The sequence below is a fragment of the Callithrix jacchus genome, chromosome 4, assembly GCF_049354715.1.
Source record: "Callithrix jacchus isolate 240 chromosome 4, calJac240_pri, whole genome shotgun sequence".
Classification (NCBI taxonomy): Eukaryota; Metazoa; Chordata; class Mammalia; order Primates; family Cebidae; genus Callithrix; species Callithrix jacchus.
Genome location: NC_133505.1, coordinates 129,515,405 through 129,659,583, shown reverse-complemented (window position 1 = coordinate 129,659,583; position 144,179 = coordinate 129,515,405). Strand labels below are relative to the sequence as shown.

At 36.6% G+C, this 144,179-nt stretch overlaps 1 protein-coding gene across 1 annotated transcript; it reads right to left on the bottom strand.

The window, feature by feature from the left end:
• Positions 1–50,883: 50,883 nt before the first annotated feature.
• CLVS2 (clavesin 2) lies at positions 50,884–129,288 on the bottom strand. The gene is made up of 6 exons (XM_002746923.6): positions 128,778–129,288; positions 127,378–128,319; positions 114,180–114,354; positions 71,583–71,693; positions 64,908–65,128; positions 50,884–57,301 (listed from the first exon to the last, which is right to left on the bottom strand). The coding sequence occupies exons 2-6, from the start codon at positions 127,764–127,766 to the stop codon at positions 57,214–57,216; spliced, it is 984 nt and encodes a 327-aa protein (XP_002746969.1). The 5' UTR covers positions 127,767–128,319; positions 128,778–129,288; the 3' UTR covers positions 50,884–57,213.
• Positions 129,289–144,179: the final 14,891 nt, after the last annotated feature.

Here is a 144,179-nt window from a genome sequence, read left to right as displayed (position 1 = left end):
ATAGAAATATAGAAGTACATTTATGATGTATAAAATTGGGAAGGGGACAAATGGCAAAAGGGAAGATAATTACCACTAAAGAAGGGAAGGGGAAGACAGAAACAGCAGAAAAGATGTAGGACAAATAACACAAAATTAAATAGTAATATAAGTCTAGATATATTTGTGATCACAATGAATATAAATGTACTAAACATATCCATGTAAAAACAGTTAATTTTCAAACAGTTGCACTCTGGGTTTTAAAAAGTAGATCACAAGTTGTGAAAAAGAGACATACCTAAATCATAAAACACTTGGAGTCTGAAAATAGAGGAATGGAAAAAAGATGTGCCAAGTAAATACTAGTCAAATAAATCTGAAGTGGCTGTGTTAATATGGATGATTTTACTATTATGTTACAATTAAAATTTACTTGAGTTTTTTAAAAAGCACTGTTAAGGATTAAAAGAGTACTTATATAATGTAAAAGGACTTCATATATGACAATTCTAAACTTCCATGCACCAATAAAATCACCTCAAAATATAGGATGTAAAATTAATAGGTGATGCAAAACTTATTATTAATAGAACTACAAGGAGAAACTGAGAATTTTCATAATGAAAAATTTTAACAGTTCTTTATTATGAGGGCAGGAGAGCAATATTTAGTAAAGGTTTAGAAAATTTGAGTAACAAAGCTAACAAATTTTGCTTAGTTGACATAAAAACATGGAAAGAAACTTTAAGAATGCTTAAACACTTTCAAACTCTGAACATGTGCTATATTTCAATACAAGAACATAGAATGCATGCATTACCTCAAGACTAGATTAATATTGAAGAATTGCTATTACACAAACCAGGTTCTCTGATCTTAACATAATTAAGTTAGAAACCTTATTTAATGAAGAACAAATAAGCTTTGTAACGGTGGAAATTTTAAAATGTATATTTTTGGTAACCAGTGCATCTGAGATGAGTGTAATAAAAATGAAAATATGTAGAATTGAATTTTGTATAAAATGCTGTATATCAAGACTTGTAGAAAACAAAACAAAATCAACCAAAAAAAAGTAGAACAATAAATATGGAGTCCGACTAGTCTCACATAAGATTGTGACAGCTGTGCCCAGAACAAGGCTAACTGACAGAGTAAACAAATGGGATTGTAATCCAACCATATTTTGCTAGCAAAGCCTTGTCGCCACTGTGTTTTCTTGAGGAGATACGTCTTTTTTAATTTTTGTCAATGGGTGGGTAGCCACTCTGATCAATAGTTATCAGATGGCAAGAAGGTAACTAGGAAAATCTGTAAGTCTAAAACTTGGATGTTAGTGATAAAAAAATAAAATTGCATACTGAGACATAGAAAACAAATGCATACGAATGAGCAAAGATGCCTATATTTGTGCCAGATAAATCCTAATTGATACAAATGAGGGCATGTCGATCTCGTATCTAAAGCTCATGTAAAACTGGGCAGCAGCAAAATCCAACTATGATTGGTTAATATTAATTGATATTAATATCAATATAAGATATTAATATCAATATCCTAATTGGGATATGGTACTATGGTTTTACAAGATGCTACCATTGAGGGAAACCAGGTAAAAGGATCTCTATATTATTTCCTACAAATGCATATTATTATTTTCTACAAATGCATCTCTACATTACTTCCTACAACGTATGTCAAGTTAAAAATGATTTCAAAATAGTTTACTTAACAGAATCAAATTAGAGAAAAATACTAAGTAAATTACAGAACAGGTGGTATTTAACTGCGGGAAATATCCCAAAGGTGACATATGACTACCTGTAAACTAGGATCTTGGGGTGGTCAGATCAAGGATGTGAGCTCTGGAAGCCTGCAAATTTGGGTTTGTCTGCCAAGCACTTGTTTTTTAGGTCTTGGTGTGTGCTTACCTTTCAACTAAAGGAAGCAGGAATGGGAGCAATCCCACCTAAGTAATGTCTGGGAGGAGGTTTTTCCTCAAATGAAAACGTGATATCAACAAAAGAGGAGTTAGTGATGTGAGTGAAGAAAAGCACCCAAGATCTTCTTTATGTAGAGAAACTCAGAATAAGGATTGCTCCCAAATCTAATAATAAAATAAAGAATACAGGGTGCCAATTTCTGCTTCATTCCGACATTGCATAAGTGGGGATGCTCCTACAATGTATCATTGTAGGCTTCAGTCATGTTTATAAAAGGGATTAAGAAGAAACCTTTGGGAAATGAGCAGCATTACATGGGGAGGGATTTGGACCAGGGGAGAATTATCCATATTTCAGCTTAGGGCTGGAGGATGAACTTGACATTTACATAAGCTCTAGAAGTCTGACTTATCGCTATTCATTTTGGTCACAGTAAATGGAGATGTTGATGTAGAAGCTCCACCTAGAAGGAAACATTCAATCAGGAAATTAACCTTTGCTTCATGTTCTAACACAGCAGATATGCTTATAACTGTGATTTCTGTTTTCCAAAGCTTAAATATAATGTGGAAATATTTTCAAAACATTGTCTAAAGCAGTTTTTAGTATGTGTGAACATATAAGAATAATCCCTATTATATTTATGCTGACACTTTAAAAATCTATTAATTTCAATGAGACTGCTTAATAAAACAAAACAAAAAATCCCCTTGAGCTATAAGATTTCAATTATTGAGTAGATTATATGTTTACTATGACTCTTGATGATTAGTACATATTATCAAGCAATATAATTGTGTTTAACAAAAAGTATTAACTCTATGGATCATTTCAATAGGTTTCTAATGTTACCTTCTGGTAGGATCATAATAAGATGTTTTAACTGGTTTTTTAATGTACACACTTCAGTTTATAATGCCAATCAAACACAGCAATTGCTCATTAATAGAAAATTAGCACCTTGAGAGAAATGTTGGTCACTAATTACAGAGTACAAAATTCATGAAATTGCCTCCCTCAGTAAAATTAACTAGAAATAATTGTGTTGAAGAGAAGAAAAAGAGACCACTGTTGTTGCTAAATATCACTTTATAAATTTATTCTCTTCTTAAGTTACTTTTATTTCCCAATAAGTGTAGCAGTTATTATAATCATTCTGCCGAATAAAAGAAAATTTGAGTTAAGAAAATGCACTTTAAATGATTTATTTTCATCATCTTATGGCTATGAGAGAAAAGCAGTCATATTACTGTGAAATTATCTTCTGTGTGATGGAAAATAGACTCCTTGAAAGAGCTAAAAGAAAACAAGTTATATACTCATTCATTTAAATAATGCAATGTAAACTACAGTGTGATTAAGAGCACTGGCTTCAGAGCTAGACAAACCTGGGTTAGAAATTTAGCTCCACTTTCGACTGTCTGTGTGACCTTGGGCAATTTACTTAAATTCTCTGGGCCTTATTTCTTCTTTTTAAAATAGGTGTTATATATGACCTATACATAGGATTATTGAATAGATTAAACAATATGTCAATAAAGCATTGAAATAGTGTGTCAAAAAGCCCAGTATTTAAAGACCCAGTATTTAGTTCACTGTGTTAAATAAAATAACGGAAACCAAATGGTGGTGAAGATTTGTTTTTATTAAATGCAGAAGTTCCAATTGCTTGGACACACAGCTTCCATCAGAAATTGATTGTTAGCTAAATAACCAATAAATAACATGGAAAAGCAACATATATTTTAAAGAAAATTTTAGTCTTCTAAAATTTTAAAGTATAAAAATGTCCAAACATTTTAAATGCCTTATATTGTAGTACAATGTTTGCTGAAATGTAGTATGATATAGTCTATAATTTCATAATATAACAATTCTTAGTTTATATATTTTATTTCACTAAAGGTACATATATACATACATATATATGTGTGATAAGCCACCCCTACACATACTTACACATATACAAACACACATACATGGCTAATAATTTTATAGAAATTCATAAGCCTTAATTCTTAGGATAAGACTATGTAAATAAATTGGATAAATTTAAAATTGAGGTAGAGAAAAATATTAAGTTATAGTACAGGCTGTATTTAATAAATTCAAAAAGAGTGTTGACTATTTCAAGCACCTTAATGTAGAAAAATATTATAGCAAGGTTTTCATAAAGAATAGGCAAAATTCTTTACCAAGGAAACATCTGTTTTGTACAAATCTCTATGAATGTAAGAGTCAAAGGGCTGAGGAAGATGGGCACTTACTCTATAAAGAAGAAAGACAGAACTACCCTTCATTTCTTCTATGTAAACCCAAGAGGGGTGCCTTCTTAGATGTATGCTGGTCTTCCCTCTAAAACTGTATTTTAAGACTGCAGAATTATAGTATGTCGATAAAAAATCATTTTTCAGAGCCAGCCCTAAGCAAAATTGTGAAATGGATTAAGTTGTCTTTGCCATTGTTCCCTTCTCTCCTAATAATTCTACTCTCCACCTGAGGCACATTTCTTTTCAATCCCAGTACCATATGCTCTCCTAACTGCCACTAATTCAGGAACCAAGATAAACCCCCTTATAATGCCAGCTGTTCAATGGTAACATGTTATTTCTCAGGAGTATTATAAAGATTCTTGCTGACCAAAAGAATCTTTAATTCCCAAAGAAAACAATTCCTAGGAGTGCAAATTAGTACCGTTATCCGTGCTTATGTAAGTATTTTGGGGCAGAGAAACTTTATTAACATTACCAAAACTCTACAATATAGATATCGTTTATTGATAAAACCTAGTGTAATACTATCATTTTCATATATTTAGCTTATTTTTCCACCCTGAACAGAAAAAAATGCACATACATACACACACAAATAAAAACATATATACATGTTTTTATGAAGGAAAACAGAATAAGAGGCCCACATCTAGAGTGGTCTAGCACATGCACCTTTATTTTAGGGTATCTCTTATGCTTGTTTTAGCATACCTTTTAGCTTTGTTTTAAGGTAACTCTCAAGTCTTAGAGTTGTTCCTAGGGCTGGTAGAGCTGCCATTTGCTCTACAAGCCCTAGAGACAACTCTGTACTGCTTCTGAAATAATGCAATGTAGGAAATTTTTTTTCCTGGGACGTTTCTGGCAGACTTAGAAAGTGAAAATTCCAAGGATGTTTTCTTTTCTTTTTTCTTGGGGGAATAAAGAGATAAATTTTGGATATAAAAATTATCAACTTTATTTCTAATTTACTTACATTTGCCATTAAAGCTTCTCTTCTGTGTCTTTCTTGTGCTTCCAATACCACACAATCTTATATTTCCTGAGGAGAATTTATTCTTTGGAGAAAACAGAAAAAATCCCTTTGATTTAGTGCCTCTACTTGGTTCTTTAGCTAATGCTCCTCTTTGCATTCACTGCTGCTTTCTTCAATGTAGGCTTCCACGGTTATTACAGTAAATTTCAAGTTATTATGAAAACCATCCTGTAAGTTGTTAAAATAATTTTTCAATCAAGAAATTAATGAGGTAGTAAAATAAAACTTGGGCTATCTGTATGATCATCTGAAAGGATACACCACAGGAGCAAGGGAAAACTGAAAATAGATCAACTCTTGCTTAGAAAGTCAAGAATTTAATCACTACTACTTAAGATTGTATTAATATAATTTTCAGAGGCTGAAGTTGGTGGATCACTTGAGGTCAAGAGTTCAAGAACAACCTGGCCAACATGGTGAAACCCTGTCTCTAATAATAATAAACAAATTAGCCAAGTGTGGTGGTGTGTGCCTGTAATCACATCTACTGGGTAGGCTGAGGCATGAGAGTCGCTTGAATCCGTGAGGCAGAGGTTGGAGTGAGCCGAGATCACCTAGGCTTACTACCTAGGTGACGGGTTGATAGGTGCAGCAAACCACCAAGGCACAAGTTTACCTATATAACAAACCTGCAAATCTGTACAAGTACCTCGGAACTTGAAATAAAATAAAATCATCCAAACTGGCAAAACAAAATTTAAGAAATAAATTACCCAGTCTCAGATATTTATTTATAGCAATGCAAGAAGAGCCTAATACACATTATTAATGTATTCAAATAACTAGATGATAAAATATAAAATTTTATCAGAAATCTGGAATCCATAAAGATGATGAAATTCTAAAACAAAAAATATAATAACATAAATTCAGAATTTAATTGGGCAAGAAGGTGCATAGGAGGCTTCTAACATGCCTCAACCACTTGGAAATAGCATAACAGTGCATAAGAATCAACTCGGTGAGCTTTAAGAAGGAAAACGGGAATCTGCCACAATGGCAAAGGACACACAAATCCTATAAAAGTAGGTGGGAAAATGGCTCTGGTGATAGCATCTGGTTGATAACAAATAATGAAGCCCCAGAACATAAGACGGGCAGAGATTCTCCCTTCTGTGACCCACCTTTCCCCCGGGGTTTTGTGCAGTGTAGGCCCTGGGAGAGCTCTTTGTTTCTTTCAAGCCCTGGAGCAAACTTGGAGAAAGTCTTGAAGACATTGAGCGGAAAGAATACCAGAAAAATCTGCAATCATTTTCCCAGACCTGGGCCTGACAGCAGGATACCATTTTTAATACAGGCTAATACAAATCAGTCATTCTTTGGCCACCTGACAGTATGGCCATGCAGGCATTTTAGTCTCACAACAGAGATTGGAACACTGGGGCTCTGAAGTAGGGTGGAGGTCTATACAGTCAGAATTCTGTGGCAAGTATGGAATGTGCCCCAGCAATAGGTGCTGAAACATGCCCTTCTCTGTTGCAGGTCTGGACCAGGAGGAAGGCTGCAGTAGCTATGATTTCTCCTGGGTGAAACAAGACTTGCAGCCAGGGCCAACCTGGCAACCTGGAACCCATCTGTGTGTATTATAGCTAGGTGCCTCAGCCCACTCTCCTGAGATTATGGTGCTGTGAGGCCCTCTCCACTACACCTTCAGGCATATCTTCAGGTATCTGGAACACCTACACACATAGATTGGCAGCCTGATTCACCCCATCTTTCCTGCGCAGAAATCTGTACACAGATGGGGCCCTCTGCTTCATGCCTAGGCACATCACTAGGCATCTGGAGCATCTGCTTGGTTGCATTAGAAGCCTGAGCCACCTCACCCTTCCTCTGCAGAGATTTTGATACAGTAAGAACCTCTACACTCCATATTCAGTCAGATCTCCAAGAATCTGGACCAACTCCCACTCTTCTGGAGTAGGAGTTTAGGTTCTCACCCATACCTATGCATAGAACGTTGGGCTGAGAAGATTTACCAGCTCCATGCTAGCCTAGGCTCACCACTAGGTTCTTTGTGGTTGCTCACTAGCCCTTCCCTGATGGCTGTTGCTTGTGCTTGTCATTAGGGAATCTATAGGCAGTCCCTCATAGTCCAACCCTGCCCATCTTGGTCCCCCACTGCAAAGCTGAGCAGGGAGCTCAGTCCACTGTGCATTCTTCAGATAAGCCCGTTGTGTGATGCAGCAGAGAACTTTATTCAATTAACCATGATTCAGAATGTACCCATCCACATTGGCCACAACCTGCTCTTAGGCATAAGTGTAATCTACTGGTCTATATATAGGTCAAATCACATAACCCAATATAAAATCTGCCAATAGAGTTCACAGGGCTACAGAAGCAAATGAAAAGATGCTACCCATCATTTTCTACTGTCACACACCCTAGGAAGCAGAGAAAAGAAGAAAAAAATCCTATCAACATGAAAATATGTCCAAATTTTAGAAGTGCCAGCATGTCCAGATGATAAAGAATCAGTGCAAGAATTCTGGCACCATGAAACATCTGAAATCTGTGATACCACAAAGGATAATGCTAAGTCTTCAACATTGATCTCTAATAAAATATAAAAATTTGGAAATAATAGATAGTAAATTCAAAGCATGAATTGCAAGGAAGCTCAATGAGATCTAAGACAAGGCTGAAAATTAACACGAAGAAATGTCAAAGTCAATTCAGAAAATGAAGGAAAAGATAAACATATTACAAAGAAATTAATTAGTTTCTGGAATTGAAAGACTCATTTAAGAAATTTCAAAATGTAATTGAAATTTTATCAATAGATTAGACCAAATAGAAGAAAGAATTTCTGAGCTTGAAGACCATTCTCTCAAACTAACCCAGTCAGACAAAAATAAAGAAAAAGGAATTAAGAAAAATAAACAAAGCCTTCAAGAAATATGGAATTATGTAAAGTGACCAAGCCAACAAATTATTGATATCCCTGAAAGGGAAGGAAAAAAACAAAACACCTGGAAAATACATTTGAGAAACTAATTCAAGACAATTTCCCTAATCTTGCTAAAGCGCCAGAAAAACAGATACAATAAATCCAGAGAACACATGTGAGATACCATGCAAAAAGAATTTCACCAAGGTATATAGTCACAGACTGTCCAAGAAAAATGCTTGAAATAAATCTTAAAGTCAACTAGAGAAAAAGACCAGATCACATACAAGGGGAACTCTATCAAGCTAACAACAAAATTCTCAGTAGAAATCTTATAATCCAGAAGAGATTGGGAGCCTGTTTTTCGCATTCTTAAAGAAAAGAAATTCCAACAAAGAATTTCATCTCCTGCCCAACTGAGCTTCATGACTGAAGGAGAAATAAAATCTCTTCCAGAGAAGCAATCATTAAGAGAATTCATTACCATCAGACCAGCATTACAAGAGATCCTTAAGGGATTTCTAAGCATGGAAATGAAAGAGCAATACCTGTCACTGCAAAAACTTAATTTTATAGCACACAGACCCCACAAAGCAACTATACAATAGAAACTCCAAAACAAGCAGCTAAAAATTTCATGATAGGATCAACACCTCACATATCAATATTAACGTTGAATGCGAGTTGTCTAAACATCCTACTTAAAAGTTACAGAGTGGCAAGTTGGATTAAAAAAAAACAACAATGGCCATACATCTGCTATCTTCAAAGACCTATCTCACAAGTAATGATAACCATAGGCACAAAGTGGAGTTGAAGAAAATTCTATCATGCAAACAGAAAACAAAACAAGAGAAGAGGTTTCTATTTTTATATCAGACAAAAGTGACTTTAAGCCCACAGCAAAAAAGAACCAAGAAAGACATTACTCAATGATAAAGCCATCAATTCAGCAGGAAGATTTAAATATATATATCCTAAATATATATGCACCCAACATTGCAGCACACAGATTCATAAAACAAGTTCTTCTAGATGTAAAAAAAAAAAACTTAGGCAATAATAATGAGGGACTTCAACACCCCACTGACAGCATTAAACATATCATCAAGGGAGAACTCTGACAAATTATTGCCTTAAATTCAACACTTGACCAATAGGGCCTAACAGATATCTACAGACTACTCCACCCAGTAACCACAGAATATACATTCTTCTCATCAGCATGCAGAACATACTCTAAGATCAATCACATCCTTGGAAGCAGGTCTCAATAAATTCAAAAAATTAAAATCATACCAACCATAATCTCAGACCACAGCATGATAAAAATAGAAATCTATAACAAGAAGATCTTTCAAAACCATACAATTACACAGAAATTAAACAATTGGCTTCTGAATGACTTTTTAGTAAGCAATGTAATTTAGGCTGAAATAAAAAAGATTCCTTGTAATTAATGAAAACAGAGACAACACATAACAAAATATCTGAGATGCAGTAAAAGCAGTGTTAAGAGGAAAGTTTATAGTGCTAAATGCCTACATCAATAATATAGAAAATCTCAAATAGATGATCTAACAACACACCTAGAAGAACAAGAAAAATGAGAACAAAATAACACCAAAGCTAGCAGAAGAAAATAAATAACTAAAATCAGAGACGAACTGGACAAAATTGAGACCTGGAAATCCACACAAAGGATCAATGAAGCCAAAAGGTGGTTATTTGAAATAATAAACAAGATCAATAGACCACTAGCTAGATTAACAAAAAAAAAAGAGAATACAATAAATGACAAAGGTGATATTATAATTGATCCTACAGAAATACAAACAATTATCAAAGACTATTACCAATACCTCTAGGCATACAAACTAAAAAATCTAGAAGAAATTGGTTAATTTTTGGAAATACACAATCTTTCAAGATTAAAAAAGGAAGAAATTGAAACCCAGAACAGTTCAGCATCATGTTCCAAAATTGAATCAGTAATAAAGAACTTACCAACCAACCTGGACCAGATGGATTCACAATCAAATTTTAACAGATGAACCAAGATGAGCTGGTAGTAATTCTACTTAAACTATTCCAAAAAAAAAAAAAAAAAAAAGGAAGAAAGAATCCAGCCATCAGAAGGAGGGATGACGCTATGAAACCAGCATCATCCTGATACCAGAACCTGGAAAAAACACAATAGAAAAAGAAAACTACAGGCCAATATCCTTGTCGAATATCTATGCAAAAATCCTTACACAACAAAAAGTTAATGTATCATGATCAAGAAGACTTTATTCTAGAATGCAAAGTTGATTCAACATATGCCAATAAATAAATACATTCATGACATAAACAGAATTAAAAACAGAAACCTTATGATCATCTTGATAGGTGCTGAGAGAGATTTTGTTAAAATTTATTATCTTTTCATGATCGAAACCCTCAATCAACTAAGCATCAAAGGAAGATACCTCAAAATAGTAAAAGCCATCTATGGAAAACCCACAGCCAACGTCATACTGAATGAGGAACTGCTGGAAGCATTCGCTTAAGAACAGGATGTTCATTCTCACTTCTATTCAACATAGTAGTGAAAGTCTTAGCAAGAGCAATCAGGCAAGAGAAAGAAATAAAAGGCATTTAAATAGAAAAAGAAGTGAAATTATCTCTCTTCACTGATGATATGATTATAAACCTTAAAGACTCTGCCAAAAGGCTCCTAGAACTGATGAACAACTTCAATAAAGTTTCATAATACAAAATATATGTAGAAAAATTAGTAGCATTTCTACACACCAATAGCGTTCAAGCTGAGAGCCAAGTCAAAATGCAATCTTATTTACAATAGCCCCCACACGCACACACACCTTCAGGACATGGCACTTTCGTCTCTCCTCAAATCCCCAGGAAACAGGGCACAGTTCGAGTTCGCTACCTTTGAGTCATGGAGACATCAACGTTATCTTGGGTATTAGGCCAAAAGAAATCCCCGACCACCTCTGAAACCACCAAGTTCCCCTAAGTACTTCCCATAGTGGGGTCTGCCTCTTCTCGACACCCCTCCAGTATATGCTGAAAAATTTTCTCTTGGGCTTCTAAGGCGAGTACAGAGTTCACCTTACTAAAGGTAGGCTCTGGACTCTCTGCAAAGTGGAATGGCCAAAACTGGCAACAGGATGGCCCCCAGCCAGGTCACTGGACTCCAAGACGTTTCAGGTGGTGTGGAAGGTCATTGCTGGGACACCCAGACACCCTGATCAATTTCCCTATACTGATCAATTGCCGGACCTAGTCCAGAATCCTCCCCCTTGGCTACGATCCTGTGCTGCTCACAACTCTTCATCCAAGGTCCTTCTGAGCCGGACTTCTCGTTTTCCCAAACCCCCAGCTCCTTCCACTCCTCCTGTACCGCCTCCTTCAGAAGAGGAAGACCTCCCTTCCCTCCGCCCTACATTCCTCCTGTCCCCCTGGAATCCCCTTCCATCTCCTTGTCCTTGTCTCCTGTGGTCTCTCGGCCACCGCCATCCCCTGAACTGCAGTCACCCATGGCCCCTTTGCCTTTAGCCTCTGGCTAAGGCCCCAGCCGGAGGAGGCTGTTCCACTGATCCCCCTAAGGGAGGCACCGCCCCTGCAGGGCAGCGAGCTCTCTGCTCCGTTTATGGTCTACATTCCCTTTTCTGCTTCTGACCTGTACAACTGCAAGGCTCAGAACCCACCATTTTCTGAAAAACCCTAGGTCCTGACTGCGCTGGTGGAGTCTGTGTTTCAGACTCACAGACCCACCTGTAATGATTGCCAGCCGCTTCTTCTGACCCTCTTTACTTCTGAAGAAAGACATCATATTTATAAAGACGCAAGAAGGGCTTTCCTTGCCTCAGCAGGTAGGTGGGAGGAGGAGGCCCGGGACCTCCCAGGGGAAGTTTTTCCTTGCACTCAACCTAATTCGGACCCAAACACCACAGGAGGAAAAAGAGCTTTAGGCGAGTTTCACCCGTATTTCCTAGCGAGTACCAAGGGAGCCGCTCGGAAGCCCATGAATCTGTTTAGGACAACTGAAGTCGTCCATGGACCCGATGAGTTATCTGGAGCATTTTTAGAGCGCCTCCAAGAGGCATATCGAATTTACACCCAGTTTGATCCAGCAGCTTCCAAAAATAGCCATGCTAATAATTTGGCATTTGTGTCCCAGGCAGCCCCTGATATTCAGAGAAAATTACAAAAGCTTGAGGGATTTGTTGGAATGACTATTTCTCAACTCCTAGAAGTATCTCAAAAGGTTTTTGACAGTCAAGACCATGAAAAACAAAAGCAGGCTGCTCTGGCAGCTCAACAGGCATCTGACAAGGCATCAAAGAAGCAGGCAAAAATCATAGTTGCCACAATCCGGGAAGCTAAAGTAGGTACTCCTACATGTAAAAGTTATACTGGGAGAAAGCCTGAGTCAAAACCTCAGGACCCCCCCAGAAGCAGGACTTGCGGGAAGTCAATAAGCAGACGATCACAGTCCATCCTACTGTCCCTAACCCGTACACACTTCTCAGCTTGCTCCCACCGCAACATACAGTATACACTGTTCTAGACTTAAAGGATGCCTTCTTTGCCATCCCTCTGTCTCCCAAAAGCCAGACAATTTTTGCTTTTGAATGCACTGATCCCAGTTCAGGTGACACCACCCAGCTCACATGAACTCTGTTGCCCCAGGGGTTCAAAACTTCCCCCACTCTGGTTGTTCCTTTCTATGTATAATGCTTCTTTCAGAAGTTCTTGTAAAGCAGGCCTGATGGTAATAAAATCTCTGAGTACTTGCTTGTTCATAAAAGATTTTATTTTTCCTTCAATTGTGAAGCTTAGTTTGGCAGGATATGAGATTCTAGGCCGAAAGTTCTGTTCTTTAAGTATGTTGAATATTGGCCCCCACTCTCTTCTGGCTTGTAGGGTTTCTGCTGAGAGATCTGCTGTAAGTCTAACAGGCTTCCCTTTATGGGTAACCTGGCCTTTCTCTCTGGCTGCCCTTAGTATTTTCTCCTTCGTTTCCATCCTGGTGAATCTAACGATTATGTGCCTTGGGGTTGCTCTTCTTGAGGAATATCTTTGTGGTGTTCTCTGTATTACCTGGGGTTGAATAGTGTCCTGCTTTGCTAGATTGGGAAAATTTTTCTGGATAATATCCTGAAAAGTATTTTCCAGCTTGGATTCATTCTCTCCATCACATTTAGGTACACCAATCAAACGTAGATTGGGTCTTTTCACATAGTCCCATATTTCTTGGAGACTTTGCTCATTCCTTTTCATCCTTTTTTCTCTATTCTTGTCTTGTTGTTTTATTTCATTAAGTTGGTCTTCGACCTCTGATATCCTTTCTTCTGCTTGATCCATTCTGCTATTTAAACTTGTGCATATTTCACTAAGTTCTCGTGTTGTATTTTTCAACTCCTTTAGTTCATTTATATTCCTCTCTATATTGTCTATTCTTTTCAGCATTTCGTCAAACCTTTTTTCAAAGTTCTTAGTTTCTTTGAGCCTTTCTAAAATGAGCCTTTCTAAAAATATACCAAAAAGTAAAGAGCATCAACATAAAGAAGAATTTACATCAATGAATGGATAAAATAGCCAGTTAACATCAAATGGCAGTAACCCTAAATTTAAATCGACTAAATCCCCCAATCAAAAGATACAGCCAAAACCTAATGGTATATCCAAAGATACACAAAGACTCAAAACAAAGGGTTGGAGAAAAATTTACCAACCAAATGGAGAGCAAAAATAAATAAATAAACAAAAAGCAGGAGTTGCAATTCTCACATTTGATAAAATAGATTTCAAAGCAACAAAGATACAGTGGTAAAAGGATCAATGCAACAATAAGAGATGTTAATACCCAGATACATAAGACCCATAACGAGATTTAGACTCAAAGAGACAGAAAATTAATAAGGATATCCAGGACTTCAACTCAGATCCAGAACAAGTAAACTCAATAAATATTTATAGAGTTCTCCATTTTAAATACACAAAATATTGATTGGCCATTATTAATACACATTTTTAGAATGAAGCAATATTCCTGTTCTCTCTCCCTCTTTTTCTTCCTCTTTCTTCCTCTCCTTCTCTCCTTTTAACTTTTCAACATCCTAGTTCCTCACCTCTACTCAATACATTCCTCTGAACACCTGATTCCTTGTGATTCTCCCATCCCACTGAAACCTCCAATCCATTAAAAAAAAAATCTATGAGCTCATAAATATATTAAAAAAAAAAACTTCCCCCACTCTTTTTAGAGAAGCTCCCCAACAGGATCTTATGCCCTTCTGGGCTAGCCACCCTAACTGTATTTTGCTTTAATATGTAAATAACTTACTTTTGACCACAGAGACGGCCAATAGCTGTCGACAGCGCACCCAAGACTTACTTCGATTTCTCCAGGAACTCGGGTACCAGCTCTCAGCCAAAAAGGCTCAGCTATGTTTCTCCAAGGTCTCCTACCTGGGGTATGAACTTAACAAAGGAGAAAGAGCCCTCACCAATGCCCAAAAGGAGACCAGCCTGAATATCCCCACTCCCACCACAAAGAAACAGTTACGTGAGCTCCTGGGGGCAGTGGGTTATTGCCGCCTTTGGATTCCCAGGTTTGCAGAAATAGCGAAGCCCCTATATGCGGCAACTGGTGGAAGCGGAGAGATGGTCTGAACAGAGACTGAGGAGCAGACCTTTCAAGATCTCAAAAAGGCTCTAACCAATGCTCCTGCTTTAGTTCTCCTCAACATATCTCTAAGCCATTCCATTCATTTGTTCATGAAAACTGGGGCATACCTAAGGGGGTACTCACCCTATCCAAACTCTGGGACTGTGGCGATGCCCAGTGGCCTGCCTGTCCAAAAGACTGAACCCTGTGGCTTCAGGTTGGCCTACTTGTTTGCAGGCCACTGTCAGCTAGTTCAAGAGGCTGACAAGCTAACTCTGGGCCAGAGCCAGAACCTGACTCTTACGGCCCCCTATGCTATGGAATCCCTGCTGCGGGGGGCTCCAGGAAAATGGATGTCCAGTGCTTGCATACTTCAGTATCAAAGCTTATTGCTAAATCAGCCTCCCCTAACCTTTTCTGCTACCAGCCTGGCCACAGGCCTTCATGTTTGCAGTGAACTGTTGGAGATCACAGAAACTGGTTGGCCTGACCTTCAGAACATGCCTTTGGAGAAAGCAGATGCCACTGTATTCACTGATGGTAGCAGCTTCATAAGCCAGGGGGTAAGAAAAGCCTGGGCGCTGTCACCACAGAGACAGACATCCTGTGGGCACAGGCTTTGCTGGCTGGAACATCTGCCCAAAAAGCTGAATTAATAGTCCTCACGCAAGCTCTCAGGTGGGGTAAGGACAAATGCATTAACATCTATACCGACAGTCGGTATGCCTTTGCCACTGTACATGTCCACAGAGCTATTTACCAAGAGCATGGGCTACTCACCTCAGCTGGAAAAACTATTACAAACAAAGAAGAAATCCTGGCCTTACTGGAAGCTGTGTGGCTTCCCCACCAGGTGGCAGTTATCCACTGCAAAGGGCATCAGAAGGAAAACACAGCTGTTGCCAGAGGAAACCAAAAGGCGGATTCTGCAGCCCATGAAGTGGCTACACTTCCAGTTGCCCCATTAACTTTGTTACCAGCTATTTCCTTCCCATCTCCTAGTCTGCTGAATGGCCCCATCTACTCCCCAGAAGAAGAACAAGCAATCACTCTCTGAATCAATAAAAATCAAGATGGATGGTGGATCCTCCCAGACTCCAGAATCCTACTGCCTGAGTCACTTGGGCTCTAGTTGGTCAAATCCATTCCACTACCCATTTAGGAGGAACCAGATTGGCTCAACTTTTATGGGGTCATTTTAAGATCCCTCATCTCCAGGACTTGACCACCCAGGTAGCCAATGGCTGTATGGTCTGCATTCAGGTAAATGCCAAGCAAGGTCCAAAACCTGAACTGGGCCACTGTCTTTGGGGATGCAGTCCAGGAGAAAGGTGGAAAATAGAAACTTCACAGAAGTAAAGACACATCAGGTGGAATACCAGTATCTCCTGGTGATGGTAGACACTTTTTCTAGATGGACTGAGGCATTTGCCCCCAGAAACAAAAGTGCCTGTATGGTAGTTAAATTTTTATTCAAAGAAATCATTCCTCAACATAGGCTGCCATTTGCTATAGGTTCTGATAATGGCCAGCCTTCACCTCGTCCATAGCCCAATCAGTCAGTAAGGTATTAAACATTCAGCGGAAACTCCATTGTGCTTACCAACCTGTTCTGGACAGGTAGAACACAAGAATTGCACCTTAAAAAGTACTCTTACAAATTTAGATATCAGTGAGAATTGGACAAACATCCTTTCTTTAGCCCTTCTTAGAGTTAGATGTACTTCTTATAAGGCAGGTTTCTCTCCTTTTGAAATCATGTATGGGAGGGCTCTGCCTATACTGCCAAGGCTAACGGATGTACATTTAGCAGAAATATCCCAAGCTAAATTGTTACAGTACTTACAGTCTCCCCAACAGGTTCAGGACATCATCCAGCCTCTCGTTCGGGGAGCACGCCCTAATCCAATTCCTGATCTGACTGGGCCCTACAACCCCTTCCATCCTGGTGACCTGGTGTGTGTCAAAAAGTTCCAGAAAGAAGGACTCACTCCTGCCTGGAAAGGGTCTCACACCATCATCCTCACCACCCCGACAGCCCTGAAGGTTGATGGAATTCCTGCTTGGATCCACCAGCACCCAAAGAAGGCCACAAGAGCCAACAAGAAACGTGGGTCTCACAGCCCAGATCAGGTCCTTTAAAGCTACGCCTGAGTCGGGTAAAATCCTCCAGTTAGTTCTCATCATCATTCTCTCTGTCTGCCTCCATCTACTCTATTCTCCTCACTGACTTCCTCACAAATGGGCATGTGCTTGCAAATACCTCTTGGGAAGCAGGTGCACCCAACTGGGTTTTCCTTATCTTTGATTCATGTACTCTGTTCCTAAATTCCTACTCCCCAAACCGGGATTTGTCACATGAACAATTGATCCATCTCAGAGTGGGCGCTGTTGACCTCACCACTGGATTTGGACAATACACCGGATGTGGAGAATCCGGCGAGGCTGAACAAGGGCTTCAGTCTTTTGACTTCTACCTGTGTCCAGGGGACAACCCCAATACCAGCTGCCAGCAAGTTTATGAGCTTTTCTGCCCCTATTGGTCTTGTGTAACCCTGGCCACCTATTCTGGAGGATCCATCAAATCCTCAACCCTCTCCATAGCTTGCAAACCTACTAGCAAATGGTTATAAGGGAAATTGCAACCCTAATGTCTTAACTGTCCATAACCCCAATTTAGCTCATTGGTACTATGGCATGTCCTGGGGATTTAGGCTGTATGTCCCAGGATTTGACCTTGGATCTATGTGTTCACCATCCAAAAGAAACTTCTGGTCCCCTGGAGACAACCCAAGCAAATCGGACCTTTGACTGATTTAGGTGACCCCATGTTCCATCTGCACCCTAACTAAGTCAGCTCAGGCAGCACAACGGCCCCATTGCCAGTCCCAGCTCCTCCATCTCAGCTTCAGCATGAACACCTAAAATCCAGCCTAATGTCCATTCTAAACGGGGTACATCATCTTTTTAATGATAACCAGCCTCAACTGGCTCAGGATTGCTGGCTATGCCTAAAGGCCAAACCCCCATATTATATTGGACTAGGAGTTGCAGCCCCTCTCAACTCTGGTCCTCTGGCCTGCCGGACACTCCCTCATTCCCTTACACTAGGGGACATTGCTGGAAATGCCACCTGCCTAATCAGCAATGGGTATAAACTATCTAATTCTTCTTTTCAGGCTACCTGTAACCAGTCTCTACTTACTACCTTAAACACTTCAGTCTCCTACCAGGCACCCAGCAATAATTGGCTGGCCTGCACCATGGGCCTTATCTGCTGCATCAATGGAACTGAACCCAGACCTGTCCTGTGTGTGCTAGTCCACATGCTTTCCCAGGTCTACATGTTCAGTGGACCAGAAGGATGACATCCCCTCACCCCTCAGGGGCTATGCTCTAGATTTTGTCGAGGTGTCCCGCTCATTGTTCCTGTCCTAGCCAGTGTCAGCATGGCCAGATTGGCAGCCATTGGCACTGAAGCCCTGGTACAAGGGGAAACTGGCCTAACATCCCTAGCTCAACAGGTAGACTCTGATTTAAGAAATATCCAGTCTGCCATAACAATGTTACATGCCCAAGTAGAATCTTTAGCTGAAGTAGTTCTCCAAAATCACCAACACTTAGATCTAGTATTCCTCTCCCAAGGACGTTTATGTGCAGAACTGGGAGAAAGCTATTTTTTTTATGCTAACTAGTCCGGAGTCATAAAAGACACCCTCCAAAAGGTCCAGAACAATTTAGATAGATGCCCGTGGGATGGAGAGAAGAATACCTCATGGTTCCAAACATGTTTAACTGGAGCCCGTCGTTAACTACCTTAATAACTGGGCTAGTGGGACCACTTCTCCTCCTCCTATTAGGCTTAATCTTTGGACCCTGCATACTAAACTGGCTCCTTGCTTTCATAAGACAGTACATAAATTCTGTCAAACTTATGTATCTCAGAAGCCACTATAACCCCTTGGTTGTAACGAAGGAGTCAATGATTTGACTCCCCAAAAACACAAGTGGTGAATGTGATAGCCTAACTGACTCCACTTAGCTTTAAACTCCATTTTTGCCTCTCCCTCTCTGCTATGTCTCCCTCGGGTGCATAACTGGGCTACACCGACGCTGTACTTATGTCATGCTGACTCTGTGCTTGTCCTACCATATCACCAGTGTTACTACATTCTGCTTGGTAAGCACACCTGCTATTGTGAATAACTCTCTTTGAATCCCCCTTGGTGATTGTTTGGAAATACCCTTGCCTGCTACCATATCCCTCTAACCTGCTCATTCTGCTTCTATAAAAGTCCACTTCAGCTAGTTTCCCCCTCTCCTACCTAACTCAAGGTATAAAGGGAAATCAAGCCCGTTCCTTGGGGCCAAGAGAAATTTGAGCATTAGCCATCTCTTGGTCACCAGCTAATAAAGGACTTTTGAGTTAGAACTCAGTGTGGCACTTCTCTGTGACTAGCTCGGTTACATTATCCTAGCAGGGAGAAGAGAGCAAATAACATGTGAAAGATTCAATACAACCAGTTCATAGGATAATGGTAACTTTTTAGTCCACAACAGAGTTTTATTTAGCTGTGTTAAAAGGAAAACTAATACCATCAAAATACCAATGTAAATTAAAATTTTCATAAATGAAAACAGCAAGGTCTTGTATTTGGTCTTTCTGTACAAACAAAATTTAGAATTCAGTTCATAATAGGTATAAAATGCATGTATTTGTAACTCTTATTTTCATTACATTTTAAGTTTTCAGGCATCTTGTTCAATAACTGCTTATTGAGGTTTTACTATGAATCTAGGAATGATGGTTTTCAAAAGATAGTTCATCCAATGCAAAAATATCTGGTGCAATTATAGACCTCAAGGAACTTACAACACTATTGAAAATGCGAAGCTTACACACATTACAGGTTATTATATTAAATCAAAATATATTTCGGAAGTTCTAAAAAAGTTATAAAGACTAAAAAAAACTTTCCCTAAGAATTTGCCATCAAAGAGAAAAGACAAATCTGTAAGTTTCAATGCCTAGTTGAAGGGTTACTAGAACATAAAGAAAGTACTAATCGAGCTCCACAGCATTCAAGGGAAGGAAAGTTATTTCTCAGGGGATATAGGGGAGGATTTATAAGGAAAAAAATGTCATTTTAAATGAACCTCAAGAATTGGAGTGTAAATTAGTTCAACCATTGTGAAAGACAGTGTGGCGATTTCTCGAGGACCTAGAAATAGAAATTCCATTTGACCCAGCAATCGCATTACTGGGTATATATCCAAAGGTTTATAAATCGTTCTATTGTAAAGACACAAGCACACATATGTTCATTGTGGCACTCTTTCCAATAGCAAAGACCTGGAACCCACCCAAATGCCCATCGATGATAGACTGGACAAGAAAAATGTGGTATGTATACACCATGGAATACTATGCAGCCATAAAAAATGATGAGTTCATGTCCTGTGTAGGGACATGGACGAATCTGAAAAGCATCATTCTCAGCAAACTGACACAAGAACAGAAAATCAAATGTTGCATGTTCTCTCATAGGTGGGTGCTGAACAATGAGAAGGCATGGACACAGGGAGGGGAGTATCACACACTGGGGTCTGTTGTGGGGGACTAGGAGAGGTACTGTGGGGTGGTAGGAATGTTGGCAAGGGATAATATGGGGAGAAATGCCAGATATAGGTGACTGGGGAATGGAGGCAGCAAACCACATTGCCATGTGTGTACCTATGCAACAATTCTGCATGATCTGCACATGTACCCCAGAACCTAAAGTACACTAAAAAAAAATAAATTAACTTAAAAAAAAGAATTGTGTAGAATATCAAAGTGTTGCAAATAGTAAGAGATAATTGCATCATTTTACCTACAGAGACCAGGTTAAGTGAAGACATGCAGTTCAAATACACAGACTTAAAAGGTAACCTAGAATTGCACAGGAGCAAATCTGTCTGAAGGAACAGTGAAAACTAAAACTGGAAAAATTATCCGGACTTGTATCATCAAGAACTTCAATGTCAAAAAGAGACTCTTTCTCTTAATTTGACAAGCAGTTAGTTAGTTTTCAAATGCTTTTTAATGCAGGAAAAGGTGAATTTAAGTTAGTTAATGACTCGTCAGGAGGATGTTGTAGTAGCTTATACCAGAAAGAATTTGGTCGTAATTTAGAGTTGTGGAAAGAGAAAGGCGGATTGAAAGACTTTTTAACAGTCTATACCAGTATCCCCAGAACTTGAATTTCATAAAACATGAGAACTCTTTTTTAAATGGGGGACTGCTGTAAGACTACCACCATTCTATTTGACTAAGAGGGGATATTTTTACAGCACATTCTGATATAACTTTATGGCTTGCTCTGTAGTTAGTATTGTCCATTCAGGAGTGTTTGGAAGATCCTTACTAACTGGGTCATCAGGCAAGACTCAGTGATATGTTTTGGTTCTGTGTCCCCACCCAAATATCATCTGAAATTGTAATCCCCACATGTCAGGGAGGGACCTGGTGGGAGATGATTGAATCATGGGGGCAGTTCCCCCAGCTGTTCTCGTGATAGTGAGTGAGTCTTATGAGATCCAATGGTTTTATAAGCACCTGGCTTATAAAACCATTTCCGCTGTCAGGTACTCATTCCGTCCTGCTATCCTGTGAAGAAGGTGCTTGCTTCTCCTTTGCTTTCCACCATGATTGTAAGTTTCTGAGGCCTCTTCAGCAATGTGGAACTGTGAGTCAATTAAATCTATTTCCTTTATAAATTACCCAGTCTTGGGCAGTTCTTTATAGCAGTGTGAAACAGACTAATCTTGTAGATATTTATTCAATCCATAAATATGTATTATGTACCTACTATGTATATTATTCTCTTCTAGGCTCTGGAATACTGCAATAAACAAAACAGAGAACAGAGTCACTGTTCCTTTAAGCTTATACTGTTTGTAGAATGAGACAAATAATTTTTAAAAAATGCAAACAGGCTATGAAGAAAAGTAAAAGCTTTGAATTTTATTCTGAGATAGACAAGAAGTTTCTGGAGGTTCCTAAGTATTCTAAAAGGAGTGCTCCGGCTAATATGTAGAATTTTCATCGACACTAGTAGAGAAAGGGAAAGTAGTTGGTACAAGAGGTGAATTAATCCAGGTGAGAGTTGATGGTGGAATAGAATGGAGAGGTAGCACTGGAATTGATGAGGAATTCCAGATGTATTTTCAAAATAGACTTGACAAGGTTTGCCAATGGGTTGGACATGAGGGTGAGAGGAAGAGGAGAATAAAGGTTTACACTTAGGCTGGATATTGAATATAGCTGTCAGTAGCATACATCCCTTGTTGTAACAGCTGAAAGTATCTTCAGATATTGCCAAATGTCCTTTGGTAGACAAAATTACTCCCCAGAACCACTACTTTAGACTAAAGGATGAATAGATTTGAAAGACAATTGTCAAAAAATTATTTTAACTTAAGCTAATTTGGGATAAGTATTGCCTATCTTAAAGAAAAAAAAAAACAAGTATAAATTTGGAGATAAAAATCTATAGCTTAGGAGACAAGCCAGAGTTGAAGACATGAATATGAGAGTCATCCATATTTAAATGATATTAAAATCCTGAGAATGAAGGAGCATAAATTCAGTTAGAGAACAGAAGATAGCTGAGAGCTAAGCCTGAAGCTTGACATGTTTAGTTGTGAAGAAGATAAATTTGATCCATGCAGAACAATAGAAAATAAACGAGAACATTCTTCCAGAAGACAAGACAAGACAATGTTTAATAAAGGGAGAGACTACTTCAAATGTTTCTGAAAAAGCAAGAAAAATGAAGGCTAGAATTTGAATTTATCGATCTATTACTATGGAGGCTATTGATATGACCTTGACGGTGACAATTTTTGTAGAAAGGTGGAGATAAAAATCTGGAATGAATTAAAGAAAACAACATAGGTGAGTAAGTGGAGACTGTAAAAACTGAAAGTATGTTAAAAGAGATCTGCTCTAGGAGGAGAGCAGAGTATTGAGCAGTAGCTGGAAAGGAATGTGAGGTCAAAGGAGGTTTTCTGTTCTGTTTTGAAGGTGGGGAAAACAACAGTATATATTTTTGTTAATGTGAATGATCCAATGAGAAGAAAATATGATGATGTGGGAAGAAGGGAAAACTGGAGTGAAGTCTTTGACTAAAGCAATAAATGACAGGATAAAATCACACAAAGAAGGACGTTAAGACAGTGAATGGTCTGACCTGGATGCACAGGATTGAAGAGTGCCATATTTTCAAGCTCCTGGAGCAAAACTGAAGTGGCTTACCACCTGAGTTTCCTTCCAAAATTGTCATTTGTTAGCTTAGAGCAGCAGCAGATATTTTCTTTCTTTTCTTTTTTTTCTCCTTCCTCTCTCTCTCTCTCTCTCTCTCTCTCTCTCTCTCTCTCTCTCTCTCTCTCTCTCTCTCTCTCTCGTCTCGCTCTGTCACCAGGCTGGAGTGCACTGGTATCATCTCGGCTCACTGCAACTTCCTCCTCCCGGGTTCAAGGGATTCTCCTGCCTCAGCCTCCCGAGTAGCTGGTACTACAGGCACACACCACCAAGCCCAGCAAATTTTTATATTTTTAGTAGAAACAGCGTTTCACTATGTTGGCCAGGATGGTCTTGATCTCTTGACCTTGTGATCCACCACCTTGGCCTCCCAGAGTGCTGGGATTACAGGCATGATCCACCCTGCCTGGCCAGCAGCAGATATTTTCTACAACCTCCTGTGAATCAAGCAAAAGCCACTGAGAGCACGCCTTCTTAAACTGACTAAGGAATAAATGTGGACATCTCTGTTGGCACTAGGATGGATATTAATGTTGCCTGGGCAATATCATTTACTTATATAAGATCAGCTACCACTTACATGCATAAATCACTCCTTGCTTGCTTCACATGAATATATAATTTTGGAAATACGTTTACTATGTAAAACAAAGTCCACGTGTGTTAAACTCCCTATTTCTTAATCCCAAATCTGTCCTGTTTTATGTAATCAAAAAAATTTTTTCTGGTCTAGTTCCAGTGTAGTACTTGAAAAAGGTAAAAATTGAATTGTTATGACCTGGAAAAACATAAAAAGCAGAAAGGTATTTGAGTCTATTTTGCAGCTAGATTATTTTTTGCTTGTATCTACATTTAAAAATACACCAAATAGCAGTGCAACATTTTTAATGATTATAAAAGATAATGTGCTAAGAAGTAACTTATAAAATATTTTACAAGTTTGGTAATAACAAACTGAACAATTGTGGGAGTTACTTACTCTTGTAGGTTCTAATTGCTTCGGCAGATGGTAGGAGAAATTGTCTTGATAATATTAATACATTTAGTAGGAAGGAGTTTACCAAGTGCATATTGTTAATTTTGTTACATGGTTCAGCTTCATTTGATTGTATTTCTCCCCTAAGAATCATTTGTTGAAATGATTTCCTACAGCTATGAACAATTCAGATTATAAAATCTTATAATGCATTCACTTGTAATTACAAAGTTAAATTTTTGGTACTCTTGAACCTTTAGAATATTTGCTATGTATAACCAATATATTTCAATTCTACTCTTGAATTCATTTGGTGTGTTCCTTGCTAAAGGTCAGCAATGTAATACTAATTGGATCAAACTCCCTTAAGCACATTCTCATCTCCTTCTGATGTATAACAAAATAGAATAGCATCCACTGTAGACACAGTAGAAGCCTAAAAAATGAAATAAGGACAATATCGTTGAATATTCCTAAAATGCTGGACTGATCCTTCTGCAGAAGTGTTTCTTGTAGCTTTTTTTGTCTTTGCTCATGTGGATTTATCTAATCATTTTAACTAAAGCATTCATTATTTTAAAAGGAGACGTTGCTTTTTCTTTTTTGGCCCTTCATTTTATAACCCTATAATAATAAATTATAAGCTATTTATAATTGTCTGCTTATGAAAATACCCGATACCCATAAATATACCTGGAAAAAAGCACAATACTAATGTCCAGAATTTAATGCATCCACTAGGTACAATAGGAATTTCCCTTTCTGATAGTGTTTGTGAAATAAAGCAGGTAGGAAGAAATTGTGGTTTCATTTTCTTTGCAAATATTTCAAAGGAATATTGTTACTAGAGAGTAGCTCCTTTTCATACTTTCTATGTGGGAGGTAGAGAAGGAGCAACTGCATACTGGCCTCATTCTCCCACAGCACCACATCTTTCCCTGCTCCCTGCTCTCCTTGCCAAAGATCCAACTCTCTTACCTTAACTAAAACTATCAGCCTTTGAGATATGTAAATTGTGTGTATATATACATATATATATATATCTTCTGTGTATATATGGTAACATACATACTTAATTTTCCTATATAACATTTGAATTTGATAAGACCATCCACCACTGTAACTTTAAAACATATAAATTGTACAAAAAAAGATAGTAGAAGTATTTAGTGCTAAAACATACTATACACCCATTTACTCGTATCTGTGAGCCATCTCCAAAAAAGAAAAATCATCCTACAATGAGAAACTGCCATCCTATGTAATTTATATTCATTATTCCAGTTAGTCCTCACAATAAAACTAGTAGTTATATATAATCACATTTTGTACATAATGAAAGTAAGGGTCAGAATGTTAACAATTCTTCAAAGATCAAACTGCCTAGTTGGCAAGTTAAAATTTTAACCCAGGTCTATTTTGCTGAGAATTCACAAGGTTGCCATTTATTAATCCATTCAACAAATATGTGTTGATCATTCATTACGTCTCCTCAATGTGCTAAGTGCTGAATACATAAATGAACAAGACAGATATAATCCAGGTTCTCATGGAGTTAGAGTCTGTGAGGGTAAAAATATATTTTAAAAAATATGTATCACTTACAATTTTGGAGTAATTACTGAAATTTTTCAAAGAAACAGCATAAGGAAAAATCTTGACTGCAGATATATTTATTTATTCTGCCTAGTATTGGTCTGGGGAGAGGTTTTATTACTTGGATAAATTAGAACATTTGTAAATCAGAATATTTTATACTCAGATACTGTGTCAGTCACTTTGAACTTCTAAAACAGAATATTTAAGCAACAGAAATTTATTTTTTTGCAGTCCAGAGGCTGGAAAAATCTCAGATCAAGGTGCTGGCAGATATGGTGTATAGTAAGGGCACTCTTCCTGGTTTGCAAATATCTCTTTTCTATTTCTATTCTCATATAACAGAAAGAGAGGAACTCTCTGAAATCACTTTTATAAGGGCACAAATATTAATGAGGGCTTCACCCTTATTATCTAATTACCTCACAAAGTCCACACCTTCAAATACTATCACATCAGGGAATTAGGCTTCAACATATCAATTTTTGGAAAAAACATTCACTGAATAATAGACACACACACACACACTCACATAAGTCTGGATTCCTGGCTGATCTGAAAAATTAGTTAGGGCTTCTGGGCCTATCTAATAATATTCTGCAAGGAATGATTGACTAGAGTTGAGGAGATCTGGGTTCTTTCAATGACCAGAGGCCTTTGAATTCACCACATTTTCTGGATATTGCAGATGTAATGGAAGTTCTATTCAGTTGACTTTAAATTACTCAACAGGGAGTTTTTCCTGACTGAGCCAGTACTAGTGAGGCCAGCATTTTCAAGGAGGATCTAGAATTCAGACTTTAAGGAGCAGAAATAGTCTCCTGCTGGCCTTGAAGAAGCAAACTGCCATGCCATGGAGAGACCCATGTGGCAGGGAATGGTGGTGATTTTTAGGAGTTGAAGTTCTCAATCCTGTGGTCACAAGGAGCTGAATTCTACATATGACCATTGATCTTGGAAACGCACCCAAAGCTTAGATGAGATCATATCCCAGATTTTTATCTTAATTGCAACCTTGTAAACCCCTAAGCAGAACACTCAGATAAGTTATGCCCAGACTCCTGAGTCTTGAAAACTACTGTTTTAAGCTGCCAAATTTGTGGTGATTTTAGATGACAATAGAAAACCCATAGATATTTTCTAAGCACACAGATGAAGAAAATGTTAAGAATGAGAAGTAGTTTGTGAAAGTCACCATGGCAGAGATTGTGTGGGCAACTGTAAAAATGTGCAAGAAGGAGAGCATAGACAGGAGCTGCTGGGGACCAGAATGTGCAGGATCTATACTACACATTTTGTATCTAATCCCAAAACATTAGGAAGATTGCCTTGGAGGGGTTTTAATTTTAAAATTGGTACACTCAGTCTGGTACTTCAAAAGAATGCATCAAATATGAAAAACCAAATAAAAGATTATTGAGATAGTCCACAAATCTAGGATTAAGGAAGAAGATATGGAAAAATAAATGGATTTGAGAACTATTTAGCAGGCAGAATCAACATGACTTGGTAACTGGATGCAGTGCAGATAGAGAGGTATAAGAGCTAAAATCCAGGTACCATACTTCTATTTCCACCTTGAATCCCAGTCAATGAGTTTCTGTTTCTGGCAGATTAACTATAAACTTATATTTATTCCAATAGGGATAACAGGCTAAAAAGCCTGTTAACCATTAAAATTTCACTATGTTCTGTATGGAGCAACTATTGCTTATTAAGATTTTAGAGGACAAACACGGATAGTGATATTTATCTTAGGTTGTCACAGGAGTCATTTACACCTAAACTTTAAAGATTCTCCCTTCTTGGAAATGAAAGTGGGCCACTGAGAGGCTTATGACCTTATTCCTAAAAATGACTTATTTTTCCAAACACATATAAATGTTGTCATGTATTGCTAATTTATTGTCCTTTACTCCATTATATGCTGGCCACACTCTTCAACTATTTAACTTTACTGTCATGTTGAAGAAAGGAAAAGCACTACTTGCTTAAAATCATCCAGACCTTGGCTATATAGGAGTCCTTTATCTGACTTGAAGGAATTACATTTATTTCTTGTTCTTGTTCTGTTGCATTAGATTTAACAAACATTTGGGGGATCTTCTAAATATATCACATTAAGAGTACTGTGGTAAGATACAGTGCTTGCCTACCAAAAGCTTGCAATTTAATGTAGAAAAAGTTAAGCAACTTTTATACATGGGAAAATTGGTGTAATGAAGATATATGTGGGATAACATTGACACCCATAAGGGAAGAACTAACCCAGATTCAGAATGTTCAAGGAAGGCTTCCTGGAGCAGATTATATAGGAGCTGAAAAAATAAGTAAGAATTATCCAGTAAAAGGAGTATTAAAGGAAAGATTATTTTAAGTATTTATCAGAATATGAAAAGGCAGAGAAAGAAGCAATCATCATGAATTCAGTCTCCTGAAACTGATGCTGAAAAACAGAAGCACGTCAGGAACTTATAAATAAAGCCCCAACTTCCCAGGGAAGAGCAGCTGGTAATAAAAAAAAGCGGTTATGAGTTCCGCTGCAGCAGACTTAAACGTACCTGCCCAGAAGCTCGGAATGGAACAATGGAGCTCACAACTCAGCACCTGAGCTCCTATAAGGTACAGACTGTCTCCTCAAGCAGCTACCTGATACCTGTATATCCAAAGAGACACCTCATAAAGAAGAGCTCGGGTAGACATCTGGCGGGTATCCTTCTGGGACAAAGATAACAGAAAAAGAAACTGGTAGCAACCCTTACTGTTCTGCATCTGCCACAGGTGATCCCCAGACAAGCAGCATCTGAAGTGGACCTCCAAGCAGTCCTGCAGCAGAAAGTCCTGATTGTTAGAAGGAAAACTAAAAAACCAAAAGAAATAACTTCATCATCAACAAAAAGGACGTCCACTCAGAGACTCAATCAAAAAGTCACCAACTACAAAGACAACAGGTAGATAAATCCATAAAATGGGAAGAAACCAGCACAAAAAGGACGAAAACACCAAAAACCAGAACACCTCTCCTCCTCTAAGAGATCACAACTCCTCACCACCAAGGGAACACAGCTGAATGGAGAATGAGTCTGATGAATTCACAGAAACAGGCTTCAGAAAGTGGGTAATAACAAACTTCTCTGAGCTAAAAGAACATGTTCTAACCCAATGCAAAGAAACTAAGAACCTTGAAAAAAGGTTTCATGAAACGCTAATGAGAATAAACAGCTTAGAGAAGAATATAAATGACTTAATGGAGCTGAATAACACAACACTAGAACTTCACCAAGCATACACGAGTTTCAATAGCCCAATCGACCAAGCAGAAGAAAGGATATCAGAAATTGAAGATCAACTCAATGAAATAAAACAAGAAGGCAAGATTAAGAAAAAATTGTAAAAAGAAATGAAGAAAGCCTCCAAGAAATATGAGATTATGTGAAAAAGACCTAATCTACGTTTGATAGGTGTACCTGAATGTGACGGAGAGAATGAATCTAAACTTGAACTCAGATCTGGACCAAGCAAACCTAATTGACATTTACAGAACTCTCCACTCCAAATCCACAGAAAACACATTTTTCTCAGCACCACATCACACCTACTCTAAAATTGATCACATAATTGGAAGTAAGTCAACTCCTCAGCAAATGCAAAAGAATGGAAATCATAACAGTCTCTCAGACCACAGTGCAATTAAATTAGAACACAGAATTAAGAAACTAATTCAAAACTGCAGAACTACATGGAAACTGAACAACTGGCTCCTGAATGTCGACTGGATAAACAATGAATTGAAGGCAGAAGTAAAGATCTTCTTCGAAACCAGTGAGAATGAAGACACACATACCAGAATCTCTGGGACACATTTAAAGCAGTGTCTAGAGGAAAATTTATAGCGATCAATACCCATATGAGAAGCAAGGAAAGATTTAAAATTGACAGCCTATCATCAAAATTGAAAGAGGTAGAAAAGCAAGATCAAAAAAACTCAGAAGCTAGCAGAAGACAAGTAGTAACTAAGATAAGAGTAGAACTGAAGGAGATAGAGACACAAAAAAATGCTTTAAAAAATCAATAAATCCAGGAGCTGGTTTTTTGAAAAGATCAACAAAATAGACCACTAGCCAGATTAATAAAAAAGAAAAGAAAGAAGAATCCTATAGTTGCAATAAAAAACGATAAAGGGGATATCACCACTGCTTCCAAACTACCATCAGAGTTACCACAGACAACTCTCTGCACAAAAGCCATAAACCTGAAAGAAATGGATAAATTCCTGGAAACTTGCATGCTCCCAAGCCTAAATCCAGAAGAAGTGGAAACCCTAAATAGACCAATAACAAGGGCTGAAGTTGAGGCAGCAATTAAGAGCCTACCAACAAAAAAAAATATCCAGGTCCAGTTGGGTTCACAGCTGAATTCTACCTGACATACATAGAGGAGCTGGTACCACTCCTTCTGAAACTATTCCAAAAAAGGGAATCCTTCCCAAATCATTTTATGAGACCAACATCATTTTATACCAAAACCCAGCAGAGACTCAACAAGAAAAGAAAACTTCAGGCCAATATCCATGATGAACATAGATGCAAAAATATTCAATAAAATAATGGCAAACCAATTACAACAGCGCATCAAAAAGCTTATCCATCACAATCGAGTAGGCTTCATCCCGGTGATGCAAGGCTGGTTCAACATATGCAAGACTGTAAATGTAATTCACTACATAAACAGAACCAAAGACAAAAACCACATGATTATCTCAATAGATGCAGAGAAGGCCTTCAACAAACTTCAACAGCCCTTTATACTAAAAACTCTCAATAAACTATGTATTGATGGAACATGTCTCAAAATAATCAAAGCATTTTATGACAAAAACCACAGCCAATATCATACTGAATAGGCAAAAACTGGAAGCATTCCCTTTGAAATCTGGCACCAGCCAAGGATGCCCTCTCTCACCACTCCTATTCAATATAGTATTGGAAGTTCGAGTTAGAGCAATAAGACAAGAAAAATACATAAAGTGTATTGAATTAGGAAAGTAGGAAGTCAAATTGTCTCTATTTGCAGATGACATGATTGAATATTTAGAAGACCCCATCGTCTCAGCCCAAAATCTCCTGAAACTGATAAGCAACTTCAGCAAAGTCTTATGATACAAAATCAGTGTGCAAAAATCACAAGCATTCCTATACACCAATAACAGACTGAAGGAGAGCCAAATCAAGAGAGAACTTCCATTCACAATTGCTACAAAGAGAATAAAATGACTAGGAATACAACCAGCAAAGGATGTAAAGGACCTCTTCAAGGAGAACTACAAACCATTGCTCAAGGAAATAAGAGAGGACACAAACAGATGGAAACACATTCCATATTCATGGTTAGGAAGAATCAATATTGTGAAAATGGCCATACTGCCCAGAGTAATTTATAGATTCAATGCTATCCCCATCAAGCTACCTATGACCCTCTTCACAGAACTGGAAAAAAAAAAAAACACTTTAAACTATGCTACAAGGCTACAGTAATAAAAATAGCATGGTACTTGTACCAAAACTACAACCATCTTATCTTTGACAAACCTGACAAAAACCAGTAATGAGGAAAGATTCCCTCCCTGTTTAATAAATGGTATTGGGAAACTGGCTAGCCATGTGCAGAAAGCAGAAACTGGGCCCCTTCCTGACATCTTACACTAAAATTAACTACAGATGGACTAAAAACTTAATCATAAGACCTAACACCATAAAAACCCTAGAGGAAAAACTAGGCAAAACCATTCAGGACACAGGCATAGGCAAGGACTTCATGACTAAAACACCAAAGGCATTGGCAACAAAAGCCAAAATAGACAAATTGGGTCTAATTAAACTCCAGAGCTTCTGCACAGCAAAAGAAACTCATTAGAGTGAACCAGCAACCAACAGAATGAGAAAAAGTTCTTGCAATCTACCCATCTGACAAAGCACTAATATCCGGAATCTACAAAGAACTGAAACAGATTTACAAAAAAAAAACAAACAAACAAATCCACTCAAAGTGGGCAAAGGATATGAACAGACACTTTTCAAAAGAAGACATATATGAGGCCAACAAACATGAAAAAAATGCTCATCGTCACTGGTCATTAGAGAAATGCAAATCAAAACCACACTGAGATACCATCTCACGCCAATTAGAATGGCGATCATTAAAAAATCTGGAGACAACAGATGATGGAGAGGATGCGGAGAGATAGAAACACTTTTACACTGTTGGTGGGAGTGTAAATTAGTTCAACCATTGTGGAAGACAGTGTGGAGATTTCTCAAGGACCTAGAAGTAGAAATTCCATTTGACCCAGTAATCCCATTACTGGTACATATCCAAAGAATTACATATTGTTCTATTATAAAGACACATGCACACATATGTTCACTGCGACACTGTTTACAATAGCAAAGACCTGGGACCAACCCAAATGCCCATCAATGATAGACTGGACAAGAAAAACGTGACACACATACACCATGGAATACTATGCAGCCATAAAAAACGATGAGTTTGTGTCCTTTGTAGGGACATGGATCAACCTGGAAACCATCATTCTCGGCAAACTGACACAAGAACAGGAAATCACACATCATATGTTCTCACTCAGAGGTGGGTGTTGAACAATGAGAACACATGGACACAGGGAGGGTAACATCACACACTGGGGTCTGTTGGGGGGGACTAAGGGAGGCACAGTGTGGGGTGGGAGTTGGGGAGGGATAACATGGGGAGAAATGCCAGATATAGGTAATGGGGATGGAGGCAGTAAACCACCTTGCCATGTATGTACCTATGCAACAATCCTGCATGTTCTGCACATGTACCCCAGAACCTAAAGTGCAATTAAAATATATGTATATTTGTATATGTATATGTATATGTATATGTATATGTATATGTATATGTATATGTATATGTATATGTATATGTATATGTATATGTATATAAAGGACATGAACTCATCCTTTTTATGGCTGCATAGTATTCCATGGTGTATATGTGCCACATTTTCTTTATCCAGTCTATCATTGATGGGCATTTGTGTTGGTTCCAAGTCTTTGCTATAGTAATAAAAGCCAAAGTAGACAAATGGGATCTAATTAAACTTAAGAGCTTCTGCACAGCAAAAGAAATAATCAATAGAGTGAACCAGCAACTAACAGAATGGGAAAAAAAATTTTGCTGTCTACCCATCTGACAAAGGACTAATATCCAGAATCTAGAAAGAACTGAAACAAACTTACAAGAAAAAAAATAACCCCATCAAAAAGTGGGCAAAGGATGTTAACAGACACTTTTCAAAGAAGACATTTATGCAGCCAACAAACATGTAAAAAATATGCACATCATCACTTGTCATTAGAGAAATGCAGATCAAAACCACATTGAGATATAATCTCACACCAGTTACAATAGCGATCATTTAAAAATCTGGAAGCAACAAATGCTGGAGAGGATGTGGAGCAATAGGAATGCTTTTACACTGTTGGTGGGAGTGTAAATTAGTTCAACCATTGTGGAAGACAGTGTGGCAATTCCTCATCATACTTTTTAGTTCTACATTTCTCATTCCACATTACACTGACTTATGTTTGTGCTTCTGTCTTCGTTACTGGGTTGCGAGGGCCTCAAATGTAAAAGCTGCTTTTTATTCATATTTCTATCCCAGCAACCAGACAGGGTCCACCAAATATTACAAGCCCAATACATGTTTGTTGAGTACTGGGTTGATTTGAAATGAATCTTGTCACAAGGGAAATAGTGAACTGGGTTCCCCACGCCCATTGATTTTATTTGTTTACATGCCCTACAGAGCAATCAATCAAAATTGATTTATAATTTTCCCCTGCTAATTATAAAGTGATCTTTGAAAGTCTGTAGTGGTATGTAGTGATGATGGTAAACTTGGGTTGTACTTGTAAATGAGAACCTATAAAGTAAACTTGAGGCCTTAATAACTGAGATGTGGTATTTTCCTTGCATCTATGTGGTGGCTATGTGCCTAGTTTTTTTCTGCACATAGATCCTGGTCTACAGTGCCATCCATATTTTCAAATCCTGAGTCTGTGGTCTTTTTTTCCTTTGAGGTTTGGGGATACCTTGGTGATTATGTCAATGAGTCAGTGAGCATTTCTTGTATTCTTAATGTGAGCCCTGAACATAACACCGGACGTGTCTCACTATGAGAACTCAAAGGAAAATCAGACTAAAAAGACCCTCTGTAATACACTGCCAGAATTTCCCCTTATCTGCATTTCATTGAAAGGAAAAATTGTGCCCCTAGCACAAATCCATTTCCAGAATGGCAAAGGCATAGGCTGAGTGGCTTCTTTCTATAATCCTTTAGTAATAAAGCCCTTCTAGCTAGGAATCACATCCTGTCTGTCTGACTTTCACTTAGGAAAACATGTTTATCAACTCAAAGATGAATCATTGCTGCATTTATGCAAAATGGACAAGCCAGGGCTACATAGTTATTTTCCACTGCTATGGCAGCCTTTCTCTTCTATTTACAGCTGAATCTCAGCCCACTCCTGCTGAATAGAAAGTCTGGGCTCCTTCCAGACCTCCCAAATCTGATTATGGAGTCCTCCAAGGATAGATCTGATTGGTATACCCTACCTTGAGGGCCCACTCCAGCTCAGTGAGAGCCTTGCTTCTGTGTTCTAATTTGTGTGTCATGGAAATGTCAGCCATACTGAGTCATGAGCAAACATGAGTTGAAGTACAAGGTGTCCTGAAACTATGCAGGGCAAGGCAGAGGCAGTCTTCAGCTTTGCTCTCTTCTGACTGCTGATAATGTACAAGAGATTTAGATTATACTGCTTCACGTAGACTTCTCTAATTCCTTAAAAGAAATATCTGTCTTTTGTGAAGCAGTATGTTGTAGTGGTTAAAGACAATGCTATAATCTAAATGTTTATGTGTCTTCGACATATATATGTTCAAATCCTCAACCCTAAGATGATGGTATTAGTAAGTGGGAACTTTGGGAGGTTGTTAAATCAGATGGGCAGAGACCTCATGAATGAGATTAGGGCCTTTATAAAAGAGACCTTAGAGGGAATCCCCTATGGATTGCCATGTAAAGTTAGAGTGAGAAGAGCTGTCTATGGGAAAGCTTGCCATCATCAGTCACTGAATACACTGGCACCTTGATCTTGGAATTCTCAACCTCCAGAACTGTGAGAAATAAATTGTGTTGTTTATAAGACACGCCATCTGTTGCATTTTGTTATGACATTCCTAATGGACTAAGACAAAGTCCTAGGTTTATGAGTGAGAATGAATTGGATTCAGATCCTGACACTGTCCTTGAGCAGATTAATTGATGTCACTAAATGGCAGTTTTCTCATCTGAGAATTTTGGGTCAACTTAGTATCCACTCTATAGGATGTTTTAAAGATTAAATTAAATAAAGCATATAAAAGGAAGAGCAGAGACCCAGGTGTAAGGTAAGGGCTCAAAAACTGGTAGAAACTATTATGGGTGTTATATTAATTGTCTTATCTCCATAGCAATCCAACTTTTAGCTGTCACTACCATCATTCATTCTTTTTATACAATCATTCCCTTGGCTTAACTCTCTTCAGCATGCCCCTTTACTCAAATATCTTTCAGTTCAAAACAATCCATTTATCCAAAAGGAATAAAGAAAAAATTTTCTCATGTCTGATAAGAAGCAGTAATGGGTAACACTAACATTGTTTTTAGAAACTCAAAGACTAACATATCATTAAAATAATGGAAGCCAAAGCCAACTGAAGGCCTGGTTGTACTGTTTGTTTGTTTCTGTTCGTTTTTTTTCCCTATAGTTTATAATTTTTAACAACAGAAATGGACTTTAATTAGGCAGTTGGACATTAAACCTTGGAGTAATTGCTAATATGCCAGAAATTATAGGGTATTACATGAGAAATAATACAAGCAAAGTATAAAACTCAAAGCAAAGAAAGCTATTTGTAACAATAGCTAAAACAAAATGTATTTCCGCTTGCAGACATGACTTATACTTGAGTGTTTAGCCATGCTGACAATCACCTGATGTTAGAATAAGGTCATGGATCACCTAAGGCTGCTGGAAATGTTTATATGAGGCAATCTGATACTGCCAGCAACTTTGCTGAAAAGGCCATTTGGTATTCCTTTAATATCCTCAGTTTCAAAGACTAATTAACATGTCTATGTCTGTTCTTTCATCTATTTCTGGGCTTTCAATCTCATATCTTTCCATGCTATAATAGCTGTATTTATTTTCTGGGGCTTCCAAGTCACAAAATTTCATGTCACAAAACTCCATCCTACAAAGTACCACAATCTCATTGACTTTAACAACAAAAATACATTTTTTTTTTTTCACAGCTCTAAGACCTAGAAGTCTAAGATCAAGATGTTGGGAGGTTTGGTTTCTCCTGAAGTCTGGCTCCTTAGACAGTCTCTGTCCTGCTGTGACTTTTTCCTCTGCATATGTACATTTCTCATGTCCCTTATAAGAAGATCTTATAAGGACAGTAGTCATATTAAATCAGGGCCCCACTCTTATGACCTCATTTAACATTAATTATCTTTTTAGAGGCCCTACTTCCAACCACAGTCATATTGGGGGTTATGCCTTCATCACATGAATTTTGGAGGAACACAATCCAGTACATAAAAACAGTCTCGCAGGCTAGTCATTTAATGAGGATCAACCTCTCTGACTCTCTTTAGTGGAACTGAGATAGCTAAACACTACTCTATAAGCAGCTTGCACAGAGTACAATGTTCACCTTCAATGGCACCTGGGCCTCATGTAACCATATTTTACAGAGCCTGAAAAACATGAACACATGTGGGCCTTTTGGGGAGGTTAACAGAATGGAACTTCACAAAAAAATATTTAATCATCAGGACAACATTTATATAGTGGTGGAGCAAACCAAAATCATGACATTCCCTTTTATAATGAAATATTTCAAACATACAGGACATTTTAAAGTATAATAAAGACTCAGTTACCCTACCATGCATCTTGATCAAAACTTAAAAGAAATTAAGACAATTCTTAAAAAAAATACATATTTTTAAAAATAAGTATATTTAAAGCTACTTTCAATTTCTGCTTGATTGTACTTCCTTTTCTCCCTCCCCACAGGTAATCAATTTTTGACTTCATTACATTGTTATAATTTTGCTTTATATGAGTAGATTACTGTTTTGCTTATTATTAAATTTTATAAAAGTTGCATCATAATATAAGTATCATTCCAAAATTTTCTTCACATGTAGCACCAGTTATTTTAATTGTTGTATAGCATTCCAGGATGAAATATATTACAATGTAACTACTCATTCTTTCCTTGATGAATGTTGAGATTGTTTTCAATTTGTTAGCTATTAAAAATCATACCACAGGGAGAAATATTGTACCTAATCTCACTATGTGAATGCTGAAATTCTTTAGAATACACCCCTGAGAGTGAAAGGATTTCATGTTTCCAATTTTATTAGATACTGCCAAATTGCTTTCCAAAAAGGTGCCACTAATTATACTCTCTTCAGAAACCTCAGCAACATTTGGTATTGTAAAACATTTTGGAATTTCCTATTCTTTATGTGTGCTATATTATCATGATGCTACTTTAACTCATATTTCTCTGATATCTAGTGAGCATTCTTTATGTATTTTTTGGCAATTCAGGTTTCTTATTTTTCCCTTAAATGCTTTGCTCAGTTTTCTACTGCATTAGCTACCTCTTCTTTTTTATTTTCAGAAGTTATTGACATATTCCAGAGTCAAATATTTGTTGAATATGTTCACAAAAAGCATTCACCATTCTCTAGCTTATCATTTATCTGTGGTATCTTTTTCTGTATAGGGAATTTTGATTTTAATATAATTAAGCTTATCTCTCACTTCCTTTACAATTATTTGGAAAGAGGATTGAATAAATTGTTTCCCATTCTAGCATTAGGTATTCTTCTGTATTTTCTTCTAAAATTTTTGTTTTACTTTCATATTCAAGTCCTTAATTTATTGAATGCAAAAACAAGTGTGTGAATCTATTAAGAATGTTAAATAAATAAGTCCTACCGACTTATTTTGTCCTACTGAACACTTACCTATATTATCATCCTTGAATGTTTAATATCTAAAACTTTCAGGGAGATGATATGCTTTTTACAGTTTCTTGTATCTGTTGATTCTTGTTCATGGTAAATTTGTTTCTCTTGGATTTTAAAACTGCATGGTGAACTTCTATTCAGGAAGGCTTTCTATGTGGAAATCCTGAGAACATGGGTTTTCCATGTCTTAAAAATTGTGCTTTTGTTTTTGACAGGTCTTCTGGGGTGCTGTCAGTTGGGACTACTTTTTAAATAGGATTTCTTATTATGGTTTTCTGGACCACTCATGTATAAATTGGAACCTATAGTTCACATGAGCGAGACGAAGGTCCATGGTTATAAATTCTCAAAAGAGACTTATATTTGACACCAGAACCCAGACTGAGGCTTACCAGCCTCCTTATGAGGGTGAGTTTACCTATGGGGGTAACTGGGCTCTTTCTATTCTACCCTATTATTGTGCATACATATATTTGTGGGACCTACCTTAGTGTAAGATCTCAGTTCTGATTTGTCACCCTTTTCTCTGACCTAAAAACAGCAAATTTCACCAACTTCCCCACACTCAATTCCACAAACCCACCACCAAGTATCATGCAAGTGCTTCAGTACTCTAGTTTTATCTTAAATATTTTCTTCTTTGCTCAGGTATGCATTTAAAAAATTTAAGTATTATATGCATTCTAGCTGTGTTGCTTGTACGTGCTGCTATAAGTGAATATCCTGTTTTTCTACTCATAAATATTATATATCAAGTGTACTCACTGATTTACTATAATTGGGAAAAGCAGGATTAATGTTATAAAAAATTATCAAAAACTCTCTATTCTACGGTTTTTTTCAGAATTTTAATGCATTTTCTTTCTAATCAGGAATCACATGGGAGGTAAGAGTTTAAAATTAGGAATAATGTCCCATAAATAGCACTGCACCATGAATTGTCAGTTTTCAGAATTTCCATGGACTGTGACTGGCTGCCAAATTCCTTTTGTCATGTAAATTGCAAAAATACCCAAGTGAGATATTGTGCTATCAAGCAATGTTCTCCATCCCTACCACTTGGGAGTGAGAGCTAGGTCAATTTAAATTTTTTTCAAAATATGCCAATGTTTTAACATCCCATAAAGAACATCTCTCTAAGCAGTTTCCCAGTTGATTTGTCCTTTATATTTCCTATCTTGCTATAGAAAGAATCAAATGATTTACTTTATGCTATTTTTTACTTATCATTCCAGAGGGCTTTATCCAGAAATTTTTTTAACCAATTAGAATTTTATTTTATACATTTCTTCATCTCTCTCTTTATACTTCTTGAATTTTTTTCAAAATATCTCTTACTATTTACTTATGGGAAACTGGTAGGAGGCATATGGTTAATCTAATCAACCAAGTAACAGTCTGCTTCAGTTGTTAGAGTTCCCAGAAATCTATTCAACGTCTCTTTCACTAGGTCATCTCAAAGAATAAGAATAAGATCAGACAAACAAAGAATAAGTAATATAAGATCAGACAAACCCACATAAGAGCTCTTCTTAAATTAAAAGAGATAAGGATGAAGATAAGCATTTAAATGCTCCTCATGCCATGTGTTTTGTCCATTTCACTTACCAAGCCTGTCCAGAGAAAAGAGAGCCAGAGACTATTCCATGCAACAGAGATCATGTATACCTAAATAAAACCCAATTGTTTATGAATAACAAAACATTAGAGACAGTTTTCTCGTACTTTTCTTCTTTTATGTAGGGATTTTTTAAATTTGTTTTGAAAAGGAGTCTCATTCACTCTCACCCAGGCTGAAGTGCAGTGGCTCGATCTCGGCTCACTGCAACCTCAGCCACTAGGGTTCATGCAATTCTCCTGCCTCAGCCTCCTGAGTAACTGGAATTACAGGTGTGCACCACCACGCCTGGCTAATTCTTGTATTTTTACTAGAGACAGTGTTTCACCATATTGACCAGGCTGGTCTCACATTACTGACATCAAGTGATTTGCTCACCTCGGCCTCCCAAAGTTCTGGGATTACAAGTATGAGCCACCATGACCAGCCTATAAAATGATTTTGGTTAAAAAGTAAATCTTTAAAAAATTCTAACACATGTAATGCACATGCCACATTTGTACTATTTTCACAGAACATTAGAAGCCATTTCCTGGTTATTATTTTTAAGAGGCTTGAGTTTAATATACAAACTTCCAATATTAATCTCCTTTTTGAGAGTATTCATTATTATTTTCAATTCATATATTTTATTTTGCTTTAAATTTGATATAGAAATAATGCCATTCGTACATCATAATTGTCACATCACTAATCACTACGTTGCACTAAAAATCTGTCAAAATATGTAGATAGAACTGTTTTTATGAGATAGACCTTCTGTGTATTTCAGATCTGGCTTTTACTGACACATTATGTGTCAAGAGTGAAAGCCACATTGCAGTAAATAAACATAACAGAGAGAAATTTTGTATTAATATGACTTAAGGTCATTTTGATTAGCAGTTAATAGCTAATCTAATTGGGTAGATTATGCAAAACATATTTAACACACTTGATATGCTGCACAGTATAACACAAATTGCAAAATCTCTATGAATTAGAATTCTTTAAAAAGCAGAATATCCTGATTAAAAATCCCTGCCAACACCTCAGTCTTGGGTTCTAGACTCCAGAACTGTGAGGACATATATTTATGTTGTCTAAGTCACCTGGTCCCTGGCATTTTGTTGTGGCATTAGTCCTAATAAAGCAATACAAAGGACTAAAACTCAAGATTCTGATCTGAGCTACTACTTAACCACCATTCTACAGTATCCACTCACATGGTTATCATTGTTTGTCCCTTATTTTCTTTATAAGTATCAGTTGTTCTAGTCTATTCGTATTATTAGTAACCACTGGGAACCTTTTTAACCAGACAATTGTAGAACTATTTAGGAATCTAAAAGTCATCCTAGGTTCTGAGCAATGTTTGATAGGTTTCATGTTGGTCCACAAACAACAAATCTTGTAAGAGACCATCATAAATCTTATAAAACACAAATTTTTTAAGAAAATTGTATAATTCTGGGCCACTTGTTCTAGAAGGTATAAAATAATTTTGTTAATAATCTGCTTTAGAGACAACCTATAGGCTCTGAAAAATTAGAGTTAGAAAGAATCCTACCCGATTATTTTGGTTAACATTGCCTCCTATAATCCCAAAAGGAATTTGTTTCTGATATGTGATTGTTTAAAAGGAAGAAATCCAGAAGAAATGACAGACTCCTTGTTGAATACGTTTATGTATCCATGCCCTCAGAAAGTTCAGCCTAATATTATGGAAGAGTGCACAGGCACCAAGTGGCAAAGCTTTTTGCCTATGCCAATACATAAATTATCTGTAAGAGAAAACTAAATGATGAAGCAATTGTTATTCCAAGAAAACTTAATGTCAATCACAACCAATATGGAATACTTTAAGGGAAATCTTCAGGTTATAAATACAAGACAGATGTGAGTATCCAAGGAAGGAGATCAGAGACTCATGACAGCCACAGAGCTGGATCTTCTGCCTACTTTGCTTCACCTTAAGTTTTGGTTTGAAGAGTTACTGAAGGTATGGAATAAAGCCTATGCAAGCCTGGATTATTTGAAACACAGAACAATAAATAATTACCTCAGGCTATGCTATATCCCGGCTCAATAGGGGGAAAAGCAATATTTGATCTCTACCATTCACTACATAAAAATATCAATTCCACACAGATCTGGAATTAAACACGAGACGCAAAAATGTAAAATATTTTTTTGAAAAAGCATTTCCCAAGGGAAAATCCATCACTTTCAAAATATTTAATATTAGAAAAAAGGAAAGACTTAAATTTAATAGTTTTGAACCAAATTAGGAAATTAAAGAAAAAACAAGATTCATAAAATGTACACAAGAAAGAAGCAAATAAATATTATAGTAATATTAGTGAATAGGCATCAAAGGCAAAGAATTTCAACTAAGTTATATATAGAAGGCTTAAATTAATGAAAATATTAATAATGTGAAGAATAGAAAGAAGCAATAACGATAAATACAGCATATGTATGTTTAAAGGTAGAGAATATTATAAAATGCAAGTAAGAATTGTTAAAAATTCAGTGAAGGTAGTCAAATTTCTATATACATAAATACAGTAACAAAATGGACTCAGTGATAAACCAAAAATAATACTAGTCCTAAAATAATTGAGGGTATGAGATGAATAATTTAAATGTTTCCTAAAGGAAAACACCAACACCAGATAATTTAACTGAATTCTGTCAAACACTTCAAAGAAGTGATAATCCCATGCTTACATGAACTCTTTTGGATAATCAAATTTACTGGAGTGAAAATGTATAATCTTCAGTACAACATCATGAATGAAAATCAAAAACATACTATTTAGCGAATATAAGAAGTTTGGAAAAATGCATATAGTAAGACATTTATGTAAAGTTCAAACATGCAAAGGTATATTTTTAGAGATATACACATAATATTTGATCTCTTACCATTTTGTAAGCTACACAAAAAAATAAAAATAATAGCATAATATGGGATAGTTAGCTTTAAGCAGAAATCAGAGGCCTTCAAGAAGAAATCAGAGGCATGCGAGAGGATTTAAAACTATGGATAATGGTCTGTATCTTAGACTGAGCAGTTTATATATATATATATAAATTGCTAGAAGCATCATTAAAGATTAAGTCATTTTTTTAATTTTTCAATACATAATACATTCACAAAGTTCAACAATGAAAACAAATTGTAGAAAAGTGAAAATTTTCTTCTCACTTTGTTCCAATCCACTCAATTTTTATCTCTTCCCAATGAACAACCAATGTGATTAGCTTGTTATATCCTTCTATATTTCCTTAAGAATATACAAGCAAATATGGCCATTTATTTTTATCCTCATTGCCACATTTTTACATAAAACATTACTTATACTATACATAGTGCAAGAGTTGTACCTTACGTTTTTTCTGAGTAGTATGTCTTTGGGATCTATTTGAGTACATAAAATATTTCCTCAGTATTTTTAGATTTGTATAGAATTCTTTTGATTGGCTATATCAATTTAAACACATTATATCAGATTTATACAGTATTCTTTCTTCAGCAACATTATAAATATTTTTAACATTTTTTAGTTTCCTCAATTTCTTTTGTTCTTGTAATTTAGCTATGAGTATTCTTGTACATATATTTCTCAAATGTGCAAGCATGTTTGAAGGATGCTTTTCTGGAAGAGAAAAGGTGGGTCAAAGGATACTTCCATTTGTTGTTTTAATAGATATTGCCAAATTGTCATCTACACAAATTTTATCAATGTAGTCTGCTGATAACAAGGTAGGGGAAAGATGTTTCCTATAGCCTCTTCGAGAGTGTGTTATCAAACTACTGCGTAGTTTAAGTATGGTGTAGCATTTTTTCTTATTTTTAGAGCCACTATATTTTATTTTTTCTGAACCATGGGTTCACATTAGCTGTCTATTTTCTTTCTTTCTTTCATTTTTTCTTTTCAAGAGATGGAGTCTGGCTCTGTTGCCCAGGCTGGAGTGCGGTGGCACAATCTCGTCGCAATGCAACCTCCACCTCTCGGACTCAAGCGATTTCTTGCCTCAGCTTCCCAAGTAGCTGGGACTACAGGCTTTTGCCACCACACCCGGCTAATTTTTGTACTTTTTAGTAGAGATGGGGTTTCACTATATGTTGGCCAGGCTGATCTCAAACTCCTAACCTCAGGTGATCTGCCTCTCAAAATGCTAGGATTACAGGTGTGAGCCACTGCATCCAGCAGTTTTAGCTATTTTTCTACTAAGTTTATTTCTTTTCTTATTAATTGCTAGAAGCATTTTAATATATTAGAGATGTTAGCTCTATGTCTGTTATATAAGTTGAAAAATCTTCCCAATCTGTCAGTGTCTTTTGGTTTTGCTTATAATTTTTTTCATACAGAAATTTTAAATGCCTCTTGATGAAACTTATTCTTTTTTTAAACTTTGGAACTTGAATCATTGGCATAAAGGTTCCTATGCCAAGGTTACAAATACATTCTTTCATGCTTTCTACTGATACTTTTATGGTTTTCTTTTTGAATATTAGAAAATTTTAATATATTTGGAGTTTATAATACATGGTATAATGCATGGAGCTGTGCTATTTTTAACCATAATTTCTTTTCTCAGAAATCCTATTTAAAATAGATTACTGTCAGCTTAGAAGAGAATAGTATGATAAATACTGTTTTTAAAAATGTATTATATTAAGAGTATGACTCCGTAATGTTTATATCCTCAGTGTAAGTCTAATACAATGTTTTCACACATTATTTTAAAATCCATATAAAAGCAGCTAAATATTTAGGTAAAATGAGAGACCAAGTAACTGCAAGGTTGCCCTTTTCCAAACTCAATAATAGCAATGCTTAAGTAATCTCAACTTCCTTATTACCCTATAATGAACCAAAGTAAATATTTTTCATAGTTAGATTAAACCGCTTTATTAAGATCTACAACTTCTCTCCATTTTTTTAAGACTTAAGAGACTCCAGTGTGTTAACATTCTAATCCATAAACTTAGTACAATAAATCCTATGAGAAAAGCACTTCATGAGTTAATTTAATAGGGGCAAATTCCTGAGTCAACCTTTGGGAAGGACTCTCTCCATGCAGTATCAGAGCGCTCTAATACACTACATACTTGCTTGACAGCTGTAATAGTAGAAAAACAACATCCTGACCTTCTACTTGCCTTAAGTCATTGACAAATGTAGAGAAGAAAGTCAAGAGCTAAGTTGACTACCTGTGTTGGGCTGCTCCCCTTTTAGTCAACCAAATGAAGGCTATTTGCAAGGGAAAGTGAAAAGGGCACAGAGAAAACAATTTTCTTCTTGAAATTAGGGAGCACATGCTCCTAAAACCGGGAAAGTTGGCTTCCTGAGTGACTATCATTTGAATAAGACATAGGCCTGTTGAAATCTCATCTTCCTATGAGACTGAGCTTGTCCTACATCCATTGATTGCTAAAATCTTGAAAGCCTGGGAATAGTTGATATGTACAATCTGTTTCCAATGTAAAGATTCCTGAGTGTTGTTCCCCTTTGCATTAGTAGATGTTTACCTAATATAATGCTGATGGAGAATTCTGAGCACATTTAATGATATACAGAAAGTTAAATGAGGTCATGCCCAAGTAGAACAGAATTTATTGCAAAAAGTTTTAGCAGAGTCAGGGGAAAGTTATTAAAAGCAACAACAGCATGGATGGACTGGTTGAAATCTTGGTTCTAGTACTAGTATTTCCCTTGACTAGTGGTGTTACTTTTACCAAGACAGACCTTGTATGTCTCTATTTATATACTAATATAATTAAAGATTTTGTTTTTTATTATTTTTCAGATATAGGGTCTTGCTCTGTCACCCAGGCTGGAGTGCCGTGGCATGATCATAGCTTACTGTAGTCTCAAACTCCTGGCCACAAGTTATCATCCAGCCTTGGCCTCCCAAAGTGCTAGGATTATAGCTTCCAGTTACTGCAACCAGCAGGTTTTGATAATCTCTAAAGCTCTGAAGGATTTTCAAGAAGTAGCATCTATTATTTGAAAGAAAAAGAAAAAAAAAGAAGTAAGAAAGAGAGAAGAAAAGAAAGAAAAAGAAGCAAAAAAGAAAAAGAAAGAAAGGAAGAAAAGGAAGGAAGGAAAGAAAAGAAAGAGAAAGTATGAGAGAGAGGGGGAAGGAGGGATGGGATGGAGGGAGGGAGGGAAAAGAAAAAGAAAGAAAGGTAGGGAGAAAGGGAGGGGAGAGAAAGAGGGAAAGAAAGAAGAAAGAAAGAGAGAGAAAGGGAAAGAAAGAAAGAGGTAGCTTTTGGGGTGAGAAGAAATAGGAAAATTTATATTTTGTGCATTTTATTAGATGTTGATAATTATCTACTTGCCAGCATCTGTTATTTGAATATTTAATATAACTGCAAAATATCCTCATCATTATTCTAAATTTAAAAACATTTATGCTTAAATATTTCTAGTTATTTTTAAAATATTGAATTTTTCTACAATTTATTTTATTTTATTATCCTATTTTATTTTTTTTTAAACAGAGTCTCAGCTCACTGCAGTATCCACCTCACAGATTCAAGCTCTTCTCCTGGCTTAGCTGACCGAGTAGCTGGGATTACAGGCATGTGCCACCACTCCCAGCTAACTGTTTGTATTTTTAGGAGAGATGGAGTTTCATCATGTTGGCCAGGATGATCTTAAACCCCTGACCTCAAGTGATTCACCGGTGTTGGCCTCTCAAAGTGCTGGGATTACAGGCTTGAGCCACCATGACTGGCCTACTTTACTATTTTTGAGAACTTTGTTAAAACATATTTACAATGTCCACTAAATGACAAAAGAGGAACTGTAGCAAAATAAGGTTTAAAATTCTTTCCTCTCAAAAATTGCTTTCAAATATCTTTCAGTAAATAAGTTGTATAAAAATCTCAATTTATTTGTGTTTGAGACTGGCCTAAATCTTCAGTACATAGTCAATGATGGAAATAAGCTTATAAAGACTTCATAAAGAAAACACTTTATTTTTTTTAAAAAAAAAGGCAATCTGAAAGGTGTGTATACCTCCTGCCTCCAAAAATAGGATTCTTTACTATGATGATAATAGATGATCTGATTTTTCTCCATCATTTTTCTTCATCAAGAATCTAGTGCATCAATCATTGATGTCCTGAAATATTGCTTTATGAAAATCACATGAAAGAAGAATCAATTATGTGTTCATTAATTAACATGGCATCCAGCCTGCACTAACATAGAAGCTCTCCCATAGTAATATTTTGATATGAACAGAAATAGACATCTGTTTCCTTAAGACAGATGTCATTTGCTGGTTGTTACCGTTTTTTTCATAAGAGAAACTTATTCACTCATGGCTCCTCCTTGATAAGTATAATCAATACTCATGGTATTTCTGTATTCTGCCCACACTTTGAAACTTTCTTATGGCTTTTTCAAGATGTTTTGTCATATGATCATCATACAAAAAGCAAAAGTTTTCATTACATTTCACATACCGGCCAAAATGATCCTTTTAATACTACCTAAATTAGCACTTCTGAAACCACAATGGTTGGGCTTTCTGTCAGCTGTATTACATAAAGCATACCCAACCCCATCAGTGGAAACCAGGAGTTGTGGTTCTGTCCGTGGGTAAGGGAGAATAACAAATTAAGTAGAAAGAGTGAATTGTGCAATTTTCAGAATTCTTAAATCTGTTGGAGGTTTTTTTTTTGGTCTTCTGATGGCAAATCAATGTTTATTTTTCAGTTATAATGAAGTAAAGGAGTATGGAATTTACCTTAAGAGAGAGAAAAAAGTCTGCAGGAGCCAGCACCTCTGAATGACCCGGAAAAGCACTGATTAGGAGATGCATTTGCCCTGAGCATCTACAGCCCTGGCAAGCACTGCCACCTCTGAGCAGAAACACAGAAACCACACGACCCTAAAGCCATCCTCAAAATAGCATGGATAAGGGGAGATTATGTTGGGGTTTTCCATGAAAAGGAAGGAGCCAAGTTTTCAAGAGGATAAATAGGAAAACTTAGCTCATATTGTTAGTACAATTATTGCCCTATTTTACTGATGAGAAAACAGTGTGTTCGAGGTCACACAATTAAACTGGTAAGTCTTCATCACATTTGCAACACTTTCTAGCTTTGTATATGTTGTCTCCACTAGAGTGTGACTTTCAGAAAGGCAAAGGCTTTGTTTTGTTTATTCCTATACCCCCAGTATACAGAACACAGGTAAATGCTCAGTAAATGTGTTAGTGAAAAAAATGAAATTAACTGAAATCATCATTCAATCCAGTCTGCTGCTTTAAGAGTGAAATTTTATATATAACTGACAATTTCTTGTATCTCCATTCTATCATTCTAGAAGTCAGGAAGTTCTAGTGACTTTAAGATAATACCAATGTTATCAAATATATTTGATCAAATCAACAATAAATTCAAAATACCATTACAATATAGCCCTATATGTTTTAAGTCAGTTTTTAAAGTATTTTATACTTCCAAATTCTAGCACCAAATTCAAATGTCTCCATATTTTAATGACAAATTTCTTCATAACATTTTATATGATGTTTTCTAAAATTTACAGAAATTTAATGATGAAAAAAATGAAAGGGCATATACATGCACCCACATTTCTGAATCTGAAATTTCATTTACTGACATTTTATTTAACAGTATTTCATTCAACCTCAGTAATCAAAAAAGACAGTTTCTCTTTAAAAAAAAATAAAGTATTAATATAATGGTTTTCAGAATATAACAATATGATTTGTAAAGTTATTAAATCCATTATAAAATGGATTATAATTAATACAATTTACCAAGGAACATACCCTTAGGATTCAATCATAAAAAATTATAAAAAGAAAATTCAACCTAAGAGAACATGAACTATAGTATCTTTCATGTGCTGTGTATACTTCAGCTTGAACTCTGTATTTGAAGTGATGCTAAACACAATCATAAAGGGTGGCAAAAAAAGAATGTCACAGAGGGAAGTGGTTTCACTGTACAGACTATCAAGGATCAAATATTAAGAAATGTAGGGAAATTCTCCCTTGTTCGTGAGCAAGAATCATTAGTCTCTTCTCTAGAGAATGTTTTCCAAACTGTTAACCCTGATTACCATATCCTTGTGTGACTGACAAGAAACATGATCTATATTGCTCAGCAATGTCATACACAGTACACAAAGTGGAACAAAATCCCTACCCATCACAAAGCCACTAAAAAACTGGATAACTTCTGACACATTTTCAAACATCTGTCCTTATTCTTCAGGTTATAGTTCTTCTTCAACATCACCTGCTAATCCTTTAAATTCGATGTCTTCTTAATAGAGGTTCTGGTAGGAGATTATAAAACAGGAGGCTTAAATTATTACAGCATTGGGAAAGGCACAACAATATAGCCAAGGAAAAGGAATAACATGTGTTTGGCAAGGATTAAAAGTTAAACTGCAAAGGATAAAAATCAGATACCTATCACACCAAGAACCAATATCTAGGACATTTAGTTACTAAAATTATGGAGAAGTCAGTCCAAATAGGAAATAAAAATTGGTGATAGTTAAAAAGAATTGTGGCTGTAAGGCTCTAAAAATGATAGCTAGAATTAAAGTAAAGAGAAGGGAGCAAGTTGAAAAGGCAGTTCAAATATATGTGAGCATGAGCAATTTCTATTATCTTGTGTCACAGCTATAAATTTTCATCATAAAAATTTAAAGATACGTAACATGAAACCCAATTGTTAAAAGTGTTCACAGACTAAGTGACTATAATATATAGATATCAAGATCCTATAAAGACCTTACAAACACCAAAATACTTCCTCATTCATTTTATAATTGTTGCAGAGAAGGTATGAACATGATTTCTTTCCTTTTTCCTCCTCCTCTTCTCTTTTCCATTAAAAGTAACTACATAGTCATATTCTCTTAAACTGGCTTCCAATACTGGAATAATGGTCATTTTAACTCCCTGCAATTTTTTAAAAACTGAAATTAACTATGATAATGAATAAAGAACAATTCCCTATAGTTTTAATCTCAAAATGACTTTTCACCTGAGCTATCTTGTAGTCTCTCCAAGAGTAAGCCATGTGGATACATATAGGCTCCAGTGACCCTGGAGTAACTTCTGAAGACAAAACTGAAACACTGATATAAAACTTAGGCTCAGGGATAGAGACCACAATTGAGAAGAGGAGGATATTATTTTTGATTCATGATTCCATCATCATGAGAGGAAGATAAATAACGAGATTTTTTTTAAATAAGAAAACAAGAAACTCTCCTTCAATGCATACTATACTGGGTGTTATGTATCTTGCTGAAACAAATTAGGACCTTCATGAAATCATTTTGGATTTGCTAAGTCCCAGGCACTGTTCAAGGCACCAGTAATGCAATAGTGAACAGACAGACAGAAATCCCTGCCCCTGTGGAGTTCACATTGCTATTGGGGGAAAATATAAAGTAAATAAATAAGCTGTGTGGTGTATCAGGCGATAAATGCTATGGAGAGGAAATACAGCAGAAAAGGAGAATGTGAAGAACCACGGGCTGTTTCATCTAAAATTGGGAAAGAGAGTCCTCATAAAGATGACATTTGAGCAAAGACCTGAAGGAGATGAGAGAATAAACCATGAGAATATCTGAAAGAAAGAGGCAAAGGAAACCAAAATGCCAAAGTCCTGAGGTAGAGGCATGCTTGGCAAGTTGCTGAAACAGCAAAGACGACAGTTTGGCAGCAGCAGATAAAGGAGAGATACTTAAGAGATTATCTAAGAAAAGTCAAGAATGGGGTAGAGAACTTCAAAAGCAAAAAATTAAAGTATTTAACAACTATTTTTGCATAATATTGGCAAAAATGCCAGGCCAATCAGAAACCATGGTATGCTGCTATACTGGTGCTTACTGCCTTCATATCAACACTTCTCATACCCTGTTGTAAAGACATTGGCTTTTACTCTTTCAAAGGATTTTGAGAACAAAATGATCTGAGCTACATTTTAAGAGACTCACTCTTGCTAATGTGTTGAAAATTGACTCTAGAAAAGAGGAGATGATTTTTTAGATTATTAAAATATTCCAGATTTAAAATGTTGAAGACTTGGGCTAATACAGTGATGATGAAGATTAGAGAAGTGATTAGAGTGTGGATATATTTTAAAGAGTCAACAGCATGAGCTAGCTGATTAGATGTAGTTTTGAGAGAAAAAGTGGAGGGAAAGAGAGGATGACTTCAAATTTTTTATTCCTAGAAACTGGAAGATTGGGGTTGACACAGAGTGAGATGAGAAGGCTAAAGGGGAAGCAGGGTCAGAGTGAAGGCAAAGCTTGGTTTTATAAATGTTAAATTCACATATCCATTAGCCATCCAATTAAAATTGTTAGCTATATGAATGAGGAGTAAGGGATATTACCAGTCTTCCCATGAATCCAAGACACAAAGAACACAATTTTCTAGCACTAAAACTTTATAATTATATTTCATAAAACTTTTAGGTAATAATTTATAAACAAGCATGCAAATATTTCAATCATATGCAACTAAGTGAATTATGTTCATATATGTATAATATAGCATTTTTTTCTTAAATGACAACAAAGTATTTGTGGCTTCTGCCTGATATTTTTGTGATACCAATTAGGGAAAAAAAAGGGAACAAAACAGCATATTTAATTTTATTTTCAGAGAAACAAGTAATCCTCAGAGGCACGAGTTTTTGATGACGTTGCTGTGTGGAAACTCGCTTCACAACAGAGATTTGACCATCACTTCCCCATGACCCCTTTTCACTTAAGTATTTAACTGTTGATATTAGAAACTCTTGACATTTTGAAATAGCTTTCTGCTTATAATTAAAATATTTTCTCCTCGGTCCTCCTGAAGAAGGAACACACTTTTTGGCAACCAGAGTGAAAACAATGGCTTTTCCTGTGTTTTTTCGTTGCCTGGGTTCATTCCCACTGTGGAATCATGGTTCTCCTGGCCTGCCTTTAGGAGGGAGCACCAATAATGATTCTGGATCACCTCAAGGATCCTGTGTAAAGAAAATCCTCTGAGTTTGGGCCAACGAAATTCATGAAGTCTACTTATAGATGGTTCTAGGCAAATGTAATTGAGTCTCTTTTACCTAATTAGATAACTTTTCATCCACAGATAGGTAAGTGAAAAAAACTTACTGAAGACACAAATGTATATTTAGTGAGTAAGCATTCTTTCTCAAATCAGGCTGAATTTTTTTTTAATTTCACAACATATTTTGACCTGGGATTACTTTTTTGAGGACCTATTTAAACCAATGCTTTCCTGTAATTCAAATTTCTAAATTTAATCTCTTGTCTAATCCATTTTATGTGTAAACATAAAAACACTAGTTATTTTATTTACTGATCATTCCATTGCTATATGTAATTATAATGTTAGCTTACTTCTTTCCAACTTTCCTTTGAAAGTTTGACTAGAAGTTATAGAATACTGAATGTCATTTTGATTAAACAACTACTATATATTTTCCTCTTTGATCCCCACACATACAAATATCACAAAATCTGAGGAATCCTAACTTAAATAGCTAAGCACAAGTTCTCTCAAAATAAAAATATAGTTAATTTTTAGACAACTTTTTAAAGACATCTCCATTTTATAGATGAAGCAGATCTGGGACTACCAAATTCAACATCAACCATATGCAAAATAAATGTATACATTTAAAATATAAAATATACAAAATTAAAGTATACATTTCTCTTAAACAGAAATGTATACCTATCCAAAAATTATATTATACTGTATTGGAAATTATGACTCCTTCAAAATGCCAAATTTTGTGTAGTACTAAACAAATAGTATGTAGTAGTAAAAATTAATAACATTGGAGCAAAATAGCAAATAATGTGCTCAGTATTCTTCAAGGACTTGTATTTTTCCTCTAGACATCTTTTATTTTTCCTGAATAGCTTTGAAAACAAAAGCTATTTGGTTTTCTGAGTTTTATTTATCATTTAAGCAAATGCAAAAATCTGAAAAATTGGATTAGAAACAAGACAATGATTTGAATCTCTGTTAAATATAAATGAATTAAAGTTCATTGCCATTTTTTTAAGTAGTTGAGGATTGGCTGACTCTTAAAGCTGTTGTTAAAATTTATTTTGATTTTCACCTAGGGCCATCTCATTCACTGGGAAAAAACAAATCTTATAGAATAAATGCACTCATATTATCAAGGACAGAAATATTTGCCTTGAGACTTGAAACTAAGTCAAACACTGACAAAACAACTTCTAAATTTTAACAATTTCCACTATTTACCATGGCTGTATTGATTATATTTAAGTCTTATAATTAATTGATTTCTAAAATTTTATTTTAATAGCATCAATTGCACTCCTCCTTCTTTGAAAAAGGTCTAACTTGAGTGTTTCAATCCACAAAGTTGTTATTTCATATTTTTTTCTATAGTCCCAGGGAATTCATTCCCATATTTAGTACATAATAGAATCCACACCACTATTTTCATGTCTGAGGTTAGCCTCTAAATATTTATAAAATAAAAACTTTAATTCTTAAAAAATTAAATTATATGACTATGTCCTCTAAGCCATTAACATCATAATATAATAATGTTACAAAGCCAAACTTCTTTTGTATTTTTACTTATTTGTCCCTTTCATGTAGTAAATAATGTCAAATAATTTCAGTAGCATATGAGAAGCTATTTTTTTTCAACTAAAACAAAAGACCAAAAACAAGAAAACAAACCCTTTTCATTACTGAAGATAATTATACACCTTGCATATTTAACCAATCTTCTTTTGTTTCAATACATTGGTTTATAATCTGCCTCTTCTTGTATGATCAGTGACCTCACAAATTTCAAACACATTACTATGTTTCAGGCTATGTATTTATATAGCAGATCTAAAATGGAATATATCCTATGAGCTTATTGTTGTAAAAAATGTACATATACCATATCTCAAAGTTCAAATATCATGCTAGAGCTCTGCTCATTTTATTTTGTGTGCTGAAAATCTTTCTGAAGTGTCCTCATGGCTGATGGCAACTTTTCATGTAATCATTAATGAATATACACAAAGAAGCTGAGATATTATACACCAACCACACAAGGCAGACCTTTAAATAAAACAACAGAAGAGTGTACAGTCTCTCAGAAAGCTTTCTTAATGTAACTTCTTTAAAGGACAACAGACGTGTCCATAAACCTTTACATTATAGAAGCAAAGGAAGCCTGTCCCTGAAGACATACCCTATGGCTCTTTTTGTGAAGAGTCATAAATATATTCCCCAATATCTAAAACAACTCTCCAATTTCTTGATGCAATAGGACTTCTGTTCCCTCAAGAATATCACAGAAACTTCTCATTTAACAATATGACCTAGTTAACACTATTAAAAGAAGCTAGGTATGAATGTATAAATTTTTGGCTTTCCTGCTTATGAATGTATGAATTATTGGTACTATAAAGTAAATAAGCATTCTATATGAAAAACTTAGGAAATATCTCTGCTTACACTTATGCAAACCATTACTGAAATAAAAGAAATCATGCATGCCCACTTCAAAAACTTGCTTGCAAAACTGTTTAATACTTGTATATTGTTTTAGCATAGTGCCAGGTTTATCATTAACAAGGGTTAAAGTGTATTTTACTTACACAACAGAGACCTAATACTGTATGAGAATACTCAAACAAAGGCCTCAAATATCCTTCAAATATTTCAACTTTATAATATAGATTTATGTATTTACTTTTTGGAAGAGAGTACCAAATAAAATCCATATGCCAGTATCACTGCTTTATTCCATTTTCAAAGAGGCACTTCTTCATATTTCTTAGAGTATATTTTCATGATAATCTCTTCCTTCTTAAATAATAGTCAAAAATGCAGGCAAATGTCACTGACAACATGGTAAGAGATGTTATTTATTTTTAAACCAGCTTTGGAAGAAGCTGCCCCTGAAATAACTGGAAGAAAAAAAAGATACCAGAAATAGAAGATGGAACAGGCAGGGGGAAAGAAAAATGGACTACCGGCCTATTCCAAGTCAAATGTGGTAATTCTTTGAAGCCCACAGATTTCAAGTGACAAGGCAACTAAAATCCCTCTCAAAGTACAGATGCAAATTAATTAGAGAAAACAGTCTAGTGTGTTCGTGAGTGTGTAAGAGAGTGTGTGTGAGAGAGGGGGCAGTAAGTGGAGGTATACTATTGCAATTAAAATAAAAGAATATAGGCGTGCTTATAGGTATACAACTATAGGGTATAGATTATACAACAATAGACATAGCTATGTGACACAGAATATCATGAAGGGAAAAAGTCCTAAACAGTGCTAGATACCTGGTGCTGAGGGGTAAATTTATAAAGTTGAATGAATATCCCTTGACTGAGGTTCACAAGCATTACTAGAAAATGAGTTTAGTCACAGAGTGAACTATATATGGTAATTTCAAAACACATCATCATTGTCATTTGTTCATTCATTTTAAAATATTTTACACAATCTAGCCAACTCTCAATTGCTCATTTAAAGATGAGCAGTAATGCAATGCAAACTTTCCAAATGTGGGTCCGGGAGACAGTGTGAATGATACTTATAATTAGATAGGCATACATATAAAATATGCCTTTCTAGTTATTTTTATATATGACACTAACTTTACGATAGGGGAAAGAAGCTGCCAATGCTGGTTGACATCTGAAACTGGCAGAATTCTAAAAACTGGCAATAAATTGTACACATCAAGAGAAATTCATGAGAATAAAATGTTTTCTGCCCTCTGCACTTACAATGCTTCTATTTTATTCCAATGGATTGTACTGCATAAGGTTTATATAATCTATAAAGCCCTCGGCTACAAAATGTATGTCAGGTAGACAAGAATATAAGAATATCAATGGTTAGAATTCTCACAAAGGTAAGAACTGCTCAGACATGTCCCCAGTGCTTTCCAATCTCTGTAAAAGTAACAAGGAGAACAGGGTAACTGACACTCATTATTCTTCTGCACATGACTGGAGGTTGGCATTATTAAGGTCTTTCATTTGTGTTAATTAACGTACTTTTACACACTGGAGGCCGTCCATTGATACTCTGTACACTGATGTACTTAGCTTGCTTTTACAATTTTGGGCTATAGAATTCTAACAAATTTTGGAAGGTTTTGGCTCAAAAGTGTGAAGGCTGCCACATGCCTTTATTTTTGTTGGTTTCCAAGAGTTTCTGGAGATATTTTTCTTCCAAAAGAATATTTTAGGATAAACACTGAATCCCAAAATTTATTATGGGTGATAAAAATCATTTTTTCACATTGAAATTTAAAATAAAATTTTGTAAAATTTGCTGTAATTGTGAATTTTATGAAATAAGGCATTAAATATGCAAATTTCTAAATCCATGTATAAACTATTGCATGCTGTCTTAGATGCCTTCAGATGATTTCATTATATCTTCTGACTAAATGTGTTTTTTCAGCCTTTTCTGAAAAAAATTGTGGACAAATAGGATCACAAAGATAATTAACTTAAATTTGAAAAATAAAATTGGCTGTCACCTGATGCTACCCTACACTATGTTGAAATCTGTTGTTTCTTTGAAGGAAAAATATAGTTCAAATAAGATGGCACATATTTAAGATTGCATTATATATTAAATTGGAATTCCCTTAAATAGGTACACTGAAAGTCAGTTTCACTATTTCTCATTTTCATTAACTTCAGTGGAATAGTTTTCCAGTTATGTCACATAATTATCTATAACATCTTGAAGATCACTGAATATCTATAATTTATTTTATAATCCTGTTACATCAAGGATTTATTAGAGCTCAGTAAAAATATATATGTGAATATATATATGTTTTAACCAGTGCACAACAATTAGAAATGAGCCCCTTATGAAGCCAAAAATTTTATGTTCAAAATTATCTGTCAAAACACTATTCACATATAATTTCTCATTCTCTTGGCCAAAGAGCTTTGGGGGAAGAAATGTACTTAGAGTACATTAGAGAGAAAATGGGGTCTTGAATAAAGGGCACATCGTGAAGACAGCAATTTAAAAAGAGTCCACTCTCTTACAATTCTACGTCTTAACTGAGGAAACACATCTTTTCACAAGATTCCAGGAATTAAACAACATAGAAGAGTTCAAGTGTTCAGTTTACCAGCTCATCTGCCATTCCTTGCCTCCAAAATGCAAGTCCAATGATAGTTACTAAGACACATTTCTCTGAAATGAAAATCACTAGACAGGAAATACATTAATCATGAAATTTCCTAGAATCATTTAGTTGTGTGTGCCCATTAAAAGTATGTTTGAATACTGACAGAGTTTCAGAGAAAAACAATGAAACGATCACTATGATAGCTGAAATATGGCTTCATAGGAAAGAGGGCTACATTTAATTCGCTTTGATTGTGTCTTTTCTACTTTTTGTTATAGTTCGTATCACTGGCATGGAGTTTTGAGCCAACCGTTTTCCAAACTGAGTTAATACTGAAATGTACAAACTTGACATGAAGATTACATTATATTTACAAAGAACTTGGCACTTACAGAATAAATTATTGACATTTTAAAAATCCAGCTCAGGGCCCCCATGGTTCAGGCCAAGGAAAGCCTGATGCCTTATTATACATTATGCTACATTAACATGAATAAGTCAGTTTCCAGCTGGTAATTCCTCCACAGTGCTGTCCCTGTTGCTGAAAACCAATACTTTCAATTTCTAATCCATGAAGGGGATGTAGAGTAGTTATTAGTCCAGAGAAAGCAAAGGCTGCATGTTTTCTTCCTCATTTTTATCCATGCGTTTTAGTACTGTAGGATCCACTACTGATTGGGATCTGGAAAGGATAAAGCCAACAACATCAGTGAGTTATTACCAGATAATTGCACAGATGACATTCCCTCCTCTGTCTTTTTGTCATTACTTCTTCCAAGAATGTGGATTCCCTTCCTCTGTATCAAGGAATTTATGAACTGTGGATGTAGCACATTTAGAGAGAAACCACTGCTGGTGATGTTTTGCACTGGAGTAAGGAAACAATCTTCTCTGGCCTCTAACTAGAATAGTGAGTCGCCAATGCTTCTGAATAGAAAATACTAGGCTTAAGAGCGCTTCATAGTTGAGCAAGATTCTTTTCTTTGAGATATCAAAAATTTCTAGTGTAGGATAGATGTTTTCCAATAAAACATCTCCAAATGAAAAAAATTACAGTGAAATGATTATTATGATAAATTAAAAAGAAATAACAGGAGGCTTAATTCCAGTCTTTAAAAAATGCAACAAAAATGCACCTTTTTTTTCGGACCGTCATTTTTAGCTTGAATGATTGTATCAACAAAAAGATCAAAATTTGAATGGTTTTATTAAATATCCTAGTAGAATATCCAAATAAAATCAACCTTAATCTTGAAAGTTTCATGGAACAGTTATAGAATTTTAAAAAGTAAAAACCCCTCTTGTTTAGGCAACGATACGTTATGATTGGGAAAGCACATAATTTGAAAGCCCACTTATACATGACTTTGATAGCAGGTGGGGATTATATCTCCATTTATCATTAGGAAACCACAGGAGAGTTGGAAAGAGGAAAATCAATGAAACATGCTCCTGTCATAGCAGGAAGCTGCCATCTTAATAGCTATAGCATTTAGGAAGCAGCTGCCCTTTCAGAATTCTCCTTGGTAATGAATTCTTCCCCTGCTGCTGCATTCCAGCCAATTGGCTTTTGCTGTGACAATATGCCTCTTAGCAGATCTCATTAACTTCTGAAAAGACTATAAGCTAAAACACAACTGCACATGCAAATGAAAAAGAACAGCAACGGAACTAATTATCAAAGTAAAAATAATTACAGAATTAACTGATAAACTGACTCAATTTAAGTAAACTTAAATTCTTTTCCAAAGATGGAATGAAAATAAAGGTGAAAGCATCAAAATATTGAGAGATTTTTGTTCCCTAAGTGTCATTTACACTATTTTATCTCAATATTAAATGGGTATTAGATGCCTATCACAGAAAAAAGCCTGACTAAAGTTGTGTGTGTGTGTGTGTGTGTATAGGAGAGACAGAATAGGATGAGGAAAAGAAGGCAACCAGGAGAAAGAACAGAGAAGAGAGATTTTGTGACATATTATTATGCAATAATACATAACCATCTTCATTTAAACTACTTTAAACTACCATCTTTATTTAAAGCAAATAAAATACTTAGTGCACAAAACACTAAGTAATTAGACTTTTAACTTTGTTTTTAGGTAAGACCCAACTAAGCAAATTGGCTGTCAGATGAATTCATGTTAAAAGAGAAAGAGGCTCATTTAATGTCCTGTGCTAAAGTATTAATTTGACAACTGATATGCACTAGACGGGAAGTTCCATAAGCAGGGACTTTGTCAGTTTCTTTTCTTATTGTGAATACAATGTGCATCATAGGGCCTCAAAAAGAGTAAGATTTTCATGTCTTGACTTCTAGCCAGTAAACAATTTCCATATTGGAAGAACTTTGGTATGAAGCACTCAAAATGAAGAGTAATGAGGATAATAGAGAAAGCAATTCTATTTTCTTTATAGAAAATAAATTTTTAAAATTTCATAAAGTTAAATCTATTATATAAATTGTTAAGATATATCCTAATAATATTCCATAAGTATATACCAATGCTCTTCAGCCAGTACAAGGCACAAAATTAAAGCATTTGCCATAATATTCTCTTATACATTATACAGACATGCACACATATACACATTCTAAGTCTGTGTGTTTCAGGACTGTTTTTGAAAATATATTAGAGAATGTGACATTTGTAACAAAATATTTTAAAGTACAGTATACTGTTCAACCTAAGATTAAGTTTCCAGTTTGCTTTTATCATGCACTACAGATATGAAAATTGTTGGATGATGAATGCTAGTTCCATATGTGGAACAATTCCTCAATCACAGAACAAAAGTGAGTCAGAAACAATTTGTAATTAATTTTTTTTCTTTTTGGTATTTAGTTGTCCCAAGTGTATAGTTATTTAGTCCAACTTTTTTTACTCTCTTTTATGACAGAACAGGATTATTTGTGCAGAATCAGAAGTGATAATGAATTTATTTATTCCAGCCACAGTGGAGGGAGATGTCTGTCATTAACTCATACATCTCAGAGGTTTCTGGGGTTTTTTGTTTGTTTTGGTTTGGTTTTGCTTGAGCCAAAGGCTCACTATGTCATCCAGGCTGGAGTGAAGTGGAGCCATCTCAGCTCACTGCAACCTCTGCCTCCTTCAAGTGATCCTCCCACCTTGGCCTCCCCCAAGTAGCTGGGATTACAAGCATGCACCACCATGACTGGCTAATTTTTGTATATTTAGGAGAGGTGATTTTTCACCATGTTGGCAAGGCTGGTGTCAAACTCCTGACCTCAAATGATCCATCCTTCTCAGCCTCCCAAAATGCTGGGATTACAGGCATGGGCCACCATGCCCAGCCCATCTCAGGGGGTTTCTGCACAGCTTCTATTGTTTTCACAATGAATAACTTTTCTTTTTTTCTTGAAAACCAGTAATTTAGATTTAGGTATCCAATACTCCTTTCTCATGCATCTACAATACATAGTGTTTACGAACTAGATATTGGACAGAAGTGGATCGTAACTGCAGTTGCTAATAATATGATCATGGAAAGACTAAACTCCCTAAAATTTTGTTCTCAATTTTTGTAAAATGGGGAAAATAACACCCACATCATACAGTTACAGTGAGGATCAGAGGCAATAATGGATCTATAAACTCTGGCACAAATTCTGGCATATGGTTAAGAAAATGGCTCTGAATTACTATTGCCTATATACAGATATTAACATCACTACTTTGTAGTTATGTCACTTATCTTTCCTGTTTCTCAGTCTCTCTATCAATAAAATGTGGATACTACTACTTTATTAGTAGCTTTAAGAAGCAAATGAGTCAACATATACAGAGCATTGGAACGGGGTTTGGCATAGAGTAACAATAAATGCTTAACATTATTCGATATTCAGTAATCAGAAGTGCATGTCATGAAAATAAGTACTGTTACTCACTACTGTTTTATGCCAGGTACTATCATAGGCATTGACAACATAAGATAAAAGACATTCTCCAATTCTAAAATACTCAGTCAGGTGAATTTTGTATCTTTACACACAACTATGCCGTTCCTCCATAAATTTATGCCAAAAGACAAAGTCATCTTCTTAGACATCTAGCTACATCTATTCAAAAGAAGAATTATCGACAACATTTTAATGATGGAATGATTTTCTTCCTCTTAATCTAAAGATAACATAAAAGTACAAAAAGGAGAAAGGCCAAGGCAAATCAGTGTGGAACACAGGAGCAATCTTCTCTTCTCCTCAATGGTGAACTGCCATTCGCTGACAATCAGAACACAAGAATCAAGTGCAACATCTTTCTTAGTCTCATTCTTCAGGAGTTTTCCAATAGAATCATAAATATTTCATACGATACCAAACATATACCAAACAATGCCTAAAATTCTAATCAGCCCATGACACAAGCAAGAAACTCAGGATTGTGGCCGTTAATGGGCTATAAGCAAAGTGTTCAGGGTGGGAAATGGCCTAATTAACTGGGGAAGAGAATCAGTATACAAACAGTGGATAGACTGGGCTAAATCTACCAAGACAGGCCTTACTCAATTAAAATAATGTGAACAGAGGACAAAGCTAAACTATAGGAGGACATGAATTGATAAGTAAAGAGACTTTCCAGTTTTAGGAAGCCCCATATGAGTCAGCTTTGGCTGCCTGAACAATAGCAACAGTGACAACAATAGGAACCCAAAGAAGCCGCTGAGGTCTATCCTGCAAAGCCAGAACTCTGCAACGTAAAGGCAAGTACTGACACCGTGTCTGATGTCTCCTATTCAGTTATGAATACTGCACTTAAAGGGGACTACTGATGGACTGCAGAGCACACTCTTCCATGCATTCAACTAGTAATTGCTGAGCACCCTCTGTTGTTCCAGGACCTTCTCCAGGCACTGGAGATTCAGAGAACAGGGTAAACACAGTCAATATGGTCTCCCTGAAGCTTACTTTGGGATAGGGATCGGATATAAAATTAAATAAAATCAGCTATTTCACAGACTAAAAGCGCTATGAAGAGAATAAAATAAAGAAGGGTGTTGGACAGGGAGTGACCAGAATGAGGAGAAAGCAGAACTGACTAAGACCAGGTGGGTGACAAAGATGAAAAGACTTTCTCTTGAGAAGCTGACCTTTGATTGGGACTAGCCATTTGAAGATGAAGGAAAAGAGCATTCCAGGTGGTGGTGACAAGGGGACAAAGAGACTGTTGTGTCTGAAAAGCAGGGGAAGAGGAAGAAAATGGAATATACCTGTAGGAGAGAGGGAGGCAGGGTCAGACAAGGTAGCACCTTTTAAGCCATGATAAGGAGGTGATTCTATTTATTGCATAAATAGTGGTCATTAAAAATATAAAGCCAAGGCCTGCACAGTGGCTCACACCTGTAATCCCTCGGCTTTGAGAGGCCAAGGCAGGTGTATCACTTGAGGTCAGGAGTTTGACGCCAGTCTGCGCAACATAGTGAGACCTGGTCTCCAGGAAAGAAACCTTAAGTATTAGCCGGGCATGGTGACAGGCACTTATAGTCCCATCTACTTGGGGGACTGAGGTGGGAGCAGTGCTTGAGCCTGGGGAGGTTGAGGCTTCAGTGAGATATGATCACCCCACTGCACTCCAGCCTGGGCAACAAAGTGAGAACCTGCCTCAAAAAAATAAAATAAAGCCAAGATGTGAAATATCTAATTTATATTTTTAGAAGATTTTTGAATTGCCATGTGGATAATTAATTGGGGATAGGGGAGCAGGTAAGGCTGGAATTAATAAGCAGTTAAAATTTTTAGGGGGTGGGTGCAGCTGAGCAAAGTGCAGGTGATGTGTAGAAGTTACAGAGAAAAATGTGCTTACATGATGGGGCCACATGAGCAATCATGCCTCAGGCAGAATGGCTGAAGGAAAAGGGCCTCATTAGCTGACAAAGAAGAACACTAGTGGACACCAATGACAGCTACCTCCAAACCCTTATGTAGTTTAGTTCCTGAGAGAGGGGCTCTGTGCCACCATGAGCTTTGTGTCAGTGATGTGAAGGACTCCACACCTCATGCACTGGAGACCTGCTCTGCTACATATAGACTAGCTAACCTCGAGGATTCAATATCTGTTTAACAGGGTTGCTGTGAGGATTCAATAATTAATGTAAAACAAGGCGCCTAGTAAGGACCTAACTCACGATGAGTTCCTAGTAAATGATAGATAGTAACAACTATTTTCATTAGGATTATTATTTTATTAGAAGAAAACTACTTTTAAGGGAAGTTGCTTTTAACCACTTTTGCTTTTAAAAACTTTTAAAGAATTTGATGAAATATATGCCTTCTCCCCAGAAAATAAATGCACAACATATATATACATTCATACTTATGCACACAAAATTTTGCATACAGCTTTTAGCACTTAACAGAATCCTTTGAGAGCCCATCCGTGAACCCCTTAGGAGAGAAGGGATCTCAAAAATTTCTGTTCTAAAAGAAGGTAGTTAAGAAGCCTAAAGCTGGTTTAAATATAAACTTGCGGCCAGGCGCGGTGGCTCAAGCCTGTAATCCTAGCACTTTGGGAGGCCGAGGTGGGCGGATCACGAGATCAAGAGATCAAGACCATCCTTGCCAACATGGTGAAACCCCGTCTCTACTAAAAATATGAAAATTAGCTGGGTGTGGTGGCATGCTCCTGTAGTCTCAGCTACTCGGGAGGCTGAGGCAGGAGAATTGCTTGAACCCGGGAGGCAGAGATTGCAGTGAGCCGAGATTGTGCCACTGCAATCCAGCTTGCTGCCTGGTGACAGAGTGAGACTCTGTCTCAAAAAAATAAATAAATATAAACTTACTAACTAGTGGGAAATCCGAGCAAGGAAAGTGTCTGGCCTTTCCATTCTCTCCAAGGACTTGTGTATCAGCCTGGAGAGAGGAAATGATCACAAACACATACTAGCAACAATCACCACAGAGGCAGCAGCATAAAACAGAGCATCCTTAAAGAACAGCCACATTACTCCATGAGTCAGAGTTATGAGGATAGGACCTTAAGGCTTTCATCAGAGAAGGATGCCAGACATTGGCATGACCTATTCAACGTCCTTGCATCTTCCCTAAGCTAGGTGTGGAGACACTTGCAGGGGCTGTGGTGCCCATATTTCTGTGAATGTGAAATGAAATGGAGAAGTAACATTTGTTACTGTTATCCAAATGGACCCCGAGCTGTTGTTGCCTGGGAAGTCTGAGAATTACACATCTACTTGTTTGCAATGGAATGCAAACTCAGAGCCAGGGATGCATTTGTGCATGCTGACAACTCCCCAGATTACTGATTGAAAGAAAAAAGGCATAAAAGTGCTGTGAGAGTTAAAGCAGGTATTTGGACTCTGACTCAACAATGAAATTTACAAAAATTAAAACTGAAGGGAAACACAATGTTTTGTACCACTAATGTTTAGATCTTTAGACAAAGACTTGGCAGAGATATTGAAAAAGGACAGCAAACTTTATGAAATACAGTGTTTGAACTGATGTTTGTGTGCATCATTACTTTCTTCAAACGAAATCTTATACAGAATTCCAATAAATTGCTTAGATAGGAAATTTGCTCTCACTGCAGTGGAAATGGGCCCTCTCTCTACTCTACCTACTTGGCCTGAGGCACTCCATCAAAACCCTTGGTTTCTCAGGATACAATCTGAAAACCACCAGATTCAGTCACTTTCAAGGACCCTGCTAGATTGTCTGTGAATTGGGAACAACACTAAGTTTAGGTTATCTCGAATTACTTTATTTTTTTCTTAACTGACAAATAATGGCATATATTTATGGAATACAATATGATGGGAAAATACTGCATGATTTCACTACTATGTGGAATCTAAAAATGTCAAACTCATAAAAGTAGAGAGTAGAATGGTGGTTACCAAGCACAGGGATGAGGCAGGGTGGGTTGGGGGTAGATGGGTAGATATTAGTCAAAAAGTACAAAGTTTTAATTAGGAAGAATAAGTTTGGGAAATCTATCATACAGCAGGGTTACTATATAATAATAGTAAATATATAATATATAATACAAATATATAATATATAAATACAAATATATAATAATAATGTATTATATATTTGAAAACTGCTAAGAGAATAACTTTTAAATGTTTTCACAATAAGGGAAGGGCTTTATCTTTGACTCAGAACTCCTAGACATCCAATCATCAGGCATACAGAGTTTAAAAATCACACTAGAAAAATATATACAAAAAAACTAGAAAGCTTAGAGGTTGACTCAGGATGCCTCTCCCTGCCCTGGCCCCAGCCCACTCCCAGGCTACCTCCAGCATACCTCTTCATGGACTTGGGGGAGAGTTCCTTGTCTACTTCCTTCACAGGCATGCTGTAGGAGTCTACATTGTATTCGCTGTCATCGTCATACTCATGGTCTAGCAGCGTTCTTGCCCATGTCCCCATGTCATAAGGAGGCAGCATTCCTCCAAACTCAGAGGGCAGGATCTCAGGATGAATTAGTTGGTGTAGACTGTTCAGGTTGTTACCATGCAAAAATATCTATAAATATAGGAAGATGGGAGGAAGGGAAAGACACAAAGAAAACTAAATATCATCTAAATACTACAGGGAGGAGTAAGAATAGCAATAGCAAATATGAGTTTTCCACATCTGTTAAAATACTTAAGCCAGTCATCTACTCTGTGAAACAGGCAGGGCTGATACTATTATCCTAATAATTCATACCAAAATCCTGAGGCTCAGACACTTTAAGTAGTTTCTGGAAGGTCAGAGAATTACTGGGTAAAAGAGCTGCAACCACAAATTTAGTTTCTGCTTCACATGCAGGGGCATGAGTAGAATAATCTGTGCATGCTGATCTGTACATCATCCTGGTGTTAGCTGTGCAAATTTGATGATGTGTATAATGAATACTGTGAAAACAGACCCTTCTCATAAGAGACTCATCAATTACAGAGCCTATGCAAGTTATTACACCCAAAAGCTGTCACTTGCATGGCTTTCTCTTTATCATCAGTAAAAATAAGAATATTGTAACCACTGAATTACTGTTTTATAATGCAAAGTGGGTGATGTAAATAACCGAAGTAGATTAGCATCATTATAATGAAAGGCTGAGTGAAATGTCCCAAAGTACATTATGTTCTGCAATGTTGCCAATATCTTCTCTACTAAAGATTTCCATACTTACTGTCCAGATAGAAAATGGAACAATGGATTACAAATGTAAAGCTGTATGCATACCTTAATTATTTTGTCTAGATCGTGCTTTTTTTAAAAACTGGAGACATATTCAAGACACATACTCAAGCTTTGTTTTTCCATAAATTGCTACCTTTCCTCTCCTTTCATTTCAGTTTTAAAACTGCAGATTGGCCTTCTCTGATATAGCACTGTTGTCTCATCTAAATTTATATAATATTTATTTCAACATTATAGTTTATAAGTAACAAAAATAATTTCATTTTTCAGTTCAAGAAGAATACGTTGACACATTCATATTTGCTTTCTGTACCTTTAGAATCCGCTGAAGTAAATATATAGGAAAACAAAGAAAGATTACTCTAAAATATCAAATAAAATCAGAAGACGGTAGTTACCAATTAATAGGCATTTTCAACAAATCGTAGAAGAGGAAACGCAGATAACAGCAGGTCACTAGCCAAAATAGGCAGAGCAAATGGCTGCCTGGAGTATATGACATGAAACCCACAGGAGGTGAAAGGTGCCATCTTCCCCAAAGTACACCTGGTTAATTGTAAACTTTGCACCTTGCCTCTCCTGACTGCACAGCAGCCAGTATTTATATCCAGGAAAACACATGTGTCCCCCTGTGTTCTTATAAGAGGAAATAAAACTAATTTTCCTATGAAAGTTAAGTTCTGGTACATGCAATCCTTATTTTATTAGATATATAACTTTTATCAGATGGAATTGTTCACATAAGAAATCTTCTTCAACTCACGCAAGAGTCATGGTAATAATAAATCCCTGGAGCAGTGAATGTAATCCTAGCACACTACTTCCTCTCTCTTCTCTAAGACTCTGTTGCCTTCTTCCACATCATTTTCCACTTTGGCCTTGCTTCCACTTTCACTGAAAAAATAGGACAAACAGATGACATCAACCCACCCACCAGCATCTGTGTCTATGTATTTTGCCTCCACTGCTAGTACAATGAACAGATAAACCCTACAAAGGGTAATCTCTCCACCTGCACACTAGAATTCATCCTCTCTCCCCTACTCGGTTGTATTTCTTAACAGTTCTCTCCTATCTCTCTCGCATCCTCGGATTTCCTCTCTCTGCTGGATCCTTCCCATCAGAGAAAGGACATCCTGACTCCACTCCCCTCACACAGACACAGATAACCTCTCTTGGTCCTATTTCCATCTACAGTTGTTATCCTATTTCTCTCCTCTTTATAGCAAAATTCACCCAAGGAGTTGTCTATATTAATAGTCCAAATACTCTCTCCCCATTTTTCCTAAATCTAATCCAGTCTGGCTTTGTCTCTTATCACTGAATGAAAACAACTTTTGTCCAGGTCCTTCTCATTGCTAATTTCAGTATCCACTTTCCAGTCCTTATACACCTTGAACCCTCAGTAGCAATGAATATGTTAGATGACTCTGTTCATTGAAACATTTTCTTCTTGCATCTCTGAGTTTCTCCTACCCTCCTAGATACTTCTTTGCAGTCTCTTTTGGTGATTGCCCTAATATCTTAATTGGAGAACTATTGATCTCAGTTTTTAGATACATTCTCTTCTTTAACTATACTTACTCATTGGTGATTCCATTCAGTTCATTTTATTCAGTCAATGATTTTTAAATAATATTCCTGCACTAGAAATATGTGTCTTGAATCCAGGCCTCTTTTTCGACCTCCATAACTGTATTTCCACTCTCCACTTAAAATATTCACTTAAATACTCAATGGCCACTGCAAATTTAATGTGTTCAAAATTGGACTCACAATCTTCCCCGACCCCAAATATGCTCCTCCCTATCTCCAACGTCAGTTAATGTTGTTAATATCATTCTCCAATATCACTTTCTCAGACGAAAACTTTGGACTCATCCTTTACTCCTCTCATCATCTAAGGTGTCAATAAATCTTGTTGGTGCTCTCCTCAAAATGTATCCAGAGTGCCATCATTCTAACTAGCTCTACTCCTACACCCCTAACACAGCTACTATTCTTTCAGCTGTGCTCCTGCACAAGCCTCCTAACTGTTCCCCTGTAGCCACTCTTCCACCCACACTCTATACACAAGAGGGCAGCCAGAATGACCATGTCAAAATATGTCAGGTCATATCTTTCTGCTCACAATTCCCATTGACTTTTTTCTCCTAGGATAAACCTATAAGGCCCTGTAAGAACTACTCTGAATGCATCTCCTGCTGTGCCCATGCCTCGGAACATTTATAATGGATATTTCTTCTGTCTGGAGATTTCTACTCCCAAATGTCCTCATGGTTTGTTGGCCTACATCCTGCAAGTCTCTTCTTAAAAGTCCCTTTGTCAGGAAGGCCTTCCTTGGTAAGTCTATTTAATACTGCAACCCTACCCAACCTGGAAAGTACTATCCATTTTCTATGTATCATGTTTCTTGACAGCACTTCTAATCTTCTATTATATCATATAATTTCCTTACTTAAATCATGCATATACTGTCTTGGCAATTCATTGTGATGCTATTATTTCTCCAAAGCCAAGATTTTACTCATCCTTTACTCCTCTCATCATTTAAGTTGCCAGTAAATCTTTTTGGTGCTGTCCTCAAAATGTATCCCAAATCCAATCGGGATATATTTGAAAAAATGCCTATAATATGACAATGCTCTGTTAGAACTCTTACATGTGAATTGTATCTCTGAACTAGGAAGTAAAGATGCATTGCAATTGCCCAACTGTTAAGTTTCTAGTTTGTTTTCACCAGCTCTATGTAATAACATCACTTATTAACATTTTACTATTTTTCTCTCCTCGTATTTTTTTCTCTTCCTCAATTTCATGTAAGAAGTCTGATCCTTGTTGGTTCCTGTCTCTGAATACCTTACATTTCTAAAAATTGGCCCACATAATGCTTCCATTTTTATTTTACTTTTCTACATTGTGCCGTTAAAGAGATTATGCAAGGTGATCTGGAGTAGAAAGGTGAAAGACTTTTGATATTCACCAAGTTGTAGAAGACAAAATTGGCCATGTTGACTAAGAGGGAGAAATTTGTGGCAATTAGTAGGAAAACCTGTTTTTCATCAACATTTAAGTAGCAGGACCACAACCACTGACTTACTGAAGAATGCACTAGGGTAGTGGGTTTCAATGGGTTTTAACTTTAGCAAAGATATCTTTTTATCACAGACAACTTGGGAGCAGAAGGAGACCATAGTTGAAGGAACTAATATTGGTTGGAACAGTGAGGACATCAAAAGTGGCCATGACAGATGGGAAGTTTGGCTCTGCATGAAAGACTCCAGATACTGGTGAGATTTTGAGGATAAAGGACGCCTCTGCTAAGGCTGATATTCCCAGCAGCCCAGTGAGTTGGAGACTCAAAGTCAAATTTAAGTTAATTTAATAAAATGAAGCAGCAGATGAGTTTTGCACACCTGAATTTGTAGGAAAAGATTCATAACTGCTTCTTCAGTTTTTTCTTTTACCAGTTTTTCAGAACACAGACTTACAGCATCTGAAGAATAAGGTATGTGAGTAATATTGAGATGCTGAGTCACTTGGAGTATCAGTGAAGAAATTTAATAGCTTTGTACTGTGTATTGATTATATAAGTAGAAATGTAAAGTATTTAAACATACAATTATTTTCTTATATGAAAATTTCTAAGTCATATAATTTTAATTAAAATGGTACAGTTCAGATATGTTACTTCCCTCTGGAATAATGCTAGCAATGCATAGCTTTAGGTTGTCAAAACTGTCAAATTCAATTACAAAACCCCAAAACGCAGTGCACTCCTTGTTTTCTAGACTTGATCCTCTTCAGTAGTTTTCAACAGAGCAGAAGCATGTTAAAAATCATTTCAGGACAAGTAACCCCTGTATTCAGTGACCTTCAAGGGCTTCAAAAGTTTACTCTGACTGAAAGCTCGGATCCCAGCAATGGTGTATGAGTCTGTATGTGATCCGGTACAACACAGTCCCTCCTATCCCATCCTCTACCACCTACCCCATCTCTGCCATCATCCCCCATAGCTCATTCTGCTCCAACTTTTCTACCTTCTTGCTGTTTGTCAAATACACTAGGCATGTTTCTACCTAAGGACATTTGTCTTTGCTATTCCTTCTGTCTGAAACTCTCTCATATTCACAAAACTAGCTCTACTCTACTGTCTGCTAGCTGTGATTCACAGCAAATTGGTTAACCTTCAAAGCCTCATTTTTCCATCCATAAAATGCAAAACATAACAAAATATACTCCAAAGTGGTGGTGTAAGTACCAAATGAGTTAACATATGCAAAGCACTGAGAACAGCATGTGGCATTGAGTGAATTCTGCATAAGCACTCACCAGTATAATTTGTACTAAAAGCCCCTGAACGTTTTGATCATCCTTTCATAAAGCAAAGCTTGAAATAGCACTTGTGAGGCACATCAAAACATTTTCTGAATTCTAAAATAGGAATTAGCTTGATATTTGGTGGTAGAAACAATTTTTACTCCATATTATAATTGTTTACAGAATTCTTTCTCCTAAACTACTAAAACATTTTCAACAAAGTCATTTACAGTAAATCCTCTGTTCACTAATGCTTGATATAGACATGTAATTATTTCACTTTCACAAGTACAGATTCATTTACAGTAAATCCTTTGTTTATTAATGCTTGATATGGACATATAATTATTGCACTTTCACACTACAAGGAAGCTTCTACCTGAAGTGCCTTCTAGGTCACTGAGAAAAATGGAAGCTACTCTTCCATATAGATTTAGAGGAAAGTGTATTTTGCTGTGGAACTAATCATTTGAAAACTGGGAACAGCACCAGGAGGTAAAATTAGCTCTATACATGAGGCTGAAATATTCGGGTTTGTATATTAGTGCTGCAACTTTTCTTCTCTGTATGTGAGTAAGCAGGTTACTTATCCATTCCAAGACTTAGTTTCTTCTCTGTATGTGAGTAAGCAGGTTACTTATCCATTCCAAGACTTAGTTTCTTCTCTGTATGTGAGTAAGCAGGTTACTTACCCATTCCAAGACTTAGTTTCTTCAGCTCTTGAACAGGAGGTAATGCTTACTGAATTTACTTTTCAGAGCTGTTGCAAAAATTAGTGAAATGTACATCAAGATGTATTTTAATAAAAATATGTGTTCAGTATTTATCTGTGCCTGTGCCCTACATTGTATTAAGTGTTTTATATAAATTATCTCAATCTCAGAAAAATTATTTTGTTTTATGCACTTTGACTATCCTCATTGTTAAATGAAAGTGAAATTGAAGAGACTGAAGTAAAATGTAATTTAAAGAAGTATGAAAATTTCCACACATTAGCTTCTTTTCAAAATGTGTGATCGATCATGATAATCATTGCAAAAAATTACATTAGATACCACAGGTGTCACTACATTCATTGTGGTACATACTGTGAAATAACACCCACTTATCAGCATATAAAATTATAACTTTTATTTAGACTTTACTTCAAAGTAAGTTCATCAATAACATTATAGTAACACAGCATAAAAAATTTTGGGGGGCTTTTAAATTGAGGCTTTAACATATAATGAATGTGCTAAAATATCTTCCTCTTTTGTGAGCAACGAGGAGAGCTAGCTTTTAAATGCTTCATTCACAGATATACTGTTCATAACCACAAGATCTGGAAGATTTTTTTAAATGTCTTCTATGTTGATTTATATACAATGTAGAAGTATATTTGATTATAGCTAATATTATATACACACTATGCATCATAATTTGTTGAATGAGGGATGAGAAAGGATTAAAAAAACAAGGAAACAAATACCCTTTTCCGAGTTTTCTCCTTCAGGAAAGGCCGGATCACGGTGTACAGGGCATGGATATACCATGGTTGATTAACAAAATGAATTCCTCCAAATCGTGCTGGGAAACTATCCTAGAGAAACATGGAGGGAAAAAAATTAAAACATGCTTTAATATACCGAGAAGGCTTAGGAAAGGTTATTCACATACTTAGATGAGATTATTTGTAGAGTTAAGGAGAGCAAAGAAGAAAGAACCTAACCATGTTAAACACTGTACTTTTAATACAGTAACTGAGATAATGTATAATAAAGCAAATCCTTCCCAAGAATAGGTTATTGATAAGAAATTCAGCATTTTTAGGAGGTTCATATTTTAAGCATGTGAACTGCTAATAGTCATTACAGGACAAGACACAAAAACAAAAGTCAAGAGATTTGTCAAATAATGAATTTCATTTAAATTATTTACATTTACATTTAAATCTATTTAAATAAAAATATTTTATTTAATAAAAAATATTAATATTTTCCTACATGTGGATTAATTATTATTAATCCCTAGATAGTCATCTATAGTGTGAGCAATGTCAGACACAAAACTCACTTTATTTTATCAACTTTGTTACAAACATTCTCTTTTCTTATTTTAACTACAAAAAGATAACATGCTTAAGCAAAATAAAAACATGGAATTGTACTATAAGAAGCATAAGGATGCATTTTGCAGGGTTAAATGAAAATCAAAGCTCTCTGATCTCACTTCACAGGAGGAAAATATAAAGCCAGCCTCCTCCTTTTCCTATATGTAATTAAATAAGTGTAGCCCTAGCCCATTCCAAAATATGTAGGGAACCCTTAAGCCAAATGAATGGCAATATTTGGCCCTACATTTTAGTATGTTAATGATTCTACATAAATAGATCTGATTCTTGCTACTATTTCAAAATTACACATTGAACTGACTACAAAGGTCTTTAAAAACAAAACTAACCTACTAGAAGTGTCTCTGAAGTGACATCATAATACTTGGCATTCTTCTGAATTTAGAGTATAAGCAGAAAGAAAATAAAAATAAAGGAACTGTAATAATTATATTTTTAAAATTTAAATGTTCTTTTCAATAAGAATCTCTGGTCAAAAACATGCATGGCATAATCCCATTAAAATATTTTGTTTTTATTTTGGATATTTATGAGCATTAATGAATTAATCTAGTATTTGCATATTAATTTGCATAGCTACCAAATTTTATTTTGCAAAGAAACTTCTATTTCTGAGAACCATACCCTATAAAGCAATAGTAGTTCAAAAAATAACGTAGCTTAAGATAAAACTTTTACTTTTTATGCTAGTGTCTTACTTCTTTTGTAAATACGTGGTTTTTGTTCAAAAGGTTATTTTAACAATAAAATGAATCTGAGAGAAACATAGGCATAATATGTTTTAAAGTTGTTTGTATAAATAAAAAGAAGATAGTATATACCTAAATAATAAAGAGACTAAGACAACCTTATTATTATTAATTATGATTTCACCTGGACATGGGAGTGACAGAGAGGTTTCCTTACAGGTTTCCTGGCCTGCAGGGGTTTTCCTAGTTTAATCTTTCCCTAAGAGTGTAGCATCTATAAGAATGCAGGGTCTCACATCCAGTCTCCTACTTGCCCCTGATATATGCAACCCTAGTCTTTGTCAGGAAACCACTATTCTCCAAAATTCTGGGTTCCTGTAGTTAACAATTGCCTCCAGAGCCTCCCAAGGTTCACCTCCTCTCCTGTTTTTCTCCTGTAGATTTCTGTGTGTGCTTAACTTAGAAGGATTTGTCTCACATTCCTGAGAGTTCAGCAATGCACCTGGAAATATTTTTGTTGTGATGAAACCAACATCTTGATACTTTATGACAAAAAGATCTTTAAAAATTGTTAACCTGCTGTGCTATCTGAAGCAATCTCTAGAACACAACTAAATGAACACCAGCTATTAAGCCAAAAGTCTTGGCTCAAGTGATTTTTTTTTTTTTTGAGACAGTTTCATTTCTGTTGCCCAGGCTGAAGTGCAATGGCACGATCTCAGCTCACTGCCATTTTCACTTCCCAGGTTGAAGCGATTCTCCTGCCTCAGCCTCCTGAGTAGCTGGGATTACAGCCTTCGCCACCACACCCAGCTAATTTTGAATTTTTAGTAGAGACAGGGTTTTACCATGTTGGTCAGGGTGGTGTTATACACCTGATCTCATGTGATCCGCTCACCTTGGCCACCCAAAGTACTGGGATTACAAGTGTAAGCTACCACACTCAATGACTCAATTGATTCTTAAACTTTGAAAATCATAAGAAGGTCATATTTCTTCTTCTCTCCTGAAAAAAAGAAAATATGCAAACATGTACACATAACATGCACACAATGTCATGGACTTTCTCGGACACATCTTTAGAGGTCCTTGATCAATACCCAATCACAGTTGAGGCAGAGTGAAAGAACAGGGAAATCCTGGACTTTTCGATCAAGTCGATTTAGCTGAAAATTCTGACTTAATGTCACCTCTCACTCATCGAAGTCCAAAACAAGAACATGGTCCTTGATTTCTTTCTTTCCCTCACTGTGATCTTCCCTGCTTCTAATCATGCCCAACTGCGTGTCATTCTTCTGTATCCCCTTCAGTTCTGTGGTCATGATGCTGCTTTATGGCTTGTTAACTTTATTCTCTCCCACACGCCTACTGTGGCCTTCCCTCCCTTTGAGTATAATCTGGTTTTACTAATTAATCCCTTAAGTCTTAGCTCAAAAAACATCATTTCTAGGAAGCTTTCTTTGATCCCTTCTCTCATTTCTGACCCATAAAAGCCCACTCTCTGCCATCACTAGCAAAAGCCTGGGTCCATCACTGTACTTGCCATATGACCCTGAAACTCTCTTTGTCTGCCTCCACTATGAAACCATGAGCTCCTTGAGTGCAGAGGTTACATGTTCTGTACAGTCTGTTGGTGCCTGGCCTGTAATCCATTTCCACTCACATCATGCCCCACCCTATAAGGTAGGGAATGAAATGTTAAACATATGATTCTGAATGGGAGAGTTCTGCCAGTGAGATGTACCTGAGAAAGTTTTAAGGGACCAAGAGGAAGCAACAGTCACCTTGTTGTTTCAATGGCAGCTGCTAAGCACCTTATTGGCTGAGAGATTGCAGCAATGTCTAGACCCCACCTTCCTCTTTCTAGGTGTCACTTAGGAGGTGAGAGGCTTCTTGGACAGCAGCAGCAAAAGTGGACACTAGTTTCTTGACTCTGAATCACTTCCACAAGGATGTGGCCTCAAAACCAAGGATTCAGCAGCAGTCCTCCTTTAACCTCCACTGCTCAAGCTCTTCCAATGAGGCCTTAAACACTAACTCCCTGTATTAAAGCCATTTGTTCTTGAACTATCTAAAGAGATTTCTGTTTTGTTGTACTGAACTCTGAGCCAGACTGTGCCTCATTCATCTTCATATTCCCAGAATTTCAAAAATGTGGTGCTTGTGTGTGTGTTTGTGTGTGTCCCAGAACAGAAATAGATAAATGTTCACTGATTAGACCTTGATACATACTATTTAAGTAAACTATTTATCTTCTCTGAGCCACAATTTCCTTATTTGTAAAATGGGAATAACATTGAATAGGATTGCTGATAACTCACAGTATCTCTTAATTACTCAGCACACCCTCTAGGTACAGGGCTACCATATTAACCACTAGCCCCATCCTACAAATGTGGAAGTGACCATGAAGGAGTGAAAGGAAAATCTCATGTCATGACACCAAACTCACTAAGCCAACGGGAAAAGTTAAGCTGGGAAACCAAGTCACACACAAAAAAACTACCTTTTCTTTTGTTCCCAAATAGATAGCTGCAAGATAGAAAGCCACATATCTCCCCACGTGGCCTCCCTCATCCTGACAATGTAAATTAACAGTTTATCTTCACAGGTCCAGGACAAAGACAAGATTAGAAATCATCCCTCTACCAGCCGAGACAAATGCAGATTTACCAAGTAGCAGGAGATGAATGCATAATTGACTGTTCTTCTAGACCCTCCCTTCACAGGTAATATGTAGATTCAGTGAGCCACTAATGAAGCCTCACAAGAATGTGAACCCTTATCTCACTACCTGTCCTCCCCTTTTTTCCTCTTTTCCCCATTTCCCTCCTGACCATTCATCCCTCCATAAATAATGAAGTCCTCAAAATACTCTTTGGAAAGAAACACAGGCCATAGATCCTACTGTGATTTGGGTCTCCTTTTCCCAGGCACATCCTCCACCTCGGCACAACAAGCCTCTAATTGATTAAAACCTATCTCAAACACTTTTTGTTTTACAGAGGTAGTTTTATAGTGTGGTTTAAGCGGCAGTTGTTTGACCCTAAATAGCACTACAAAGTACAAACTAATAATAAAAATCACAACACACAATATGCCAATCGTTGACTCTGCTGGCTACATGGTTCTTCGCTGGAGACAATGAAATAAAATGGCTTGGCAATCAGGAAGGGTATAGCCAAGATGGGTTGAAAAAGGTAATAAAATTCCTAACTTCCAAATGCTTTGCCAATTCACCTGCTTCCACTCCTTTTTTTTTTCTTTAAGCAAAGCACTTTGTGCCTAATGCAAAGATCGACTTGCCTGAATGTTTCAATTAATGGAAAGTTGGACATTATTTATGAGGTAAATTTATTTATATGTATCATTATATATGTGTATGTATGTATCAGTGAATTATTCACATATTTCTAGCAAAAATATATTTGTCTCACATATCTAACTATTCAAAAAGAAAAAGTAAAGAATCTGAACCATAGCATATTATTCTAAATTTTAAATAAATTTTGATGAAACACAAAAATTATGTGTCAGAATAAATACTATTACAAGTAATATTATCTGATTTATGAATAAATCAGTATAATTCCCAATACAATCAATCAGGATAGAGTGTCTGGCCCCAAATGAGAGCAAAATGAACTCTTCTATGAGAATTAAACCCATCACTTTGGTCTCATTTCACAAGAAACACTGTCTAGGTTCCTAAACCAATCAGTTGCATTAAGATGTGTTTTCAGTGTGAACATAAGCAGAAATTGTATGTGTAACTCACTTATTCAAAATTAAATCTATTGGCCTTTAAAATATTTTTGTTTAATCTCTTTCTTGTACTTTTTTGAAACATTTAGCTTCAACTACTATACGCCCCATGGCAAAGGGCATATAGTTGTAAGATGTAGCACCCAGCACCTAGAAATTACGTTTAATTCCATAACTCTACCCATAAAATTATACTATGACCTAAAATATTGCATTATTTCTATGTGACACTAGGAATACACTATGTGTATAAATATAAAAGATACTTACTGTAGAAATTTTGAATATAAAAAAGTATAATTTTAAAAATCACTCATAACTTTACCAACCAGAGGACAACACAATACTCTAAGAATCTTGATGCATGCTCCCAAGTTTTTATCCAAGTTTTATACAGATGATATGAAACTTGATTACTCATCTGGAATTATGACAATAGTTACTGGGAATGACTCAGAAGTGTACAACATATATAATATCACTGTTTCTGAAAGTGCTTTGGTTTAGAGAGAAGAAGTGATTTTGTAGCAATTGGTATTACTAATTCCCTCCGGAGCATTACAATTAGCTTCCTTCAGATGTTTTTAAAATTAAGTTTGGTCTACCTTTACATGCTAGCCACACCATGTTTCCCTAAATATGTCTTTTGGGTCTATCCTTTCTAGATAGTGGAACAACATTCATATAGCTTGTATCCATCTTTTAGAATTTTGTATTAGCTGTTTGTATACATGTCTTATTCATCTTCTAGAAGGTTGATTCCTGAAGAAAGTCATGCTTTTCCCAGTTCCAGATCGCTGCTCATTATCGTTAGTGGACAGACAGATCCAGGAAAGTCATTCACTTGCTTTCATGAGGAAAACAAAGATTTTTACCAAAACATTCCAACCAAAGTCTTCTGCCAAATTGAGAACAGACAGCCAGGAAACTATTTAATTACCAGCTAATTGGAATGTCTTTTTCTGTGCCTCACTTATAATTGGTAATGAGCCATATTTGAATGAATGGATTGAAAACAAAAGATTTCATCCCTCATACAAGGATAAGAGTTTAAATTGGGATTGTACACATGACAGAGGCTGCTCCACCTCTGTCCACTTAACTTTCACTCCTCATTAAAATCTCATGCTGTCCTGGCACACATACAATAAAGGAACTTGATTAGATGCAAAAAATTGTGTAGAAGCAAAATTTCACCAGAAAAAAAGGTAATTAATCTGATATGTAGGAAAGCAAGAATACATAATATTTTATCTAACTAGATTGTTTAACATTTGAGAGTTTGCCATCAGAGAAAAGAGAAAAAAAGATAATTGAATGGCTAAAAAAATGAATAGTCAATTCCTGTTACAGGAGCCATCAGTCTCTAAAGATATACAACACTGTGTTTGAAAATAAGTGCTTAGAAAGGCTTTTTACTTAATCAGGATTCTGTAAAACAAAATGCATGTGAATCACATAGTTACATTTTTGTGATTACTTACAAAGTAGTGTCTTAATTTTAATAAGTGTTTTAAGAAAGAAGCATGGATTTATCATGATGAATCACTTAAAATAGTGGTTAAAATGATACAATCATTTCCCATTAATATGTGACTTTGTAGGTAAAGTTGTTTTAGAATGTTCAATTTTTAAAATATGAATATATTTTGAAACAATTGTGCCCTCTCAAATGCTAAAATCCTGACTCCAAATATGTACTAGAATGCAGATAATTTTTAGGATTAATTTTTAAATTGAAAATTGATGTTCTAGGTTCACAGCTAGATACTTTATAGTGTCTGTTTAAGACCCTCAGCCAAATGTCAGCTATTGTTTAAATTTTCCATCATGTATAGAATTGTATCAACATGTATATTGTAATCAGAATGTGCTCTACCCAAAGGTATACATATCTTTTCTGGCATTACCATTAAAAAAAATCATTTCCCCATTCTATATGTGTTCATATTGGCTGAAGAAGACCTCACAACACTGTGACTCTTAGAAAATCTCTCTTTTGCCCTGTCACTCTCCTTTTAGGGAATTTGGTTCTCACTATAGAGAACTGCAGCTTTACTCTGTTTCATTTCTGTCTGAGGGTGTGTTCTCTGGTTTGTTGTTGCTGCTATTTTAAAGTTAGTTAGAGATAATGTGCAAGTGACATATCTTCTCAGTGCACACTACTAGAAAATCTGCCACAGGATCCTTAAGGTTTTACAGAATTGTGTTCTTTAAACTGTGGGCGGGCATTTATTGTAGAGATAGCAGGTCTCACACTAACATTTTGAAGGCAGAAGGATTTGGCTGCATTGCTTTGGTGAAATCACTATTTATAGTTTGGACAAGGAGAGTTTTTAACTTCTACTCAAGATGACTGGAAGGAATTTTCCCTGGCAACTCAGAACTGTCCTTCTATCAGGTCCTTTAAGTTTTCCTTTATGCAGTCTGTAGAGGAGCCTATCAGACTCCTCATTGCATTTGGGCATTATTTCTAACTAGCTTTAAAAACTACCATGGGGGTCAGGGATGCTCCAGTTTATGAAAACACAGGCCCATAGCATGTTGAGTTCCACTTGCTTCATATAAGAAAGACGTGACTGTCATCTGCCTATGGGAAAATTAGAGTTTTGTGATGGTATTGTCATTGTTGTAATCTTAATGTAGACGATCATTTCCAAATTTTTAATTTTTTTAAATCTGAAAAAACTGTATAAATAGTCCAAATCTACAATGAATAACTTTATTTCCTCTTTAATCACTTAATTGACTTGTAATTAACAATTATATATTGATTCCCTGGGGGGGGAACGTAATGTTACTCCTTTTTTTCTTTTTCTCCTCTGTTTTAAATACATATACTGAAATAATATACAGCATTCTTGACTCCCAGTTTCCAGTAATAAATCCACTTACCTATTAGATAATGTGTCTGTATCAGCAAAAACATCCCTGCCCCTCAGTACCAGCCACATACTCAGAATTACCAAATAGAGCAAAGGGATTATTACGGAGAAAAAAAACCTACAGGAGTATATTATGACTATATGCACAGGGTCTCTGACATGTGTGGGCTAGACGTGATTAGGCTATCTCAAAATCTCAGGCACATTCTAATTACTGACAAATAATACTTTTGTTATCATTTTTCAGTCCCTATCAGTTGGTGCTGCCTAACAGCACTTCAAATACAACTAACCCCTGCCCAAGCCTGGACTCTTATACAACGTTAATGTGTTTGTATGGATAGATGCCTACACCAGGATAAAACTCTCAGCTTTGGTGACTGTTTTATGAGTTATTCAATGACATCAACTTTGCATATGGAGGGGAATGTCTGAGTCCTGAGTACAGTAAAACATAGACATAAAACATCTTCCATAAAATATTCCCCCTTGAAAGAGGGAGATTTACCTAGCTAAAGAGCTAGTTTTACCTAGCTAACTATTTCCCAAAGTAAAACAACACTAAAAACAAATCTGTAACATGATTAGTCATCATAACGGAATGGGCAACAAAATCTCTCTTCTGTGAGCAAAACATACATGGCCTTTTCACCAGTTACCTTTTCTGCCAGAGAAGGCTGATAACAGATGGAAGCAAATCACAGCCAAGCACCCTCAACATAAAGATATGGGGCTTATTTAATTCAGTTGCTGCTGGTGTGTGTGCCTGATACAATCGGGAAGTAAGACAGCCTGGAGAATGTGACACAAAGCCATTCTCACACCACCTTACAGTCTAGGAAGCACCAATCTCAATCAAGTACAACAGCAGAAGAGAACACAGAGCAGAAACTACCGCCTTATAAAAATGTGACATTGTCGTGTTCCTAGGTCAGACTCTTTTATTAAAACTAAATGCACAGCAAGGGTCACAAATAATCGTGACATTTTTAATCAAAGGAGTGAGTGTAGTAATTTTCTGTGAACCATATTGAGGCTTGTAGCCCCAATACATCGGCCGACAGCAGGAAGGCCTTACTATGACTCCAGCTAGTGTATCAATAATGGATTGAGTCTCCCACTTGACTTTTAAACTACTTTAGATAACACACATTTAGAAGTGTTGATATTCTCATATCCAGAATTGCCCAAGGGGAGTTAAGTGGCAGAATGTAGGCTAGAGAAACTGAGAGGAACAAAGTACAGCAAGAATCAGGCTAAAGTCCTTAATGGATATTTCAGGACAATCCTGCCTACATCAGGCATGTAAAACTAGCCAAGATTGAATTTAATGATGAAAATGCTGGGAGGGTTTGCAAGACAGGAACTGTCATATTCTGAGGAGGGACCATACGTCGGTAAAACATTATTGAAATACACTTCAAAACATACTCTTCATGCCCCTAATGTTGCTTCCAGACATCAGTTATAAGAAATGATGAGTTTGTGTCGTTTGTAGGGACATGGATGAATCTGGAGAACATCATCTTCAGCAAACTGACACAAGAACAGAAAATGAAACACCGCATATTCTCACTCATAGGTGGGTGATGAAAAATGAGAACACATGGACACAGAAAGGGGAGTACTAAACACTGGGGTCTATTGGGGGGAAAAGGGGAGGGCCAGTGGGAGGGGGAGGTGGGGAGGGATCGCCTGGGGAGAAATGCCAAATGTGGGTGAAGGGGAGAAGAAAAGCAAAGCACACTGCCATGTGTGTACCTATGCAACTGTCTTGCATGCTCTGCTCATGTACCCCAAAACCTAAAATCCAATAAAAAATTTAAAAAAAAAAAAAAGAAAATTATCATTAATTTCGGCAAAAATTTTTGTGCAAGACTGTTTGTTTCATTTTCACATTTTGTAATCAGGAAAATATTGGAATGAATTGAAATTTACTTCAACAAAACAGTAAGTGGATAATGTATTTATAAAATGTAATATCAAAAAACAGTAAGTGGTATTTTCAAAGAATTCCTAATGACAAAATAAATTGAAATATAACATTAGGTTAATAACTTAGGAAAAAATAGTTTATGTAAAAAAATGTATAAAAGTCTTAGAAAAAAATACATTAAAATATTAACCTGGTTAACTCTGTATAATAATAGATGACTTACTTTATTCTTTGTACATTTTAATATTTTGAAAATGTTCTGAAAGGGCCAATATACTCCACACATGCAGGCATGCATACACAGTTATAAATATATATAACAGAAAAATATCACATCCTTTAAAAAAATTGGCACAAAGACAAATTGTATAGCATTCTAAGCATCAATTAACTTAACAAATATTTACTAAGACTTATCCAACGATAGGAAATGTAAGGGGAACATAAATGAAGTAGTATTTACCTTGAAGGAGTTTATATTCTGGTAGAGAATAAGTAACATAAAGCAAAGAAAGACAACTTCCATAAGGTGTTCAGAGGCTTAAAGAAGAGAAAGAATGAGAGATTGAAAAGTTGGAGGGATAAGGAAAGAACTCACAAAAGAGATAGCATTTGGAATGGATCTTGGGGTATCAATAAGAATCTGGTAGAAGAGTGCCCCAGGAAGAAGGAGCAGTAGGAACAGAGACAGGAAAGATAAGGCAACCTTTAGGATCCAGTTGCCAGAACTGTTTGTCTGGAGTTGAAGGTAAGTGTGAGGGAGTCTTGGCAGGTAATTGAAGGTAAATGTGAGAGAGAAGACGATGAGGAGCCTACCTGGGTAGTGCCAGCTGCTAAACAGAAAGGTTTGTGTGTATCTTAGCCCTGGGTGTTCTTGATAAAGGAGTGGTGACACATTGAAGTTGTGCTGTGGGAACATTAATTTAGTAGGGGCATGTGGCTTGATATAGAAACTTCACATTTTAATATTTTAGATGTTAGTGCAACCAATTTAATATGGAGACACTGAGTCACAAGTAAAGAAAAAACAAGCAGTAGCAACTAGAGTTTTAGTTTAGTTTAGGTTAGCTTTTTTAAAATGACTAAGTAATGTGTGACACAGACATCCATATGCCAGGTTCCCCCAACCCACATCATGGGTCCTCCACCTCTGGGCCGCAGGTTTAAGGCAGTGAGAGTCAGAGCTGGGTCAGTACTAGTGTCAGACTTGGAAACTGATGGAGATATGAATGGAATAAGGGTTGTGGGTATCTTTGGTGCACATTTCTTAGAGTAAAAAACAGTGATTTTATGTTTTGGCCTGCCAAGGTTGCTTGATAAATACCTGCAAAATTCTCTACTTTACTGGATTTCAAGTAGAGAGAAAGTGAATTTGGAGACATCAAGTCAAAGCTATTAGTATTGTGCAGATGACCAGAGTCTGAATCTGAGTCATACCAAGGGGTTAACTCTGAAAGAAAAACTAGGTACCCATATTGAACATATGAGTGAGATGAGGCTCTACAACTTCATGAACAACTGTATGTAGAGGGGACCTGGGAGAGAATGGCTGAAAGTAGTTTGATACAGTTTAATCTGAGTTAGCTGAGAGACCACTAATTGTGCTAAAAACAGAACAGAGTGATGTGATTTCTAGTGTCCGTAGACCACACACATGAAGATGTTCGTGAGCTAGAAGAGTTCAGGCCACAGTAGAGATGTAGAAAAGCAGAAACACAGAAAAAAAATAAATCAAAAGATTTATGAACACATGTAAAGGCATTGTTAAGTGCTAGAGTAATCTGTATATTTGAAAATAATAAGAACACACATTTTTCTCCCTAATTTAAGTTATTGACCAATATCATGGAGCTGAGTTGGAGAGAAGAGGGAGGCTACTGAGCCAGAGTGATGATTTCCAATCATTTGCCAGAACACTTTTAGCTCTCCCACCTCCTTTCAGAACTGTGTGGTGTCCATATGGATTGTGAGGCAGTAGATTATAAAGATAACTTGAGAGGATCTAAAGATGTATCAGGCACATGTTCTTCAAAAAAGCACACATGAACAACAGCAAGACTGGGGCTCAGCATGTAGGCAGCCCTTCAGTCTGAAACTGCTGATCAGGAACTCTCATTTTGTCTCTAAATGTTTCCTGAAAACATGAAGAAAAAGGAGATGATATCTCAGTGCAGCTAATCTGGGAAAAATCTACTTTCTCTTACCTGCCTATTAGTTTTATCTAATACAGCAAGAAGGAAGCAAGGTTCAGCTTGCGATCATCGCCCTCTTTTCAAAATCCAAAAACACTTAATGAATGTACATCTAAATACAAAGAAAGAACATCCAATTCAACACTTCAAAGATTTTACTGAGCTTTTGTTGCATTTATTACAGAAAAATCTTACAGAAACTTATTAATTTTGGTTAATTTGAGAAGATTCTAATTAAAACACCAGGAAATTCAGATGGCCTGAGTAAAATTCTTCTTCCTTTTGCTTTACCCCCTGTGACTTTATTGGAAAGTAATAATCACCCAAAGCTATTCTCTAGAAGTTTTATTTCATGTTGCTACAAAGTCCTTCAACAAATAAAGCTTCTCAGGGAACAATATTCGACAGGTTGTTGAACCACGGTACAGTTCACTGGAGTGGAGATGTCAGTGATTAGCACTTACTGTCTGCCCCTAGCATTATTGTGCATTCAATGCTTTCATTTCCTCTTGAACTTTACAATGGAGTTGGAGTATTTATACTAGCATTTTTTCTACTAAAATGCATGAGGAAGACATGCAAGCATCTCTGTTTGTGTGATTGTTCATATCAGAGCAACCACACACATCAGCAGTCTTTCTTTCCACAAGCTCAGTCATATAAAGAAAAAATTTCCATCCCAGCTACATCACTATTGCATAAAATCCTCTAGGAAGAACAGATCTTCTGAATAACCGTTCTTTCCAACAGTTGCTGTGTATGTGGTATTTATGTGGTTAACTTTTTCCTTGAAAACTCATCAGTGAAAGTAAAGAAGATTACATGCCTTGCCTTCCCACCCACCCTTGATACCTAACTGAACAAAGCAATTCTGAAAAGAGGAAAAAAGCTGGTTCAATAACCTGTTTTACTGAACATAAGAATCTGACTGACACTGGGGCAATGCAGTCATTTTAAACATGGAAATATGTGACATATTTATGGTATTTCAATCTGTATTATTTTAGAAAGCCAATCTCTCTATAATAGACAATGTAGCTCAACTAGGTAGACTCCAGAGATTTCTGAAGACAAAATATGAGACCTTTTATCGAACATCTTCATCTTCAACACTCTAACTGACTTCATCCATGTAGTTTGTCGTTGGATCAGATTTTGATAATATTCCTTTTTCCTACCATTATTTCCCATTCCTTCAACATGGGTCTTATATGTGTTCATATTTCTGTTGGTACATGTGTGTGTACCCAATAGTAATTTCCATTTTAAGGTTTATGTATTAATCTAAAAAAATCCTCACATTTGAAAAAGCATCAAAAATCCTTCACTCATAAAAGTTAACAAATAGGTAGATTTTACTTTGGAGAATTCTGCTTGTATGCCTTTTATTCTCTATGCCGTATAGATTTGACCAAAAATAAAACAGTAACAAAATACCCTACTTCTTTTAATGATCCAAAAGTGCTTTCTGAATGTAATGACATGGTGTTCTTCAAAAGATACAATAAAAATAGTTTTTTTCTCATTCAGCATGTATTGTATCTGCTATAAACTGTATTGGCACAATGCTGGGAATGGGATGCTGACTGTATATTTTTACTTTTCACTACTTAGAAGGCGCCTGAATCTATTGATTCATTAATTTTATTTCATTTTGAAATACTAATAGACTCATGGGATGTTACAAAAACTGGTCTCATGTACCCCTTGCTTGGCTCCTCCCAATGGAATGACTAGAATGACCAAAACCAGGAAATTGACAGTGGTACAATCTGCAGAGTCTGTTCACATGCCACCGATTTTGCAAGCACTCATTGTGACTGTGTGCATGTATGTACTTGCAGACAATTTATTATCTATGCAGGTTTGTGTAACCACTACCACATTCAAGATACAGAAATGTTCTATCACCCCAGGGCTCCTTCATGCTACCCCTTCAGAGTAACACTCAACCTATCTGACCTCAATTCCTAACCCCTAGTAGGCATTAATCTCTTCTCTATCTCTGTAATTTTGATAATTTTTGAGAATTATGTACACAATGTAGTATGCTGCCTTTTGAGATTGGCTTTTCTCAGTTATCATAATGCCCTTGATAGCCACAAAGATTGTGTCTATCAATAGATTTTTGTTTTTCCTTCTATGGCAAAGTAGTATTTTATGGTATGAACCTATTATAATTTTAACCATTCACCTATTTTAGGACATTTTAGTTACTTCCAGTGTTTGGCTATTATGAATAAAGCCACTATAAATGTTTGTGTACAAGTTTTTGTGTGAACATAAGTTTTCATTTCTCTGCATTAGATGTTCCAGAATGCAATTGCAGAATCATATGGTCTCATGTTGAGCTTTACAGAAAACTGCCAATTGTTTTCCAGAGGAGCTGTGCCATTTTACATTCCTTCCAACAAGGAAGGAGTAAGACAATTCCTCTTCATCTTTGCTAGCCTTTACTATTTTCACTTTTCAAAAAATTAAATGATTTTGAGAGGTATGTAGTGATATCTCATTGTGGTTTTAATTGCATTCCCTAATAGCAAAGATGTTCAACATCTTTTCATGTGCTTATGTGCCATCTGTATCTCTCCCTTGGTGAAATGTCTGTTCATGTGTTTTAACCATATTCTTATTGAATTGTTTTTTCATTGTTGAGTTTTTAATGATTTTTATATGTCCCTAGATAAAAGTCCTTTGTCAGATACGTGGTTTGCAAATATTTCCTCCCCATCGGTGGCTTGTCTTTTCATCCTTTTAACAGAATGTTTCACAGAGCAATTTTTTTTAAATTTTGGTGAGGCTCAATTTACCAATTTTTTATTTTATCGATTATGCTTTGAGCATCAAGTCTGTGAACTCTTTGTCCAGCTATAGATCCTAAAGATTGCCTCCTATTTTTTTTCCAAAAGTTCTACAGTTTGCTGTTTTACATTTAAATATAGTCCACTTGAATTAATTTTTACCTAAGGTTTTAGCTTTAAGTTGAGGTTCTTTTGTTTTATTTACCTATGCTTTTCCAATTACTTCTAGCAACATTTGTTGGAAAGCTATACTTCACCTATTAAATCGCTTTTGTACTTTTCTCAATTATCAGTTGGGCATATATGTATATGTCTATCTCTGGGCCCTTTATTCTGTTCTATTGATCTATGTTTATCTCTCTGTTAGTTCCACATTCTAATACTTATCTCTCTAATACTATTTCTGCTATATCAATTTGACAAAAAAGAACAAAATCTACTTCTTTTCAGTATGCACATTAAAAATATTTATCAAATATAATCTTATGTTGTTCTCTAAAAGATAAAGTTGATTTTTAATAAAATAATAATTCCTTGCTCCCCAAATGGACAAATTATCTCGTCATTTAAAATTTTTCATCTTCATAAGCCAAATAATATTGGTCTGAAATGTTTCCTTTAAACCAAAAAATGACTAATATGCCATCATGAAAATGATAAACCATATATCTGAGTCAAAGATCATTATCTAAACATTGAAAAAAACTTGTAGAAAAAAATACAACTAAGAAATAGCTAGTTCAAAAAACTCTTACTTATATAAAGAAACAATAAACAAAAAATGTTTACTGGCCTGGATTTATAAAATTCCATAATGTCTTGGACAAACCTGTCATTGTATGATCTTAATTTTATACCTGAAGAAACTGAGGCACAGAAAATTTAAAGGCCTATGTAATCAAGCTGTTGTTCATCAAGGCAAGCATGGACCCTACCACAGTTTCAAATCTACTGCTTACTCGACTTAGCTACAATTTTTGTATTCACTGGTAATGGGAAATATATCAAAATTTGAATATTAAACAAGAGCTCAGTATCATACTAAGAATATACTATGTCGCATACTCCTATAACTGAGCATTATTCATGACTCTACAATCAACACTCACTTTTATAATTTTCTTCATTTAAGTTAAAAAAACGTATTTTACTGATGATAAAGTAATTTAAGAAATATTTGTTAAATGTCATTTTTTGCCACTCCCCTAGTGATTGTAAGACACCATACCTGCCACCATGGATTCTGCTATCTAATTGATGTAATATTTTTATACTAGATATTTTACCAGAATGCCTTTGATAAACATAAGTATCATTATAAGTAGGTAGTTCTGATTTAAAACGACAGACTGAAAACACATATATGTCTCTGCTACTCTTGAGATTTTATCTCAAATGACAGGAAAAATATTTTTTAAAAGAAAACCACAAATAATGAGAGAACTGAAGGAAAAAATCATATCAATTATTTCAAAGTATTTTCAAATAGGAAAATGGGATAAAAGCCTACGGGGGAAAAAAATCATGGGTACTATAAATGCAAAAACTACTGGGAAAGGTAGGTGAATTAAACATGAAACTGTAGGTTTAAGGCAAGAGTTAAGTGAAACCAATACAGGATATTAGCCCTGAAACAAAACGAGAAATCGATTAGACAAATTAGAAAAGAAAGTGACGGGGCTAAGAGACTAATTTTTAAAAGAATAGAAATAATTTTCCAAATAAATATTATGAAAAGTTAACTATAAGATATTGATAGTAAATAGTGAAAAAGGAGTTTTGGCTTGTAACTATAATCTCTCTTACTTAATGTTTATGAAGAGTTAAGTATCTTACTTGATGTAATATTAAATCAAGTTAAGTGTAAAAAAAAGAAAAATAAGACCAAGTTCCTCATAAGACGACTAAGGCAATTAAAAAAAAAAATGTTCTACTAGTAGATTTCCAATATATCCCTGGGTGTCTTGGCAGCAGAGTTTGGAGTATTATTTCCTGACAATCTTCTGGAAGCAGCCATGTAAAAGATCGTTGGATTCTTTTTTCCCCAGCTCTTTTGAGGTATAATTGATAAATAAAAACTCTATCTATTTAAGGGGTACAACTTAGGGTTTTGGTAGACATAGACTTTGTGAAATAATCAGCATAATTAACATAGTCACCATGCTGTACATGAAACCTCCAGAACTATTCATTGCATAATTGAAAGTTTGTCTCTTTTGACCGACATCTCTTCATTTCCCCCTCCTTTAACAGATGTGTGAACTGGAATTAGAACTGACATTTGTTTGTGTAAACAGCAGTAATGTTAACCTTTCAGATAGGATTGAGATGCCAGGCAAGGCGTGGTGTCTCGCTCCTGCAATCCTAGAACCTTGGGAGGCTGAGGAGGGAGGATCGCATGAGCCCAACAGCCTGGCGACATGGTGAAACCCTGTCTTTACAAAAAAATTAGCAAGGCATGGTGTTGCACAAAAAATACAAAAAATTAGCCAGGAGTGGCGGTGCATGCCCATATTCTCAGCTACTTGGGAGGCTGAGGCAGGAGAATCACTTGAACCCAGGAGGCTGAGGCTGCAATGAGCCATGATTGTGCCACTGCACTCCAGTCTGGGCAACAGAGTAAAAAATCTGCCTCAAATAGCTATTTATCTATCTATCTATCTATCTATGAGATATATATATGTATTTGAGATCAGATATATTTAAGAATATATACATATATATGTTTGAGAATATATGAGATATGAGATATATATATTGAGAATATATATTCTCCTTACACATATATATATGTATTTGAGATATATATATTTGAGAATATATACATATAAATATTTGAGGATATATATGAGATGCATATTTTGAAAAAAATATATATATACACACATATATATATATATATTTTTTTTCCTTACTAAAGTACTTTGACACTGCCTTAATGCTAGCAAACAAAGTAAACTTTAAAGCCCTAAGATTAACTCCATTTAGTTTGGCTGAGTTACTCCTATATTAACATAAAAGAAAAAGTATGTATTGTTCTCAGATATTAATATGAAGAAGAAAGTATATGCTATTATTTGGATATGCACAGCCTACAGTCTAGTTCCACTTCAATATTAGCTGGACTGCAAAGTCCAGTTTGGAGCTATGGAAAGAGACAAAGGGAAGCAGAACTGGAGAAAATGTTACTGAAGATAGGGCTGACCTTTATGCTTAGCCAGTGGGGAATAAGCAATTCTCCAAACAAGAAATCATACATGAATCTGAACAACAAATAGTTTTAGGTGGCATAAAGCTTGACTCCAAAATGACTCATTCCTTCTTCTCCCTACTAGAATACTGAAAACATTAAAACAGAACATTAGACAAGGTTCTTGGATAACTGGGACTCCACTGAAGATTAAACACTACACAATGAATTCAAGAATCCAGTCTCTTATCTGTCTCTTATAATAGCTCCACAGGAACAGAGATGAGATGAAAGATTAGACATGGATTGAAACGAAAAAAAAAAAACTAAATTTACATACTTTAATTAACAGCCCATTTAAAATTATATTTCAAAGAAATAAGAAAAAATGATACGAAAGGAGACAATGGAATGTTACAAGACAACACTGTGATAGTGATAAACTGTACTTCTTTTTCTGACAGTCAGCACTTGCACAGCTTCCACTCTGCTCTCTCTGTATGACTTGCTAAATGTCCAGTGTGAAGAGGTTATGAGCATTTCACTAAGTGACAGCATTGCATCTTCAGGTCTAGTGACCATTCTCCATATAGGATGATGCATGAGAACCGGTCAGACCATGCTCTTGACAAAAATTGCTTCATCGATCTATTTTAATATTCAAGCTCCTTGCTCCCTATGAATTCCATCATTCCATCATCAGGCAATATTTGTAAGAAATATGGCTCCTGACATACTTAAAGTGAACCAACTGCATGTTGCAACTGTGATGGTATCTTCCCCTATTTAATCCATTATTTAGCATAGGGATGCTAGATTTATCTATTAAAATACACTTGTCCTGTCAAGTCAAAAACTCTCCTATAATCTGGAGAACATCATCCTCAGCAAACTGACACAAGAACAGAAAATGAAACACCGCATATTCTCACTCATAGGCGGGTGATGAAAAATGAGAACACATGGACACAGAAAGGGGAGTACTAAACACTGGGGTCTATTGGGGGGAAAAGGGGAGGGCCAGTGGGAGGGGGAGGTGGGAAGGGATAGCCTGGGGAGAAATGCCAAATGTGGGTGAAGGGGAGAAGAAAAGCAAAGCACACTGCCATGTGTGTACCTACGCAACTGTCTTGCATGCTCTGCTCATGTACCCCAAAACCTAAAATCCAATAAAAAATTTAAAAAAATAAAAAACTTAAATTTTTTTACACTGACATTAATGACCTTCTGATATTTGATCTCAACTAAATTTTCCCACTTTATTTTCTATTTATTCATTAACACTAAGATACAACTAAACTAACCTACTTCCTAATACCCAAAGCATCATGTATATGATCATCTCTGTCCCCTCCATCAACTGTTTCTTAGTCTATAATGCTTCCAACAAAGTATTTTCTTTCTTTCAAAGAAGCCTTCTATGGATATCTTTTTTTCTCAGTCCTTTCCCTAAGTAAAATATAATGGCTCTTTTCTTCCTTTTCCTTTTATATGTTGTTTGTACTTTTACAGAGCATTTCAAATTTTAAATTAACACAGCCTTTAGCTTTTTAATAAGATACTGTTCTAATACTGGAAAATGTGCACCACACGAATCAAAACACATGTGGAGTGATTATTTTTCTATTTCAGTATCTTAGTCAGTATAAGAAACTCTAACAAGAATATCACAGTCTGGGTGGTTTAAACAGCATTTGTTTCTCACAGATATGGGGGCTGGAAAGTCAAAGATCAAGTGCAGGCATGGTTAGGTTCTGGCGAGGGTCTTCTTGATTTCCTCATGTGGAAGAAAGAGAGAAAGAGAAAGCAAACTCTCTTGTGTGTCTCTCCTTATAAGAGCAATAACCTTACCATGAGCCCTCTACCCTTATGACCCAATTACTTTTCAAAGACCCCACTGGGGATTAGAGTTTCAGCATATGAATTTGGGGGCAGGGGAAACCCAAACATTTAGTCTCTAGCATTGAAGATAAACTGACAAAATGTTGTGAGTTTGGAAGGTGCCAACCAGAATAATACACTATTTTAAAACTATGTCATGAAGAGAAAGGGATGGAAAAACAAGTCATAAATATTTGGAGAAAAAAATTATAAAAGTGAAAAATATCAGCTAGCTTGCAGTGTTCAAAGAAACAGACTGCCTATGTCTTTGAAAAATTGTTTCATACAAGACAGTGCATTAAGTAGAGTGGCATTAATCCTGTGTTCAAGATTTTAGCTAAATTTAGGAAAGAGCTTTGTTACCAAATGCAGAGATGAAAAGAGCTGCTCTGTGAAGAAGTACAATGGCTGCTCTGAATGTGCACAAACAAAAGCTGCATTACATTGTTTTTTCTTTTCTTTCTTTTTTTTTTTTTTTTTTTTTTTTTTTTGAGACAAGGTCTCGCCATGTTACCCAGGCTGGTCTCGAACTTTTGGGCTCAAGCAATCCGCTGTCCTCAGCCTCCAAAAGTGCTGGGATTACAGGCAGGAGCCACCATGTATATGTATACATATACACAAGATGTTATGTGACTTCTAAGTTTACTTTAAATGCTAAAATTCTAAGATTCTAGACATGTCTGCACTAAACTTTTCATTACAGAATCTAACATAGCATGTGCTTCCTTATCTGCTAAAACTGATTTAGATCTGTATAGCACCGCCAACAGTTCTACACAAAGTTCCAAGAAATAGAATCTCTATTCAATGAGAACAATCACATTCAGGTGCTCTCTGATATTTTAATACTCAGTTTTTCACTCATGTGCACTTAATTATTGGTCTAGAAAGTCTAAATGAAAAAGAAATTGTCCAACTGTGAATTTCTAACCCTTAAACTACAGAAATAATTGCTTACGATTTACTAACATTTAATCAGATTTTAGAAGAAAATGAATATTATTAAAAATTCATGTAAGACATTATGCTATTAATGTACTTCTCTGTAAATGAACAGTACATAGTACATTAATATAATAAACACAATTTATCATCAGATACAGAGCAAATGCAAATATAAACCTTTTCAAGCAAATCCTTTCCCCAAGAGATTTTAACACGCATAACAACTTATTTTTTTTTCAAAGAATATCTTTAAGCAGCATTCTAAAATAGGTCTCAAACTGTTGTCTTGCCAAGACTCCTGGTTTATTTCACTTAAGTTAAGCCTGATGAACCCAGGTACACACAGCATGGCAGAGCCCTTACTTCTAGTATATGCAGAAGAAACAAGAAGAGAAAACCAGTGGACTGGAAGAGTGACTGTGAGAGAGATCATACTTTCAGAAGACAATTGTGATCACCATGCGCAGGAGATACTGAACAGGGGCAGGCTGAAGGCAAGGCAATGTCCTTGTCTCCTGAGATAACCAAAGTGAGCTGAAACAGAGATTTAAATGAGATGGAAGGAATCGTGAATGGGAGAGGACATAGACAAAACTACCTTCCCTTCCCTTTCATTATTGCTTGGCCTCCACTAATGTGGACTTTTAGCATCTCTGAACTGGATAGCTATGAAAGTCTCTAAACTTCTTACTTTCTGAACTCTTTTTCTTTAAAATGATCCCATTTTATGAGTATTTATAGGATGAAACCATAAACAAATGAATGGTGACACATTAATTTTTCTATTATCCATTTTTCATGATTTGTTCCTCTATTCAAGATGTCACTGATTCTCCATTCTTCATAAAATATAGTTAAAATTAAAAGTTCATTGCATTTTGACCCCTATCTAACAGATGACTTCTTCACTTATCTTGCTTGTCTTTCTTTCATCAACTCTTCACATCAGACAGCCTAGACTGATTATAATACCCATAATGCAATACATGCATTTTCACTTCTATACCTTAGCTCATGCTGTTTCCCTCCCTACGTCTCTCCACATACCCAAAGAAAATCTTGTAAAATTTATTTTGCCATTTGAATTGATTTTAATAATATAAGAATATAACTAACAGACAAGAAGAATGCATATTGTTTAAAAGCATGAGTGTCTTCATTTGATGTAATTTTTCACATTTTTTTGTTTTAACTTCATCATGCCTATCTGATTCTAGATTGTCATAAAGCTATTTTTAAGTGGTGCTTATTGATGGCGGTTGGACTGAATTCAACTTCTTTCCTTTCTCCTACCAAAAACTGATCAGTACATGCCAGGTACGATATTAGCCCCATATTTGGGATTTTGTAAGTCTGATCACTTCATAAAATATGATTTTCAAAAGATACCTGATCTTTTTCTCTAAGGCATATTTACATTTGCCATAATTTTGCCTCCTCAGATCTTGCTATAAATTTGTGGTCCCAAATGTAGCCCATCACAGCTATATGTATTCACAATGCATAATTTTTTAAAGATGAGCAGCTGCAGCTACTGATTCTATTAATTTGCTCATCAAACTATGCTAATATTATTTTTTAAATAGAGACAAACCTTTTTAACACAGTATGTTGTATGTTTATTGGCAAAATAATTTGCTTTACTTTTTACTGTATATTGTATCTCTTTGAAATAAAATTTTTACAGTAAAAAGTTATGTTCCAAATAGCAAAATATTTATGCAGAAGATAAAAAAGAAAACTTCACCGTAATCCTATTAGTCTTATATAAATATTGTGTCCATCCGAATGCCTTTTCTTCTGTCTTTGAATTTATTATTTACATCAATGTGACAATATTTTACATTCGTTTGTATTGCATATATTCCACTTAATATTATGCATAATCATTTTTCATATTATTACACTTTGCAAATATTACTCTTAAAATGGAAAGATCATCCATCATAGAAATCTGTCTCACTCTATTTCCTTAATATATGCCCTTTAGGTGGGTCACTACTCTTCAGCATTAAAATTATTAATGTATTTATAAATTTATAATAAATATTATAAATAGTGCTATGTGTTTTAAGTGGCATTTCCTAGGTAACAGATGCCAAGATCAATATTTGCTTGCAGAAGTTTTATCAGGGAGTGATCGCAGGAGCAAAATTCATAAGGAAAAGAAAGAAACTAGGCAGGGGGGACATTCAAATATGATGCAGTTACAAGAGAGGAAACTCCACAAAAAGCTCTGGAGTTGAGGTGGCCTATCAGAACTGTCCAGAATGGGGGAAATGGGGCACAGTATTTGTACTTATGCATTGAACCTATCATTTTATGTTTACTTATGTTCCCTGGGGACATAAACTCTGGCAAAGTATCTCCCTTTAAGCAAGGGCAATTCTTAAAGAGGGACTCAGCTTGAGCTACCAGCAGTGAACATTCCTGGTACCTGGAAGTATAACTGCCTTGGTCCTAAGGGAGGGATCTAGGCAGCACACCACATTATCCATTAGAGTTCACCCTTTACACCACTCAGATTCACTTGCCTCTTATGTGTTCATATTATTTTGTGGAGAGGAACTTAAAACAGGATAGTGAGACAAATCACAGCTCTCACAGATGCTCCTGGTCTCAAAGCACTTCCTTCTTAAACAATGAATTTTTTCCTGACAAATGACAATGAGCCCAAGAGCTGGGCTATGGATTCAGTCTACCAACTGTGAGTCAGATCACAGCTAAAACTCTATGTATTCATTTTGTTTGCACCTATTTACTCTCACTCTAATGTGAAGGGAAGAAAAGCTTAATGACAGCTTTCCAAGTCCCCGGATATTGATGTCAACTTAATTCCTGTGTCCAACAGACCTTTAAATGGCTGGGCAATCCCCTTATTCCAGTGTACAGTTACCCAAGTGAATGGCTGTGAATCCCTTTGAAAACAACTGATGAAGTAACTATATACCCTTAGAATTGCAGGGCCTTTCTTTATGGGGATCTATATTCTTCTTCAGTTCATGAGTTTGGAGTCTGAGAACTGGCTCAGGTGAAGAATGTAGGCATGCTATCCTAAGTTTATATTGGGATATATTCCATTTATATTTATCATAGAAACACATGGTTTAATAATTATACCCAAAGCTCCCTGAGTACTAGGCATCCTCTATGTTGCCATTCCAAGTGTGAAACTTGTTACTATAATTACACCCCATATCATTCTGATGTTAAAATGCTACAACCTGGACAGTATTATTTCCAAATCTTATCATCGCCATTTTTCAAGAAAGTATATCTCTAATACATTAGATATCTTTCTCATAGTCCTTTGGATGACCACTTATTCCGAATATTTCAAATGCCTGAGATATTGAACCCTCCAGTGTATGGTCTCTGAAGAGAATACTGTCCTATTTCATGTCATGTGTAAGTTTTAATAATCAAAATTCTGCCATATGCCTTTAGTCCACCCAGAGCCGATGGTATGAACTTCCTTGTTAGCCACCTTGTGAGTTAGCTGAATTGAATATTTTTCTTGCCATTGTGGATCTTTTAATCTAGTTGAGAACAGTGAGGAGATATGTATACATTAATCATGTCTATACAAATTTCTTCATGTGATTTCAGTAGAAAATGTTTGTGGTATTCCCAAAAGTGAAAATCTCAAGTTTTATATCCTAGGAACAAACAAGTGATTTCCATTTGTTATAAAGAGCTAATACCTATTATAATAATTTTAACCATTATCTTACAACCTGGAAGACCAGAGAGAGTGGCTAGAAACTTCTAAAAGAAAAACTGCCTATGATTGGCTATGATTTTTTTAATTATTTTCAGAAAATGGGGGTGTTGTATATTCTTCATATCAAACTTCAGTTGATGAGTTTTGTATAACATGCCAGATTTAGCTGATTAATTACATTATATAAAACCTTATTTCAGCCTGAAGGGTTGATCTTCTTGTTACATAAGTTCACTTACATTCTTTTCTTGAGAATAGGACAAGAAAGAAATGAATGACCAAGACTGGTTTTTAACCTTATAGGACTGAGTACCATGCTAATTTCTTTTATATATGTCAATTCATTTAATCATCATGATACCAGGAAGAGGTATTAACCCTATTTTTAGATATGATAACAAAGACTTAGATCAATTAAGTATTCTATCCAAAATTAAAATGTGGACATGACAGGGGCAAGATTGAAGCCCAGGAATGCTTTATTCTAAACTCTAACCTATCCCAGCAGTTGTCAGGAGAAGACAAAACTCTGATTGGACTATATCCTATATAATTGGTCTCTAAGATCTCTTTATGAAGAAGGCAAATAATGAAAACATGACTTTCTCAGAAATCATGTTTTGCTTGGATGAAAAAAATAAATCCCTTTCTTCCTTATGTGGCCTCATGATAAAACTAAAATCACAGTACATCAATTCTCTTACTGTATGTAACTTAAGAATGTTTTGTGTCTGTAAATTAGGTTATAAATAACCTTACATGAAGTCTCTAAGGGAAAAGAAAAGGGAGGGGATGATTCTATTATTAATATCAACACATGTGCTCCCAGTAAATAATTCAACCAACTCTAAAAACAAGAGCTGAATAATGAAAAACAAGGACTCTTGTAGAGAGAAACTTGGCAACTCAAATACATAAACTGTGAGATTCGAGGACAATGCAGGAAAGCCCTACTTCTGCAGCAACCTCAAGTTATTCTAACAGAAGGATCTTCTTTTTTTTCTTATTTTTTTATTGCATTTTAGGTTTTGGGGTACATGTGCAGAGCATGCAATACAGTTGCATAGGTACACACATGGCAGTGTGTTCTGTTTGCTTTCACCCCTTCACCCATATTTGGTGTTTCTCCCCAGGCTATCCCTCCCCACCTCCCCCTCCCACTGGCCCTCCCCTTTTCCCCCCAATAGACCCCAGTGTTTAGTACTCCCCTCTCTGTGTCCATGTGTTCTCATTTTTCATCACCCGCCTATGAGTGAGAATATGCGGTGTTTCATTTTCTGTTCTTGTGTCAGTTTGCTGAGAATGATGTTCTCCAGATTCATCCATGTCCCTACAAACGACACGAACTCATCATTTCTGATTGCTGCATAATATTCCATGGTGTATATGTGCCACATTTTCCCAATCCAGTCTATCATCAATGGGCATTTGGGTTGATTCCTCAAAGGCTTTCATGGCTGTAGAGAACCAGAACCGCAAAGGAGAAAAGGACACACCACAGCAACTGAGTTCCAGAGAGCTCTCCATGGTGCTGCTCAAGTCCGCCTAGGCTTCCTCTGATGATTCCTAGGCAGCATTTAAGTCACTTTTACTCTTTTTGAGTTAAGGTCCTTCCTAGCTCTAAATAGCTATAAAACTGGAACACAGTTTACTGTTATTTACAAAAGAGTGTTTTTACTACGTTTTCACTAACTAAATTACATCTCCACATTTAGCATTTAGTAGGAACCTGCTTTGAGGCTTATCATCTGCCTTATGTTGAGACACCAAGGCCTCAGTTATCATTAAATATAGTTTGTTGTCCAGTCCTGCAGAAACCCATGATTGTCCTGTGCGAGGCAGAATGTGTTTCCCCTTAGCCATCTTAAAAGAAGTAATGGGCTGACCAGATGCATCTCCTGGAGGTCTTCTTTTGAAAACAAGTGACAAAGTTGCCTATCTGCTTGTACCACTATCCAGCTACAAATAAGCATGGTTTTCTAAGCTTAAAAGTCTTAGTTCAAATCTGGTTATATTTATTTGCCTAGAATTATAAGTATGTACATTAGAATTTTGGTTTTGGAAATAAATTTGTTTCTTATTTTACCCCATGGGGGGACCTCTCTGGGGATTTAGATCGCCACGAGTATTATCTTTAACATCATCATTATCATCATCATCACCATACAACAATTACCATATAGAAGAACAATTTATCTCCTAGGACCATTACACTAAGGTAAAAGTAATAGCTAATGACCTTCATTTTTATCATCTTGTAGTCATGAACTATATAATCACTGGCTTTAAGGCATTAAGGAGCTTCCAAGTCAACATGGCACACTGAATAAGCACACTTTCCTTAGCTCCCTCCACAAGTTTAAATGAGCAGACAGTACAAACGATGATAAATGTTTAACACTACTAGAAATCAAATGAAGCAGGCTAACATTTGAAAATCAGACAGTTTGATAACATTTTAGAAGATAAAATGTACATGTGGCTCTAACTTCTGCTTCCATAAAGATGGGATGGCCATAATTTTCCCCACTTCTCCCATCAAGTATAACTAAAATCCCTGACCATTACATATAAAACAAACATAAGAGTACTCTGAAAGGTAAGGAGAATAAGGCAAACCAGCTAGGGGCCTTGATAGCCAAAGAATGACATGGTGGTAAGCTTCCTTGGTTCCTATGGTTTGCCTCATAGATCCCAAATTTAAAGCTATAGAAACTGGAAACTCCTATGAGCACACAAAGATGAAAAGCCCTATGAAAAGCTTGTTCTTACTAACCAAAGAATCAGGAAATCACTAAGTAATGATAATGTAATTTTAAATTCTGTTTATTCATTTCTATACTGAGTAAAATTGTATTGACTTCTATATGTTTTCAGTATGTGGCCAAATAGTAAATAAACCCCCAACCAGTTTTTAAATCACTTGATAAATATTGATAATATGATGAATCCTATTGACATCCTGAAGCTTAACAGTGATTCTATTCTCTAAATCCACACATGAAGCAAGACTTTATTGTGAAACTCTCTCAGTATTGGAGCAGCTAATATTTGTTTCTGAAAGTTACTCGTTAGGCCACCTCATTTTTTTAAAAATGTCTTATTCTCATTTTATGACAATTAAATCCCAAATTTGGATGATTTCTAACTTAAAGACAAAGCAACAGCTATATTGCTACAGCCTGAGCATCCCAAATATGAAAATTCAAAATCTGAAATGCTCCAGTATTCAAGACTATTTGAGCACTGATATGGCACTCAAATGAAATGTTCATTGGAACATTTCAGATATTGAGTTTTAGGATCTGGGATGCTCTACTGGTAAGTATAATGTAAATATTTTTTTTAAATCCAAAATACTTCTGATATCAAGCATTTTGGATAAAGGAATATTCGACCTGTGTAGCTATTGTGATAATTTAGTGTATCAATTGGACTAGACCAAAGGGTGTCCAGATACTTGGTTAAACATTATTCTAGGTGTCTGTGAGGGTGTTTGGATAGACTTAACATTTGAATGGATAGACTGAGTAGAGCAGATTGCACCCCCAGTGAGGATAGGCCTCATCCAATCTGTTGAAAGCCTGAATAGAAAAAAAAGCAAAGTAACAGTCTCTACCTGTCTGTCTTTCTGCTGGGACATTGGTCATCTCCTGTCTTTGAACTTGAACTTGGACTATAAGTTATACCATAGGCTCTTTTGGTTCTCAGGCCTTTGGACTTCAACTTTGCCTATACCATCAGCTACCTGGGTTTCAAGCTTGCTGGGTGCATATCCAGGGACTTCCCAGCCTCCATTACTGCATAAGCCAATGTGTTATATATAATAAATTGCCTTACATATTTGTTCTGTTTCTTTGGAGAACCCAGACTAATAAAGCTGTCCTCGAGATACTCTTAAGAATATACAGGAATCATTTACCTTTTCTCTTTTTAAATTCAGGTTGCTTTGAAATACTCATCATAGAAGCCAGAGTAATCCATGGAGAGTTGAATTGATTGAATCACAGGTGCACTGCATTTGTTATAGAGATATAGCTATACTAACAAAAATAAAGAGAAATTGCTTGACCCATTACCTATGCAAAGCTAGTCAGGTACAGATAACAGTCAGTACATAGTATGAATTGTAGGGATGATGTATTTATTCCTTTGTACTTGAACACAGGAATTAAAGTTCCTTGAAACACTTTCTGATTATCAACTTTTCCTTTCACAGCACATAAGCAAAACACCCCTTACAGAGCCAACTGAAGAATCACCAGAATTATTTTAGAGGATCAGCATTATGAAAGAGAGTACAAGGTGTCCACCCATTCCTTCTCTTCCTAAGTTGTATTTAATTTCTCAGCCTCCCTTGTCATAATGATTGTCCCTTTGTTTGAGTTCTAGCCAGCAGAATGCAAAAGGCAACAATGTGCAACACATCCAGATTGACCCATAGGAATCTATCACATGTGATTCTCTCTGCTTTCTTCCTTACAGGGAAAAGGAATAAAATTGAGCAAAGTGGCCTTGGAAATCATATGGAGAAGATGGCAGGGCAAGAAAGTGGAAGGAATACAGGCCACCGAATCAAAAGCAGCAGGACCACCACTTGGACTTCATGGGAAGGATGGTTGAGTCAACATACACATTTTGGTTTGTTTGTTAGAGCAGCTATCATTAAATTAAGGAATCACCTTACACTCACCCACATTTTAAAACTCAAATTGAAGTCGTTAAGAATGCAGTTGACTTCAGGCCATAGAAACACACTATTTTTAATTGTGCATCAAATGGTATCCCAGGATAAATCCAAGGAGGCATTCCTCTTGTGAGTTTATTGTGGCTTCTCCAAATGCAGATGAGAATAAAACCAAGCCCATTATAAAAAAAAAAGCTATTCAGAATATAAAGAATGGAATGAAGAGTCTTTTAGTTTTCAGAGCAATCAAGAGAATAGAAGAAGAATGTTATTCATGGATAAGAGAGAAGAATCACTCACTTCTAAGATTCTGGCAACATAGTACCAGAATTTTAAAATATAAGAAAAGGAAAAAAACCCCTTAAACTGAAACTTTGAAAGAGTTTAATGAAGTGTTCATAAGATAAAATTTATAAAAGTGAAATGACTAGACATTTACAAGAAAAGGAGGGATTTCTGCCAAGATGGCCAAATAGGAACAGCTCCAGAGTGCAGTTCCCAGTGAGAGTGATGCAGAAGGCAAGCAATCTCCACATTTCCAACCAAGGTACCAGGTTCATTTCAATGGGACTGGTTGGACAGTGGGTGTAGCCCAAGGAGGGCAAACCAAGGCACGAAGGGCAAGTGGACAGAGGATGTGGGTCTCTTCCCCGCTGGTACTCCAGTTCAGATACTGCACTTCTCCCATTGCCTTTGCAACCCACAGAGTAGGAGATCCCCACCAGGCTGAAAAGTGCCGTGAGTTATTAGCACAGATCTGAGCGGCAACTCTGGCCAGCACTGCAGGTTGTTGGCACAGATCTGGGTGGATGTTTTGGACCAGCACTGAGAGCACCTGAAGGACAGAACTCCTTGCTCCCCAGAAAGAGGAGGAGCTGAAAGCAAGGGAGACAGGTGATATGGCTTGGTGGTCCCACTCCACAAAGACCAGCAAACTGAAGCCCTCTTGCTTGAGAGTTTCACAGCCAGTACATCAGTTCGAGCTTGACCTGGGACAACTGACCTCAGTGCAGGGAAGTGCACCCACCATATCTGATCTTACCTGGGTTAACAAAAGCCAGAGGAAGCTTACAAGCAGCTGGACTGAGTCCATGGCAGGCCAGCAGCACTCCTGCAGGCAGACAAGGGGCAAACTACCTCCTCAGGCCACTCTCTGACCCCTGTATAACCAAAATAAACGTCACATACAGAAGAGCTCTGGCTGACAACTGGTGGATACTCTTCTGGGACAAAGCTATCAGAGGAACAATCAGGCAGCAATACTTGCTGGCTGCACCCCCCGTGGGTGATACCCAGGCAAGCAAGGTCTGGAGTGGAACTCCAGCAGTCCCATAGCAGAGGGCCCTGTTAGAAGGAAAACTAAAAAACAAGAAGAAATAGCTTCAACATCAACAGAAAGGATGTCCACTCAGAGACCCCATCTGAAATCACCAACTTCAAAGACAAAAGGTAGATAAATCCATGAAGATGGGAAGAAACCAGAGCAAAAAGGATGAAATCATCAAAGACCAGAATGCCTCTCCTCCAAGGGATCAAAACTCCTCACCAGCAAGGGAACAAAACAGGATGGAGAATTAGTTTGATGAATTGACAGAAGCAGGCTTCAGACGGTGGGTAAAAACAAATTTCTACAAGCTAAAGGAACATGTTCTAACCCAATGCAAAGAAACTAAAGACTTTGAAAAAATGTTAGACTAAATGCTAACTAGAATAACCAGCTTAGAGAAGAAGAAAAACGACCTGATGGAGCTGAAAAACACAGCACAAGAACTTCACGAAGCATGCACAAGCTTCAACAGCCAAATCAATCAAGCAGAAGAAATTATATCAGAGACTGAAGATCAACTCAATGAAATCAAATGAGAAGGCAAGATTAGAGAAAGAATGAAAAGAAATGAACAAAGCCTCAAAGAAATATGGGATTATGTGAAAAGACCTAATCTATACTTGATTGGTGTACCTGAATGTGACACGGAGAATGAATACAAGCTGGAAAACACTCCTCAGGATATTATCCAGGATAACTTCCCCAGCCTAGCAAGGCAGGCAAACATTCAAATCCAGGAAATATGGAGAATATCACAAAGGTATTCCTCAAGAAGAGCAACCCCAAGGAACATAATCATCAGATTCACCAGGGTTGAAATGAAGGGAAAAGTGCTAAGGGCAGCCAGAGAGATACGTCAGGTCACCCACAAATGAAAGCCCATCAGACTCACAGTGGATCACTTGGCAGAAACCCTACAAGCCAGAAGAGAGTGGGGGCCAATATTCAACATCCTTAAAGAAAAAAATTTTCAACCTGAATCTCATATCCAGCCAACTAAGCTTCATAAGAGAAGGAGAAATAAAATCCTTTATAGACAAGCAATTGCCAAGAGATTTCATCACCACCAAGCCTGCATTACAAAGGCTCCTGAAACAAGCACTAAACATGGAAAGGAACAACCAGTACTGGCCACTGCAAAAATATACCAAATAGTAAAGACCAACAATGCAATGAAGAAACTGCATCAACTAATGGGCAAAACAACCAACCAGTAACAAAATGGCAGGATCAAATTCACACATAACAATATCAATGTTAAATGTAAACAGCCTAAATGGACCAATCAAAAGACATAGACTGGCAAACTGGATAAAAAGTCAAGATCCATCAGTGTGCTGTATTCCGGAGACCCATCTAATGTGCAAAAACACACATAGACTCAGCATAAAGGGATGGAAGAAAATTTACCAAGTAAAGGGAGAGCAAAAAGAAAGCAGGGGTTGCAATCACAGTCTCTGATAAAACAAACTTTAAACCAACAAAGATGAAAAGAGACAAAGACGGGCATTACATAATGGTACAATCCTAAATATATATGCACACAATACAGGAGCACCCAGATACCTAAAGCAAGCTCTTATTGACCTACAAAGTGACTTAGACTCCCACACAATAATAGTCAGAGACTTTAACACTCCACTGTCAATATTAGACAGATTAACAAGACAAAAAAATTAACAAGGATATCCAGGACTTGAACTCAGATCTGGACCAAGCGGACCTAATGGAAATCTACAGAAATCTCCACCCCACAGCCACAGAATATACATTCTTCTCAGCACCACATCAAACTTACTCTAAAATTGACCAAGTAATTGGAAGTAAATTACTCATCAGCAAAGGCAAAAGAATGGAAATCCTAACAAACAGTCTCTCAGACCACAGTGCAATCAAGTTAGAACTCAGGATTAAGAAACTCACTCAACACTGCACAACTTCATGGAAACTGAACAACTTGCTCCTGAATGATGACTGGATAGAAATGAAGGCAGAAATAAAGATGTTCTTCAAAAGCAATGGGAATGAAGACACAATGTGCCAGAATCTCTGGAACACATTTAAATCAGTGTCAAGAGGGAAATTTATAGCAATAAATGCCCAAATGAGAAGTGAGGAAAGATCTAAAATTGACACACTATCATCAAAATTGAAAGAGCTAGAGAAGCAAGATCAAAAAAACTCAAAAGCTAGCAGAAGACAAAAAATAACTAAGATCAAAGCAGAACTGAAGGAGATAGAGACCAAAAAAAACCCTTCATAAAATCAATAAATCAAACTGGTTTTTTGGAAAGATCAACAAAATAGACAGACCACTAGCCAGACTAATAGAAAAGAGAGAAGAATCAAATAGACAAAGAAAATGATACAGATTTACAAGAAAAAAACAAACAAGACCATTCAAAAGTGGGCAAAGGATATGAACAGACACTTTACAAAAGAAGACATACATGAGACCAACAAACATGAAAAAATGCTCATCATCACTGGTCATTAGAGAAATGCAAATCAAAACTACATTGAGATACCATCTCATGCCAGTTAGAATGGCGATCATTAAAAAATCTGGAGACAACAGATGCTGGAGAGGATGTGGAGAAATATGAACACTTTTATACTGTTGGTGGGAGTGTAAATTAGTTCAACCATTGTGGAAGACAGTGTGGCGATTCCTCAAGGACCTAAAAATAGAAATTCCATTTGACTCAGCAATCCCATTACTGGGCATATATCCAGAGGATTATAAATCATTCTACTATGAGGACACATGCACACAAATGTTCATTGCAGCACTGTTTACAATAGCAAAGACCTGGAACCAACCCAAATGCCCATTGATGATCGACTGGACAGGGGAAATGTGGCACATATACACCATGGAATATTATGCAGCCATCAAAAACGATGAGTTCGTGTCCTTTGTAGGGACATGGATGAACCTGGAAACGATCATTCTCAGCAAACTGACACAATAGCAGAAAATCAAACACCACATGTTCTCACTCATAGGCAGATGTTGAACAATGAGAACACATGGACACAGGGAGGGGAGCACTACGCACTGGGGTCTGTTGGGGGAAAAAAGGGGAGGGACAGCATGGGGTGGGGAGTTGGGGAGAGATAGCATGGGGAGAAATGCCAGATATAGGTGATGGGGAGGAAGGCAGCAAATCACTGCCACGTGTGTACCTATGCAACAATCTTGCATGTTCTTCACATGTACCCCAAAACCTAAAATGCAATAAAATAAAGAAAAAAGAAAGAAAATGATAAAGAGGATATCTTGACCAATTTCACAGAAATACAAACTACCATCAAAGATTACTACAAACAATTCTATGGACATAAATCAGTAAATATGGGAAAAAATGGATAAACTCCTGGACACTTATACCCTCCCGAGACTAAACCAGGAAGAAGCTGAATCCCTGAACAGACCAATAAGAAGGTCTGAAGTTGAGGCAGCAAGTAATAGTCTACCAAACAAAAAAGTCCAGGCCCAGATGGGTTCACGGCCAAATTCTACCAGATGTACAAAGAGGAACTGGTACCATTCCTTCTGAAATTACTCCAAACAATACAAAAAAATCTCCTGAAACTGATAAGCAACTTCAGCAAAGTCTCAGGATACAAAATCAATGTGCAGAAATCACAAGTGTTCGTATACACCAATAACAGACTAACAGAGAGCCAAATCAAGAGTGAACTCCTGATCACGATTGCTACAAAGAGTATAAAATACCCAGGAATACAACTAACAAAGGGTGTGAAGGACCTCTTCAAGAACTACAAACCACTGCTCAAGGAAATAAGAGAGGACACAAACAAACGGAAAAACATTTCATGCTCATGGTTAGGAAGAATCAATATTGTGAAAATGGCCATACAAAAAAAGAGCCTGCATAGCCAAGACAATCCTAAGCAAAAAGAACAAAGCTGGAGGCATCATGCTACCTGACTTCAAACTATACTACAAGGCTACAGTAATCAAAACATCATGGTACTGGTACCAAAACAGAGACATAAACCAATGGAACAGAACAGAGGCCTCAGAAGTAATGCCACACATCTACAACTTTCTGATCTTTGACAAACCTGACAAAAACAAGCAATGGGGAAAAGGTTCCCTGTTTAATAGATGGTGTTGGGAAAACTGGCTAGCCATGTGCAGAAAGCTGAAACTGGACTCCTTCCTGAGACCTTACATTAAAATTAACTCCAGATGGATTAAAGACTTAAACATAAGACCTAACACCATAAAAAACCTAGAAGAAAAACTAGACAATATCATTCAGGGCATAGGCACAGGCAAGGACTTCATGACTAAAACACCAAAAGCAATGGCAACAAAAGCCAAAATAGACAAATGGGATCTAATTAAACTTAAGAGGTTCTTCACAGCAAAAGAAACAATCAATAGAGTAAACCAGCAACCAACAAAATGAGAAAAACATTTTGCAATCTACCCATCTGACAAAGGGCTAATATCCAGAATCTACAAAGAACTAAAACAGATTTACAAGAAAAAAAAATCAAACCCATTCAAAAGTGGGTGAAGGATAAGAACAGATACTTTTCAAAAGAAGACATTTATGAGGCAAACAAACATATGAAAAAATGCTCAACATCTCTGGTCATTAGGGAAATGGAAATCAAAACCACAATAAGTTACCATCTCACGTCAGTTAGAATGGCGATCATTAAAAAAATCTGGAGACAACAGATGCTGGAGAGGATGCGGAGAAATAGGAACACTTTTACACTGCTGGTGGGAGTGTAAGTTAGTTCAACCACTGTGGAAGACAGTGTGGCAATTCGTCAAGGATCTAGAAATAGAAATTTCATTTGACCCAGCAATCCCATTACTGAGTATATACCCAAAGGATTATAAATCGTTCTATTATAAAGACACATCACACGTATGTTTATTGTGGCACCACTATTTACAATAGCAAAGACCTGGAACCAACCCAAATGTCCATCAATGATAGACTGGATAAAGAAAATGTAGCACATATACACCATGGAATACTATGCATCAATAAAAAAGGATGAGTTTATGTACAAAGATGTGGCCAAATCTGGAAACTATGATTCTCAGCAAACTGAAACAAGAACTGAAAACCAAACACCACATGTTCTCACTCATAGGCAGGTGTTGAACAATGAGAACACATGGGTACAGGGAGGGGAACATCACACACTGGGGTCTTTTGGAAAGTGGGGAGCTAGGGGAGGGACAGTGAGGGGTGGGGAGGTTAGGGAGGGATAACATTGGGAGAAATGCCCAATGTAGGTGACGGGGGAATGGAGGCAGCAAACCACGATGGCATATGTGTACCTATGTAACGATCCTGCAAGATCTACACATGTACCCCAGAACTTAAAGTGCAATAAGAAAGAAGATAAGTATGTCGATGTTATCAGTATCTACAGAAAATCCTGATGCCATTGAGTCCTAAACTAGTGTTTTAAAAGGATAAATCGATGTTCACATTTTTCCGTTTTGATCTGAAGAGAGAAAAAAAATGAGGTTTTGCTGGGAAAGAAGAATACATCAAGATGCATTTAGACTGCTGCTGAAAAGCATAAGGGAGAGCCTGCATTCCCTCATCTTTTTTGTTCTCCAGTTCAGGACATGTCTAAACAGCCAGTAAAATGAAATGCAGTGTGGTTCATATGCTTTGTTCAGTTTTTCATTATAGGTAATTTCTTTTTATGCATTTGTCATTAGCTCATTATTGTCTTCTTTCCCTTGTATTACTTCAATTATTTGACTATTTGAAGCAAAATTATAACAAGTCACATTGTCAGTGGTTGAAGGTGTAGAAGTATTAAATTTTATTGATAATTAATAATTCTTTTTAATTCAGTGAATGTTAAATAACTCATTTCTCTATTTTACTTTTTGTCAAGGTTGACACCCACTTTCTTCAACTAGACACTTCTAACAGATTTAGCTACTAATCAAAAGAAATGAACAGCAATTTTAACACAAAAAATACATCAATTATATATACATGCATACATAGGTATATGTACAGAATTAATCTAATTCATTATCAAAGGTTATATAATCCTTAGCCTGCTTTCTGAACTGAATAATATATATAGCTTTTAACTATTGTCAGCCTTTAAGAAAGAATTACAACGTCCTACTTCTGAGAACTAAACGTCTCAGCCAAACTACATTCTCAAACCATTAAGTAAGGCAACCTTAGGGTTTTCACTCATTTGTTTTAGGTTAAGTAACAACTAAAAGGAAACACACTTATCTCAGCCAGTTATGCATGTGATGAACAAAATGTCACTTTTTTTACACACTGCCCTTGTCACTGTTTCTCAATGTGGTTATGCCTGTGCATACAAAATGTGGAAATAAATGTTCCCACCACTGAGCTGCCTGAATGAATACAGTTCATGAGTCTGTGTGTTCACTTTCAGAAAGATAGGCATCACTTCAACCGCCTCCCATCCATGCATCATAATGCTGCCTTAAGCTTAAAAGGTAGCTTGTAAACAAGGTTTCTGCTATTGTCCAAAGCATTCTAAGCCTGAAAACTATTGGCAGCTTAACAACCACTGCAAAGAACACTGTTGTAAAACACAGACTCCTTTTGTTTTATTATGAATTCCTAATTTAGTCAATATCTCACTAAGTTCTTTTCTACACTCTCCCTTAACCACCTTACACACACACACACACATACACGCGCACACAGACACACACATACACACATGCACACATGCCATTTCAAAGCTGTTAGAAATTACAAATAGGTAGGACTTGGAGGACTGAAGAAGCAAATTCTATAGTGAAGCTAAGGGAGCTCCTCACCCACCAGCTTTGGTCAGTGATGTTCCAAGTCATTAGCATGTCCTCTGTTTTTGGCAAGATTTCCTAGGGAGGAATGGGTTCCAAATGCTTAGAGCCAGAATGTGTAGCAGCAGCACTTCTTGCCTTACACATGAGCTAGCAGATTGGTGGCTGCTGGTAACACTGGGCCCTTGAGTCAAATGAAAGGGCAAGTGAATTGATTCCATATTCTTTATTCTGTCACAAGTCCCACTTATTAGGGGCTCTTACAATATCTGGCACTATTTTAGGCATTTTGTGATGGCCCTACATCTGAGTCTCATGTAGCAATTCAAAGAGCTATTCAATCCCTTGTTACAGCCAAACCCCTTGCCAGCAAGCCATGTCTTGACTACCTTATGTACTTATTAGCAGATGGAATTCGGGGATTTCTGTGGAATTGTGAAGGCAAAAGCACAGGAGACCCAGGAGGGCAGAGCTAAGGGAGAAAAACAGATAAATATGGCTTGAGGACAACAGAAAACAGAGGTAAGGCTAAAACAAGTTTTTAAAAAATCTACAAATTGGGAGATTCAGTATTTATAAAAGAATCCAAGTTTCTCATTAATAAAGAGTTTTGGGGTTTATTTTTTTTAAAAAAAGCAACAATAACCCTCCCCCCAAACAAAAAAATGCACGTAACTTTACCATAAATTTAGTGTAAACTGTTGTAAGCATTTCTAAACAATTTGTGTTTTAGTTAGCTTCCCAGGCAGATACCTTAGTCTACCAGTCACATTCACTTAATCTTGTATTGATTTTCTAAGAAACTTCCTGTTTCTATGACTACCCTAATCAATTAACTTCTGGTAAGTAACAAGACAATTTTCTCTTTTTCTTTTCTGACAAATGAAGGCTAAATGCTTTCTTCCTTTTTCTTTTTGTCACCCTGAATACTTTATTTCCACAAAAAAAAAATCTGATGTTATGCCTTAACTATCAAAGAAATACATTTTGTTAGTAAAAATGGTTGCTGTCTTTTATATTTGAAAACATTTGAAGATTTTTGCACAGAGAAAGCATACAAACTTGCCTTGGACCAGTATTATAAATGATTTATTACTTCATTTTTATATTAATAAAAGTTATCTTTGGTGATCGGCAAAGTGGCTTCCTCTTGGCCTTCATGCTTTATCCTGGAGAACTGGGAGGCTGATGGTCACTTAAGGAGATGGCTCACTGGAAAAAGAAAATGGTTCTGCCACATGGTGTCAAATAGACCCAAAGCCACAGGCAGCCATTTTTGACTTCTTTAGTTGGAATTGCGCTGTCCATTACAATAAATAAATTTAACCTATATTAATATGTGAGAATTTGAGTATTGGTGGAAGAAGTCACTTTGATCTCAGTCTATCTACTGTTTCTTAGAGACAGGCCTGGAAACAATGGAAACACAATTCATGAAAGACATTGGCCTTTGGAGTCACACAACCAAAACTCAAGCCTTGAGGTCAGCTGAGAAAATTTGATTAAGCATCTTAGTCTCCTTAAAGTTTCATTTCCTGTCTTATAAAATGAAACTGTTATAAATATTTTAAAGCTAGTATGGGGTTCTCCAGATCTAACTTCTCTTTCCTTTGATCTAATGGATCTTTCCAAAGCAGAGAAGTGATTAGGACACTTTTCTGTCCCAAGCCTCCCTATACTTGGAAAGCACAAGCCACACCATAAAGCATGCAGTCTTTTATGCCATAGAGCCAGATTTCAGCCTGCCTTTCCAGGCTCACCTATGGTTATTTTCCAATTCACTTCTCATTCTAGCCATGTCAAAACAGATTCACTGTGTACTTTCAGCCCCCTACCACATGATTATTCAGAGTACTTCCCCAGTGTTGCTCTGATCAGTATGCCCTTGCTGTTTTTGTCCACTTGGCAAACTTTTGCTCAACTCTCAAAGCCAAGGATATCTCCATAATCCCCACCTTCCCAGCTATGCCTGGAGGTTCTTCCAAAAGGAACAAAGACTAAATTTCACCAAGTGAAACAATCTCATTTTTTGCTTCTAACATGAAAATGTATTTTATTTGCCATCCAACATAAAAATATCTGGATACCATTTAACTACAGAAAAATTATAGATAAGAATACAGTCTGTGTATCTATAGTCTGATCACCAAAAGAATACTATGATAATATTCAGATTCCCAAAGTCAATCAACTTTAATTCATCATGGTTTATGTAGTCACTGACTTGTGAGAAAGGCAGTGCACATCCAGAAAAATATGCCACCTGAAAAAACGAGCTGATCCAGATCAATTATTTCAGTCATTCCTATTACCTGCTAGGTACAAGATGTGTCATTTCCAATATGATAAAACTTGAAAATTGGTATAAATGAGTAGACAGAGATTCAAACAAGTGCCCAAGTATTTGATGCGTGGCAGGGTTGCCATCCACATCCTGATCTGTCTGCCTCTAGAACATTTTCTATTCTACCCTTTCACATTGTCTCTTAATTCATCTCATACTATATTTATGTATGGACTTGTATTAGTGGTTCTTGTATCTTTATACAAGGTATCGGGTGCTATCTCTAGCCAGGTCACTTTAAGTACTTTTGCTTAAGAAAAAAGTATGTTCATGATTTGGATTGATAGGTTATAGCCAAGCAAGAGGAAGAGAGAAAAGGAGTCTTCAAAACAGAGTTGCATCCCATTTATAATGCACATAAGTTTTCTCTCTAGCTGCCAAATTAGTAGCCTTTCTTATTTTTCGTTCAATTCCCTATAGTATTTTGTATGTTTGCCTAAATAAAAGTGACATGATAGCAGAATTATAGCATACGTTCTAACTGACTTATTTAAAATCTTCTCATTTCTTCATTTTCCTGACTAGGTTAACGAGAAGGGCTTTATTACTGTTGTGGAGCTGGTGATCTTGGTATGGTGGTGGCTGTGTTTAGCAACCTAAAACTGTGTGTGTATCTTTACTTCAAACATTTTGTGGTCCTATATTGATCTTGAAAAAATGTTTGTTTATATTCTGAATGAAACATATAGTGGTACACAATATTTCTCACATAGCAAATGCAAAGTAAAATAGAAACTTAATTTTAAAAGTCAGAAAGTGTTACTTCACTATGAGACTAAATATGAGATCATGCATGTCACAGCAGAACATTTCTAGCAATTCTATATTCTTATTCAAAATTACCATTGTTTTTAGATACACATATGTAGACACAGATGCAGATATAGACACAGACATAGGTATAGATGTAACTATATAGCATTAAAAAGTCAATTTCAACTGAAAACAAACATGAGTTTAAAGGTTAGCAACATATCAAATTTATTCCCAGGAAGAGCTTTCTTCTTGTAAATGGCTTCTTAATTAGGAATCAGGAAAAATCAATCCTGCTTACTCTGTCTTGTGTTCTGAGAAAAAGGAGAAAGAGACTGAGACATTTGTGGGGAACAGATAGAAGGCAGCTCCAAATGTGCAGCCAGCACAGGCCCATGCAGGGATGGGGATTATTTTCTTCTCTAGACAGATGCACAGAGGCTTAATCTAAGTATAGTTCCTGTGGTGTTTACATGTGTCACTTAAAAACTTCTGATAGTGGTTATGGCTAACAAGGAAGCTCCCAAACATCTCCGAGTTGTCAGTTTGTTCTCCTGCAATGACTTATCACATTATTATTAAATAACTCCATAAAGTAGGTTGAAAAATAGCAAGACACTGAGTCTATTTTTTATGTTTTTTTTTTCATTTCTTGGGAAAAAAATATGAGTTCTCCAGTCCTTCATGGAACTGAAGGCCTAGCCTAGCCCTAGTGCAAAGAGAAGACACAGGTTAAATAGGGATAACAATTCTAAAAGGCTAGGTTACTATTCTGTGTAAGGTAACACAGTGGGTGGTAACCAATCTTGTTCCCAAATTGAAGAACATCATATACATTGCTGGAAATAGGGCAGAGTTAGGACGGATTCTATATGACACATACATTTGCAAACGTGTATTGTCTTATGCTCTCTACCATTCTGTATTAACTGTTCCTGTGGAGTTTTCAAAAAACATTGTTTAGGATAAGACAGGAGCAAGGCTGACTCACCAAGAGCAAGTCAGGAAACCTACATCAGGAAAAACCTATATGATGAAGAAACATCAGTGTGTCTTATTCAGTCCAGAGGCAGAAATCAAAGATTTCCAGGACCGAGGAAACTTCCTGCAGAGCCGAAAAGTGGCCCATTTTTAGGAGGTCAGCTGTCATCAATTTAGGTATGTACAGATGCAGTCAGAAATTACTAATGAGTAAATATCTAGATGACTTGTGCTTATTCAACATTAATGCCCTGGTCTAATGAATGGCATTACTCAAGGATTAACTTGCAAATATTTTTACAAGTTTAAAATTGATTCCATAAGTATTATATGCAAAGTAACATAAAGCAAAGAGAGAGAATAGAAGGACTTCTGGAAGTTAAAAACAACTTGACAAAAGCAGATTTATGACAGACCCTAAATAATAATATATTTCCCATCTTCTAATTCCCACGTAGTTAAATATTATTCACTGGAAGAAGCACTATTCCTATATAAATTCCATGTGACGGTCCCTCCCACTCACACACACACACAAAAACCCCGTGAAGTCTAAAGAAATTTTCAGAAAGATGGTCTTTGTATCTTAGAGACCAAAAACATATTGGTCAACTTTCCAATAGCTGAACTTACTGCTGATCAGATCCCAAATTCACCAGGTTAAATGAAATAATGAAGCAAATATTTAGCGAATTAATATACATAGAAAAGAGAAACAAAAAACAAGCCTAAATGGCTAATCATCACAATCTAAAAAATGCTGCTTGTTCTGATTTTCAAGATTAAAAATCTCAGTTTATTACCCGTATTTATGTTTAGAAAGTGAGTACTGTACTAGTGTCACAAACTCTCATCCTTCAGTGTTTCTTCTATAATCCTTTGTTCAGTTAGTATTTTAATGTTTGTGCTCAACAACCACAATTTTTTTTTGTTTTTGTTATTCTGTAAGTAAGACATCTTGTCATTCTAATGTATTAGACAAGAGAAGTCAAACACAAGAGTCCAAGGAAGTAGGCAATTTTCATATCCTACCTGTAGGCCTTCAATAGCTAATCGCAGCATACTTGGTGTGAGTTTAGAGGCTTGCTTGAAAGTGAAGTTACTCCAGTCTATGATCAAAACAAACCCATTCACTTGAAGCTCAGGATCTTCAATCATGGCTTCTAAAGAAAGTAAGATGGCACGCAATATATCCACCAGCGTGTACCTATCCACAACAGAAAAGTACTAATTAGGTCTGACAACCACTTTTATAAGAAGCTATAAAACATTTTCTAGCACACTAAAAATTCACTTTAAAATACCTTCAGAATCTTAAGGAAATAATTTTAAAAACCTATTTTAGGCACAGGTTTAATTTATATGTACTCGAGGAACATAATCAAATTTAACATGTACTCCGCCCAAATGGCAATGCTTTCTCTTATTTTATAATCATGTAATTAACCTCTAGGCCTTCTTCTGATTTTCTGAAATCTCATTCAACTAACCCAAAACTAGGCATCACACTATTTGAGTGGTTCAATAATGCCCGAGTAATACTGACATTTTATATCTTCATATTTGAAAAAACCAAGAATGAGATTTGAGTGAGTATCAATAAATGAGAACACTGTACATGATAGCTATGGATAAAAGTTACTCAATTCAAATTAATTGTATTGAGTTTGTAAAGAAAAGGAAAGGTGGAAGGGATATAAAGAGAGAGGGATAAATACAATTAAAAGTGGAGGGCCTGGCGTGGTGGCTCACACCTGTAATCCCAGCACTTTGGGAGGCTGAGGCGGGTGGATCACGAGGTCAAGAGATTGAGACCATCTTGGTCAACATGGTGAAACCCCGTCTCTACTAAAAATACAAAAAATTAGCTGGGCATGGTGACGTGTGCCTGTAATCCCAGCTACTCAGGACGCTGAGGCAGGAGAATTGCCTGAACCCAGGAGGCGGAGGTTGCGGTGAGCCGAGATCGTGCCATTGCACTCCAGCCTGGTTAACAAGAGTGAAACCCCGTATCAAAAAAAAAAAAAAGGTGGGGTTAAAGTCATGGAAATTTACCTACTATAATACAAGCCATCCAAATTCGAGGGTTGGGTTTTTGTTTTGTTTTGTTTTCTGCTTTTAACCTTAGTACAGTACTGCAACATTCCAGTAGCATAATAAATGCTCTTTATATTCCTGTAAAAGGGACTTGACTGCAGTAGAAAGACACTGGTTGGAGATTAAGACGTTGCTTCAATGAAGGGAATGGAACCAATAACAAAAATAAGAAGCCAAATTTGAGTGGCATTTTAGACAATCTTATTATACCATGACAACGTGAGAACTGAGATTAGGGAAGAGTAAAGAGTCACACAAATATTTTAGCTTTGGAGCCTGAATACATGGAAAATTTTTAATCAATATCAATACTGCAAACATGAGAGACTGTTGGAAATGGTTGAAAATACAAGTTTTGAATAGAACTTATTGTATTTGAGAAATATGTAGTATACCCAGAGAGATCAATCAAGCAAGCTTCTGAAAAAACATGGATCCTAAACTCAGGAGAGGACTCAAAACTGAAAATTCTAGAATCAAAAGCATATACAACCTAAGTCCAAGGAAGAGAAGGAGGTAATGCAGTCAGAGCAGAGAGAAATATCAGATAATTATTCTAAAAAGGGAATTCATAGAAACACCAGTACTTTAAGAGGAGTCAGAAAATTTATGGAAGAAAGTCATGAAGTTAACAATTTCAATGCATTTTAAGTTTTTTCCCCTGAGACATTCAGGGGAGATTTCAGGAAAAGGTAGAGAAAAACATCTGGACCTCAGGGAAGAGGTAGGATGGGGAGGAGAGTGGATTAGAAGTAGAAATCATTCCCATTTAGTGGAAATGATGGGCTCATTAGGAAGACAGTATGATACAGTGAAGATATACGAGGGAGGAGGTCTATTTTTACTTCTAAAACCACTTGGAGGTGCTAGGAGAAAGCATAGTAGTCAGAAAGGAAAGAAAAATTAACATTAGAACTTCGGGCAATTTCTCATCATTTTAGGACCTAATTTCTTCATCTGTAAAATCAGCAGTTTGGAAGATAATCTTGTTTAGAACCCTAGCATTAATCAAGCACAGGGGATGGTGTCAGAAGACTTCAAGATGCAATCTCTGCCCTGTGCCTCATTAGCCATATGGTCTTAGATATGTCACTGATTTATAATTCTGTGGATCAGTTAACTATCCCTATCTCACGGTATTCTAACTATCTTACTGGCTGTGGTTGAGGGAGGATTGAGGCCAGTGCCAGAGAGTCATCAAAGAGATGACTCAGGTGAAAATATTTGTACAACTTTGCACAACACTAGGTATAAGCAGGTGTTCAGTAAATGTTGGTTGTAATACACACGTAGCATACTTTTTGTTACAATGGTATCCATATAGTGTACTAGGCAGAGTACAAATCAGAAATGATCATCTTTAGTATAGCCTATTACTATTATAAAAGGCAAGAGCCGAAAGGCCTAGGGATATGGCATCCAAGAAACTACCTAAATATATAAAATAATAAAACTTTTTATAGAGCTCTACTATGTACTTGTTATTAAATCTCTGAAATATATGTGGCTGAACACCTTTAAAAGTCACTTTATGGCTGGCCTACCTCCATTTTAAACATAATGGCCTGACACACCGTTAGATATTGAAACTTATAAACACACACACTGGAAAGTTGAAACACGAAGACTGCATTTCTCGTTGAAATTCAGACCCCTACAAAAAAAAAAAGTTCTACTTTCTGAAATTCATAATTATATCGTGGTAAAGAAAATCAAGAATTTGAAAAGTCCAACTTCAAAGGTTTCCCTCTTTATGAGGTTCGCCATTCTTATGTTATCCATAAGAAATCAAATAGCATTAATACCAAAATGCTATTAAATAAAATTTGAATTTGAAATCAGCTTTGGAAGGATGAGACATTGTATATAGTAAAGATTAATCAAAGTACCAGTAAGGACTGAAAACAAGAGGGAAGGTGTTTTAAATAACACACCTGAAGTATGATTCCGCTAAACTGTGTCAAAATCAACATAAATGTTTACACTTATATCATTATCCCAATGGAAATAATATAAGGCAAATCCCAAAACAGCAATAAAGAAAAGTACATTTGCAAATTTTTCAAAGTTAAGTCTAACCACCTTTTTTGAATTCAGTATCTGGCTGCAAGAAGAGAATCAAACGATTTTATATAAGTCATATTAATGTAGAAGTTTAGAAAAAGAAACATAAAAATGTACTAGCTAACTGCATTCAATGGGCAGGTCAAAACCACTCTTGACTTAACTCCAGTCCTCTATTGACAAACATGTCACATTATTATCATTAGCAGTTCAGCAGGCTATTCCTCAGCAGAACAGTACTAAACAGGATCTTGCCAAAATCTGTAAAGTATCTTCCAAAGAAATGCAGCATCTATTAATTTTATCTCTTCAGGACTCCTGCCATACTCTCCTTTTTAAAATTATTTTAACTGTTACAATATACAAATTAGAGATCACTACAATGAAATATTCTACATGGTCATGTTTGGGATTTACAGTGAAATTGCGTGAGTTCCACCATTGCTATTATTCTCTGTATGCTGAAAGAAAGCCATAAATCAAAACTAGCACATTATTTTAGCTCTTGACTCCTGATTGTACTTCCCAAAATAGCATCAAGCAAAATTTGAATTTGTGAAAAGAATGCTGTGTAGCATGTAGTAAGAAGAAATCATGACACAGATTAGAAATTTTACAACTGACACCGGATTATGTAGACCACTGCTCTTGAAAAGAATCAAAACTGCTGGAACACACAGACAACATATGGGGAAGACTTTGATACCCACAGCAGCTATGTACTACCTGTGCAACCAGAAGGAAAACATCTAATCCCTCTTGAAATTTTTCAGTTATGAAATCAGTCTTTCTTGCAGAGTAGGATATATATTCATGAATTAATTATTTGGGCACATTTATGTAACTTATAAGTCTTTTTTAACGTAAAACTCACAGGTATTAACAAATACCAAAAAAAAAATGGGGATCTTTGATTATTCTTCTAATCTTAGCTTGTTCTCACACACCTTGAAGTTACTGAACTTTGCTAAGCCTCTATTTCCTCTTATAAAAATGGTGATACTAATAGTTACCTCGTGGAACAGAATGTAAAATAGCCCAATGAGCATCACCCAGCAAACAGTAAATGTTAACTTCTATGACCACTACAATTGTATGACTTTTGCTCTTTCAACAATCACATATTCTATACTTGCTTTTTGTAGTTTTTAAACTATACTTACTCTTAAGTTCATAGAATTGTTGTGAGGACAAAAATGAAACAAAATAATATATGTACATTTTTTTAACAGTCCTTGACATATACTAGACATGATAAATATTTGCTGCAATCATTGCTGTTGAAACTCTTCTTTTTGGTTCTGTGATGCTACATTGAACGTTTTCTCCTTCCCCTTTTCTGGTCACTCTATTATCTTTCATCTTTGGTTCCCTGCTGCAATCATCCAAATGTAGAAATAAGACTCTGTTCTCCTGTTGTCGTCATATAGTAGCTCCTAGAGTTGCCGAATCATGCACTCATCCCCTTGGCCAATACATTGGTGATGACTGGATGTCCCCAGGGCTAGTGTCAGTCCTGTGCAGCATCCTCATCTTTCTAGTTCCCATCTGAACATCAGCACCTTAGTGACTCCTTGCTACCTGAAATACGTTAGTGTAACTCAATTTAGTGCCTCCTATTTTCTTCTGGGATTGCCTACATTAATCAGTTGACGAAGAATCATTCTCAAATATTCCCTTTATTTCTCCCTGTACATTTATTCACCAAACCCTAAATATTTTTCTAGCCTTTTATATTTATACATTTTTGGCATCTAACTCTTTGTACTAGAGTCTTAGCTTTATTTTCTAATATAATAGTACTTGTGTGTCTTTTTCTTTCTCTCTCATCTTTCTCTTCCAGAAATCTTGCCTACCCTCTATTGTGAGATTAATTGTCCTAAAACATTAATTGGTCTGAAAAATTGTCCTACACACAATGCTACTCCCCCATGGCTCTTTCAAAACTGCACCATTCCCTTAATAACCATACTTCTTACTTTGCACACCCACTCACAGGCTTATCCCAGCCATCAAGGTCTTGTCATATCCAAGCCCCAACAAGCTGGTACACTCAGATGCTTTATCTTCATTTAAATCCATAGAGAATACCCCGCTTCCTGTTCACGTCACCTAAGTTTTACCTTCTTTGGGCCCACCACCAGCTTGCCCTGCTCTGCAAAATTGTCTTTACCTGCTGGATACCTCAGCGTCCTGTCTCTCTCCTAATCTGAAATTCAAGTGCTTCAGTGTTTGTTCTATAGCCCCAGACATAAAAGCTTAGCTTAAAACTCTTTCACTGTTTGATACCACTTTCTATCTTCAGCACCAAATACTGTGCCCTGCACACAATAGTATATGTTAAAATCAAATTATTTCCCAAGGACATAGACCATGCTGCTTTATTTTACCTACAACAGTCATCGAACTGCCATAATGGCATCATTTTAAAATTATAATATTCACTTAAGGCCTCTCTAACAACCCAAAGGGCAATATAAAACATATTTCTGGACCAGAGGACAAGAGCCTTGTCTTGCCGCACTGTGGAGAGGTTGCACCCTGCCTGCAACCAGGGGCCCTCTCAATTTTTTAGATCAGAGAAGCTTCTCCTGCCTATGACCATGCAGTTTTTTTGGTGACTACCTGACCCATGCATCTTTGCTGGGGTTCACAGCGTCTCCTCCTCTACCACAGATTTCAACCAGTGCAAAGATCAACTTAATGACAAATAGGTCATTTCCCTCTACTTCTCAACCTTTTCAGCATAACAAGAAAAAAATTGGAATCTTGGCATCCCATTAAGTAGCACAACACCAGCAATTTCCCTTTATCACTAAATCAATCAGCCATTATTAAATTCTTCATTAAGGCTGCCCCCGCCCCTCAGTTTTCATTAAGCCACATTCTCTAATGTCTGAAGCACTTCATAGTAGAAGGTCCTAGGGGGAGGGAAAAAAAGGAGAAGAATTACCTTTATTAATGCCTCAGGGTATTGTTAGTGCTAAAGCTGATGAACCCTTCTAGGTGTTTTATATTACTGAGTGGTAATAATAATAATATTATGTCTATCTGGGTAATAGTTTAAGGTTTCCAAAGCAATTTCAAATGCTGTATCTTAATCTTGAAACAATTGCAAAGTCTCTGAGCTAGATTTCTTCCTGTTATTTTACAGATGAGAACAGAGGGTCTAAAAGAAAATTAAAGTTTGCTCAAAATCACCATAGGAAAAAGAGGAACCTAGGTTAGAGGTCAAGTCTTTCCAATGCCACGTAGACCAGAACCAGTGCTCCTTTCCTCCCCATGGTGCCTCCGACTCAGAACAGAGTTTGATTAATAGATAGTGAGTCTGCTTTTGCTTTTCCTTTTTCTTTTGGAGATGGAGTTTCGCTCTTGTTGCCCCAGGCTGGAGTGCAATGGCACAATCTCAGCTCACTGAAGCCTCTACCTCCTGAGTTCAAGCCATCTCCTGCCTCAGACTCCCAAGTAGCTGGGATTACAGGTGCCCACCACCAGGCCTGGCTAATTTTTTTATTTTTAGGAGAGATGGAGTTTCACCATGTTGGCCAGGCTGGTCTCCAACTCCGAACCTCAGGTGATCCACCTGCCTTGGCCTTCCAAAGTGCTGGGATTACAGGCATGAGCCACTGTGCCTGGCCTGATCTGCTTTTTCATGATAGCATAATATGTATGTCAGATGACAGGAGATCAGAAAGTCAGTACCCTGGCACTGTCCAGCCTCACTACAGTAGGCGGCTTTGGTAGCGGAAAAACAATAAGACATCCTAGGACTCTGAATAAGAAATGGCTAAATCCACCTCCCTAGAGGAAATATGAACTCTTGAAATTTCATCTCTCTGGCTTGTATCACCAAGCACAAAAGATTAGATGTCTGAGCCTTGCTTCAATTTTACTGCTGTAGGAATGTAGGTGAGCAAGAACAAGAGAATCATTGGAAATGAAACATCTTCGGGCCAAATATTTTTCTTTGAAGAAGATGAGTAAAGAAAAAGCTTTTGCACTTATTGCCACCAAAAATATGAAACACAATAAAACAGAACTGTACTGGGAGAATACAAACACACTGGGAAGGCAACTCTTTTTATCAGGGCCAGGAACTCTAACCAAACATCTAGTTAGTAAAGTCTTTGCCTTCAGAAAGTTTATTCTTCCACCTTGACGTTCTGTTCCTAACTGCCTGTATTTGTGACATTTAATCAAGATTTTCTAAACCACAGATGGAATTATCTTTAATTATCAGAGCTTGATTTTTTTGTACATTTGTCTTTTCCTAGATTTAGGTTGCTAACTGTCTACACACACAAAAAAAGTTACTAATTCACTTACTAGTTGTGTAATCATGAGCAAAGTACTTAATTGCTACAACACATATAGAATTATTTTAAAATGAATAATGAATGAAAATGGAACAATAAATGTTGAATTCAGTTAAACAAGCAGGCACTGTTTTTCCTACACAACACTGAGTAGCCCACAGCTGCCCGTCAATCCCCAACTTCTAGCATTGGTAAACAGTATCCTCATTAACTGCCTATGACCTCTGATAGTTACTCAGCTTTACGTGCTCTTTCTTCCCCAGGAGGTTACATAACACTTAATAATACAAAATATGTGTCTTTATTTGCCCCTAGCACCTACTAAAATTCTACATACCTAGCAATTGCTCAACCAAAGTGTATTTTTTTCAATCAATTTGACTAAAATATTAATCACTCAGTTTGTTATATGGTATCATAAGAATCCTACACACTGGAGTATCCTTTCGTTCATGTTAATAACTCCACTTACTGTAATAGTGACATCGATGTACCTACCCTCAGTAAAGTAAGAGAATTTAATCTTTCCCTCAGAAAGGAGGAAATGTATTAATTTACCAAGGATAACTTGTTAATGTTCTAACTGTTGATTCATGTTTTAAAATATCTTTAAACATTTCTTTTGAGGCATCCTTTCAAGACACTGTAGTAACCTCAAATCCTTTGCTTCTCTGTGTTGTTTAAAGTTGCTTTTGAAATACGAAAATAGGTTGGCTCAGACCAGACTTAGCCAATGTCCTACTGAAAGTTGGCACTGGAAGTTTTTGCTGTTATTTCACGTTTACTTTACTAATTATTGCATAATTGCCCCAGTTTTTAAAAATTGTCCTATTTTTACAGAGATTCATCATGATATTCCTCTAACATTTCTCAGAACAACATTTTTCCTCCCCTGTTTTCCATGATATGTACAGGAGTACAGTTTGGGATAAGTTGCAGTTTCCAGAGGATTTGCTAAAGAGTTTCCCTGAAAGGAAGCAAGATGGAAGCTCTGCTGGGACAGAAATTGCATGAAGTACACACCTGCCATTTGTGGTTTTGCCCTAACCAGTATTCACCCAAAAGACAGCATAGCAATGCCTCCAAAATTTTTAACGGTAGGACTTTTGACTGTGCCACTAGGTATGACGATGTGAAGCAAAAAGTTGGGAATTATTTAATATGTTAACAAACTGAGAAAAGAATCCTTGAAAAATCAAGCTGAAAAATTAACTTTTTTTTTTTTTGCTTTTTTTTTTGTTGTTGCTGAGCACGAATATTTCACCATAATTATCTGGATAATTGCCCTTGACTCTTTCACTCTATTCTTGTTTATATTTATTTTATTTTTCAGTACAATTCCAGAAATTAGTATAGCTTTATGATTGGCATTAATGCACATCAGTGTAGTCTATGGTTATGTTTTAAACTGTATGCTATCATCACCATAAGCTTCTATTCTGAATATTGGCCATATTATTTCAGTAAATGGAAGCATGATCAGAATTCAAACTGAACCACAAATAGCTACCATTTATTCAATGTTTTCTTTTTTATGAAAAAGCCACACAATAGAAGCAAACTGACAAGTTTTTGGGGGCAAATTCCAGGATAAGTTAGAGGATTATGGCAACATCTGACCACTCAGCTTTCTGCCCCTTCCAGAGCTTCGCTACTGTAAGTGGTAATCAGTGTCCACTATGATAAGACAAAGACCATACAAGGTAGTCAGTGCTTTCTGGACTGCCATCATACTAACAATCATTTTGGCTCTAACTGTGTTTGTTTTTGAATGAGCATTAACTAGACTCTGAATAAATGGTTGCTATACTAAAGTTCAGAGATTTACTGAGAATTACTGTTTCTAATGACTATTAACCATATTCCAGAGAAATGGTTGTTTGCTGTACTAAAGTATAGCGAACTACCTACTTCTAATGAGATCTAGAGAAGTAAAATACGACTTGCAGGCTCACAACTTGCAGGTGAACTCTCACACTTCCTATCATCACTATGTTTCAGGTGACAGAATTTCACTCATATTATTGAATATTTCCAATAATTATGTGACAGTGGATTTCAGTTTCTTAGATACCTGCTTGCGTGCTCTAGGACCTAGAATGCCATGTACTTTCTTTCCAAGCTTCGATTCCTCAAGGAGTGTTATCTCTGCTAGCTTTATGGCACATTATCCTCACAGTCTGTGGATAAGATTGTGTGGACCATTTGAAGGTATTTGCTGAGTCCTAAGCAGATCACTATCATTTAGGAAGGAAAAGAGCATGCAATGCATGGAGGATGAAGGCCTCCTCATGATGCAGTGTAACAGTGAAATCATTTTTAATTCCATGGCATTTACTTTTGTTATCAGAAATTATGTAAGGCAATCTAAAAGGAGATAAAATTGTATGAAATTTTTCCAAGGTACAGCTCAATAAATGTACCAGGCCATCTAAGCCTGCCCTATTCTTTTTTGAAAGAACCACAGACCACACTGAAAGTCATTTTGACCTTTGAGTATTTCCATTTGTTTTACATTTGTTAGAAAGTGGGTACACTATAAATATTATGATTTACATTAGTTCTTTTAATGATGCCATGTCTCTCAAAAAGGCTTTGGAAATCGTCCAATTTTTTGCCATAACCTAAAAATAACCTGCACTATATTGCAACAGAAACAGACACTATTTTATTTATAGTCACTGTCTCACAAAATTTTACTGTTTTCAGTGTCCTGCAGAGCACAGAAAACTCACCTACAAATTTGATACAGGAGAAAGCATATACCAAATAACTCTCTACTCAGAATTCTTTTTATACAAATGCATAACCCAATTCAACTCAAATAATTATTGAGCATCTACTCTAGTTCAAGTGCTATAATAAATATAATAACATGACATCGTCTTTGGTTAGATCAATTCTGTTGGGGGTCTTTAAAATTTTTTTCAAAATTCATAAAATCTTGTTTTTCCTTTTGTAATTGGAAAGTTGCAGATAATCTGTTTTCCAAAAACAAAAAATGGAAGCATTTTCTTCTGCTTCATTTCTGGAATTTACCTATGTAGTCATCTACACTTCTCACACACTGTTTCTTTAAAACAGGCTACTTTTTAAGAAAGTTGTTGAAAGCCAGGTGATTCACTTAACAACTCAAAGAATATTGTCAGGATTATTTTCAGACATTCAGTCTTCTGGAGAAATCTAGGTAGCACTGGACTGGTGGGATCAGGGCCAGGAAGTTGAGAACATCTGACTCACAGAACAGGGGAGGGATGAGGGACAAGAGGACCTAGCAAGTGCCATATGCACCTAAGTAAGAGAGCAATAATAGTAACATAAACATCTAGGGAAAGAGGCAGACTTCTGTAGGAGTCAAGGAGCCCTTGGGGTAGAGGAAGGGCATTTGGGCTGAGAAGGGTTGGTAACATCCTGGCATGAATAAAAAGGCAGCTGTGATTTGAGTTTTAGAGCAGGAGCCAAGGAAGTTTTTATGCACATGCTCTAGTGATAAAGGTTTATAGAAGGTGCCAAGAGGACCGATCTGTTTGTCACTAATCCCTGTCATTAGGTTATATAGATTTGGGATAAAGGGGAGGTGGGGAGGAAGAGAAAATTATTTTTTTTAATATACTTAACTGAAATTTTGTCTAAGTTCTAATCACTTGTATACCTTTTTGCCTTGATGTGCTATAACTTCTTGATTATACCTGTTTATTTCCAACCATAGAAATAGAATTCATAATTATAAGTCTAGACATCTTGACAGGATATTTCTACAGAACACAGCTTCTCATTTTGTTCTAATATACAACATTCTAATATTTAAGATTATGTGTAAGTTTAATACAATGTAATTCTATATACCAATTATTAACTCCCTTTCCATTGTAGATTTCCAGAGGAAGTAGATTTGATTACTAGTTACCTGCTCTGTATATGGAAGCATGAGATAGACAACTTTAAAACAGCGGGTCTTTAATAAATTCAGAATTATTACCTTCTCATATATATGAAAACTATAAGTGACTTCATCTTAATTAGGTTTACAAGTTATTATGAATATTATGAATATTAGTGCACTTATAGAAGTAAATGAAAATAGGTCTGATGTATATGTATGCCTCTCTGAATGCAATCTGCCTCCATAATGATATCTCTAACAGACTTCAAGATTTATATAAATACAAAATTTCCATAGTTTCCATTTCAATATAGCTCAATTAACAAAGTTCCAATCTGACATATGGAATATTAGTTTTTTCCTTGAGTAAAATTTTTCAGTTTTGTTATTCACAGTCATTGGTTAGCATGACCCTACAATTTACTTTTATAATAAAAAAAACATTTTTAAACAAAAATTGCGGTCAATGAATAAAATATCATAATTCATTAGAATTTTAAGCTACCTGATAAAAAGTAGAGTAAGATCTCTATTAACTGACCAAAGTAAGTAACAAAACTCCATTCTCTTTCAATAGCTAACTGTATGAGTTTCTTAGCTTTATGAATCTTCAGGTAGTAGTCTGTCTTTCTATTTACCTTAAAAAAATCAGAGTGTTTCTCAACCTAGAATTACAGGGAAAAATAAAACAGAATAAATTGAGAGAAAAAAATTAAAAATATTAATTTGCATTCCAAGATACCAAGACTCAGAAACCTATCTGGAAATCTCTAAGACTTACAAGACCTCTCAGTAACTGTAAATGTCTGTACAATGGCTCCAGAGATTATTTAAACTAACTAGATGCATTGAAAGTCACCATTCACAGAACTAAAAATACACCAATTTTTTAACAAGCAGCTTCTTATGATTCATAGCTCTGGTAGCATTTTTAAGTCTCATGAAATATATTTAACTTTGAACTTAACTGAAACTACCTTACACAAGAGCCTTTTATAATTTCTCACGTCTTTCAGTCTGAAAAATCAGTTCCAATTGAGGATAGAGAAGTGTCATTGTCTACGTTTTTCTATAATAATGTAGATTAAAAGAATATTATTTCTCCTGTATTAAATAGCATATGAGCTCAAAAAGTCCACCAACTGACACATCTGAACATTTTCCACTTCCTTCCGAAAGATGAAAAACGACATCAGACAGAAAACAGATTCTTTAGATTAGTGGCAGGTGTAGAACACATACACCAGTCAGTGTACATTTTCAGTGTCGACAGGCATGCTCAGTGACAGAGGGTGCAACTCTCCCTTCACTGAAGGGACACACATCATATTATTCCTTCTTCTACACATCACCAAGCAGAGAAGTTCCCAAGCAACAAAACTACCTGCTTTTGGTCGAGCACCAGGCTACTCTTAAAAGACAAAAAAGTCAGTACCAAAGAGAGGATGATGACGATGATGATGGTGGCCATGATGATGGGTCTAGTTTAAGAAATTTTTTAGGAAGAAGGAGGAAAAGTTGTCCCCATTTTCATACTGGTTTAGCCCAATAAACTTACTCAGAAGGTGAAAGATTTAGAAGCTTTATTTACAAGTTAAGTAATTTAGATCTCGGTGCAATAATATGGTTAAGGTAGAACCTTAAAGCTGCAGTAGTAACTGGGTGTTACTGAAGTAAGTTTTCAAAGTAAAAATACAAGCCCTCCTCTCTTCCCGGAGTGCCCACCAAAAACTCATCTCCTAATTTATTTCTCTTTTCTCCAAGCCAAATAAACAAAAATATCAAATCTACAAAATCATGACACTACTTGGGGTAAATTCTGGAAAATGGGAGAGTTAAAGGAGAATACAAGTTTGGATTTCAGATTTACCTGCTCTGATCCCAATTGGCAGCAAAAAGGACTAGAATCTTCCTGCCATAGTGGTCCAGATTGGCCAGGCCCCCCGGGAAGCCATCCTTCAGTGCCTGCTTGATCCCAGGGTCGGTGGCCTTGAAGCTTTTGAACATGTCCAGGTTCTGCTGCCGGTACTCAAAGTACTGCGCCAGGAGGCGGAAGGCCTCAAAGTGATGAAACTTCCTAGCCCGCAAGAAGCGTAAGATGAAAGCATCATCCGTGCGCAGAAAGCCAATGTCCGGCCTGGTGATGACCATATCCCTCACCTCCTGGATGTCCTGGTGAAGCGTGTCTGGGTTTTCATTGAGCTCCAAGCGAGCTTTCTCCAGGGTCTCAGGGGAGAGACCAGCTTGCAAATGAGTCATTGTTCTGCCTGTTCTGGAGCCTTCACTCAGAAGCCCTAGTTGACTGTCCCAAAGCAAATCTGGCCTTTACCACCGCCACACTCCAGCCCCCAGACCTCCTGCTGCCTGCTTCCTCTCCCCTACAGGAAATTAATAGTCTTGGTGTCCAATCAAGTGCCCTGTTGCTCCTGCTTCCCCCCAGCTTTACCCGGAGAGGGGATATAAACTTCTTCTCCCGCCCCTAAAATACAACACCTCACTTTGGCTCCCTCTTCCCTTTTCTTTAAAGAGATGGGAACCCTGAAGGGATCCGCACTCCTCTTCTTGTCCTTTCTCTCTCCTAACAAATCACCCCTAATCCCACCTGGCACGGGTGGTTCCGATCTTGGTACTGTCCTCTTCTTTTCTCTTCCAAGATGTAACAAAAACAACCCCCACGCACATCTCAGCCCCTGCACTGTGAATGTTCCTGCGGTCCCTACTGAAGGATATGCCTACCAGGGGTGGCGATGGAAATTCTGATTAATAATAAGGTAGCTCTTCAGCGCTGAGCTCCAGGGTGGAGAGAGATCATCTTTGCCAGAAAGAAAAAGAGAGAGAAAGAGGGGGGAGAAAGATTATTTCTCCCTCTACTTATTCAAAGACGCTATTTTTAAAAGGCATATTTGTGGGATTTATTTCAGATTATTGCGATCCAATTAGGTGGAGACTCTGCAGATAGCGCACCTTCCCACCTCCCCTCTGAGATACATCGTGATCTCATAAGGCACCAGTAGGGGTTCTGGTGGCGTTGGTACCAGCGTGGGCTCCCCCAACCCCACCCCCAACTTCTGCCTTCCTCTAGCCCTTCATTTCCACGGACTTGCCGCGGGGTGGGGGAAAAGGGGGGAGGGGGAGGTAGAGGATCGGGGATCTCTCTGGGAACGCACATTTCAAAAACAAGAAGGGGAGGGCGTTGTGGAGAATAAAATAAAAATGTCCTTATCTTTTCTATAAAACCCCAAAGCAAGAAAGAAGAGCAGCCGCTCCTACCAGCAAACCCGGAGGCGGGGTCGCTAAGCAATGCGACACTCCCAGGCATCCATCAGCCGCGGCTTCACAGCGGCGGCGGCGGCGGCGTCAGCGGCATCAACTCCTCTGGGCGGGATGGAAGGAGCAGAGAAGAGGGGCGGCGGCGGGGACCCGGGCCGAAGATGCGCTCGGGAGCGGCCGCGGCCACATCCTCCGCGGGCAGCCCGCCGCCTCTCCCAGCAGGAGGGGTGGGGATCACAGCGCTAGAGCAACCGCTGTCCCAGGTCCTCGCCTGGCCCTGCCATTTCTGCCTTCGGGAGAGAAGGTGGGGAGCGGGACCCGAACGCCTGGATGGAGAAGGCCACTCGGTCGGCCACCGCCTTTGTGCGCCCTCCGGAGCAGTCGGGGTGGTGGGCGCAGCGGGGCGGCTGCTGCGCCGCGCGGGCCTCTCCAGGGGGCTCTCCCGAGCGGTCCGAGTCAGGTGCGCCCCTCCGGGCTGCTGCGGCGGGTCCGGCTGCTGCTGCTAAAAGAGGACTCGGCTCAGCCCAACTCCTCTCTAATTATCCCAGCACAGATCTCGCTGCGACGTAAGCACTCACTCAGCTCGCGCGCGCACTACGCTCCTCTCTCTGCCTCGCTGGGGTAGGACAGCAATTTGCGTGGCCTGGAAATATCCCGAGCTCCAAGTTTAGCGTGCTCCTAGTCCCCACTCCCCAGCAGGCTGCGGAGCGGGCGTCGCCGCGCCAGGCGGGGCAGCTATGCTCTCCAGCCTCCGCACGCCCCTCTCTCACCCTTTGTGTGCAAGACCCTAGAGCGGCCAGGAGAGTAGCTGTTGCAGACGGTAATTCACATTGACATGCATCTTCTAGTTCCCGTAGGAGGCGATTTTGATGTAGAAGGAGTACGGAAACATTTTGTACTTTTTGCATTTGTTGTAGACACAGATATTTAATTTAGAAAAGACCAGAGTGGTTCCAAGGCAATGTGTTGATGATTAAGCCTCCGGAGGAACTTACATGAATAACAGTTTTTCAACCATACACTCTTCCTGTTGAAGAGGATGAAAATGAGCGCTGGGGCAAATAATAAAAAATAAACATAATTCTCAAAAAGAAAAAAAGGCACCTCACTCATATCTCATAATAAAGCAAGTATTTCTAGAAACACATACCATCCTTCCTTCAGTTGTATGCATCTGCATATCATTATAAATGAACAAGAGTCCTTGCCCTTAAGATGACTATGGATTTGTGGGAAAGGGATATTTTCTATTTCCAAAGCACAGCACGTATTACTGAGCATGTTACTAAGAGCAACTTTTGATTTACAAACTGTAGAATGTGGTCTTGAATTGAAGTTAACGTTAACTCAATGCAACTAATATTTACTGAGTTCCGCGAGGTGTGGGGCATTTTTCTGGATTCTGTGAATAGGAGGTGGTCTTGAAGATAAGCACATTTTGTCATGTTCTTAACTTGACATTTCTTATCTGCTCATTTTCAATTTTGATGACTATAAGAACCCTCAAAATACAGGCACACTTTTTGTTGTTATTCTAACAGCGATGGTGTTAACAAGAAGAAGGAAACGGGTTGTATGGCAGAACTAGAGCATTTATTAATTAAATTAATGCGAATTAACATGGGAACCAGAATAAGACAATAAATTACACACACACAGTCATTCTCAAGGAATATATGTTTTAAATGGGGAAGGCAGAAAACAAACCACTTAGGTGTGTATACATGTGTTAATATGTGTGTGTTATATATATGCACCTATATATAAGGTCCTTCTGGGATTTTAAGTGATTGACTCTCTCAAGCATTCCGAATGCAATGTAAATTTTTGGTTTTCATTTTAAATATTTTGAAAAAAATTTTTGTCTAGTATTTTATAGGTTGAAGAAAATTTATGGTTCATATCAACTGTATGAGGAGGTTTTAGTCATCACCACCATGGAGAGACAATTCTCCCTGGATCTGTTCTGTTTCTGCATGTCTTATGAGCAAGGCACTATAACTGCCCTTTTTTCTAGACTATCTTGTCAAGGGTATTTGTACAGTAAATAATCTTGGGAGATACTGGAAGATAGAGATAGTACCTCCATCTGAAACAAAGCCTTGAAAGCTCTCTCCTGACCAAAGGATAGGCAGGCTTATTTGAATTCCCTAAACTAGGAGCTACTCTACTGTAATGCCGCCTACTGTTTATGTCAGTATCACTTCTTAGCTCTGTAGGAATTAGAGCTCAGATGGCCAGTGCAAGCTATGCAGATGCTCATACTGCCCGCTATGCCTGAGTGACAAAACCCTTTATTTCTAAGCCAGGAGCTTTCCATGAAACTATTTCTAAGCCAGGAGTTTGCCATGAAACTATTTCTAAGCCAGGAGTTTGCCATGGAACTATAGCCAGCTAACTTGTTAGCCTGTAAATAGAGTTAAAACTCAGATATTTCACCTTGATGAAAAACCAATTGCTTGTTCCTTGGGATGGACATATTAGACTATATTTTTAAGGGAATTTATAAAATAAAATTTATTTTTCTGGCCCAGGGTATGATACAACCAATATTGAAGGATGGCATTTTTATTATTTATTATTTACCAATAATAGAATTGCTTCAAATAAATTTATTTTAACATATAAACATAAGATAGAAATAATCTCTATCACCCAGTAGGATTGTTGGAGTACATCAGTTAGGTATATATAAGATTTTTAAATCACATTTACAAACTAGTAGTGATTATACTATTATTCTTTCTCTACTTGTACATTTGAACACAGTTCTGAAAACAAAATAAATATACAAAGCCATCTAAAATTAAAATGTTTATTCAAATGACATCAGAGCATTTGATTTTCATTCAATATTAATTTACCTTGCCAAATTAATGCAAAGTAATGTAGGAACTGGAATATGAGAATAAATGAACTAAACAAAGGATTAATTAAAGCATTATTGGAAAAATAATTAAATCAAGGGCTTCAGGTGTTTTCAAGCAACTAGAAAGGAAAGCTTGGTTTACCACTAAATTTAAAACGAATAGAGTAAGTAGTTTACATTTTAAAATATTTTATTCCATTTATTATTAAATAAAATATATGTACAAAAAAGGGCACAATATAAAGATGTACAGCTCACTTCTGTATTACAAGCCAAACACACAAATAAGTGTCCAACCAGGTTAAGAAACTGAAAATTGTCAGCAGGCAGAAAGCACCCTCTCAGCCCCTCCTAACTACTGGCCTCTTTACAACAATGGAAACCACGCTATCTTTATTTTAAAAGTAATCCTTGTTTGTTTTCGTTAATTTTACCAACGAAACAACTACAATTTAGTTTTTCTGTTTCTGAACTTAAATGTAATCATTCACATATAATGGTATCATTGACCTCTTTTATTCAATATTATCTTTGTGTGATTCATCCATATTGTTGTATGTAGTTCTCTCATATTCAGTAATGATGCACAGAATTGCATTTTTATACACGTGCTACAATATGTGTATCCATTCGACTATGGAGGGAAATTTGGGTTGTTTTCAGTTTGGAACTCTTATGAATCATGATGTATGAGCATTCTGGTACATGTCTTTTGGTGCACATGGAAAGACCTAGGATTGAAAATTTCTGGGTCATATGTGATGTGCACCTCCAAATTTAGTAAATAATCCCAAACTGTTTCCCAAATGGTTGTTTCACCATCCTCCAGCAATACACGTGTGTCTACCATGCCATGTTCTCAGACACCTTATTATTGTCTATCATTTTAACTTTATCCATTCTGATTTTGAACCAGGGTATTATTGCATTATGGTTTTGGTATGCTTTTCCATCATTACTAATGAGGTTAAGTTTTCACATTGTTTTGGGCCATTGGTACATCTTTTGTTTGAAGCATCATTTCAGAGCTGTTGCTGATGTTTACAGTGGGGTATTGATTGCTTTAATATTGCATTGTAGAGCTTCTTTATAGATTCTGAATTTGAACCTTTGTCAGTTGCACATGTGAATATCTTCTCCCAGTCCATGGCTTTTTTTTTTTTTCACTCTCTTAGCCTTGTCTATTAAGAAACATAATTTTAAATATTTAAGTAACTCAGGTTTTCTCCTATGAACAGTACTTTTTGGGTCCTGCCTAGAGTATCCCATAATTATTTATTCTCCAGTATACCTTCTAGAAGTTTTATTGTTATTGCCTTTCACATTTAGACTTGCAATTCACAGGAACTGTGTTTTGTGCATAACATGAGAAAGAGATCAAGTCATTTTTTCTCTATATGAATAACCTGTTTACTCTGTACCATTTATGGAGACTATTTATTGAAAAGATCTTCTTTTTTCCCTACAGGACAGGGCAACCATTGTCACACAAAATAATTTTTCACATGTGAGTAGATTGTGATTCAATGTAAATTTTAAAACTCCACCTTTTTTTATACAACCAATATTCCTCAGTGGTTCCCAAAGTGTAGGTCCCAGACCAGCAGCACTAGTATTACCTAAGAACGTATTGGAAGTGTAAATTCCCATGCCTGACATACTGAATCAGAAATCCTCCCTAAGATGCAGGGACTAACAACGTCTCTGCGCAGCTCTTTGAGTGATTCTAATTTACACGAAAGAATAAATGCTTTAGATTTAACCCCACATGTATCCTTTTTACTCTTTATTCCTTCCTGTATCTCTGAGTTTCCATATGGTATTGATCTGTTTGTTTCTTCACTAGAACACATTGTAATGTGTCCTTTAATACAGATCTGAGGGTTATAAATTGTTTATTTGTCTGAAAGTCACTTTATTTTACTTTTACTCTAAAAAATATTTGTTAGATATAGAATTCTAAATTAGCAGTTATTTCCTTTTAATACTTTACATATTTTATTTCTATTTTTCCAGCTTGTCTTATTTCTGTAGTAAACTTAACTGTTAATTTTTTCATTGTTCTTTTCAAAGTAATAGCCATTTGTCTCTACCTGATTTATTTTTCTACTTATCTTTAATTTTCAGCAGTTTTACTCTATGCTTTTTATTACTTTATTCTTTTTCATTATTATACTTTAAGTTCTGGCATACCTATGCAGAATGTGCAGGTTTGGTTACATAGGTGTACACATGCCACGGTGGTTTGATTCATCCATCAACCCATCATCTACATTAGGCACTTCTCCTAATGCTATCTCTTCCTTTGCCCCCCACCCACTAACAGACCCCAATGTGTGATATTCCACTCCTTGTGACCATGTGTTCTCATTGTTCAACTCCCACTTATGAGTGAGAACATGCTATGCTTGGTTTTCTGTTCCTGTGTTAGTTTGCTGAGAATAATAGTTTCCAGCTTCATCCATATCCCTGCAAAGGACGTGAACTCATTCTTTTTTATGGCTACATAGTATTCCACAGGGTATATGTGCAACATTTTCTTTATTCAGTCTATCATTGATGGGCATTTAGGTTGGTTCCAAGTCTTTGCTATTGTGAATAGTGCTACAATAAACATACATGTGCATGTGTCTTTATAGTAGAATGATTTATAATCCTTTGGGTATATACCCAGTAATGGGATTGCTGGATCAAATTGAATGTCTATTTCTAGATCCTTGAGGAATCACCGCAGTCTTCCACAATGGTTGAATTAATTTACATTCCCACCAACAGTGAAAAAGCATTTCTATTTCTCCACATCCTCTCCAGCATCTGCTGTTTCCTGACTTTTTAATGATTGCCATTCTAACTGGTGTGAGATGGTATCTTGTTGTGGTTTTGATTTTCATTTCTCTAATGATCAGTGATGATGAGCTTTTTTTCTGATGTTTTTGGGTAGCATAAATGTCTTCTTTTGAGAAGTGTCCATTCATATCCTTCACCAGCTTTTTGATGGGGTTCTTTCTTGTAAATTTGTCTAAGTTCCTTTTAGATTCTGGATATTAGGCCTTTGTCAGACAGATAGATTGCAAAAAATTTCTTGCATTCTGTAGGTTGCTGGTTCGCTCTGATGATAGTTTCTTTTGTTGTGCAGAAGCTTTTTAGTTTAATTAGATCCCACTTGTCAACGTTGACTTTTGTTGCCATTGTTTTTGGTGTTTTAGTCATAAAGTCCTTGCCCATGCCTATGAATGGTATTGCCTAGATTTTTCCTAGGGTTTTCATAGTTTTAGGTCTTACATTTACATCTTTAAACCGTTTGAGTTAATTTTTTATAAGGTGTAAGGAAGAGGTCCAGTTTCAGTTTTCTGCATATGGCTAGCCAGTTTTCCCAGCACCATTTTTTAAATAGGGAATCTTTTCTTCATTGCTTGTTTTTGTCAGGTTTGTCAAAGATCACATGGTTGTAGATGTGTGGTATTATTTCTGAGGCCTCTGTTCTTTTCCATTGGTCTATATATCTGTTTTGGTACCCGTACCGTGCTGTTTTTATTAGTGTAGACTTGTAGTATAGTTTGAAGTCAGGTAGCATGAAGCTTCCAACTCCCCTCCCTTTTTTTTTCCATTTGCTTGGTAAGTCTTCCTCCGTCCCTTTATTTTGACCATATGTGTGTCTTTGCACATGAGATGTGTCTCCTCAACAGAGCACACCAATGGTCCAGTCTGTGTCTTTTAAATCAGGCATTTAGTCCATTTACATTTAAGGTTAATATTGTTATGTGTGTATATGATCCTGTCGTTATGATGTTAGCTGGTTATTTTGCCATTAGTTGATGCAGTTTCTTCATAGTGCTGATGGTCTTTACAATTTGGTATGTTTTTGCAGTGACTGGTACCAGGTTTTTCTTTTCATATTTAAGTCTTCCTTCAGGGGCTCTCATAAGGCAGGCGTGGTGGTGACAAAATCTCTCAGAATTTGCTTTTCTGTAGGGATTTTAATTCTCCTTCATGTCTGAGCTTAGTTTGGCTGAATATAAAATTCTGGGTTGAAAATTCTTATCCTTAAGAATGTTGAATATTGGCCACCACTTTCTTCTGGCTTGTAGGGTTTTTGCAGAGAGATCCACTGATAGTCTGTTGGACTTCCCTTTGTGGGTAATCTATCCTTTCTTTCTGGCTGCCCTTAACATTTTTTTCTTCATTTCAACCTTGATGAATCTGATGATTATGTGTCTTGGGGTTTCTCTTCTTGAAGAGTATCTTTGTGGTGTTCTTTGTACTTCCTGAATTTGAATGTTGGCCTGTCTTGCTAGGTTGAGAAAGTTCTCCTGGATAATATCTTGAAGAGTGTTTTTCAACTTGGTTCTATTCTCCCCATCACTTTCAGGTACACCAAGAAATGTAGGTTTTGTCTTTTCACTTAGTTCCATATTTCTTGGCCCCAAGTATTGGACTTATCTCATCTAAGTTTCCTCTGATTCTACCATAGTAACTGTCTGCTATCATTAAGCAGGATTTGCTCATATTCATTGTCACTTCTAGACATCCTCAGCCAGAGGATTGATCTCCAAAATACCTAAACAGATTCTTTTTTCTTATGAGACTGGAGAATAATTTAAGCCAGTTTCCAAATTTTCTTATTACTGATAGACAACTTTTTAATGTCAGAGATTATAATTTTATATCTCCATCCATATTTATGTGTATAAAATCAGAAGATATTTAGAAACTATTCCACCAGAAGAAACTATGTCTGCATTATTAAATCTCTACTGGTAGCTCACATGTTCACAACAACAATGAAGAATTTTACTTAAGCATTAAAGAATATTTCTAAATTTTCCCTTTAGTATTTATTTTCTCAGCACTTATTTATTTCATCGTCTGCAAGTATCATCCACAGACAAGTGACAGCTGATCCCAAAAGTATGAGAAAAGATTTATAGGTTTAAAATGTAATTAAATTAAATTTAAAATTAAGAATTATTATTTAATTTTTTATTTTGAGGAAATTATACATTCACTGCAGGTTTAAAAATTTATATAGAGTGGTCCCATGGACCCTTAGCCCAGTTTCTCCCAATGGTAGCATCTTACAAAATGATATAGTTCAGATCAGTGTCCCCACAAAATTTCATGTTGAATTATAATTCCCAGTGTTGGAGTTTGGGCCATGTTCACATGGAAGGTGATTGGATCATGGGACCACGTTTCTCATGAATGGTTTAGCACCATCCCTCTTCATACCATCCTGATAGTAAGTTCTCATGATGTCTGGTCACTTAAAAGTATGTAACACCTCCCCACAACTCTTGCTCCTGTTCCTGGCATGTAAGACTCTCTACCTTCTACCATGATTATAAGCTTGCTGAGTTTTCCCCAGAAGCATAAGCCACTATGCTTTCTATGCAGCCTGCAAAACCATGAGCCAAATAAGCCTCTTTTCTTTATAAATTACCAAGTTTCAGGTATTTCTTAGCAATGCAAGAATGAACTAACACACAAAACTATGGAACAGTGTTACAATCAGGATATTGATACAAAAAAGAGTCTGAGCCTTTTAGTCAACACAAGGATCCAGCATGTTGCCCTTTTATAGTCACACTTAGTTCCTATAAGCTCTGTTTAGCCCTCAGACCCAAAAGACCAGTGCCCCTAATATATCTAAGGGCATCAAAAACTTTAGAATATGCTTCCTGCTACATCTGTACCTATATTTATGTGTATAATTTAGAAACTATTTCACCAAAAAAGACTATGTCTTCATTACTAAATCACTACTGGGAGCTCATATGTTCATAACGACAACAAAGAATTTTACTTAAGCATTAAAACATATTTCTAAATTTTCCCTTTAGCATTTATTTTTTCAATGCTTATTTATTTCATCACCTGCAAGTATCACCCACAGACAAGTGACAGCTCACCTCAAAATTATCTGTACATAGTACTACAGATAAGTGTTAAAATGAGGGCATTGCTTTTAAAAGCATCGCATAGAATAGATGTTGCAGATGTAATTGGCAAATTCTCAGATTGGACTCTTTTCTGTATCAATATCAAAATCCAGATTGAGTAGTATAGTTTTGTGTATTATTCCATTCTTGCATTGCTATTAAGAAATCTCTGAAACTGGGTAATTTATAAATCAAAGAGATTCACTTTTCTCATGGTTCTGCAGGCTATACAGGAAGCATAATGTTTCTGCTTCTGGGGAGGCCTGCTGTATTAGAGGGTTTATAGCTAGTAGTCTCCTAAACACAGGGGAACATTAAGAACAATGAAATAATAATTTGGCCATCATCATTGTCATTATAATAATTCACAATCACCATTGTCATTGTTGTATTTAATGGGCAAACTGCTTACCTCCAGATGTTTACTTCAGTTTCTTCTTTCTTTTTTTTCATATCTAGGTAGAACCACAGATAAGTTAATTAAAATGAGGGTATTACCTTAAAAGCACTTCATAGAACAGATGTTGCAGATGTCGTTGGCAAATTCTCATATCATCTTAGTGTTGTGTTATCAATAATATCACACCTTCACAGAAGCCAGTAATAGAGAGTTGATCTAGCTAGTCCCTTTGTGATAGAAATGCTTTCCAGATATCCAGTTAGATGCAGTGGAAATTGTAGTGCTCTCCTTTCTTTCTGAGAAGTAATAAGGAGGTGATTATATTAAATCTTATTCATCTGAAGAGTTCTATCTAAAATTATAATACATACTATATACAAATATTTTAATAGTTTTCATTTTATGGATCTATATTAATTTTTTATTTATTTTACTTTGCAATGATACACTCTACTTTTAATAAGGTCTTTCATAAAAGGATATAATTTACTTGAGTCATTTTATCCCATGGGGCAATAGTTCCAACATAATTATACAGGTAGAACTAGATTGAAATAACATCAAGGGTCACCTCAAGGAAAAACACTCCCTAAAAGATTTGGGAAGGGTATGTGTGCGTAACGATGTGTGTGCATGTATGCAGGCAAAAACTGATGAAGGTCTGGATGGATGTATAAGAACCTCAACTGTTTTTAACATAATCAGCAACCATGTGCTGACCCCATGGGCAGCAGCTTGGTATAAGCAATGCTGACCCCATAAAGCATCTATTCAGGGTGAAGACACTTAAATAGATAAACATATGGAAAATTGTTATTTTGCTGACTCTCCCAGAGTTGTCATTTGTTATATGAATGCAATTATATCTAAGCTTGTCAATGGCAGCAAACATGCCTGTGACTAAATGTCACCCTGTTGGTGATGTCTCATCAGTAGATAAGAACAAAGTCAATTCTGTCTCATTGCTCTTGTTTTGAGACATGTAATTTCAGTTGTAACATATTTTCATAACAACTGTTCAAACTTGAATCCCTTTCATTTTCTCAGGAGCAATTTTGTTCTCAAAAATATTGACAATCTTATTATTGCATCCTCTCTGATAAAAATCATCCAATAGGACCTGGGTTTGTTTTAGTGGAACATGATTAGCTAAAGTTTACAAGCATTGGAAGGAAGCTTTTTTACTACAAGCACAAGTAAGTTTTGTTCTGAGGTTTCCAGAAACATGAAAATTATACGTCTGTTCGTCCTGCCTCATAGCCCTCATGTGCAGCATGCATTACGCACTCAAAAAAGCCACAAGTAGAGAAACAAGTAAAAGAAAAGTGAAACCTCATGAAGGTTAAAAAAAAACAACAACAAAAAAACCCTGATACGTTCCAGATATAAGCCATGTTTTCCTTGTGGAAATACTTCATGTGATCTACAAGTAAAATATCTTAAATTTAAAGTAATTCTTTTTGACATTTGACTCAGTGTGTGATCAATTGCTGTGATTTCTTTTGCACGTCAGTTAAATAGTCCTTTGAAAGTGTTTCTCTTAGATTTCCATTGGTTTACTTTTTCTCTGGCAATAGTTACAGATACTCATGTGCCTTTCCAAACTGTTTATCTTCTGGCTTACTAGGCAACTAGTGTTGCTTATACAGTAAAAGAAGACCTTGAGTCTGTTCAGCTGGATATTCATTAATGGGTTAAGATAACAACCTTAGTCATATTTTTTAAAAACTGCTTTTTTTAGGAGGAGGGGATTTATTTTGATTTTATTTTGTTTCATTTTAAAATTTGAACTTTTATTTTAGATTCAAGGAGTTCATGTGTAGGTGTATTACACAAGTGCATTGTGTGATGCTGAGGTCTGGGTTATGAATGATCCAGTCACCCAGGTAGTGAACATAATATCCAATAGTTTGTTTTACAACCCTTCCCCCTTTTTTTCCTCCCCATCTAGTAGTTCTCAGTATCTATTGTTTCCATCTTTATGTCCATGAGTACCCAACATTTAGCTCCCACGTATAAGTGAGAATCAGGCAGTATTTGGTTTCTGTTCCTGCATTAACTTGCTTGGGATAATGGCTTTCAGCTGTATCCATGTTGCTGCAAAGGACATGCATTTGTCCTTTTTTTAGGACTGTGTAGTCTTCCATGGTGTCTATGTACCACATTTTTGTCATTCAATTCACTGTGATGGGCACCTAGGTTGATTCCATGTCTTTGCTATTGTGAATAGTGCTGTGATAAACATGCAAGTACATGTGTCTTTTTGGTAGAACAATTGGTTTTCCTTTGGACGTATACCCAGTAAAGGGATTGCTGGATCGTGTCGGAGTTCTGAGTTCTTTGAAAAATCTTCAAGCTGCTTTTTATGATGCTGGACTAATTTACATTCCAGCCAACGGTGTAGAAATGTTCCCTTTTCTCCACAACCTGGCTAGCATGTGTAGATTTTTTATTTTTTAATAGAAGTCATTCTGACTTGTGTAAGATGGTATCTCACTGTGGTTCTGATTTGCATTTCTCTGATGTTTAGTGATGTTGAACATCTCTTCATATGTTTTAGGCTGCTATATGTTAAAGACCACTTTAAAAATCACTCATATAAGTCATGGGTTCAATCCTCACATGAAATTTTAAAAATATGTTCTTTTAACATATAAATGGAGTTTCAGTCCCTTACTAATACATTTATTCTTTCACAAAATATTTCTTGAGAACCAGTTATGATGCAGGCTCTGTACTAGGCAACTATTCCATCTGCTTCATTACCTGCTGTAGAATGTACAGCAGGCAAATTATCTAAACTAATAAAGGTTTATTTCCCAAAACTTTATTTTTAGGATTCTATAGCTATAGTCATGTTTTCTGGTATAAAATGGGGACATGCCTCTAAATTCAAACAGAACCTGTTAGGATAGTGACCGGCCCCTACCAGTGATGCTGTGGCTTTTCAAATCAATGCTGTTACACCAAAATGGTATCCTTTAGCAACCCTTCAGGAGCAGCCCTGATTTTTCTCAACCACTCAAATCAGGTTTTCTCAACATATTTAGGATATCAACACATGTGAGGACATCATCCAAAAATCCACAGAGAAAATAGGCCTTTAGGTTTTGTTAAATCCCTGGAAAGCTTGCTTTATCCAGTATTTTTCCACTCAAAAAAAGTATATCAGGAAAAGGAGAATGAGCTATAAGAATATAACCTGGAATTTTACTGTCGGTTTTATGTGTAAAGGTCAATAATTTTCAAACTTCAGTCCTTCAAGTCATAGTGGTAACACATTATATGCAATAGTGTGTGTGTCGGCTTCATCAATTGAAGTGAGGCTTAGCTAGTTTCTGTGTCTGAATAATTAGATGTCTTTGATAACAGTGCTTTTGATGACAGTTTTCCTTTTAGCAGTGTCAGCAGCAACTTTACTTTCTCTGCCTCTGATTGACCCAGCTTTGCATAGCTGAATTCAATATTGCCTCCATTAGAAGATTCTGGTCCTTCTTTGCTTTCCAGATCAACCAAAACAAAAATAAAGTGTAAACCAATAGCCCTAAATGTCATTAAGGGCCCAGCAGTGTGTCTGAAGATATAAAGCTGCCTGCATGAGGCCACAAGTACTGATGGTAATTGTGGCAAACTAGAGAACATGCTCAGCCTCCCCATGTCCTGATTTCTTTTCGTACTGCACAGGCATCCAAAACACCTGCAGAGCTACCAGTTTGCAACTCTTGACATTTTATAATACCTCCTGCCCAAGCTACTCCTCTCTCATCCTTCAGACCTGAGATTTTGGGGACGATCCCAGTTTCTAGATGCCCAGGTTGTGCAACCCCACTGACCTCCTCCAACAGCACCTGAAAACTTCCTTATGGCTGAGCCACAAGTGGACCTAATCCACAGGACTGGGCTGTGAAGTGTGCCCCAGATCCTTACATACTGACTAGCCATCTGTTACTCTGCTTTGCTCCTTCTGGTTGCTCTTCCTATGGCTGTGTTAGTGGTGGAAGAGACCTAAGTTACCCTGAGTTACCAGTAGCAAATCCATAGGCTCTGCAGCAACTTCAGCCCTGGCCTCCTCAGAAGAAAAAATTCAACTGGGAGACATAAAGCGGAAAAAGAAACCAGACCAAGGCAAGGTTCAGAGCAGGAGCAGAAGTTAATTTAAAAGGCTTTAAACAGGAAAAAAAGGAAAGTTCACTTGGAAGAGAGTCAGGAGGGTGTGTGAAGGTTAAAGAGAGAGGTCAAGTCCCCATTTGACCATGATCCTAGGACTTTTATAGGCTCACCTCTTTCCCATGAGTCTTCCCTTAGGGTAGGCTGCCTGCATGAGCAGAGTCCTCCTTACCCTTGGGAAGTAAGCATGCACTCTTCCCAAGGGAGTTGTACACATGCCCATCTGAGGCTTTCTTCATTTTTCTGGTAGAATCTACCTTAAGGATCATATTTCACCATTTTTGTCTTTTAATCTGCATGCCCAGGAAGTTGCTTTTTCCTGGTATCTGCTTTTAATTAACATTTTAATGTTAACAGGTGTGAGCCATCAGGAACTCGCCTCTCCCTGGTGGGGCTGACAATTTATCACTTTGAGAGAGGTAATGAAATAATTGCTGAATCGTCACCTGACATTTCTAGTGGGTGGGGAGAGAGGCATGGGCTGCCCCACTCATGCCTATCTACCTGTAACAGCTGAAACATTGCCTTGTGTCTGAAATTAGGTGCCCATTTTTAATAGACAATTTTTCCAGATGCTGAGCACGAGCCCACCAACTTTAGAATGTTCTTCGACCCTGATGAGGACTGGAGGCTGCACCCTGTCTACCTGAACATGCAGCCAGGTCCCAGAATCTACTGCTACTAGAATCATAGTTGAGAACATGTCTCTCTTCTAATTCTGTGACCAAAGAATGCAATCCCCACCATATAAGCACCTGAAGCCTATCAGCATCTCAGAAAAAGTTTAGGGCTCCATCTTTCTTGCCTTATCCAACAAATATCATTCCTCAGTTTACCAAAACTGTAATTCAAGGAGAATATATCATGAATGTGCCAGAATAGGACTTTAGTTTTCCACCCACTGAATTATACATGTTTCTCTTCATATTTCAAGAAACTATGGATAATTTGTTGCTGACCACCAGAGGGAAACCCATTCATAATATATTGACCAGGATACTCTGTCCTGTAAAAGTGGCCATTTTCATACTGCTTGGTTGCTAAAGTTAAGAGGCATCTTTACTATAAATGCTTTAGTACAACTCAGCAACTTTGTAGCATATGCCTGTCCAGTCACTTTGAAAAAGATGTGAGCAACTCTCACAATAAGACAAAACATAATAAGAATATTAAATCATTAAACTGTTAGTAGCAATTTTCTCCATCTAGTGCTTTCAAATTGTCTATTACTAGAACAATAATCCCTGAATATCATATCTTACTTCTTTCTTCTGATCCTGTAATCCTCTAAAAGATACAAAACAGGACACTAAAGATAGCTTCAAGTTTGCTGACAGGCAGTACAAGGAAATAGCAAAAGAGTTTGATATATATCTATTGTGAATTAAAAGAAATAAAATACTGACATGATTTCAAAATTAGTCAAAGAATAATTGACTTCATAAGGCTGTAATAATTTATTAAATATAAAACAATTTATGTAAAAAAAATTTTTCAACCCAAATCTTCAAAATACTCCCTACTTCATGCAAAGTGATCCACTCACTATCCCTTATAACTAACATATCCATTCTCCCAGTACCATCCATCCCTCCAAGCTCACAGCCTCAGAGTTATAGTCAAAGATTTGGCGTGGCTTCCCAGCAGAGACAGTTATAAACTCGACAGAGACTGAATAACATCCAATGACCAAAAGCTTTGTGGTCACTTGAGCTCTGGGCTATTGAATGTCATGTTAGAGGATTTACAGAGGAAAAAATAAAGATGCTCAGATAAATTTGAATTTTAGATAAACAACAAATAAAAATTTTCAGCATAAGTATGTGCTATAAAATATCAGCGACATACATATAATTTAAAAATTCTAAATTAAATTTAAATCTAATTGGACATCCTATCTTTTCTCTGGCAACCCTGGTTGAAAAGTCAGTTGGCTGACACAAGAACAGAAAATCAAACACCACATGTTCTCACTCATAGGTGATGTTGAACAATGAGAACACATGGATACAATGAGGGGAGCATCA

Coding starts and splice junctions, on each gene's coding strand:
- CLVS2 (XM_002746923.6), bottom strand. CDS start 127,766: ATGACTCATTTGCAAGCTGGTCTCTCCCCTGAGACCCTGGAGAAAGCT. Junction 114,355..127,377: donor GCCAATTGGGATCAGAGCAG/GTAAATCTGAAA, acceptor TGTTGTGGATAG/GTACACGCTGGTGGATATAT. Junction 71,694..114,179: donor TAGCTATTGAAGGCCTACAG/GTAGGATATGAA, acceptor ATGTTTCTCTAG/GATAGTTTCCCAGCACGATT.